General features: G+C 38.0%; 5 protein-coding genes and 1 long non-coding RNA gene across 8 annotated transcripts; 1 reads left to right on the forward strand and 5 right to left on the reverse strand.

Annotated features, from left to right (window-relative positions):
• Positions 1–4,322: 4,322 nt before the first annotated feature.
• On the forward strand, positions 4,323–60,076 carry LOC129758348 (E3 ubiquitin-protein ligase Nedd-4). 3 transcript variants are annotated; one of them, XM_055755852.1, is made up of 10 exons: positions 4,323–5,168; positions 21,267–21,428; positions 28,287–28,613; positions 28,671–28,925; positions 57,050–57,153; positions 57,250–57,541; positions 57,814–58,323; positions 58,391–58,689; positions 58,751–59,443; positions 59,509–60,076. In XM_055755852.1, exons 1-10 carry the CDS (start codon positions 4,980–4,982, stop codon positions 59,609–59,611), a joined length of 2,934 nt encoding a protein of 977 aa, XP_055611827.1. In that variant the 5' UTR covers positions 4,323–4,979; the 3' UTR covers positions 59,612–60,076. The 3 variants fall into 3 exon arrangements, with proteins under 3 accessions (XP_055611827.1, XP_055611829.1, XP_055611828.1); XM_055755853.1 differs by lacking the exon at positions 4,323–5,168 and adding an exon at positions 21,020–21,165; XM_055755854.1 differs by lacking the exons at positions 57,050–57,153; positions 57,250–57,541 and having other exon boundaries at positions 4,324–5,168.
• On the reverse strand, positions 29,611–31,014 carry LOC129758352 (leucine-rich repeat neuronal protein 1-like). The gene is made up of 2 exons (XM_055755857.1): positions 30,864–31,014; positions 29,611–30,795 (listed from the first exon to the last, which is right to left on the reverse strand). The coding sequence occupies exons 1-2, from the start codon at positions 30,878–30,880 to the stop codon at positions 29,805–29,807; spliced, it is 1,008 nt and encodes a 335-aa protein (XP_055611832.1). The 5' UTR covers positions 30,881–31,014; the 3' UTR covers positions 29,611–29,804.
• Positions 33,150–34,522, reverse strand: LOC129758355 (uncharacterized). The gene is made up of 3 exons (XR_008739955.1): positions 33,990–34,522; positions 33,675–33,920; positions 33,150–33,612 (listed from the first exon to the last, which is right to left on the reverse strand). It is a non-coding gene; the product is annotated as an uncharacterized LOC129758355 (long non-coding RNA).
• Positions 35,982–37,386, reverse strand: LOC129758350 (uncharacterized). The gene is made up of 2 exons (XM_055755855.1): positions 37,241–37,386; positions 35,982–37,181 (listed from the first exon to the last, which is right to left on the reverse strand). The coding sequence occupies exons 1-2, from the start codon at positions 37,255–37,257 to the stop codon at positions 36,179–36,181; spliced, it is 1,020 nt and encodes a 339-aa protein (XP_055611830.1). The 5' UTR covers positions 37,258–37,386; the 3' UTR covers positions 35,982–36,178.
• LOC129758351 (uncharacterized) lies at positions 45,092–47,166 on the reverse strand. Its single transcript, XM_055755856.1, has 2 exons — positions 46,680–47,166; positions 45,092–46,620 (listed from the first exon to the last, which is right to left on the reverse strand). The coding sequence occupies exons 1-2, from the start codon at positions 46,694–46,696 to the stop codon at positions 45,618–45,620; spliced, it is 1,020 nt and encodes a 339-aa protein (XP_055611831.1). The 5' UTR covers positions 46,697–47,166; the 3' UTR covers positions 45,092–45,617.
• Positions 60,077–68,846: 8,770 nt separating the features above from the next.
• LOC129754288 (enhancer of mRNA-decapping protein 3) lies at positions 68,847–71,972 on the reverse strand. Its single transcript, XM_055750251.1, has 3 exons — positions 71,362–71,972; positions 70,239–71,298; positions 68,847–69,589 (listed from the first exon to the last, which is right to left on the reverse strand). Exons 1-3 carry the CDS (start codon positions 71,593–71,595, stop codon positions 69,276–69,278), a joined length of 1,608 nt encoding a protein of 535 aa, XP_055606226.1. The 5' UTR covers positions 71,596–71,972; the 3' UTR covers positions 68,847–69,275.
• Between the last annotated feature and the right edge of the window lie 72,207 nt (positions 71,973–144,179).

Consider the following 144,179-nt stretch of genomic DNA (forward strand, 5'->3'; position numbering starts at 1 on the left):
CATGAAGATATTCGTAAAGAATTGGAAAATATTACTAAACATTTTTCCAATTTCCCTAAAGTTATTATTGGAGGAGATGTCAACAGCCATCACACGGTCTGGGGCAGTAGGAATACCGATAGGAAAGGTTCAACAATTTATCATGTTCTCAATCCTTCGAATCTGATAATTTTAAACGATGGTAGCCCCACTTTCAGACCACTCGACATAAACAAAAATTCTACTGCAATTGACATCACTGCAGTATCCAATAGCTTGTTTTTCGACTTATCCTGGAAAGTACTCGAAGAAACAATCGGCAGTCACCACCTACTAATACACATAGAACTCAAAACTTCCCAACCACATCATCAAAAATTCGTTTTTAAAAAAGCTCAAATACTTAAAGAAATCAGCCAATTATCAGTGGACGAAGTTTCCAACCTGACTGAATTATCGAAGCACTCCAACAAAATCATTAGGAACAACAAAATAAAAAACAAATTTAATCCTAAATACTGGTGGGACGATACGGTAGAAGAAGCTTGGACTCAAAAACAAGAAGCTCTTTCGAAATTTAACAAATTGTCAAACCTAGAAAATCTGTTGAACCTGAAGAAAAAAACTGCGTATTTTAAACGTATTAAAAAAGAACACATGACTCAGAGCATAAAAAGATTTACAGAAGAAATTAACCCACAAACGAACTCGTCACAACTGTGGCAAAAAGTTCGTGGATTGACAGGGAAACAAAAGACCCAAAGGAATAACGCTGTTCAAGACAGTAGGATACTTGCTAATGAATTTTTGGATCTCCATTTTGGGCCAAACGATGTCTATTTCGATGAATGTATCAGTATTCCACCACCAACACAATATAACATCTTAGATCGACTAGGATGGCATTACATACTTCAAAGTAAAAAATCGAGTGCCCCAGGTAATGACAAGTTAACATACGAGATGTTACGTAACTTAAAACCCGAAGTAGTTGACGTTATCATTTACGACCTAAACAAAATGTGGAGACATGGAAATCTTTCAAATAACCTAAAAGAAATCAGAACCATTGCCATCCCAAAACCAGGTAGAGATCAAGCTACTGCAGCTGGCAATCGACCAATCTCACTGATTCCTACATTAACCAAAATCTTGAATTCGGCAGTACTTAAAAAATTAAATTTTCATCTGGAATCCAAAAATATTTTACCTGAGCTATCATTCGGATTTCGGAGAGGACAATCGACGACCTCTTGCTGCACATACGTAACTAATTTGATACAATCGAACAAGAGGAACGGACTACTAACAGCAGCAATATTCATTGATCTCTCAAATGCTTTTAACGCAGTAAGAACCGAAACTCTAGAACAGATAATGATTAACTCAAGAATCCCTGACGAATTTATTAGATGGATTGTGTCGTTTCTTAGAAACCGAAAAATATTTCTGAGATCCGAAGACTGTGATTTAAACAGAATAATAAGCAACGGATTACCTCAGGGTGACGTTTTATCGCCCACCCTTTTTAATTTCTATACAGCTTCCCTCCATGAAATCAAAGTCAAAGATGTAACACTCGTACAATACGCCGATGACTTTATGGTAGTCGTTGCAGCTAAGAACACAAAAAATGCATCTGAAAAAGCGCAGGATTTCTTAAATAACTTTGAATCTCGAGCCCAAAGTCTAAACTTAGAAATAAACCCAAATAAAACCAAAGCAATAATCTTCAAACGCACCTCTGAGAAAATGGATCTATTATTACAAAGAACAAAGATTGAAACAGTAAGATCATACAAATACCTTGGGATAGAGATTGATCGTTCTTTGAGCTTCAAACCCCACATAGAATCTTTGGGGAAAAGAATCAAAGATCGCACCGATATGGTGAAAGTAATTTCAGGCATAAGAAACGGAGGGAGCCCTGAAACACTTGCACTTCTGTTCAGAGCGCTTGTTCGTAGCACCATAGAATATGGAATATCCATCTTTGGAAACACCGCCAAAACGCATATTTCGAAATTAGAGGTACTAACAAATGCTTACTGGAGGAAAATAACAGGATGTACAAAATCTACTCCGATAAATACTCTAGCAGCTCTAGTCGCTGAAAGCCCACCAAGAATTAGAATTGAATACATTACATGCAGGGAAATCGTAAAACATGTGGCTAATCAAACTGTCGTCTACAAACAGCTGGCTGGTCTGCAAGAGGAAACTTTTTCAAACGAAAAACTAACATTGGTCGAAAAAACTTTCATGGCACATCTCAACATTTTCAAGTCGATAATCCCTAGTATCAAAACGAACTTTCCAAACTCACTGGATGTCAAAACGGAACTAACAAATTTTAAAGGCATCAAAAGTCAAACGGATCCTAGAGTCTGGAAACAATTAGTATTATTTTCGCAAAACACTATTTATAAAAACCGTCCGGAAATATACACTGACGCCTCCAAAATACAAGAGGCATGTGGGATCGGAATTTACTTACCGAAGTACAATAAAAGAATTTGTTTAAAGTTGGAAACCGAAACATGCATCACTACCGCAGAGATCTTTGCAATACATGTCGCGCTGGAACATCTAGATGCTGACTCCATCTTCAATGGGGTGATATACACCGACTCACTTTCGGCATGCCAAATTATTAGGTCCACCCTAAAAAGCAATTCGAGAAACCAAATAGTACAACAGATAATTAATACTGCTTACAAACTAGGAACCACAATACAGTGGATACCTACACTGCAAAAAATCCACATATTAGGAATATGTGTTAGCCTTATAGATTTTTGCAATGTGATTTCCATTTGGAAAATACGTGCCCAAAAATATAGAATTCAAGCTTATAACTTTTATTTGCATCACATAAAAGTTATAAAATCCCACACTTAAATATTATAGCCTGCATTGTACTCAAACGCTTGCCTACTTTGAGGCGTTTTTATACATGCCTACTCAAAGGCGATTTTTTTTTGTTCCAAAGGGTTTTTCGGACGAAAAAAAGAAGTTTTGTAGTTTCGGTCTGCCATTTTGAAAACATTTATTTTTTATTCCCTATCATATCGACGACAAAGTCTGTAAGATCGGCCGGCCCATTTGCTTCACTATATTCCAACACATTCGCTTGAACACGGGATCGACGGCTTTGGCGGACACCATAGACTCTTGTTCTGTAAAATGAAATACATTTTTTTTAATCACACTAGAGATCATTAATTGATTAACTTACCTTCTGCATTTTCTCTCGACATCTGCTCCATATCAGATTTACTTGTCATGCAGTCTTCCTACGGGAGAGAATAGAAAAGATCGATAAGAATCAATTTTTATTTTCTTGATTGAGTGTTACTCACCTGATTATTGTTTTTCAGTTGGATCTTAGTGTCACATCAACTTTTTCTTCAGAGTGGCCATTTTGAATGTTCAAAGGTGAAAACCATAGAATTTATGTGTAGATTACATATACATTTCATATTTCGATAGTAAATTTTATGTGTGACTTATAAGTATCATATGAAGCATATGAAATATAAGTGTAGAGTAATTTGGAAGACGTATGTGTGGGGAAAACATACATCCTAAGTGTGACTTTTTTGCAGTGTAGTCATATATCACTAGGCGGAAATGACATCGCGGATGATTTAGCTAAGATCGGTACCAACTCGACAATGTTATACAACAACGGTGTCTTTATGAAGGATGCCATGAATCTGTTTAGTAGACGAAAGCTTAATTCTACCAAGATATGGTACGTTGACTATGCAAAGAAAGAAGGAGAACCTGGAAAGTATTTTCAAGCGATTCAAAACAGTTTCGAGGAGCTTCCATGGTACAAAAATAAACAACTCACCAACTGGGAGATACGCACTCTAAACCGTATAATGTCAGGACACAGCTATTCTAAATACTGGCTGGCAAAATGGAAAATTGCTGATGATGCAGACTGCGACTTGTGCAACACTCCTGAAACCGCAGAACATACGATTATGTCCTGCAACAAGTTCAACACAGCAAGAGCAAAATATACGTTCAACTCCAAATTCCCAACACTGATCGACCTATTCAAAACACAAGATCTTTCAATCTACAAAGAGGTGACAAATTTCCTAAAAGAGATTAAGTCAGAATTATAAACGCTATAAACCAGATGATTTCGCCCGACTGCGAGGCGATAAGCTGGTATTACGTCATGCTGGGCATATGGTCATCGACACCGGTCCCATCCCACCGTTGATTGAAAACGACATGTCGCAATCAACAACAGAACAAGAAGAAGAAGAAGAAGAAGAAAATTACACGTACGGTATCATCGTGTCCGAGACGGTTTTTCAGCAGTAGTAGTTTCAGTGCCGTTCCGTTCCAATCGTTTTTCCTGTTCCGTGGCTGGTGACATCCGCGAGTGCTATCTGGTTGAGTTCGGGTCGGTGGGTCGAAAGTTGGGGTTGGGTGGTGTTGTTTGCTGATTAATGAGACTTCCCGCGAGCCTCCGCCGGTCAAACGTGGACGCGGACCAGTAATAAAGAAGTTTCCACCTACCGGGGCGGGTGCGAGGAGATAAGTTCTCCACCTTGCTTTGCCAGATACTCAAACACAACGTTATAGTCTGAATGAGCTGTCAGATTCTTCACAGAAGTTTTTCAGATGGCGACGACATTGTTTTTTCCTTTATGTGCAACCTTGTGAGTTTAGGGCGATAACTTGTTTCGCGAAAAATAGTTTCGGGTGTTATCCGACTATCGGCTACACCTTGGGAGGTTGTTCCGTAAGAGAACTAGCATCAAATGGGCATAGAATTGTGTTCGGAGTGAATAGTTTCGGGGACAAATCTGGTGGATGTGTAATTAGATAAAGATCTTAAGGCTAGTCACATACATGTGATAATCCAATCCAAGGTCGCGTAAAGTTCGAGTTTCCGGTAACTAAAAGCATACACAAATATTGGGCTACACGGAAGTCGAAGATAGTGGTTCATCTTCGGGTAGCGTTAGGGCATGAGGTCGCAGCTGAGTAACTTTAACGCATCACTAATCATGCCGAGTGGGAGTTCCACCAATGTATCGGGGGGCAGTACGATTCCCCAGCGACCTCCCCGCCGAAGGGCTCACTCGGTGGGAACATCCAACTATGGCAGCACGCTAGCGATGGCTTCTTCTACGCCGCGAGGTTCCCTCTTTAACGCCGTAAGTCATCTCACTACAATATATAAGTATGGAAAAGACTGAAATTAAAATTAGTCACATCCGGAAGTACGCCAGTTAAAAAACATGGGCATTATTCTGCCTATCGAAGCATTCGAGAGTGAATGCAATGATACTCGTTTCATTGTACAAAGACTTAAAGTCTAGGGAAAGTCATTCACATTTTCTTCGCTTTTCAACGACTCACGCAATGCAGCAGATTTCGTCACAATTTCGCAATAACGTCGTCATTATTAATTATAGTGATGGATTTGCTTCTTCGTTTAATTGGGGACTTTTCTGACATTATCAGAAGGTATTTCGCCTTCGTCGTACTTGATCTGTAATACTTTAGGCCAACAGTCGCAATAGATAACTTAGTTCATAAGTATTTGGCAGCAGCAGAAGCGACAAAAAATCCCAACCACCCCCTTATCGAGGTTTACCAGAGCTATACAATTGGACCCTGTGCTGTTGCAACTTTCTCACCGGTTGATAAGATAAGAGGCGCTGATTTTGGTCCACTTTAAGTTCTCGGTGCAGCGCAGAATACCTGACAGGGAGCAGCTTTATTATTTTTAGTTTTCTCAGAGCGCAGTGACTAGATGCGTTGGATTTCCCTATAATATGTACTGAAGGTCATTCTTCCCCTGAAAATTTTAATCTATTTTGCATTCTATATTTGATCATACACTTGGATTTGTTTCAAATACTTAATAAACTTATCCTCGTTTTGAGTATTGTTATTCAGTACAAAGCTAATGTTGTTCGAAAGTCCTAACTGTTCGGTAATTTCTTCATATTTTATTTTGTACAATTTGTGATAACGTGTTCGGTGGTATTCTCGACGTCACAGGTATGGCATGTGTTGTCTGATTTGTCAAAGAGATGTCCTTTGGAGATTCTAGTATGACATATACGGAATCTGGTAAGCACCACTTGTACTCGACGATTATTCCGATCTTTTCACACTTGGATGTCTCGTTTAATGTTCCTTAGACTTTTGTTCCTCAATACAAACCACATTGTTCGGAAAATTCGTAATATTTCATGCTTTGCCCATTTTATTCCATCCGATGCAGGGATTTGTATTGAAGGCAATTCACCTGCTCTACCCTCGTTAGCTCTGATGTTTGCCATTTCATTTCCTTTAATCTCACAATGACCAAGTATCCAACAATATGTATGTAGATAATTTGGTTTCTGTACGGAGAACAACTCTATTTTTTGAATGTACGGATTTTGAGATTGACCACCTTCTAGAGCCTGTAAACAACTGGCTGAATCTATAAAGATCACCGTTTCTGAAGCTGAATGTGCACTTTTTGTTGCTTCTATTTAAAAGAGCTGCAGCTTCTGCTGAGAATATCGAGAACTGTCGAGGAACCCGTTTCGATGAATGCCAATCGATTCCAACCACTGCATATCTTGCACTATCCTCACCGGGCAATTTTATATAAAAACCTGACAAAATACGGGCATTTGATTTCAAAAGTAACGACCATAAATCCTAGCAATATCGGGGCAAATTTTCTTAAAACCCAAGAACTACTCAAGAAAAAATTGAAAAAAAAAATTCCATTGAAACTCATCGATTTCCATTAAAACTCATCGACAGATTTTGAATCGTATTAAAAGCTTCAAAAAAACCCCTTTTATAATTATGTTTATAAAACTTGCTCCAAAAATTACTTTTGGAGGCGTTTTTTGTTTTTTTATTGTTTGATTTGCCAAATAAAGTGAATAAATCCGGTTTAATTTTGGGCATTTTTCAATAAAATCCGGGCAACCGGGCCGTGCCGGACTGTTCCCAATCTGGCAAACTAGTGTAGAGATTTTCATGTTGGTGATATTTCGTTTTTACAATGGTATTGAACAATTGTCTTGCTTGGAAAGCTGGCTGTCCAACTTTGAACGATTTTTTTATACTTCACTCAACTTGTGGAGTTGTAGAGTTCCAAGGCCTCGGACCAACACGGAGCTGTGGGATTTGGGAAGATTTTTTGCAGTCAAGTAGTTGAAAATGTTTTTGGAACATTCTAGAATTTTTGGGTTTCGTTGGTTTCTTTTTGACATTGATGACATTGATATAGTCGGCAGATCATCTGCGGCGGTGGAGAAGATCTACCGCAAACTGGAACGCGAAGCAGGAAGGATTGGGTTGATGATTAATACGTAATTTCTCTGAACAGGATATCGAAGTCACACGCAAGGAATTGAAATCATCTCTAGATCCTTTAGGAGTTAAAGAAGTCCGTTACATTGACTCAACAGGAGAGGTGTTTGTCAGGTGTTGGACTAAAGAAAAAGCTCAAGGTTTTATGACACATGCTCGGAAAATTTTCGGCAAGAAATACATAATCGACATTGAACAACCCACTAAACCTAAACTAAAAATTGTAGGATTTGATAAAATTGATAATTTTAATGATTTGGATTTTGTTAGTTCATTAAAAAAACAGAATAATTTATCCGATGCAGAAATCACAGTGTTGAAAATCGAGAAAAATACCAAATGGAAATGTTCAAGCCGATGGGCTTGAATAATCTCTGTCAATTTCCAGCGTAATAAAACTTATAAGAAGGATCTAGAAGGTTCTCAAAAATACGTTATAATTTTATTACATCTTACTTGGAAGGTTCTAGAAATTTCTGCCGTTCATTCCATGCGCACGCACGGAAGATTCCAGAACTATCCCGGCGCGCGAACCATCGTCTATATGGAGGTGTTCCAGAATATTCTAATGGATTTAAATAGGAGCGCGCGTCGTGATGTGAGTTAGTTGTTAATCTAATCCGCGTGTTTTAACGTCGTCCTTCGTGAAGTAACCTACCAACAAGTGAACCTTCCAAAGTGAATGTCAGAGAAAGGGTTGAGAATAATAAAGAGTGAAATTGTAGTGCTAATTAAACGAGTAATTTCATTAGTTCGCCAAAAATACAGTCCACTTGCCTAAACAGGAAACATAATCCAATGATTGCTACCATTGAAGTTGATGCAGAGACGTTTACTACATTGATAAAACGTGGCAAAGTTAATGTGGGATGGGAAAGATGCAAAATTTATGAAGCAGTAAGAGTGCTTAGATGTTACAAATGTTGGCATTTTGGCCATAAAGCTGAACATTGTAATGAACAAACCTGTTGTGCCAAATGTGCTGAAAGCCATGAAACGAAAGAATGTACGGCTCAATATGAAAAATGTATTAATTGCTTTAAATTTAATCGTTCCATTTGATCTGGATTTGTACGGGTTGCAAAAACATTCTATCGAATGCCCGTTTTAAGAACGCCATGGTTTCCATTTCTTCGGTCAATGACGATTTTATCGACTCATTTTAAACGTCGTTGAAAAATGAAATTCACGAGAGTATCCTAAAGCTTATTCGTAGCGAAACGCGCTCTGGTTTCAAAGATCTTCCGACATCGACAGATACTCTACGCTCCAACCAACTCACTGTACCTGTTCCTAGCACTAAGCGACGTCGATTTGAAGAAAACCGCAACTCCACACCACGTCGCCCACCTCCACCACGCATTTCCGCTCAGGGTACCAACTCCGAGTATGCCGATATATCCTCCCAACGTGCTGATTCAGTTCCTATATTTTCGTTGTATCTTGCTGGAATTCATCCGAGCGTATCTGAAGAAAGGGTACTTGAAATGGTTCACAGTCATCTCGGCGACAACAATGTTAAAATAAGGAAACTCGTTCCCAGGAGAAGAGATATCAATACACTCTCTTTCGTGTCTTTTAAAGTCGATATGCACGCTGATCTGAGAGGTAAAGCTTTAACCACTGAGACGTGGCCTGTTGGAATCCGCTTTAGGGAATTCACCGGAAATGGATCTAGTGAGGTTTTTTGGGCACCGCTTCCTTTGAATACCACTGTGCAAACAACTCCATACATAACTCCGAATCAATAACTGCGGCTCTCACGGAGGTTCCGAGCAATGATCCCGAATGAAACTGCTCGCCGGAAACTTACTTTGTACTAGCAAAACGCAGGTGGTATCCGCACTAAAACAACCGCTTTCAACAGCGCGCTTTCTGCTAGCGATTATGAATGTGTCCTCATCACAGAAACATGGTTGAATGATAAATTTCATGACAGCGAACTATCATCTAATTACAACATCTATCGCTGCGATCGTAGTTCTGAGACTAGTTCGGCTCAACGAGGAGGTGGTGTCTTGATTGGCGTGAAGAAGGAACTGAATGCGATTCCGATAACTTTAAATAACTGCGAAAATCTTGAACAAACAGTTGTGAAAATAAAAACCGGCCCGTGCTCTCCCAACCTGTTCCTTTGCTGTATTTATCTTCGGCCTAACAGCTGCATAAGGAACTATGAATCGCACTTTGCTGCAGTTCAACAAATTATGAAGTTGATCACCATACGGGACTCTGTCATCGTTGTTGGCGATTACATCCTTCCATACCTACAATGGTTCTTTGACCAAGACGTTAACAGTTACTTGCCGACAAACGCCTCGTCAGAAGCTGAGATTTTAATGACTAAAATGCTTCTTTCTGCCGGTTTGTATCAACAATGCTATATACCTAACGATAATATGCGCATTTTGGATCTCGTTTTCTCGAATATTCCTGATAATATGGTGATGTTCGAATCTCCCATCGCGATCACTCCTACTGACCGTCATCATTAACCGTTCATCTTATGCATCGAAACTTACCTGGATCTAACGCCGGACGAATACATAGGTGATCTCGATTTCGACTTTAGTAAATGTAATTTTGATCAAGTTGCAGCCGCTTTAGACCTAACAAGCTGGGAACCGATCGGTGATGCGGACGACGTTAACACTGCCGTTAATGCGTTTTATGAAAATGTTTATTCCATTTTAAAACGAATCGTGCCCCTGAAGCGTCCACAGAGATGCCAGCGATTCAAACATGAGTGGTGGAACTCTGAGCTTAGATGACTGCGTAATCAGCTACGAAAAGTCCGCAAGCATTACATCAAAAACCGAACCGAAAACCAGAGACATCGTTTGAGAGGCTTAGAACGAGATTTTAAAGCTATGAATGAGCAGCTCTACCGACAGCATATCTTGCGTCTGCAAGAGAATCTGAAAAATGACCCCGCATCATTTTGGAAACACTTTCAAAACAAAAAACGAAGCGCAAAGATTCCTGTCGATGTTAGTTTTAATGACGTTTCTTCCCGTAACTTGACGGAATCCACGAACATGTTCGCCGATTTTTTCAAAGTGTCTTCAGTTCCTCCGACATTGTAGCAGACAGCAACTACCTCGCATCCATTTTGAATTCGATCTCCAAAGTATTTGAAGTTCTGATACATGGACGAAGGCCTTTGATTTCAGATTCTCAACATGGTTTCGTGAAAAAAGGTCAACAGTCACCAACTTAATGTGTTATGTGAGCTCGTTAACTAATAGTCTGGAGAAAGGTTGTCAAGTTGATTCTATTTACATCGACTTTGCGAAAGCGTTCGACCGTGTACCGCACAACATATTAATTGCAAAAATGGATCAACTTGGCTTTCCAACCTGGTTGCTCGAGTGGATTACCTCATATCTATCGCACCGCCACGCTTACACGAAAATAAAAAATACATGCTCGAAGATATTTTCCACACCGTCAGGAGTACCTCAAGGTAGTCACCTGGGACCATTGCTGTTCATCATTTTCGTGAATGACTTGTGTGCCACGTTGCAATCTGATACGCTCCTGTACGCCGACGATCTGAAGCTTTTCAGAAAGGTCGTCAGTGAAATTGATTGCCTCGCTTTGCAAGATGATATCGCAAGACTTGATAACTGGTGTCATTTTAACGGAATGCTAGGAAATGCTAAAAATGTAAGATTGTTAATTTTTCCCGTTCTCGTCGTGTCATCAGTTTCGAATACCAACTTTCCGGAGAGAGCCTTGCAAATGTGACGTCTATTCTCGACTTAGGTGTAAAAATTGATAACAAGCTTACATTTTCCGAGCACATTGCACTTACTGCAGCTAAAGGATTCGCTACTCTCGGATTTCTGCGTCGAAACACTTACGAATTCGATGATATTTATGCTCTGAAAGCTGTCTACTGCTCTTCAGTACGTAGCATCTTAGAGTATGCTGCCCAGGTGTGGGCTTCCTCTCAGAGCACACAATGCTACCGCCTCGAACGTGTTCAGCGAAGTTTCGTTCGGTACGCTTTACGACGCCTCCCTTGGAATGAACCACTTTAGCTTCCTCCTTATGAGTAAAGATGTGCAATGATAAACTTAACCACACTCAAAAAACGCCGCACCGAACTTCAGCAAACCTTCATCTGCGATGTATTGACCTACCGCGTTGACTCAGCGTACATTCTACAACGGGTCAACATGTATGCATCCACTAGGACAATTCGGCCACGTGAATTTCTCTGGATACCCTACCACCGTACTACACCCACAATTCAGCCTCTGTGCCAATGGCGGCATCATTGGTACAAGAAGATAACGCGACCGGTGCTGATTCGATTTGCTCCCACCGGCATTAACCTCCCAAGTTAACCGAATTGCGTATGTCTGAAAGAAACAAAATAAAAACGAATTCACGTCCCTCACTATCGCATCACAAGACGAAGAAGGATGGAAGTAAATACCGGCCAACACCAGGCAGCCAGCGAACCGACCACTGTGCGTGTGTAGCAAAAGCAACAACAAAAATATTTCTTCCACCGGCCAAGCTGCCCGGCTTTGGCAGCTGTGTATATGTAGCGTATGTATGTAATAGCAGGCAGTAAGCAAAGCACAGTTCTCATTCAATGGGTTTCCCGTTCCCTTTCCCGTTTCCATCACAAGACAAAGGAATGCCTTGAAAGGAGGCCAAACGCCGGGAAGCCACCGTTGAGCGTTCTTTTTTTGATTGATCGGTGGCAGAAAGCCTATGACAAATATCCCTCGTCCTGCATGAAGCTCAATTAGCTCACTGGTTAAAGTGTCGGACTGGCAATGTGATAGAGTTGGTGATTTGAGTTCGATTCTCCTTACGGAGTTGTGGTTTTAATTTTATTTTCTTGTTTCTGGGATGAATTATCCAATAGGAAGGAAATCCCATAAAATGTTTTTCTTGTTTCGATTGAATGTAGTGGTCATCATTTTGGTTGGGAGCCGAGTCCTTATGCCAGTTACGGTTTTTCAAACATACCGTCTTCGGCACAGTGCACATTCCAGCGCATTATCGGCACAGAGATATGCTAAATAGGCATTGGATGTTGCAACCTCTTCTATGGGTGTACTTATGGAAGAAATCATCCGGTAGATAAATGTTGTGACCGTTTCAATTTAGTGTACCATCTGTTTGATTTTAACATGAGTAAGCGTAGTTTTAAATTAGCTGTAAGCAGATTCCCTTAGTTTTAAAGATATTAGTCTGTACGGTTATTTTCAACCAAAGACAAATCAATAAAAAAAATGATATGGTAACCTGAGCTAGTGAGGATTCTGTCAAGTTGTTGATGGTATCTTTAGCGGTCATTTCCGACATGATTTCAATTTCGTTTTAACGGCTAAAATAGTCGATGATAATCAAAAGATAAGAACCACATGGCGAAAATCAATAGCGGTGTCGATCCATACTCTGGAAGGTAGATAGCGACGCCTCATCGGTTCCGGTTTGCTTGGTAGTCCAACCAGACGACAGCTTTCACACGTCTCGGTACATGGCATCTTTGTCCATGTCCGGCCACCACACGCGTTCACAGAGACGGCGTTTCATTAAGAACTCTCCCGGGTGTCCTTCATGGGCAATGTCAAGCATTCTTGATTTAAGCTTAATACGACGAGCTTGTGTCCCCGGATCAACCAATCTCCTACCAATCCAAGTTCGTCCTTGAATGAAGAAAATTCAGCCTGCTCTTTATCCCGATTTCTTGACCGCAAATACTTTATGACGCTATTGAGAACTGTATCCGATCGGGTGGCATCTTCGGGTTCTTGTACGTCGATTACCGCTAAAACCATGAACTTACTTTCTGCGTCAAACGTCTCCGATGGCGGATTATCTATCAGACGAGATGAGGGTTCGCTATGTTGGATGACCCTTGACGGTATTTCACTACGAAAGAAAAAGACTGGAGACGCAGAACCCATCGTGTCACACGAACACATGGCCGAGATGTTGGTCAAAAAATCGCTTCTAACAGTTTATGGTCCGTCGCAAGCTCGAAAGTTCTTCCATAAAGATATACTGCAAACCTTTCTACCCCTCAAACTTAGGCTAATGCCTCTTTCTCGGTTTGAAAGTATCTCTGTTCGGTGTTTGTTAGACCAGGGATGAGCAACCCGCGGGCCGCATGTGGCCCGCGAGACCCTTTTGTGCGGCCCGCGAAGCTTTTTTCAAATTTAACTTAACTTTTTTCTACAATGAATTCTTAAGAAAATTTATATGACTTGATCAAATATGCACTTATCTGTATTTGCCTCACAATCATTACAATTGATAACATTTTTCTGGCATTTTAAGCATTTATTATGTTCCATTCAAGGCATAAATGCAATATTGTTTATTGGCCTAACGTAATATTGTAGTTTTCTTTTTATTCAGGAACATTTATCCAAATGACTCCTACCACTTTGAAAAGCCAAATCCATTAAAGTAAGTCGGGAGAGCAACCAAAAATATGATGCTATTCATGATCAAAGGAATTTCGAGTCCGTTTGTGAAGTCATTATTTTCGTTTCAAGCAAAAATAAAGTTGTATTATAAAAGATTCGCTCAGAAGGATTGTATCGCAAAAGCCCGACAATATTTACCCAGAATGAACCATTCCCCATATTTTTTTTCCCAGAATGCACCATTTACCAGAAATTTTTGCCCAGGATGGACCATATTCCAGATTTTTTTTCCCCAGAATGAAACATTTTCTAGAATGCCACAAAACCTAATTTTTTTCCTAAAGTTTTGTTTTCCTCTCTAGTTTAATCTTATTCAATTTTGTCTTACAATTTTTTAAAAATTTCCAAGTTATTTTATTTTTGAGCCAGTATTGTATTTTGTAAAGATTTGGGTACTTTGATTTTATGCTTACTAGTATGCCTTTCAAAAATCATTCAGAACTTGAAAACCATATTGTGAATTTTAATTATTTTTTTTAGAAACGTCGCTGGTAAACTGACAATAAAACACAGACTTCCGACTATCTAGTGCTTCACTTTTCTTTCTAAGAAAAGGTTCATTGTGAGGAAAACAAAATTCTGGAGAAGTGGTTTTCTGCAATTCTGGAGATTTTTAATTCCGGGCAAACGTTTTCGGCGAAATGGAGTAAAACCCTCAGCAGATATTTGTTTTAAAAGTTATTCTATTCAGTTCGGCAATACTGGCAAAAAAATTTAACCTTGTGAAACCTTTTTTATTTCTGAATATTGACGAAAATTACGAAAGTTTTATAAAAAAGCCTGGGGGATCGATTTTATGTTTTTTTACCAACATCAGCTAATTCATGTTGGTAAAAAAACCGAAGTTGCCGAAAAAAAAAGTTCTTTAAAAAAACAATAGACTTCTGAAATTCGGTGATTCTTTGGCGATTTTTCTGTGATACTGTTTTCAGACATTTGGATAGAAAATTTAAAACATTTATAACAAGTTATTTCACTTATAATTCGCATTCCACATTATCAAAGTCATATTATAGCTTTAAAAATCCTATGCTAAAGATATCTACATAAGACTAAAAATTATGAAAATTTCGAAAAAAAATTCTAGAATCAAGAATTTAATTTTTTGAAGAAAGTTGTTAAAAAATTGAACATTTTTCTGTAATTTCGACAACCTTGCTCATCATCTCAATGCAATGTTCCAATACAGACCTTCAATTAAAAAAAAACGGGGGTTTTTCCCGTTTATAGGATAAAAAATCTAGGCTTAGAGGACCAGTTTTTATTGTGGAAAAAAAAAATCACAAAAAGTCAATTAACGATTCAACGTCCAACGTCCAACGCCAAGAAGACGGTGATTTTTTAAAATATATGTTTTTCACAGTTTTATTTATCACTGTGGTAAGCTTCAGAAGATTTTTAAATGAAAGTTATGACGAAAAGTACCATCGGATTTAACAAGACAGTTGTAAGAACGAATGTTCGCCAAGAAGTTCAATTACTTACAAAATTGATAGAATTCAAAAATGACAAAGATTAAGTGATGCACCTTTTCAATATCGGTTATTTGAAAAGTCGTGTCGAATTTCTGTTTATAAGCACGTGAATTCGTTTTATCTTTCCTATTTGAGATTTGTTTTCATCAAAATTGGTAGTTATAAAAAATTACGTGAAGCTCTCCTAATTATTAAAAAAAAACTTAACACCTAAAGTGCGGCCCGCCGACAACATTTCAAATTTAAAGTGGCCCGTTGGTTCAAAAGGTTGCTCACCCCTGTGTTAGACTCTTGCTGGCGTATGCAATCGACCGAGGCTAGCAATCAGTTGAACCTTCGAATTGTATTTAAACCGCCCCCAATGCTACTGGTGAGGATCTTTCAGAATCGATAGTACTACCTTCAGTTTCGCATCACGTTCTTCTTCTGTGCTACGAAAGAAAAGGATATCGTCGATAAAATTGACGGTTTGCAGCGACTCAAAATTTGTTCCATGATGCGCTGGAATATCTCTGGAGCAACTACAATTCCGTACATCAGCCGTTTATATCGAAAGAGGCCGATGTGGGTTATGAAGGTTGTTATGTAACGGCTGTCTTTCTTCAACTCCACTTGATGAAAAGCCTCTTATATGTCTAGACGACTAAAATATTTTGCGGACGTGAATCTGGGCCAAAATTCTCAACCTTGGGCATATGACGTTCTCGCAAAATCGCCCGGTTTGTGCGGCGCATGTCGACGCACAATCGAAGGTCCCCATTATTCTTAACCACTGGTACTGTTACACTAACAAGCAAAGAGGTTAGCTTTTCCTCTATTTTTGGACAAAAAGAAATTGGGGGACGACGAGGATGTTGGCACACCGGCGCAACACTTTTGTCAATAGGGATCTCGATTTAAACGCCTGTAATTTTGAGGAATGGCCGTTTTTGCGCAGACTCAATCATGTTGATTCCGTGAGTGCTTGGTAATCCGGTGAATAAAACCCCAACAAGCACTGTTGGCCTCCGAGTACCACGTAGAACGTCGCAACCTATTCAATGAGTTTTCCTCCGTCATCAATTGATAGGCATGCGTCAAACTTCCCAAGGACAGTCAACGGTTTAGCTTTCTCTACTGAATCCTGACAACGCAACATGAACTTTCCGATTGCCTCCTCCTGATTCGGCTTGAGTGTCCAGAAAACATTCGTCTCAAACGTCGTGTGTTGCTTAAGGGAGAAGTACCGTAAACTGGGGGAACTTTGATCAGCGGGGTAACTTTGATCAACATGAAATTTTAACAGATAATCATCATTAACTAAGTTTAAAGTAAAAATTTCTGAAAACTGTTTACTACATTTGAAAGCCTATAAATTAAGTTACAAATAAGCTAAATTTGGTTTTTATTAGAAGATTTTTTATATTAATTCAATTGTAATTTTAAAATGTTAAAATATCGTGGTTTTGGAAGGCTCACAAACAAACATCTCTCCTGATCAAATTTGAGCATTTAGAAGCAAATGGGTTGTCAAATGTGAAAGTTCCACTTTTTTTTTGGTTTGGGTTTAGTGTAAGTGTTATTTTTATGGTCATTTGATGATAATTTTTGAATATTGAAAAAAATCGGTCATTTTCCATGAAAAAGTTCGTATAGAAAAAATGGCTAAAAACCCTATCAAATTATTAAATTTGAAGAAAAAAAGAACATAGGAACAGTGCGAGGACTCAGGGAATTGCATGAAGATAAAATTTCATTTGTTTTTGAGGCCAAAAAATACAAAGAAATGTTTATAATTTTTGCCCCTAAATGTATGCAGCAACATTGTCCATCTTTTGAGTATATTGGTTTTTGAAAGGAAACGTTGAAAAATTCAATCGAGTCCAAACAAAAAATACTGTTATCGATATTTTAAGTCTTCTGTGCTAAATGGCATCAAAACAATAAATTTGAAGATGTTGAGATACGTTTAAACCAAAGTGATCAAAGTTACCCCGAAACTCGAAATCTGGTTTTGTAACAAACATTCAATTATGACCACAAATGTCGTTTGAATTTACTGCAATCAATGATCATGTTTGATACTCCTCACCTCAGTAAGGGATTTAAAGCTTTTAGGTATTACGAAAAAGCAACCCCTTCCAAAATATTCAAAAATGAATGAAAAAAGTGATCAAAGTTCCCCCAGTTTACGGTACGCGTCAAGATGCTGTATCGCGACCGCGTATGGGTCAATCGGCACCCGGGATCGTCGCGAATACCTCCTGGATGTCTGGTCCGACTCGTCTTGTGGAAGAAAAATATTCTTGATGCAAGTTTTGTCAGTCCCTCCTGAAGCCGCAACGATAAAATCGAAATTTCGCTTATACTTGATCCATTCGTACCGAACAATGTTACGGGTAATAGCCTTAAATTTGAAAGTTTGAATTTCCCGCTTCTTTATGTCTGATGAATCCAGATAGATTCCGCTTTCTGTTCTTTAGACAGACAGAACTAAGCTTATTGTGAGTTTTTTTGTGGTGGGGGGGGGGGGGGGGGCTCTTTGTTGTATTGCATGTTTTTGATTGTTGTTTCTACTTCAGCCAGCGAGGACGCTTCCGAATTGACGCCATTAATGCGACTAACTGTTGGCGCTTCGAGCTGCAGGTTGTGTTGGTCATCGCTATTTGTGACTCGGATCAGTTGTTCAAAATGTTCATTCCAACGTTTGAGCTGATCTGTTCGATCTTTCAACAGCTGACCTGCTCGGTCTCTCAGCGTTAGTCTAGCAATAGTCCTTGCGCCACAAAGACGGCGAAAAATGTCATGAATTAATCGGATATCTTCTTTGGCAGCGGCTCTTTCTCCCTGCTCGGCTAGGGAGTTTGTCCAGGCTCTTTTGTCTAGTCCACAAGCTTGTTTAACTGCCTTTTCCAGTTCCGCACATCGTAAGCCGGCAGCTGCTTTGGCTGACACGGTACTTTAGACTGAGTCGATTTGGGGTCATTTTTTGAATTTCTCAAGCCCTGGGGTCTAAAAAGCTTCGTTTTGATTAAAAATTCATCCGAGATGCAAGAAATGGAAAATTCAAAAATGATCCGAAATTGACTCAGTCTACCGGTAAATGCTTGCTCAATTCCGGCATTTCGTTATGCCAGGTTCCTCAGGGCGTATCACAGAAACCTTTTTTGATACTCGCTCTATTTTATTTTTATGTACTGTATGTACTGTATTGTATTATGGCTGCCACAATTTACTGGCGTATTCGATGGCAGTTCGGGAAAGAACAATGTAAATCGAATCAATGGTGTAAGGATTGTCCAGCCTATGACAAATCCTAAATCCTTACTATTCCGTACATGGGCTTGCTTTGGCAATGACTTGTTCAATATGTTTTGAAAAAATTGAGTTCCGCATCCAACTCAACACCTAGGTTTTTTACCAACGATTTTCTAGCAATGATATTAAAACATAAACGTCGCGCAGCACTCCGAGGGGTCCCAAGTGACGCACTTGTGGTACACCACTGTTAACCGAGAATACGCTGGATCTCGCGTTCCCAAGCTTCACGAACTGGACTCTTTATGTTTGGTATGTACTAACGAGCCTAGAGTAAATAAAGAGACGAAATGTCACGATTTCAATTTTTCTGTCAGTGTCATTCCAATCGAGCAAAACCAAGCAGTCTTAAAGGCAGTCCTACAGCAAGGTTGCAAGCTCATTATTTTGAAAGGGATTAGATTGCGCCTCTTTGTTTACTATAGTTTCTTTAATATGAACCAATCCACTGCAGGCAAGAACCGGTAATTCCATTTTTACATGGAACTGACAGGACAGCATTAATGTTAATCACGTCAATAGCCTTTGACAAAATGTATCGACTATTGATCCCTGCATCATCCATAGTGTAGTTCGAGAAACGAATTTGTTGAACGCTTTTTAAAAAAACCGTGTTGGAAGTCTGACATCTTTCAGGTGATGGTCAGATGCAATGTCTGCGCTTCGTGTGTTGCGAACATCAAGAAGGCTCGTTCTCCATTTTCGGCTGATGCAGATGTGGTCAATTTGATTTTCTGTTCGGCCATCTTTTTTTTTTTATTAGTTGATCACCCAGGTGGTAAATCCTTTTTACGGATTGCATTCCAAGGCACGACGAGCCACCGCGTCACCCCAGTTTGCTACTCTAGGTCCATGGGTGCGATTGGACGACTCATGATACTATGTACCCCTACGCCATAAAGTCCACCTGGGGCCTCTGGCCATAATTCTCATCCGGACCTGCAACGAAGGCTATACCCGACATGGGAGACCATACTCGCGCAATGCGCTCCACGGCAAATACTCGTTTATACGTCCTACACCAGCAATCGTCATCCACTCTTACGATTCACGACTCACGGGTTGGCAGTCCGTTCGCCGCTACTCGTGACTCGAGTCCCACATACGGCCTCTTGTCACAATAGTCACGGCCTCTTGACACAATTTGAGACGTCTTGACCCGCCTCTCCTCGTGTCTCGAGAGCCCTCGTTCAGTACGTCTCTTGGCCCAATTCGAGACGAGAACAACTCGCCTCTCCTCGGGTCTGGAGATAACCACACATCCAACTATTTCTCCGTCTCGAATCTTCGAGACTCAACCTGAGGCCCATCCACTGGGCGCCACATGTTACGGCACAAGGCCCCTCTGTCTGTCGTGAGTCAATCGTATCCGCGAATCGGGGCCAGGAACCTCCCCAAAAGGCAGATCGACCGAAACCCGCTCAAACATTTGGTCGTCCCGCATATCGGGGTCGCGACTACCCGATACACGTTCCGACCCTCCCTCTTGCAACTGAGCACTGGTACCAAGGTATCCAGTCACACCACGTTTTTGTCACACTAGGCACACAGCCCGTCGGTAGCTGACTGTACCAAGTGTGACGTGTAGTTCTCTTGGCCGTACATCTACAGGTGACAAGTCTGTAGACACACGTTTCCACTCTAGACCATTGTAAGGTTTCTAACCCGTGTTCTGAGCAGAAAAAAGCTTCAAAATTCCAATAAATGTATTCCAAGCAGGCAAATTGAGAGAACTTTTTTACCAGAAGTAGATACATATTTTTCCTTTTTTTTTGTCGAAACGACAAAAATGAAAATCTTTAAAGCTATAATCTGAATCAGATATTAATTTCTCGTTGAGGTTTAAGTAATAATTTTGATATGCTTCCGTGATCGGGTATATCATTCCCAAATTTCAATGAGATAAGTCATGTTAAACTGATTTGTTTTCTTCAGCTTTGTTGTGAATGCACACAAAGCTACTCGATGTCATGGGTTTTTATTCAGTCAAAATAAAAGTATCGTTCATTATCACCCTCTTTCGGGATTCGCACCGGTTATAACTGAGCTGTGTTATCATCCCATACACAGTGAATGCCTTCTTCTAAATAGCAGATTTGCTCTTTAGAGTGGTTTGAATGCGGGTCAGTTGTTCATTGTATACGGTTTGAATAACATAAAAAAATGTTATTAGATCAAATTTCGTGTAACAATTTATGCATAAGCTGAAATAATATGTGAATCCTCACCACATTGAATAGTAGGATTCTTGAAAAACTAAACATTCAAGCCACCCTAGCTTCTAATACATCACAGGGCACCTGTTTCGAATCTGCGCTCCAGTCGGCCCAAGCCGTGCGTTGCGTTGTCTTCTTTCTTATCACCAGTGATAAAACCGCCAACCACCATCACATCAGTTTATCGAACGGGATCGCTCGGGAGAATACCATTTTTCGCAGTTGTCACAGCCGTCGATTTGGGACTAGCATTGGCCAGGGTGAACGTGTGTCTTGTGACTCGGTAGTTTTCTGCGTTCGTTTTGAGGTTTTGCACTATTTCCCACTGTTAAAAGAAGCACCGGATAGTGAAAGCTGTTTTCCGGAATGTTTTTGGTATATAACTTAAGTTGTCGTAATAAGTTAACATGCTGCTAAAATAGGCTTATGACTAATGACTAACGTATGTGTGTATTTGATTTTTTTTTTTCTTGCAGAACGACGAAGACACATGTTTGATTCGAGTGAAGATTCTGGCGGCTCATTCCCTCACCAAGAAGGATATTTTCGGCTACAGCGATCCCTATGTGAAGGTGGATCTCAACACCATCGTCGGGGATGTCAACATCGATTCGATGGTTACCAAAACTAAGAGAAAGGTATGTACCTAGTCTCTATCTCTAGGGCAAAATGTTTTGCAAACAACTGCGTGCGCAGAAGCAAAAATGTTGTATGTGGAGAATTAGTTAGTTTTATCCGGATGCTTAAACGTCAAACCTTTTCTATAATCCTTTGACTCTATGATAGACAGAGAGGACTTTTTTGGCCATAGGATATATCTTCATGTGTGTTAGACTACTTTTTCTTATAGCCCACAAACTGTAGAATAATACTTGTTTTCAAAAGTTTTCGTATAGGGTTAATTGTAAAATGTTGATAATCTCTAGCCTATTACAGAGCGTAATTGTATTGCCCTTGACCAGGAGGATACTCCTTACAACATACAGTTCACCTTGGGTCTCTTATCGCTGTTTTTATCCCAAACTACGGTAAAGCTTTCCTTAAAAAAGGTGGGAGGTCACGTGGGCGCCATAGCGTTCCACGACACTACTCTTTGGCGGATCTTCTTTTAGAATAAAGATACTCTACGACCTCTCGACCTTACCTCACTGACATCGAGAGTCGTTTAGTACTCAGATGGTACCAAACCGCTAAATACCAATTCGCCTATAACATCCAATGTGGGAAAGGTTACATTGTGACGTATTCACATGATCACTGCTCAGAAGGTCAAGTTTCATGTAGCAAAAGCTTCCGAAAGGACGGAGGGATCATTCTATGTCATTCTCTAAACCAAATGGTGGCCTCATCGGCAAGGATGAAGGATTTAGAGACTAACTCATTGCGCTATACGCCTTGACCTTGTCGAAGTGATTGGCGTTTGAAGCTACCAATTTTTCAACTGAGCGAATCTGTGATCGAAAACTTACTTTGTTCGTGTTTTGTGATTGTTGAGAGTTCCCCCTCTACGTACGTAGTACGAGGATCATATCAACTGCTCAGGTCCTCCTAATTTCTGCAATTGTTTACCCAAATCAACACCGTTTTATTCTTTATTTACATGGTTTTTCGCCTCACGACATAAGCTGATGAACAATCTTCCTCCAATTCACTCGGTCTATGGCATCCGTTCTCCAAATTCGCCAGATCACGCTCCACTTGGTCTAACTACCCCGCTCGTTGTGACCCTGCTCGTCTCTTTCCTACCGGATTGGCAACGAACCTGTTTTGTAGGACAGTCGTCCGGCATTTTCGCAGCATGTCCTACCCAGCGTATCCGCCCAGCGTATCCGTCCAGCCTTAGCCACCTTCTAAGATGGATGATAAAAGGTGGTTCGTAACCTCGTCCCTCGAATACTCCGAGCGTGCGCACGTCCTCATCGAGCAATATCCACGTCTCGTGCCTGTAAAGGATAACCGGTCTAATAATGGTCATGTACAGGTTACACTTTGTGTGAGGGCTAAGTATTCTCGAGGAGAGGTGAGATTTCAAGTCGTTAGAGGAGAGATCGGGCCATGAATCGTGCAGAGGAGAAGTAGCCTCGAGTCGATGCGAGGAGGGGTCGGATCTCGAGTCGTTAGAAGAGAGATCAGGCCTCAAGTCGCGAAGAGGAGAGGTTTGTGTGGGAATCTCGAGTCACTGCGAGGAGATGTCGGTTCTCAAGTCGTAAGAGGAAAGTTCAGGCGTCGAGTCGCAAGGAGGAGAGGTTTTGCTTAAATTGGTCTCGTTAATGAGTATTGCCTTGGAGTGAGTTAGCGCGAATAGACCTCCCACTATTGAAGCATATTGTACTAAACAGTTCGAGGTGGGAACCAGGTCTGCGGCCCCAGGTGGACTTCATGGCGTAGGGGTACTTAGTATCATGAGTCGTCCAATTGCACACATAGACCCAGAGTAGCATACTGGGGGGACTCGGTCGCTCGCCGTGCCTTGGAATGCAATCCGTAAAAAGGATTTACCACCTGGGTGATCAACTAAAAAAAAAAGTATTCTCGACCGCAGTTTCTTGTGGAGTCCATAGTAGGGCACAACTTCCGGTGATCAATCGCCGCCGGATCTCGAGGCTGGTGTCATTGTCTGCGGTTACCAGTGAGCTGAGATAGAAAAAGTCTTCGACTATCTCCAGCTCGTCGCCGTCGATCGTGATTTTGTTATTACCGGAGAAGGGGGTTCAGTCGGTCTTGGATCCGCGTGCCAGCATATACTTCGTCTCTAACGTATTAATTAATAACACAATCCTTCCTACTTCGCGTTTCAGTTTGCGGTAGATCTCCGCCGCCGCCGTAGATGATCTGCCGACAACATGGTTTTGGATCTTCTATCATCTGTCACAAGACATTCTTAGACGACCTTTTTCGATCTTCACGATGATCGCATCGTTCCTACCTCGGGTATGCATGATCCTTCCTCTTGGGATAGCAGCAACCTCCTCTACCTCAGTGGTATCACACGATTCGAATCGACCTTGAACTTAATTATAAATAACAGCTTGCGAAATCAATAGCCTCTCTTGGCTCGTTAGTATCGAACTCATTCCCAAAACTCCATCGTATACCCGTTCCGAAAGCTCTGCTTTTCTGGGGTTTGTTGGGGACAACATCTCAACATGTTTTTCTTCAGTTATCTTTTCCTTGACCTCACATGACTTTAGTAGCGAAGTGCGTTAGTCCTTTTAAATCCCACTATACGTATGCTTTTGAACCAAGTTGTCAAACGAGGCCCTAGACGCCCTCTGCATCACGAGTGTTCATTGCAGCACATCACAGTTAAAACATCGGATAGAAGCATGGCCCCAGCTAACATAAAATCGTAATAGAAATGATAATCCAAATCGGTAGAAGTTGACCTCTTCATGCTCCCCACTCTGAAAGCCGCGAGATTAGCCTCTACTGCTCGTTGTGGTTTACGCACTCCTCTCTTCCTTTATAATACTGCTTGTACTCCGCGAGAACTATGTCGATGGGAATCATGAAGGCGATGACGACAGCTGCATCTGCTGAAATGGTTCTTGTGGATCATTGGCTTATCACACGACGGCTGGACGGGAGACACACTGATCTCACTGATGTTCCTTCCTTTAGCTGAGCTGCCTCTCCTGAGCAAAGTTGCCAACATTTTTTTTTCAAAAATCAGGGAACTGGTGAAATAAAAATCAGGCAACATCAGGCTACGTTTAAGTAACGTAAATTTCGCTCAAAGCGATGACCTTTTTTTCTTTCGATGCTCTGATTCAGTCACATTTTCACTTTTTAACTTCAGCAATGGTACCTTATCCAGTTCCTTACTACCCATTTTTCATCACACTTGTAAAAATCAGGCAAAATCAGGCATATTCTCAATAATCATGAAAATTCAATGGCTTATCAAGTTGTCACGGTGAGCCTCGAAAATTAGGCAAATCCTGAAAAATCAGGCATATTGGCATCTCTGCTCCTGAGGCAGCGTAGTATAGCAGAAAGCAAGAGGGCGAGAGAGATTGAATAAGCTCTGCAAAGTCTATCGGCCGAGAGACCCGCGGCTGCCGATGTTCGTTGGCATTCGTAATAATCCGCTACACATCTCCCCCTTACACAAAAATATGAAAACAGAAACAAAACTCGTATTTTTGGATATTTATATGTTGATATATCTTTCATCCTTATTCAAATTAACATTCCTTCTCAAGGTCTCACATAATACGGTAATCAACGCTGTTTTGTTGTTGATTGCGCATCTGGTCCTGATCAGTATTATCGTTCTATGTCTTTTTCCCACAAGAACGTCGAAGCATGGTTATCGTTCCTCTCTACCTTTAGATAATCTAACGACATAAGTTCTTGCCAGTTCACGACATTATTTTTCTCACTGAAACTACAGACTGACGATTTTCATGTTTTTTTTTATTCAATGTTGTTATATTTTTATGAAAAGTTCAAAACGTCATATGAATGTAAATACCATCTCATCTCAATCAATATTCACTTGGACCACTCGCTCCAACCTTCCTTTTTAACCTTTTCTGTTTTCTGATTTCGGTCCCCCGTTCCAACGATTTCGAAGTCAAGGACCTTCTGTCTCAACTCTATCTGTTGAACCTTCCATTTATCAATCAATGCTCTCGAAGAGACTTTCGGTTTTTTTTCGGTTTTCGACCAGACCGAACTGAACGCCATCCGAAAAATTTAAAACAGCAAATTTTGAAACTTATGTTATCCGAATGCTAAACCAAAAAAACAAAAATAATTCAGTGTAATGTATTGGTTGGATTACAAACTACTGATTTTGATTGATAAGTTTCATAAACTTCGTATACAGTTGAAAATATTTGCATATTATATTTAAGTGACTCGGAAAAATGCTGATGGCGTTCAGTTCGGTCTGGTCGAACCCCGACCATTTGATCCTGAACCTCGCTGTGCAAAATTTCGATTACTAACATAATATTTGATAACATTCAAATATCCTGATACTTCCAATTCTCTCTCGTCAATTTCTGGTTCAGACATTTTCATAGAACCACTTTTCACGGGTATCTTATGCGAACTATTCGTTATTAGTATCAGACCTGCCTATCGAGTGAAAAATTACTAGGCATATATAGTCCGGATTCATAACTAATTTTTCTTCATCGATCTAAAACCTGAACTTAGCAACAAGATCTGCTCTTTCCATCATCCACCAACTGTCTCGATTCGTTACTTACGAGTAACTGACTCGAAGTTGTTTCTCAAACCTCCCTCTGATATTCGATGTTTTGGTCCAAATACAAGAAACGTTGTTTATCTCAACTCAGTAAATTCTTCAAGTGAACCCTTCGGAACATTTTTCAAGTGAGTCATTCCGATCCAAGCTTTCTATTTTGTCCTGCACACTGCGCTCAGCAGAACTTTCCGAACTAAATGACAGAAGGGTTAAGCAAATCGACTTTTATGTACTGGACATCAAGCTCTAGACATATTTTAATGGTCCTCCCAATTCAACGAAAATGAACCTTTAGGACACTCTTCATGTTGGTTCTCCCGATCCAACGGAGATTCGTCAAGTAAACTTTCAAAACACTCTTCATGTTGGTCCTCCCAATCCAACGAAAATTCTTAAAGTGAACCTTCAGGACACTCTTCATGTTGGTTCTCCCGATCTAACTGAAATTCATAAAGTGAACCTTCAGAACACTCTTCATGTTGGTCCTCCCGATCCAACAAAAATTCCGAAACTGAACCTTTAGAACACTCTTCATGTTGGTTCTCCCGATCCAACGAAAATGCCTAAAGTGAACCTTCATAAAACTCTTCATGTTGATCCTTCCGATCCAACAAAAATTCCTTAACCGAACCTTTAGAACACTCTTCATGTTTGTTCTCTCGATCCAACTGAAATTTATAAAGTGAACCTTCAGAATACTCTTCATGTTGGTCCTCCCGATTGAATGAAAATTCCTAAAGTGAACCTTTAGAACACTCTTCATGTTGGTCCTCCCGATCCAACTGAAATTCATGAAGTGAATCTTCAGAACACTCTTCATGTTGGTCCTCCCGATCCAACGAAAATTCGTTAAGCGAACCTTCAGAACACTGTTCAGGTTGGTCCTCCCGATCCTATAGAAATTCGTCAAACGAACCTTCAGAACACTTTTCATGTTGGTCCCCCGATCCAAAGAAAATTCCTAAAGTGAACCTTCATAACACTCTTCATGTTTGTTCTCCCGATCTAACTGAAATTCGTCAATTGAAATTTCATAACACTCTTCATGTTGGTCCTCCCGATTCAACGAAAATTCCGAAAGTGAACCTTCAGAACACTTTCCATGTTGGTTCTCCCGATCCAAAGAAATTTCGTCAAGTGAATTTTAGAACACTCTTCATGTTGGTTCTCCCGATCCAACTGAAATTCGTCAATTGAACTTTCAGAACACTTTTCATGTTGGTCCTCCCGATTCAATGAAAATTCCTAAAGTGGTTTACAACTATTTCATGATATTGTGGCGTTTTGCTTCATGTTCATTTAAATTGGGCTTGAGAACAGTGGTTTGACAAGATTAAGCTGGATTAAAGGATTTTATGGAAATGTCAGGATATGTGGATCGGAGCTTCTTTAACAGTTCCTCGAACATAGTAAGTGTGTTGAACTACACCGACTTCACACCGAGTGGATTCAGATCTTCTCCTTGCTGTTATACTTCGAATGATGAACGATGACGTTGAAGCCCTTGCAGTTCAGATTTTTCGAGGGCTTCTCAACGTTGATGATCCGATAGATTGGGTTGCTTCTTCAGTTTGTTCAACGTCGGAGTGGTTACAGCTTGCCCATTTTTTTTTTCCTGTTGGGGAGAGAGTCCACTGCGACCATTAAGTTGATCTATTGTGGTTTACCCCGCGTTATTATTTTTACTTTGCTATGCTACTTGACACCCCGCACTATTGGTTGAAGTTGCAGTTGTTTACCGGTAGCACTACGAGCACACACATAACTAGGTAGGATCTCCAAGTGCAATCTAAGTTCCCTTGAAAAGATCCATCCACAATGCATGTGCTGCATCATTGAGGCGTACAATTCCTAGGTATACACGGCTAGCATTTCACTAATGCTCAAACCGCCAACCTTCTTCATACTATGTGTGCCAGGTTATGTCACGACCAGGATTCGATCTCATGATCGTTGGCTTAGAAGACAAGGATGCTATCCTCTAGGCCACAATCTGCTGGCATGGGCAGCTTGCCCATGGATCTCTATCTGTGTCCCGATTGGAATCCTTCGCAGTATCGTTGATTAAAGCCGCCTAAGAAGAAAAACCGTCAGTGTCATTCTTTGTTTATTCGAGACATAAGGTCATCGAGAGGAGTCCAGTTTGAAGGACGTAACTCAAATTTACTAAAAAAAAAACGATTCTCGTGCATTAAAAAAAAGATTAAAAAAAAACATTAACAAACCTTTTCATTCATTTTAATAAACACCAAAACACTTGTTCCTTCGCTTTCAGACCCTCAACCCGGTGTGGAACGAGGAGTTCATTTTCCGGGTGAAACCCAACGAGCACAAGGTGGTGTTTCAGGTGTACGACGAGAATCGCCTGACCCGAGATGGGTTTCTCGGGATGGTGGAGGTGACCCTCATCAATCTCCCGCGGGAGCAGGAGGGACGAACGATCGCGACCAAAAACTACCCACTGCGCCCGAAAACAATCTCCGGCCGGTTGCGATCCAAGATTCGTGGCTCGCTCGATATCTACCACGCTGTGATACGGGACCAGGATGCGCCGGAACAGAGCAATGCCTGGCAATCGGTCGAGCAACCGTCCAATGCTACGGTGAGTTCGGTTGGAAAATATTAAATCAAATTTTCTAAACAATTTCTTTCATTTTAGCTGCGAGCGGCCCAGGAAGCGGTAGCCAATGCGGATGCCCTTCCGCAGGGCTGGGAAGAGCGGCAGGATGCCATCGGGAGAACTTACTACGTGAATCACATTGCCCGCACCACCCAGTGGGAGCGGCCAACTACGGCACCGTCCCAGCCGCTGATCAACGAAATGACCGCGGCGTTCCAGCGGAGGTTCCACATTAGCAACGATCCGGGAGACACTGGCGGCGGCGGCGGCGGTGGAGGTGCCGGAAGTAATGCGGTAAGTTTGGGGATTTTTGTTTTCTTTATCGGCATATTGGTAACTACCTACAGGTGTATAGAATTGGTTTCCCCAATTTTTGGGATATGGATGATTAAACGCTGAAGGCTTAAAATTGGACAAATTATTTATCCAACACATCGCCGATCAAATACGAGATATCTCGTTTTTTCACTTGTCGCGAATGTGCTACATTCAAAAGAATAACTCAATTGTTACAAATTTAATCTTGAAACTATATTTTGCAAAATTGAACACCAAACTTTTGCAAATAAAAAATGCTTAATTTGTAGAATTTGGACCAGATATTTCTGAGGTATAGAATGTCGAAAATCGGTGTTTTCCGGCTAAGATTTCTTCGCGGTCCTTAATCTGTTAAGTTGTAAAAGTGAAAACTTTCAATGGGAAAGTAAAAATCTGTACTGAGCCATCGATATATAGGCCAGTATTTAACTTTAATCCGCTCTAGAGTGTCAATTTGATAATATTCGATGAAACCGTCTAGTTTATTTTCTACAGCGTTTTTCCCGTGAAGCAATTTAAACCGGGACAGGCCTTACACTTTTTCCAGGAATTTACCACCTTGTTGCATTCTTCCCTAACACAATGTTGCGGATTGTCTTTATTTTGTTGCGTATAAGCTTAAAGCGGTATTCTTCAAGTTCTGTAACAAAAAAAAAACAACTTCGTAAGGCCGAGTCAGCGTTTCGCAAGTAGTGATATTTATTTATTTTTTTGCTTGAACATTTTCCTTAGAACTGACATAAAATGTAATCAAGGCATGAATCGATTCAACTGTACACAAAAAGTAGCATTACAAACTTGTTTTTTTTCTACAGCAATCATTAGCAGCAAACATTTATGAAACCGATAGTCGCTTTACTCGTTCATGGCCCGGTAGATCCATACGAGGGCCAGGACAAAGACGATTCCCAGAACGATGGTCAACACCGTCAAAAGGGTAGCCTTGAACCAGCTTCTGCCGGAATCGTTCCCCTCCTGAACGCAAATCCCTTCGATTTCGACGTTATTATAGTAACAGGAGGCGTCATCGGCGTCGGAAGAAACGGTGATGTTCAATCGTTTGAAAGCCTTGGCATATTCTGGAACTTTATCATGCGGGAATCTGTTTGAATGTATGAGTATTTCGTACACTTTAGGCATGGATTCGACCATTTTGGATGGGTTTATCTCGCTTAGCATGTTGTGCTCTAAATTGAGAGATTCCAGCGACGGAAGTTCCAGGTCTCCTCTGATGGTTTTGATGTGATTGGAATATAAACCCAACGTTATCAAGCTGTTGGGGAAGTGCTCTCCAGAGATACTCGTTAATTCGTTGTGGTTAAGATAGAGGTGTTTCAGTTTCTTTAGATTAACTAGCGGATTATCGTCCAAGTTTAAGATTTGATTAGAAACTAGGACAAGCGTTTCCAAGTTCACCATGTTGGAAACATTTTTAATATCGACTATTGCATTACGGCTCAAATCTAGATAAATAATATTCGGCGAGTCTGCGGTGGCTTCTAGAGCAAATGATGTCAGGTGGTTGTCGTCAAAGTTGCCATGCCTAATTTTTGCCGGTATGATAAGCTCCTTCATTCCGGCGTTGATGATTTCGACCGAGACAGGTTGTCCAAGTTGTTTGTACAATTGAAGATCGAATGTGCGCACTACCGATTCAATACTTCTGGACCAGCCTGCCGTACCAATTCGGACGTGGGTTTGGTTTCCGGGAAATTCGTGATTGTGCGACTTTTCCGGATCGTAGAAAACGCTATGCATTTGACAGACTTCGTTTCCCGACGGTACACAGCTATACTTTTTCGCTTCGATGAGTGAAGCCATTGCTACGACAAGCATCACAAAACGCCTATAAACGTTCAATTAAATGGAAGTTATACATAACTGGATTCAACATTTGATCGATTCTTCACTCACCATTGTCTCACTTTCATTTTGCTGATGTGGTTGCGAGAAATTTGAATTAAATTTGAACTGCGTTGATCTCTTCTGCTCAACTATGGAAAGGGACCTGTTTTTCACTGCTACTCAAATGCGACTGTATTGCAAATTGTATTCCTGCATTTGAGAAGATTATTCACAGAACCGACTGTTTATTGAGTTTAATTCAAAGTAAAAACGCATTTCCGTTATCAGTAAATCGATTCAATCGATGCCGAGAATTGTTTCTTGTATGATGCCGATTCATTTCAAAACAAAACTGTAAGAAAGACCAATTTTCGATCGGATTCATAAACAGTGAAAGTGCATGCATATTAGACTGAGTCGATTTGGAGTCATTTTTGAATTTCTCAAACCCTGGGCTCCAAAAAACTTCGTCTTGGCCCAAAACTCATCCATGATTTTTTGCAGAATTTTTGAGTAACGTTGTAACATGAGTAAATTTGGACTTTAAAGTTTGTATGGGAAAATTGAATATTTTGTACTGAAAAATCAACATCATTTTTGTTTCTTCTGTGGAACCGAGCCAGTTGATGGGTTTTGTGCCAATTTATAAATTCTCTAAAGGAAATTTTTCGTTGAACAACTTTGTTCAAGACGGTAGCTTCGTATCTTATTAGTCAAAAAAGTTATTAGCTGTTTTACAGGGGTATGTCTTTTTGCATCGATAAACAATAAATTCCATTGACATCACTGCTGGATGCCTAGCGAGGTATTGCATGACTACTTTTCATGCGATACTTCGTAGCGATACTATGTAGAAAATGTAGGAGGTTCAAATGTGCTACATTGAAATAAACATATAAATTGATCAAAACAACAATCTTTTATTTCAAATTTTTAAATTTCCCCTGTAAACAAATCGGTATCGAATTTTGAATACGGCGAATGCGCCAACATAACTATTTCGAGAAAAACGCGTTCAAAGTTTGACAGCTCCATAAGCTCCCAGCAAAATTTTTTTTTGTTTTTATTATTTATCGAAAGCCAATTATCCTTCAGTCAACGTAGTACAATCAAAATGTAGGTCTCCGAACGTGCTTTATCACCATGCTGATAACTCCATTTGTTTACATTTGGCGCATTCGCCCTATTCAAAATTCACTAACGGAATTACTTTTTCAAAATTCACTGGTAAAATTCGACTTGTTCGCCCTTGAGTTTAACCACTCGCCGCAGACGGTCGAGGAACGCATCGTATGAGGCCCGCAGGTGTTCTTGTGGTATTTTATCCCAGGCTGCCACGAAATGTCGCTTCAAAACCTCCACACCTTCATGTTTCTTAGACAGACTTCGGTCTTCAACATACTCCAAACAGCGAAGTCCATAAGGTTCAGGTCTGGCGAACTCGTCGGCCACTCGGAGCTTGAAATGAACCCTGGAAAATGTTGCGCAATCCAAAGTTGGGTTTTCTTCGCTTTGTAAGTCGGCGTCTAGTTGGAAAACCCAATCCCTGGAATCAAAATGTCGACGGGTCCATGGTTAGACTACATTCTGTAGAACTATTTCCTGATATGTTTTTTGGTTGATCTTCACTCCTTCAGGGACAAAAACCAGCGAAGTCCGGCCATCACGGGTGATTCCGGCCCAAACCATCAAAGATGCTGGTTTCTGTTGCCGGGAGGCCGTCAGCAAGTCGGCATGGCTTCGTGATCTGTCTGGCAACCAAACTCTGTCGTTCTGCTTATTCACGAACTGCTGTACGGTAAAGAGTTTCTCGTCTGTAAACACGATATTCTGAAACCTTCCTTCCGCGGCCCTCTTCAGCAGCGCCTTCGCTCTTTTTACCCGTTCTTGTTTCTGCTTCACCGTAAGATATTCAACCTTTTGGATTTTGTAGGGCTTGGTCTAAAGTTTATCTTTCAGGATCCGACGGAGTCTTCGATCCGATATGTTGAGATCCTCTGCCAATTTAGTGGCACTACGACGAGGATTTCTCTTAAGACGCTTCTTGACGATTTTCGCCATGGCAGGTGTCACTACAGTAGGTCTGCGTCCCAGACCATACCGTTTTTTGGCCCTTCCGGTCTCCAGGTATCTTTTAACTGTACGGTATATAAAACTTCTGCACACACTTATATCGGACAGCTCACGAACTATGTTCTTTTGCCGTTTGCCAGCTAGGAACAAGGCAACCACAGCGCTACGTTTCTGTACGAGATCCATTTTCATTCCATGATAGCTAAAACTTAATGTAAACAAAGCGACGAGGGGTCGTTCAATACTGTTTCGTGTGCAACGAAATAATTACTTATTGGACTTATTATTTTTCAAATAAAAAAAGGAAATTGGTTTCCATTGCGCATGTATTCTACATTCATGATTAAATTGGATTAACTCACGTGATTCTTCTAGTCATCTTATGACGTCCCATGATGGTCGCATGCACTTCCGCTCCGAATTTCGCCAACTAAAGACTTGGCTCTGCTACCCCGGACAAAACGAGCCTGAGAAGGAATCAGCGGGCTCCGCCCAAGCTTTCCAATTCCTACCAATAGCTGACGAAATGTCGATACTGTGCTGTAGACCTGGAGGGAGCCAAGTGGCTGGCGAACGCCCGGATGCCAATGTGCTTGTTGAGAACATGCAGGTTTGCCGGGCACCGGACCTCCGGGTCCTGCTTGTGTAAAACGACTAAGAACTCACTGGTTGCGTCCAATGATGAGATACCACCGGAAGTGATGTTGGCAGCTGCTGGGAGAAAAATCCCTGTAGAACAAAAACCCTGCGGACAAAGCCCAATTAGTTTTCCAATTTGGCTCATGGTTCCTTTTTTGTGTTGCTTACCCGATATGAGGTCTTCTGCAGCAATCGTTCTGGTGCTTTGTTCTATGCTTTGATTGTGCGGTGGTGATAACAACCAGGTTAGCAACACGTTGTTTCCAGCTTTGAGTTTAACTCACCAGATGTTCTGCAGCTCTTTTTTTTTATTGCACCGTTCGATGGTTCGCGACTTTGCGAATAATTCGTGGGCGAACTCAAACCACGGATGGGTCTTAAACCAGCACTGGCCTGTTTGACCGGCGGAACAACCTGGCAAGAATAAAATTACGTAAGCGGGCTTTGCTCTTTTTTGGAAGGCAGTTTTTTTTTGCGACTCACCAGCAGCTGTGGACGACGACCGTTCCCAAGCGTCGTTGCGGAGAGTTTCCGCGGGTAACTTTTGGAGATGACCTCCTCGTGCGCTGGCTCAACCCGTCCGGATCACGTGGACACCACTTCCTTTTCTTCCACTGAGGAACAGCACGACCGGCCAATTCCTCTTCCCACGCAACTTTCGTTTTTTTTCTTTTTCTTTTGCACTGAAGCAAATTGAATTGTAGGAGTTCGTGCTTCTTTGATATTTTCACTGTTGCACGAGGGGTCTCCTAATTCGTACAAATACTCGTCCACACTGAGTGGAGCTACGAGGTAACTTTACGGCTCAAAATTTCATGAATGTGTGTTGACTACATAACTGACTAATTATTGTTACAACTGTTGAAGTAATGTAGCAGTTCAATTGCCTGACCCTGTAAATAAATTTTTCGCTCCTCGAGACGGCATCCAACATCGATCGAAATTTACTGCAGTCTACAACTCCTTCCGAAGGTAGTCATAATCAATGCGAACGGTGAACACGTTCCTCTTCAAACCCTGGATAAAGGAGTGTTCGGGTGTCTGATTAACGTCACGCTAGAGTGGTGAGGCCACAAGTCTTAACCTATTTTGGTACTTCATGAAACATCCATAATCATGTTGTCTCCGACGAAATGGTGCGGTACTCATTGACGATCCGAGGTGTCCACCATTATCCTCGCCTCCAAGAGGCTTAAAATCCCAAATAAAACAACAAAACAAACAAACAGAAATGTTTTCGATAACATCAGGTTGGTTATCAGGACTCAGGACCATCTCCATTTTGTGGTGAACCAACTGCAAACTGTTTGAGTACATCCGGTTTTTAACCGCTTTCAAACAGTAAAGCTGAACTGATTGTTACTGTCTGTCTTCGCCCTGGTGTACCGTGGGATGCGTTTTTCAGGATCATCTTTTCCAGAACTCCTCCAACTGTGTTCCACTCTGTACAACCAACAAGCCTAGAGAGGCCGAAGACGCAAAAGACCACCCTAAAGGTTAATTACCTTGATGGGGTAAAGTAAGTAGATGAACTGCGCAATGCCTGAATTTCGCCACTCGAGATTCGTGCCAATGACTTATACCGTATTTGTTTATGCCGAGTGTTGCACTAGTGTTGCACTGGTGCACCACTAGGTGCTGTCAAACTGTTTGTTTATTCGGACGGTTTTGCACTGGTTTTGACCTGGTGTTGCACTGCCATCGGGCGGTGCTGCCCCGAAAATTTTGTCAGTGTTGCGAGAGAGCGTGTGAGTGAGCGAGGTAGCAATACACTGGCGAGGATTTGTGTTTGTTTTTATCGGGTACGGTGGAACACTCCACGAGTGGAGAAAACAAATACAGTATTAGAGTCAGGCCGAACAACAACAGCCCCCTTTTCTGATGCACTGCCGGCAGTGCCCAAGCAGTGTCGAAGCTATAGGAGAAAGTGTAGAAATGTTAAAATATGGATAAAAGCATGATCACTGCGAACCGGAGTAGGTCGTGGGTTTGTGGCGAACAGTATCCAAAGAATGCCGTCTAAGCTGAGCTATGCACCCAGCTTGAACTTTTTCCGCAGTTGAAATCGTAGAGACAAGGGTATTTTATTTTGCAATCTAAGAATACCCACACGGAGTACTTTCTTCGCCAGCAGAAGTTGTTCGAATCGGCGTAGGACGGATTTTTTCACCAAAATTCATTTAAGTAGTTACGTAGAAACTCAACAAGTTCAGGAGATCAATCCGCCTCGCAAAGTAAAAAGAAATTCATTAAGAGTGACGGATGCGCGTTCAGGATAATCGAGTAGGATTCGTTCATTCTTTGCGTTCGAAAAATGGTGCACAGCGGCGATTTACTTTAGTTCCTCGCTCAAGACTTTCGGCACCAGCTTCTCGTACCTATACTTTGCTCAATGCAAGATGCTTTGCAACAATGAGTTGATTCTGACTAAAAGGACGGTGACTTTCTTTCGTCCAGAAAATTTCCAGTTTTCGATTTGTAGGTGCTTTTTCATAGTTTTACTTCACTTGTTTCAAACCGAATAAACGACACCCGCGCTAAGTTAGTATACTAGTCGACTACATGTTATAAATCCTTCTGGTTTCAAGTATAAATTCAAAAAAAAAGTTTCAACTTTAACAAACGACATAAGCTAAGCTATATTCCTCTCGGTGTTATAAAGTCCCAAACACCTATCTGCTCATCTGCCGCAGCACCCACCAGGTGCACAGGATGATCAATGCCAACATCCCGAGAGTCACCAGACTGAGCAACACCGACTTGAGCCATCCGGCACCCATCAGCTCCGGGGTGGCACAGACACCATCGATTTCCACCTCGCTGTGGTAGCAGCTGGCCTCGTCCATGCTGGAGACGTAGGTGATGTTGTGATGTTTGAGCTGTTCGATCACCCGCCTTAGGTCGCTGTGGCCGAGATCGTTTACCCCGATCAGGAAGGTATTCAATTTCGGCATCGCTTCTAGAATTTTTGGAATGTCTAGGCTCGAGAGGTCGTTCCGCTCCAGGTTTAGTCTTTCCAGGACGGGGAACGATAGTCCGGTGTAGTTGATCTTGGTGATGTCGTTAGCGAAGAGTGAGATGTAGACCAGAGAGGGTGGGAAATCTTCACTTTGAAATGTTGCTATGCTGTTGTAGTTCAGGAAGAGAACTTCAAGCTTAACCAGTGGCTTGAAGGGGTGTTCTTCCAGGGAATCTATTCCGTTCGAAATGAGATTCAGATGAACTAGGTTGACCAAAATAGACACATTTGTTATGTTGGAGATATAATTGCTGGACAAATCTAGATATTGGAGGACCGGCGTTTCGGAGCCTTCTTCTAGAGAAAACCATTTGATGTCGTTATTGGCAAAACCTCCATGACGTAGTTGTCGTGGGACTTCCATTGACTGCATATCTGAATTCATGATTTCCAACATCGGAGGGCTGCCCAACTCCTTGTACAATTGGCCGTCCAAATGTTCGATGACCGATTGTATTCCCTTGTTCCAACCATCGTTTCCGATCCGAACGTAGGAATAGTTCTGAGGAAAGACGTATCTTACCGAAGCATTACGTTTGTAGAAAACGTCATGGATGAGGCAGAACTGATCGTAGCCAGTTTGAAAACATTTATGGGTAATGGTTGTTGCGTCGCCATAATTTATCAACATCAAGGCGAAAAAGATTGTTGTTATCCTGTAATCGACAAGTGTGAGAACTTTTGAGGAATAGGTTTTTCCAAAAAATAATCTTACCAATAACCGGCCTTCATCTTCCGTGATGCTGTTTTCTAGCAGAACGCTCTTAAATGTAGACTAAATTCAACCGAGCCGCGCACTATGTGTGATCTACGATGTACGGCCGCCTGGCTGGCTGGATGCTGTTCTCTCTCAATAGTGATAAGAGCCTTCCCCAGTCAAGTTTTAGAAGATAGGGTGGGCGTACCCAACTTCGGATCGGCTCAACTGTAACAATTAAAAACATCACGCCGCTCACGGCTGTGATTGTTAGTAAAGATCTGCGTTTAATGAAATTTCCTTTAGGTGTAGTGACACGGCTTAAATCTCTCTGGGAAAAAAGGAACTAAATACAAACAATTAATCAGAAACGCATCTCGAACTTCGTTCAAAGGCTGATTTGTTTGTGTTTTTTTTTCCTTCAAACAAACGTTTTACGCCCAACATTTCTCCCTTCAGCCGTCAGTCAGGGCTAGAAGGATGCAGATAAGTGACGCGTGGTTCTGTTCCATGGAATTATCACAGAGTTTTTTTCTTCTAATTTTAACCGCGCCACTGCCGATCGATCGAGTGAACCGATTAGCATTGGCATTAGCATGACGGATCTGATACAGTTTAAGTTTAAGTAGACAGTAAATAATCTAACACACACAGAACGAACAATTAATTTCAACTACCAAGTAAGTTAGTTAGTTGATCCGACTCGGTTGTCGGTTCTTGGTTTGGCTCTGAGTAGTTAGTTGAATCGAATGCATTCGAGTACTGGTTTTGTGAAGTTGGTCATAGCTACACATTATCTTGTTAATGCGGTGTAATTTGTTAATAACTACCAGCATCGAGGAGGATGTGTGTAGGCGTATAAAATAAAAACAAACAGTAATTTATACTAACATTAAACTTGAGCATGGTGACCACTGCTGAGTGCTGACCACCCTGACTGTGAAATTTGAACAGAAACTTACACTCAGATCCGTACGAAGAAAGCATCAATGCAATGGAGGGGCGATTTATGATACACAAATATCATAGTTTGTAGCCAAGTCAGTAGATGAAAATGAATGCACAAAAATACAAATAGTGGGACTTATTCTACGATTCGAGTGACGTTACGTGCGAAATTTCACTTCTTCATTCTGACCCAAGAAATTCGTTTGGAAGGGATCGTAATCTTGGCTGAGCAGCGAAGTCCAGCCTAAAAATTTTACTCTGGAATGGTAATTGGAATCAAGATGTGATCAGGATGTGAAACGTCACAAGTCACGCCACGCGACTCGCAGAATAAGCCTCAATAACAGACTTTAACCCGCATCCATCCCTGAGATTTTTACCCGTTACAGTCCCTGGAGTGATACTCTTGACTAAAACCAATATATCTCTCTTGTTTCTCAACCGATTTTTAAAAAAAATATAGTTTTGGAAACCTCGTAATGTAACTCAAATATGTTTGTCAAACAATATTCAGCTACAACACTTCAGTTTTTCGTTATTCAAAGTCTAAGAAAAAAAAATCCGAAAAAACATGTTTTGGAAAAAAAGAAAAAAGTTGAAGTTAGAAGCTATACGTTGCACATTAGGATATATTTTTTTGAAATTTTTTGAGATCATGGCCCTAAAAAATTAGAAAAAAAGTGTGAAAACCGTACTTTTCAGTCAATGAACCGTCAAGATTGAAGTCAACGTATGGCTTTTAACTTCAGCTTTCTTGGACACTAAATGAATTTTTTTTTACCATTCCGTAGCTGATCTACAATTTTTTCCGAAGTATTTTTTTCGGATTTTTTTTTTAGACCTTGAAATACTTTTCGTATTGTAGATGAATATTGTCTGAGAAACATATTTGAGTTACGATACGAGGTTTCTTAAACTATAAGATTCGCAAAAATCGATTGAGAAACAAGAGAGATATAGCGGTTTTAAGCGAGGAGTGTCAAATTGACACTAATCAGACCACTGAGTATTTTTCCTGGGCTTTCAGGGTGCGCCCATAAATAAATATTGACGCAAAATTAAAGATTTCAAGTATTCATTGAGGGGGGGAAGCAAACTCACCGGCTACTAAAAATTTTGCAATAAAAATTGAGTTTATTTCCAATCGTGAGCTAATGCGAAGTTCGGCTAAAAAGTAGTAGTTTACAGCCCCAAGGTAAGAACGAAGAGTAGGTATCTCGTTCATCTTTGTCTTTTTTTACAGGATGGTCATTTCTGGTCTTTCTCCTTAATCTTCTTTCTCCTTTATCCTCTTGCTCCTTATCCTTTTTCTCCTTCGCCAACTTCAGACTGGTACGGAAGACCCCGACCCGTGTCCTGGTTAAATAACGCTTTCAAAGTAACTCACGCCCGTCACAACATCCACTCCTGCAGAATTTCTAACCACCAAGGCATGGCCGATTGGGAAACTACCAAGCTAGAATCCCGTCACGACCAACCCGAACGGTATCTCCGCTTCTTTTTACTGCAGGAATGATCGTAGCTGAGTACGTGAGACCTTTTACAGGGTCCGGCAATTGAACTACTACATTACTTCAACAGTAGATATTTCGTTGCACACGAAACAGTATTGAACGACCCCTCGTCACTTTGTTTACATTAAGTCTTAGCTATCATGGGATGTAAGTGTTACTTTTGTAATGAGGTGTTATCCCGAAAAATGGATCTCGAACAGAAACGTAGCGCTGTGGTTGCCTTGTTCCTAGCTGGCAAACGGCAGAAGGACATAGTTCGTGAGCTGTCTGATATAAGTGAGTGCAGAAGTTTTGTATACCGTACAGTTTAAAGATACCTGGAGACCGCAAGTGCCAAAAAACGGTATGGTAGGGGACGCCGACCTACTGTGGTGACACTACCTGCCATGGCGAAGATCGTCAAGAAGCACCTTAAGAGAAATCCTCGTCACAGTGCCACTAAATTGGCAGAGGATCTCAAAATATCGGATCGAAGTCTCCGTCGGATTCTGAAAGATTAACTTCAGACCAAGCCCTACCAGATCCAAAAGGTTCAAGACCTTACGGTGAAGCAGAAACAAGAACGGGTAAAAAGAGCGAAGGCGCTGCTGAAGAGGGCCGCGGAAAGAAGGTTGAAGAATATCGTCGTTCGCAGCAGTTCGTGAATAAGCAGAACGACAGAGTTTGGTTGCCAGACAGAACACGAAGCCATACCGACTTGCTGACGGCCACTCGGCGACAGAAACCAGCATCGGTGATGGTTTGTGCCGGTATTACCCGCGATGGCCGGACTCCGCTGGTCGTTGTCCCTGAACGAGTGAAGATCAACCAAAATACATATCGGGAACTAGTTCTACAGCATGTCGTCGAACCGTGGGCACGTCGACATTTTGGTTCCAGGGATTAGGTTTTCCAACAAGACTCGGTGCCGGCTCACAAAGCGGAGCATTTCGAGCTCCGAGTGGCCGGCGAGTTCGCCAGACCTGTACCCTATGGACTTCGCTGTTTGGAGTATGTTGGGGGCCGAAGTCTGCTCTGAGAAACATGAAAGTGTGGAGGTCCTGAAGCGACATTTCATGGCAGCCTGGGAAATACCACGAGAACACCTGCGGGCCTCATACGATGCGTTCATCGACCGTCTGCGGCGAGGGCGAACAAGTCGAACTTTACCTGTGAATTTTGAAAAAGTAATTCGTTTTGAATTTGAAATAAAAAGTTGTTGTAGTAGTTGACCTCTCCATACTTCCGATTTACCCAGTCTGAAAGTTGCGGGATTAGCCTATGCGTCTATCTTGCGTTGTTCGATGCGTCCCATTGCTCCTGCCACTTGAGTATTGACGCTGCTCATTGAATTTTACGCACTCCTCTAACAGCTCTTGCTTTGTAACACTCCGTATCATCCGCCAGAGTTATGTCGATGCCCGCGATGACAAAAGCTGTATCTGCTGATATGGTCCACTATGCACAGGAAACTCGCATCGGCCGATGTGTGCTCCGTAATTTGGATCTGTTACGCTCTACCTCTATGGCGGAGCTCCAGGTCGCTCCTCCGTATCGTAGTTTTGTTGCTACTCCTTGGACCATGGCAGTTCGGCATAATCCAGACCAATGAATCTATGACTTTCGATGCACTTTCACAACAGTATTTGACATGCGCACCAAAACTTAAGCATTGTCGACCATAACTTCAAGGTATTTCAGCTGCTGCTTCGAAGTTATCGTGTGTCCTCCAACAGTAATCTCCATGTGCGGCACCACTCTTTTAATGGTCACGAGCTGAACTTCGGTTTTATGGTGAACTATCTGAAGCTTAACTCCCTCCATCCAAATACCAACCCTTTCTACGGACACCGTTGAAAGGTCTTCTACCTCCTGGATTGTTTCGCCGGGAATCACGAGCTCGATATCGTCAGCAAATTCGACTATCTGCACGCCTCCTCCTGGTAGTTTCAACGTTAACATCTCATTATACATGGCATTCCAAAGCACAGGTCCTAGTATGGAACCCTGTTGAACACCCGCTATTAGGGCAGTAGATTATAACCCGGGCGTAACCGTAGGGCAGCAGATCATAACAACGTACATCTCCGTCTAAGATCTGTCCGAGGTACTTCACTTGGCGCATATCGAAATTAAACTTTAAGATGCGCACAGTGAATCCAAATTCCTTCCAGCTTGCCCAAAATATGGTCCACGTTGCGGTTGTGCTCCTCCATGGTTCGTCCACTTGCAATCAGATCGTCGAGATAACCGCAGCAGAGTTCCAAGTTGGCAATTGCGGTGTCGATTATTTTTGGAACGCACCGGGAGCTGTGGCTGAAGAACTTGCATCCGGACATTTTAGCGAAGATTGGGTTTGAGAACGCCGTTTAAACCCGTCGAAAAGTCAGCACGGATTTTGTATGTCGGTTTCCACACTCCCACTATTGGTGCACCCAGTCCGAAGGGTCGACCGCTTGGATGATGCCCAGACTTTCGAGCCGATGAAGTTGACTGCAGCCTGCATGCTGTACGAAACCGGACGCTTAGGACGCAAGACTGGTTTCCGGTTGCCCTTAAGCGTCAGTTGAGCCTTAACTCACAGGTCCGTACTCTCGAACCTTTGGGAATTTCGTTTGCCAAAAGTACTTGGATTGTTGCGATGTCGTGTTTACTTAGTTGCAGTAAGCACTTATTGGTACGTCCCACAAGCCTAGAAGGTCTAACCAATCTGAGCCTAAAATATTCAGATTAAGATCAGCAGAAGCAACAGGACACAAACCTGATTTTGTCACGCCGCCGAATTGTGCCTCGGCCCAGAACTCCAGAGCGAGATCGAGTGGATATTCGAAAGCCGTTCTCGCGTCGCACGGTACTTGAACCAGCGGTTGTCCGAGTTACCGCCAGTTTGTGTCCGAAATAATAGTAGGTAGTATCGGACGCCGAATCTATCTGCAACCGGACTGGACAGTTGTTGATCAGAACTTCCGCGTACTTTCTCCGCTGGTTCACACTTTTCACACTGAAACAACTTTGCATGTTTTGTTCTTCGATTGAAACTTCTTCTTCCCGGAGGTCTTCTTGAGGAAACACTCCTTGTGCCCCTTCTTCCGGCAATCACGGCACTGATGCTCTTGGTAAGGGCAATCACGATTGAAATGCATTCCCCCGCAGGACCAGCAGGGAGTTTTCGGTTGGTTGTTTGCAGACTTAGATTAGTGTTTTTTGTAGTTTAGTTAGGAAAAACTATGATGTTGAACTGCGTTCACTGATGTTGATAAACGTTGTTTTTCAATTCAACTGTTGTCCTGTTTGAGGTTTTTTTTTAATTTTGCACTCTTCAACCACTTTTTGCAGGGTAATATCTACGGTGTAGGTGATCTTGTTGATCAAGCGCATACGGAATCGGAATCTCTATGCGACTTTATTCCGCTGACAAAGATCAAGTATTTGAATTGTTCGTTGGTCATTTCGCAGATCTTCGCATCCACGTATGCTTTGTTTACCTTGCAGGAGCTGGAAACAAAGTCTTCGCCGTCTTCCTTGATGGTCTGCAGACATTGCAGACCAAAAATGGATGTGAGTATTTCGATAGCTTCGCCTAACTTCAGATCTCTCGAAAGCTGCGGTAAGTTGAAGCTCGTGAATCGATCATGTGCGGCCGGGTTCAATTTTCGAATGAGTAGTCTGACCTTCGCTGAATCGTCCAACCTCCCGACGTCCTCGTCGAAAAGGACCTCGTACTTTGAAAACCAGGCGTCGAAGGTGTTACCGTGTTAGAGAGCGAGTCAAGAGCTATTTCGTCTCTGTTCAACTCCGAAATTGCTCGATGCGTCGCTGATACCTGGTCGGAGAGTTTTGCCATGAGCTACTGCCGTTGAGACAGGATCTAAAGCAACAGACTGGAACTCGTCTGTTCCCCGGTGATTGGCTGATGCTGGAAGGAGTCGGACAGAGTGTCTAAGCTCCAAACCACTATCTGTCCAAAATGGGTTCCCGACGAGATTTGTGGCAATTCGCGAAAGCGTTAAAACGAACTCCGTCGCCATTTTGTTGTGATACGTAACGCTCGCGTCGTACACTACAATACTTAAAAACTTTATTACCTCACGTGGATATAAAAAATAGCATGTTGAGACTTAGGCGTACAGTTAAAAAAGAGTACTACGCATTTCCTTCTTATCATCACTTCAGTGTGGGCTTCTGACAGTCCGTCAGACGATGAGCCCTACTGATGATGATGATAGAGTAGTAGGGTGGGCCTCCTCCCAACACTAGGTAAGTTAAGTAAGGTCTTATTTTCATCTTTAAGAATTGCCAAGACCCTGTAGAATGATCCCATCATCAGGAGATATTTCAGTTAAATATATACGAATCTACGAGTGGAATTACAAATTAGGACATGATCTTCTGCGTAGTGGATATCGTGGATTTGTTGCAAGCGTGTGTCGTAATTTTACAATTATTCTGAAATGAATATCAAGGAAACTCTTTAATTGTTGGCATCAGTGAAAACTGCTGAACCAAACAAGACCAATTTCTTCTCCATTTGATGCCTTCTTCTTGGAGAATGGAGGGACCGTCAACTTGGAGGGACCGTCAACTTGGAGGAACCGTCATCTTGAAGGAACCGTCATCTTGGAGGAACCGATGCTTCCACTTCGAGATTAGTCAAACGAATGAATCCAACTACGCTGGGTACGCTCTTTTTATAGCGTCAAATACCCGAGCGTCAGAGAAATGGGCGGAGCCAAATCGATGGGTTTTTACTCTCTGGATTAAAATTGATAAAGAGAACATTTTTCGTTCAGAACTTTTTCTGTTTTGTATGCCTATGGATGCTCAATTCTATTTCATTTCTTTATCTTCTAATTTTCCATCTATATCCTCTACAGCGTGGTAGTAGTAATCCATCGACATCTATATTACTTGAGTAGTGTTGTTCTCTACGAGTGAAGTGTATGTACCAGGAGATGCCATGAGCTCCTTCCCAGTTGATATAGTAGGGAAATGCATAGGTATTCTCACGAAGAGAGGCAAGTGTCGTTTCCGACAAAGTTCTTCAACATGGGGTAGGAAAATTTGCCGTTGTCGTTTTAAAGGGGCTTGTGATGGGTGAGAATCTAGGATAAGCATCTCCCAATCAAATCACTTCACTTGAAATAATCATGATTCTAGGTCAAGAATGAGTGTAAACTGATCAGGATTCGTTGATAAGTGGGTAAGAGCAACGTCAGAGGCTCCAGGTGTACTTCATGGCGCACATGATACATCGGTATACCATGAGTCGACTAGAGAACCAGAATCAAAACTGGGGTAACGTGATCGTTCAACATGGTTAAACGTCATTCCAAAAATAGCCTCTTTTATATTGGTCACCACCCATGTAAGGGTAATGATTGATCCTGACCAATTCTGATCTTTCATAAAACATTTTGGGCCATTCCAAAAGTCTCGTGCTGCTCAACCAATGGAAATCCGGATCACTACCTATTCAGCTGCCCTAATTATGGAGATGGCCTGTTTGGAAAATCCTGATGGAAAGACGAATTGCACCTGATCTTCAAATAATATTAAAAACAAAAAAAAATGGAATGTGTATAAAAGTATCGCCGATTTCTTTATAGAATGTGACATAGATATGTGAAAACAATTATTTTTAAATAGTCAACACTTGGCCGGCTATGTATTAGAGGTTAAGCCAATTGTAGAATTAATAATAGAAAAAAAGTATCGTGCTGCTTTTGGCATTCTTTGGGCATCATCTCCCCAATACAGTTCTTAAGGTTATTGATTATTTTTTAAATTTCACTTATTCTATACTAAGCAAACGAAATCCTTGCTTATTTAATAAAACTGGTCGACTACATGTTACAAATTCTTCTGGTTTTTAATATAAATTCCAAAAAAAGTTTCAACTTTAACAAACGAGAGTGCCTAAGCTATTCCTCTCGGTGTGATAAAGTTCCGAACTCCTATCTGCCCATCTGCCGCAGCACCCACCAGGTGCACAGGACGATCAACGTCAACATCCCGAGAGTCACCAGACTGAGCAACATCGACTTGAGCCATCCGGCTTTCATCAGCTCCCGGTCGGCACAGACACCATCGATTTCCACCTCCTCGTACCAGCAGCTGGCCTTGTCCATGCTGGAGACATGGGTGATGTTGTGATGTTTGAGCTGATCGATCACCCGCCTTAGGTCGTCGTGCACGAAATCGTTTGCCCCGATCAGGAGGGTATTCAATTTCGGCATTGCTGATAGAAGTTTTGGAATGTCTAGACTCGAGAGCCTGTTTCTCTCTAGGTTTAGCCTTTCCAGGATGGGGAACGATAGTTCGTTGTAGTTGATCTTGGTTATGACGTTAGCGTAGATTGAGATGTAGACCAGAGAGGGTGGAAAATCTACACTTTGAAAAGTAGCAATGGCGTTGAAGTTCAGGTAAAGCACTTGAAGTTTGATCAACGGCTTGAAAGGGTGTCCTTCAAGCGAAATAATTCTGTTCGAAATGAGGTTCAGATGAACTAGGTTGACCAGACTAGACACGTTTGTTATGTTGGAAATGTAATTGCTGGCCAAATCTAGATATTGGAGGACCGGCGTTTCGGAGCCTTCTTCCAAGGAAAACCATTTGATGTCGTTATTGGCAAAACCTCCATGGTGTAGTTGTCGTGGGATTTCGATTGACTGCATATCGGAATTCATGATTTCCAACATCGGAGGGCTGCCCAACTCCTTGTACAGTTGCCCGTCCAAATGTTCGATGACCGATTGTATTCCTTTGTTCCAACCATCGTTTCCGATCCGAATGTAGGAATAGTTTTGAGGAAAGACGTACCGCACCGAAGCATTACGTTTGTAGAAAACGTCATGGATGAGGCAGAACTGATCGTAACCAGTTTGAAAACATTTGTGGGTAATGTTTGTTGCGTCGCCATAATTTATCATCATCAAGGCAAAAAAGATTGTTGTTATCCTGTAATCGACAAGTGTGAGAACTTTTGAGAAATAGGTTTTTCCAAAAAATAATCTTACCAATAACCGGCCTTCATCTTCCTGTTTCTAGCAAAACGCTCGTAAATTTAGACTAAACTCAACCGAGCCGCGCACTATGTGTGATCTACGATGTACGGCCGCCTGGCTGGCTGGATGCTGTTCTCTCTCAATAGTGATAAGAGCCTTCCCCAGGCAAGTTTTAGAAAATAGGGTGGGCGTACCCAACTTCGGATCGGCTCAACTGTAACAATTAAAAACATCACGCCGCTCACGGCTGTGATTGTTGATAAACATCTGATGAAACTGCGTTTCCTGAAATTTCCTTTAGGTGTAGTGACACGGCTTAAATCTCTCTGAGAAAAAAGGAACTAAATACAAACAATTGATCAGAAACGCATCTCGAACTGCGTTCAAAGACTGATTTGTTTGTGTTTTTTTTTCCTTCAAACAAACGTTTTACGCCCAACATTTCTCCCTTCAGCCGTCAGTCAGGGCTAGAAGGATGCAGATAAGTGACGCGTGGTTCTGTTCCATGAAATTATCACAGAGTTTTTTCTTCTAATTTTAACCGCGCCGGAGCCGATCGATCGAGTGAACCGATTAACATTGGCATTAGCATGACGGATCTGATACAGTTTAAGTTTAGGTAGACAGTAAATAATCTAACACACACAGAACGGACAATTAATTTCAACTACCAAGTTAGTTAGTTAGTTGAACCGACTCGGATGTCGGTTCTTGGTTTGGCTCTGAGTAGTTGTTGATTCGGAGGCATTCGCATACTGGTTTTGTGAAGTTGGTCCTAGCTACACATTATCTTGTTAATGCGGTGTAATTTGTTAATAACTACCAGCATCGGGGGAGGGTGTGTGTAGGCGTACAAAATGAAAACAAACAGTAATTTATACTAACACTAAACTTGAGCATGGTGACCGCTGCTGAGTGCTGACCACCCTGACTGTGGAATTATTGAAGCAGAAACTTACTCTCAGATGCGTATGAAGAAAGCATCAACGTAATGAAGGGGCGATTTATGATACACAAATATCACAGTTTGTAGCCAAGTCAGTAGATGAAAAGAATGCACAAAAATACACATAATGGGGCTTATTCTGCGAGTCAAGTGACGTGACGCGCGAAGTTTCACTTCTTCGTTCTGACCCAAGAAAATGTGTTTGGAAAGAATTGTAATCTTGGCTAAGCAACGAAGACGGATCGCAGCTCAACCAGCCTAAAAAATTCACCCTGGAATGGTTATTGGAGTCAGGATAAAGATGTGGAACGTCACAAGTCACGCAACGTGACTCGCAGAATAAGCCTCAACAACAGACTTTAAACCTCATCCATCCCATAGATTTTTTCCCTTTACAGTCCCCGGAGTGTCAATTTCCTGAATAAAACCAATATATTGATCTCTCTTGTTTCTCAACCAATTTTGAAAAAGTTTATAGTTTTGTGAACCTCGTATTGCATAAATGTGTTTGTTACAAATATGTTTGTCACGCAATATTCAGCTACAACACCTCAGTGTTCCGTCATTCAAAGTCTAAAAAAAATCCAAAAAAACATGCTTCGGAAAAAAGAAAAAAGCTGAAATTAGAAGCTATTTATGGAAATAAAATTTAAGATCATGACCACAAAAAATGTGGAAAAGTAATGTAAAAACCGTACTTTTCAATCAATGAACCTCGACAGGAATAAACTGTGAAGTGTTCATTTTAAATTTAGAATTTCGACATTGCATATAAATATCAAGTTTCACTACTCACGAATACATAGTTCCCTTTAACTGTTGCCTGTATCTAGCGAGTGCTACGTCGATTTTTTTTAAATTTTTATTCTATTTTCATAGTACTCCGTCACGATATAACTTGACGAGCATAATTCTTCAAGCGGGCTCGGTCGGTCTTGAATCCTCAGGCCAGCATATACTTCGTCTTGGACGTATTGATCATTAATCCAATCCTTTCTGCTTCGCGTTTCAGTTTGCGGTAGATTTCCTCCACCGCCGCAAACGATCTGCCGACTATATCGATGTCGTCGGCAAAGCAGATAAGTTGACTGGATCTGTTGAAAATCGTGCCCTGCATTTCGCCTACCGCTCGTCGAAAAACACCTTCTAGCGCCACCTTGAACATCATACAGGATAGACCATCACCTTTTCGAAGCGATTCAAATGAACTCAACAGTTCACCCGAAATCCGCACACAGCACTGCGTTCCATCCATCGTCGCATTGATCAGTCTGGTCAGCTTCCCGGAAAAGCCATTCTCGTCCATGATTTTCCATAGCTCGTCTCGGTCGATCGTGTCGTATGTGGCTTACATGGTGCGTACCGACTAGGTTTTCATGGCATTTTCGGAGAATTTGTCGTATTTAGTCTGTCTGTCTGTCGGAGTCTGTCGGAGTAGGATTCGGGACAGCACTTTGTAGGCGTCATTTAGGACAGTGATCGCTCGCTAGTTCTTACAGTCCAATTTGTCGCCCTTCTCGTTGATTACCCCCTTCTTCCACTCCTTCGGTAGCTGTTCTGTGTCCCAGATTCGGACCATCAATCGGTGTAGGCCATCGGCCATTTTTTCCGGGCCCATTTTGATTAGTTCAGCAGCGATGCCATCCTTTTCAGCTGGCTTGTTGCTATTCAGCTGGCGACTTCATTCATCGTTGGGAGTGGCTATGCAGGCGATGTACGTTCCCCCACCGTCTTGGTCTCCTGCATGTGCGCCGTTCAGGTGTTCATCGAAGTGCTGCTTCCACCTTTTGATCACCTCATGATTGTGCGTCAGGATGTATCCGTGCTTATCCCGGCACATTGCTGCTTGCATGGTCACTCTGGACTTGAAGAACGCCTTCAACAGCGTCTGTTGGACTGCAATTGCGTCGTCGCTCATCCAAATCAGGGTCACGGTGTATCTGTATAGGCTTGTGGAAAGTTACTTCAACAATCGCCAACTGCAGTATGTGACCGGTGAGGATTTACGAACACAAGAGTTTTCGGTGGGTGTTCCAGGGGTCAATACTCGGTCCGGTCCTGAGGAACATCATATACGACGAGCTCCTACCAACGAACTTCCCAACGAACTCGTAGGATTTGCGGATGATGTAGTCCACTTGGCGAGAAGCACCTCAACAGCGGAGATTTAGCTACCTACCACAGTAGCTATTCAGGCATTGGAAACCTCGATGTACACCAAGTGACGATGTCCAACTGGCAGCAGCTATGGGGCAGCTCAGCGAGAGGAAGGTAGACCCATCGTTTGATCCCGCACATCGGGAGCTGAATAGGAAGAAGACACGGTGAAGTGAATTTCCATATAATGCAATTCCTGACTCGTCATGGATGCTTCATGAAGTACCATTACCGGTTTGAACATGCGGCTTCGTCATATTGCCCAGATTGTACTGACGTAGAGGAAACACTCGAACATGTGGTGTTTGCCTGTCCGAGGTTTGCGGCGGTACGTACCATCATACTTGCCACCTGCGGGCTCGGCACGACAGCAGACAACGTGGGGCAGAGAATGTGTACGGACTCCAACACTTGCCATGCGGTCAGCGATGGGTTCACCCGGATCATGACTGCCCTGCAGAGGAGCTGCAGTCAACGGCAGTCCGCGAACGCTGTAGGATGACTCCATCGACGGGAAGCATCTGAATAGTGTGCGTCCGATCCCTTGATCGAAGGTCATCATTTTCTGCGTAGCGGAGGTCTTGGGTGCTCCGAGTAGTGCCGCTTCCTAAGGGGGAAACTCCGGGGAAAAGACTATGCCTTCCTCGTAGCAGACTTCACAGGAAGAAAGTTAACCACTGTCGGGGGATACTCACGGGTAAAGAGGCTCTAGATGCCGGGCGTGCCTCTCGAGTAGGTGTAGGATGTCATCACTGTCGGGAAGCATCCCAGTCGTTGCGTTCAAAGTCCCGAACGTGTGCCGTGACAGTGGCGAGTCTAGGATCTGGCAGAAAAAGCCGCGGGCCGAAAATCCTATGGTTGCCAGACAAAGGGATAAAGAAGACCAGACAACGGTCGGAGTAGACTGACCCCATCGACCCCGCTGTCGAGTAGTGTGCGTCCGACCCCACGGTTTGAAGCTACAAAGATAGGGCGACATCTTATGCGTAGCGGATGCCGTGGATGCACCGTGTTCTTGCGTAGGATGGTCCACCAATCGTTGGGAAAGGGTTATTCCACTATTGGGGAATACCCACGGGTAGAGTGGCTCTCGATGCCGGGTGAGCCATTCGAGTATGAGTAGGGTGACGTCTTCGTCGGGAATCATCCGAGTCGCTATGTTAAGTCCCGCGCGTGTGCTGTGACAGGCGCGAGTCTAAGATAAGCTGCTCTCGACGAGCAAGGTGGCAAACCTCGAATCCTGGAGATAACAGGTCGGACTTCAAGTCGTTAGAGGAGAGGTCAGGCCTCGAATCTTCAGGAGGAGAGGTTTGTGTGGTCAACCCCGAGTCTTTATGAAAAGGGGTCGGGTCTCGAGTCGTAAGAAAAGAGATCAGGACCTTAATCAACAAGAGGAGGGGTATAAGTGAGTCCTCCTCGAGTCATTACGAGGAGAGGTCAGATCTCGAGTTGCTACACGGAAAATAAAAAAAAGGTAAAATTTACCTTTTTGCGAGGTGAATTTTTTCCACCCCTCTTTCGAGGTAAATTTTACCTTTTTTTCATTCACCTAGCAAAAAGGTAAATTTTACCTTTTTTCAATTCACCTAGCAAAAAGGTAGATTTTACCATTTTCTCATTCACCTAGCAAAATAGTAAATAATACCGTTTTCCCATTCACTGATTTAAAAGGTAAATGCTTGTTTGTTTGATTGGTTTCTTCAATAATAATTGATTTAAAAAAAACACAATTCATGAAAAAATTGGCATTTATTTGAAATAAATAGGGACTGTTACCTTATATTTATTTTTGAGATATATCACCGTGTTCTTTAAAAATTGTTGAGGCAAGTCCTTTGTTCGCCAAGCTTGTCAGGTCCGGCTTGTCCGGAATAATATCTGAAGGCTGACGGGAATACAACACGAAGCTCTGTGGGCCGATCTGAAACAAAAGCAAAGTATTATGAAGAGAACCAGCACAAATAAATGAAATCTAAGAAAACACTTACCATTTTGTTCCGATTTTCACATATTGTGCACGAAGCTGAACTTGTTCCTAAACGGCAAAACAGCTTAACCTCAATAAACGGATTCGTCAAATATTTACTTTTTTTCGAGATGATTTGTACCGTTTTGTTTAGATCAATCCAGGTCAACTTCACCTCGCTACGAGGTAAGTTTTACCTTATTTGGATTTACCTTTCTTTCTAGGTGGATTATACTTTTTGATTCAGCTCAATTCAGGTTCACTACGAGGTGAAATTTACCTTTTTTGGATTCACATTTTTTCTCGGTGAATTGTACCTTTTTTTCATTCTTCGTTTCAGGTATATTTTACCTCGCTGTGAGGTGAGTTTCACCTCGAATAGGTAGAAGTTACCTTTTTGGCTTTTGCGAGCATTCACCTTTGCTGTCTCGGTAAATTTTACCTTTTTATTATTTTCCGTGTAGAGGAGAGATCGGGCCTTAAATCGTGTAGAGGAGAGGTCAACCTCGAGTCTTTCGAGGAGAGATCAGGCCTCGAGTCGCGAAAAGGAGAGGTTTGTGTGGGAATCTCGAGTCATTGCGAGGAGTAGCAAACTGGGGGGACGCGTTGGCTCGCCGTGCCTCGGAACACAATTCGTAAACCGCGATTTTCCACCTGGGTGATCAACTATTAAAAAACATTGCGGCTTGTAGCACGAAGCTTTTGCGGGATGCGTTTAGTTTCTGATAGTACCTTCGTGTTTCTTGGGAACGATGCAGCTGCTCCGGCTCCTCTTCCTCAAGGCGACGCTTTTTCTTCTGAAAAATTCGGACTCGCTGCCTCTTCCGCTGTCAGTGATTTTCCACGTTTCGACGGGTGCTTCTTTGCGTTACTGCCGCTCGCGCCTCTTTCTCTTCGTCCATCACTCTCCTACACTACTCGTCGAACCAGTCGTTCCTTCGAGATTGTTTCACATGCCCGACGACGTTCTCCGCAACGTTGTTGATGGCTGTCTTGAGGGTATTCCAAAAAGTTCACGTGAGACGGGCGTTGGTTTCCTATGTTGTTCACTACGGAGAGTTTTGGACGCATTTTCACTCACCAGATAGTGGTCTGACTCGATGTTGGCGCCTCGATAGGATCTGACGTTGATTAGGTCCGAGAAGTGCCGGCTGTCTATCAAAACGTGGTCGATATGTGAATGCGTTTGGTAAGGTGATCTCCAGAGGTATTTGTGTGGGAGGCGGTGCTGGAAAATGCTACTACGTACGGCCATTCGTTTCGAGGCGGTGAAATCTATTAGTCTGAGGCCGTTTTCGTTGGTCATCTGGTGTGCGCTGAACCTTCCAATTATCGGTTTGAATTTCCCCTCCTGGACAACCCGAGCGTTAAAATCCCCGATGACGATCCTGATATCATGTTTTGGGCAGCGGTCGTATTCCAGCTGCGCGTAGAATTCGTCTTTGTCATCAACGGTTTTTCTGAGGAGAGAGCTGTGCACGTTGATGATGCAGATGTTGAAGAACCGGCCCTTGATCCTCAACCGACACATATGTCTTCCCTCGAGCATGTGGGTACTACCCATGAAATTTAGAGATCGGCAGTTCCATGTTCCAAGTTTCCAATCGCAAATCGTTCATTGTTCATTGTTTGTAGTTTTTGCAGTCACGGGCCCGCAAGGCCCGCAGCTAACCCCACTATCTCGCAAGATGACCGTCGTTATGTTGCTGTTTTGGGTCCCGAACACCACGATCTTCCATCCACAGTAAGCGGTGGGGTGTCGAAGGTGTAGCTAGATGTTGTACAGTAGCGGCCTTAAGATACTACCTCGAAGCACACCAGCACCTATGTTGAATTGCACTGAACTCACACCTTTGTATGAAGAAAAAGCTCTGTTTGAAAGAATGTGTATGAATTTACGCTATACTGAAAAACCGTTTGTACTGGCATTGGTATATATTACGGATTCTTTCGGATTTCGGATCTAAATTCGAAAAAAAAACTTATCAGATTTTTCTGCACAGGGCAATCGATTCTCGGACGATGGTAATCGCTCACTGAAGCAATTTTGGCACCTGATCGTTGTATCCACTCGAGTCCGAGGGTTGTTCGGTGTTGATATTTGTTGGTACGGTGATAGTTGTGCCGCGGATAACTGTTCATCGTCTCAGCAGTGGCGACCAGTTTTACTATTCTCGGAGACATGGCCGTAGGAATGGGGGGGGGGGGGGGTTTGGGGGTTAAACCCCCCCATGAGGGTCCAAAATAGCAAGTGAAGTATTATACTCTACACTCAAAATTTTAAATTCACAATCAAATAATAGCGCTATGTTATTCAAGAGTTACAATCTAGACTAAAACCTAATGCCAAAACTTCAAAAACCCATCCCAAGTTAAAAATTCAGCTACAGTTTCTCAAAATTTTCTCATTTCTTCATAAAATAAAGTTGCCAAAATTTTATCATCACGTATCCGGGCCAGAAAATCCGGACTGTTTTGTTTAAAAACATTGCAAAATCCGGCTATTGGATTTCAAAATTGTCGACCAAAATCCGAGCAATATCCGGAAATTTTTTTTGTCAAAACCTAGGAATTACTCATCAAAAATCAAGAAAAAAAACTTTTAAAAAACCTTTCATGAATCTTTTTTAAACTTGCTCCAAAAGTTTTGGACGCATAAATAGAAAATATTTAAAACACATTTTTTTTTTAAATTTGATTTAAGAATGCGAATGAGAATAAATTCGGGCTTTTCCAATGAAATCCGGGCACCGTATTATTTATCCAGGCAAACCTGATTAAACAGGGCAATCTGCAACTTTATTATAGAAATTTAGATCTAAATATTAAATTTTGAATTAAACCCAATTTGAAGGTTCTGATTCCATATTCCCATCACCAAAATTGTATTTTTTTTGTATTTCTGATTCTGTATCAAGTTTAGGATTCTTGATTTTCAGTTCGAATAATCATAAGAAATAAGGAATGAAAAGCTGTTTTGAAATCCTGTTTCAAATTCGGTTTTGCATTTTATATCAAACTAGAACCATGTTTTTCGAAAATCGTTTGCATTTTCAATAGTTTTCCAAATATGAAAAAAGAAGAATTTTGTTTTATACTCAAATTAAAAGTTTTAAAACTATTTTCTAACAAAAAATTTAAACATTTATAGCTCTAAAGTGGCGATCCACAATAGAAAACTTAGATCCAAATTGATCATTTGAAATTCAAATTCTTATTTAAATTCACAAAAAAGATTAAAAATAAATAATTGAAATAATGAATTAAGATTAAACCAGCACTACTGAATTGAAATAAAATATTCATGAATAAGTGCTCTAAAACTCGGCTCATAAAATTCTGATCTGGAATTAAGATTCGGAAAACTTTTTTTTTGTACATTTCAGAAATCGTATACAAATTCGGAAACATATTCAAAGCTCAATTTTTGAAATCAGGCTCAGAATTCAGTTTTAAAATTCAGAAAAAGATTGAGCTTATGAAAGAGTTTTTTAATCATCAAAAAATCACAAATATAAAGTTTTTTTTTTATTTTGAACACCGCAATTGCTAATAATCCTTATCCTTCCTTTTTTAACGAATGATCACCGAGAAATATCAATCGAAAAAGATCATCAATATAAAGTAGAGTTTGAGTTTATTTTCTGAGTTTTGTTTTATGCAAAATATCCTAAATAATATTTTAACAAAATTAACCACACGATTTCCATTATGGATTTGATTCTTCATGAAAAATATTTGCTGATCTTCACTTAAAATATCTATACAAAATCCTATATTGTCTCGGTGTGTTGTTTAACATTATTAATATTGCAGTTTTCTTAAAAGCCAAATTAAAATTATAATTTTAGTTCAAGTTTACATCAAGCAAATTGGATCCGAATTTTTTTATATCTTATAGTCTCTTGAGAATATTTTATTTATTTTCATCAAAGGTTAGAACGTGCAAAAAAGTTTGGAAGATTGGGCTTGTTGATTTGAGTAAAGAATAAGTTTTTTTTTGAAGAAATTGAAAGCTTCCCTAAAAGAACCAGACCCTTAAACTAGTTCCAAAAATTTAACCATCGTTGAAAGCAACTTGCATATTTTGTTTCAATGGGTTTCATTATAAAAATTTAGCTCACCTTTTAGGCTAAGGTCCATTTTTCTAAAGTTACGATTTAATACGAAAACTATTAATGAGTACTTAAAAATTAATAATCATATAGATACAAACAAAATTTGTTTCAATTTTTTTTGTATTCGTGAATTGTTGGGAAAAAATCAAAGGTAAAAATCAGTCACCAAACCCCCCCCCCCCCCATTAGTCAGTTCTTCCTACGGCCCTGCTCGGAGAGAGATCGGAAGACATTTCTTGAATTTCTCGAATCCTTCTGCGATGGTCATGTTAAAGGTATGTAGATTTGCCGAAAACGGAGTGAACCTTGGATCTGAAGAGTCTAGTCAAATACTCCATCGCCAAGATGTTGTAATGCTTGTCATTATTTGAGCCTTCTTTCGCTGCAACGGACTGCCTGAAATCAGCGTTTGTGCCGATCCGCTTTCCATCGCGCTCATTATAGGTTTCGGAGAACCTTCTCCGGGAAAAACCTTCTTCGGGGAAACCTTCTTCGGGGAACCTTCTTCGGGGAAAACTGTTTCTGAGAAAAACTTCTTCGAGGAATCCTTCTTCGGGGAAACCTTCTTCGGGGAAACATTCTTCGGAAAAACTATGCTCAGTTTCGAGGTCTTCGACCAGGATGTTGCCGGTCTTTCTCATAGAACTATTACCAGCGGGAACATCGAAATTAACGTTAACGTCATGATAATTGGCTTAACAGCCGAATGTTCAACGTAAGGCCAAATATAAGAAAATATTACTAAAAGTTTTTGAGGGCAGATACTTGTTTAAAAACTAAACTGCGTTTATCAAACCAACCCAATTGTTACATCTTTTACCTTCGGCCTCGTAACCACATGCTCAAACTCCCATTTATACACTTAAAAAAGAGATGTATACGCGATACTCTAAGACAAATTTCTCGCGGAAAAATTGGAAACTATAGTTTTTCGATTCATTTATGTTTAAAACACTTTGAGAAGACTCTTTCAGCTGTTAATTTGTTTAAAAAACCACATTAATTAATTTTCCACTGTTAAAAGGAGTTAAAAATGTCTCCGTGGATCTGGTTGACTCAGTAGACTACATATCTTGAAACTATATAGCGTTCTTGAACATTTTTAGGACATCGCGTTTCGTTTGTTATTTTAGCAAATTTCAATATGATCTGAAACAAATTCTGTAAAGCACTCTTCTCTTCTCGACCAATGTAGGATACGGTGAGCATTACTTCAGAAGGAAACTCGAGCCTGCGACTGGACGAATCGTTAGACGGCTCGGTAGCGTCTTTGAACACAACACCTGGTGCAAACAACAGGTTGATTACTCTGAATCTTATTTTGACTTAGGAAACAATTTTTCTGACAAAAGTTATTATTTTTCCCACTGAATCATAAAAATTCAATTCGTCCAGTGCCTTATCCCCGTCACCGTCGGCAACTTCCCTGTCCAATGGAACCATCCGACCGACCCGACGAGCTCCGTTACCACCATCAGCAACAGGTCAATCGACGCCCACCTCGACCACCAGTACGCCAACCAGCGGTAGACGAATGGCCCCTCAACCTCCCGGAAGCGCTTCGTCCAACACTGGAGAAGGCTCACCGACGGCCGCCGACGACAGCCGGAATAATAACAGCGCTAGCCATGTGATACTGAACGATACTGGCGGCGGGGATACCCCTGAGACTGGAAGTAGCCGGGAGGTACTGCAGCTGCACACGTAGTCCACATCACTTAGTTTTTTTCTGTCTCAGTCGCGCATTAATCCCTACTAGATTGACATTTGTTTCCTCCTAACTTCCCGGCGTAATTCTTTGTAAAATTAGGGGCGTTCCTCTATAGAACAGAATCTGGTTGAGGGATTGCTTAATGGCTTAGTTCACAACTTTCTGTACTAACCCCTGATTAGTCGGGTGAATTTGGAATGCTTGTGTTTAAACTAGTTATTGGATGGGACGTTTATGTATCGTTTCAGATTTCGGACGCCAATCAATCTCCGTCCGCCCCGTTGAGCGGTACAAACTCTCCCGGTCCAACGGCGCCGAGTTCCGAGGGACTTCCACCGGGCTGGGCCGTCCAGAGCACCTCCAATGGACGGCTGTTCTTCATAGATCACATCAACAAAATTACCTCATGGGTTGATCCTCGGACGGGCGTTGCTAGCCCGATCCCTAATTCTGGCTCGAACAACAATGGCGGCTCGACGCAGGGATCTGGCGGTAGCGGAGGACCAGGTGGACGAGGTGCTGCCGGAACTGGCGGCGGTGGTGCTCGGGGACACGACGACGAGCTCGGTCCTCTGCCGGAAGGTTGGGAGGAGAGGGTTCACAGCGATGGAAGAACGTTCTTCATTGATCACAACACCCGAACAACGCAATGGGACGATCCGCGGTTGACGAATCCAAAGATTGCCGGGCAGGCTGTACCTTATTCCAGAGATTATAAGCAAAAGTACGAGTATCTTAAGAGTCAGCTGAAGAAACCGGTGAGTGATTTATGTTTGAAAATGGTGTGCAACAATTATACTTATTCGTTGAAAATTTTGGTTTTAGGCTAACGTCCCGAACAAGATCGACATCAAGGTGCGGCGAGCTTCGATCCTGGAGGACTCGTACCGCATCATCAACTCGGTATCGAAGGTAGATCTGCTCAAAACGAAACTCTGGGTCGAATTTGAGGGAGAGGCTGGTCTCGATTACGGTGGCCTAGCTCGGGAATGGTTCTACCTGCTGTCCAAGGAAATGTTCAACCCGTACTACGGTCTGTTCGAGTACTCGGCCATGGATAATTACACGCTGCAGATCAATCCCAATAGTGGACTGTGCAACGAGGAGCATTTGAATTATTTCAAGTAAGTTGATATTGAAGATGTTGTTAAACAATGATTTACAACTTTCGAAAACCATCCACAGATTCATAGGTCGGATAGCTGGAATGGCCGTCTATCACGGTAAACTGTTGGATGCCTTCTTTATTCGTCCTTTCTACAAGATGATGCTGCAGAAACAGATCGACTTGAAAGATATGGAGGCCGTCGATACCGAGTATCACAACTCGCTGCTGTATATAAAGGAAAACGACCCCTCGGACCTGATGCTTACGTTCAGCGTCGACGAGGAGAGCTTTGGGACCACTAGTCACCGGGATTTGAAACCGGACGGAGCCTCTATTGAGGTCACAAATGAAAACAAGGACGAGTACATTCGGTTGGTTATCGAGTGGCGATTCGCGGCCCGCGTCAAAAGTCAGATGCAGGCCTTCCTAGACGGATTCGGCTCGCTTGTTCCGCTGCATTTGTTGAAGATATTCGACGAGAATGAGCTGGAGCTGCTGATGTGCGGCATCCAGAGCATCGATGTGAACGACTGGAAGCGGAACACACTCTACAAGGGAGATTACTACGCCAACCACGTGGTGGTTCAATGGTTCTGGCGAGCGGTGCTTTCCTTTAGCAACGAGATGCGGTCAAGGTTGCTTCAATTCGTGACCGGTACCTCCCGGGTACCGATGAACGGCTTCAAGGAACTTTACGGCTCCAACGGACCGCAGATGTTCACGATCGAAAAGTGGGGAACACCTCAAAATTATCCTAGGGCACATACTTGGTGTGTATTTAACTTCTTTCTCCAAAACAGTTGCGTTTATTTAATTTCGTTCATCCTTTTTCCAGCTTCAATCGATTGGATCTTCCGCCGTACGAAAGTTACTCGCAGCTCAAGGACAAACTGCTGAAGGCAATCGAGGGTAGTCAAGGATTCGCCGGGGTGGATTGAAATTTGCGGCACAAATCGATAGATGATACTGGTCAACATTCCCCAAGCATGCACCTCTACATTTAAAGGAACTTGAAAGTAGTCTTGGAAAGCAGGTGGTTTTCTCAAAGAAAACCCTTTAGTCATTCTAAAAAAGAAGAAACAAAAGAAAAAACATACACAAAACCAACCAAAAAAACGAGGAACAAATTTGAGCCATAATTATTCGAGTCCCCCGATGAGACAAGATTTTAGAATCGGAATGCACGTGATGATGACGGAAAAATGGTTGTAGTTTGTTGACGGCAGTCGGAAGCTCTAGCAGAACAAATGCAACGAAACGCAGCAGTAGCAGCAGTGCCTTGTTGAGAGAATGTGATTGCGAGAGTACTCGTACCGATAATTATGAACTACCACTTAGCATGTACCTATCTACTTAGTTCTTAGAGCCTATCTTACAGAAATTGAAAATCACTACAAAAATCAGATTATTCTTGATTATTGATCAATCGTTCCACAGAATCCTGCTTTTTAATTAGTCAACCAGCTAGGAATCGGTAAAACGTTACAACATTGGAAAACAGACAAACCCACAAATAAAATTATATTTTATTTTTATCTGAACCATTTTTGGTTGCTCCTTACACCTTAAGTTAGAATTTGAGATGAAATTAGGAAAAAAAACAGTGGCTGGTAATGCACAAGATGATGGATTAGGGGAAATAAGCAGTTCTGTAGAAACTAGCAAGTAGATACCCAGCACCAAGTGATGCGTAATTTACCTTTATGTATTATACAGTTATGATATATCAATCAATAAACAAGAAAATATTTAAACATTTTAAAACGGATGTCCGGACGATGTTTTTTCCGATGACAGGGCATTTGCTGCAAGCTTGTGACAAGATTAATGTAACTTAATGTAACTCCTCACAACATCATAATTTGACGTTTGAGTTGAAGATTTGGATTTTTTTTCGTAGAGATCTTTCGTGGGGCTTCCAGATGTTTCGGAGACCCTCAAAAGCAAATCTTTTATCTCCTCTACTAACTTGTTTAAACCAATTTTTCAGTTACGTGTATCCTATTCGGGTCGCTGCTTTGGCTTTCCTAGTACTTGCCTGCTCGACTCTGACTTTCTGATTCTGTGAACCAACCGTTTTTTGCATGTAAACCCATACTTTCTTCAGTTCCTCGACTACCTTAGGTCGGCACAAAACACACGACGTATTACAGGACACGACACTTAACGTTCTTACTTAACAGAAAAAGGGTTTAAAATTACCTTTTTGTTGACCGGTTTCGGGCTCGATGTTGCCCATCTACAGGACGATGTCCGACTGATTACTTGAAGACAATTAACGTAACCAATTTCCTACTCTGCTGATGTAATCGTCGAAAGGGTGTAGCATCATGCGAACTTTTGGTTGATCAGGTTGAAAAGTGGAGATATAATCGGCGGGTCATCTTCGTTTATCAACGGTTTCTCGGCCGTGCTGATGAACATAGACTCCCAAGCGTTAAGGTGTCCAGGTTTGCGTACGCGTTTTTTAAATTTGACCTTTTCCCAGTCAATTGAATGGTCAAATTCTGTTGTGTGGGCGGCCACGCTCGATTCGTTGATCCTTTTGTTTTCAACGGCATTCTTATGCTCTTTGAGCCGCACTTTGAATTTACGGCGGGTTTGGCCGATGTAAATCGATGGACAACTCTTACATGGAATTTCGTAAATTCCAGATCTTTCCTCTTCTGGAATCCTATCTTTGAGTGAAACTAGCCGATCCTTCAAAGTATTCCCACTTTTGTACGCAGTTTTTAATCCATGTTGTAGAAGAATCTTACTTATACCATTAGTTAGTTTCGGATGAAATGGTAGACTAACTCTGTAAGATTCTTCTTTTTCCGGTTTGAAGGTAGTTGTATCACTTCTATGCTTTTTTCGAGCGTGTTTGCGAAGGATTTTTCGAACAAAATCATAGTCATATCCGTTCACGATCCCGGCTTCGTATATTTTCTGCTTTTCCTCTTCAAACTCGGGCTTCTCCATCGGAATATGATAGAACCGGTGTGCCAGAGTGGAAGGCGGCTTGTTTTTGAGCCCCAAAATGATTCGAGTCGACCGTGATGTATCTATCAGTTGAGGTTGGTTTATGGTAAATTCCAAATTTCAAAGTATTATCCTCTTTTCTTTGAATCAGCAAATCAAGAAAAGGGAGTTTTCCCTCAACTTCTTTTTCAACCGTAAATTTGATCAAGCTATGCTGATTATTGAGGAGCTCGAGTGTCTGTGGAAGATAGCGTTCTTTTACGGAAGCAAAAATATCATCTACGTAGCGCCACCAAACACGAGGGAAGAGTTTTTCTTTCTTCTCCAGATCCGTTTCAAAATCTTCCATGAATACTTTGGCCAGAAGGGGGGAGAGTTTGCTACCCATACTGAGGTCAAAGGTCTGTTTATAAAACTTACCCCGAAACATGAAATAGTTTTGTTTCATGCAAACTTCAGCGACGGCGATGTATGCTTCGATCTGATGGGGGGTACTCGGCGGCGTTCCGTAAAAGAACGCTATCTTCCACAGACACTCGAGGTCCTCAATAATCAGCATAGCTTCGATCAAGTGTTTTGTGTCTAGTAAAAGTTCTTACGTGAGCACATATAATTTAAAATGAGTGTACCTTAGGTCGTTTGAGAAGGTGCCGCTTTATAATCGTCTAGTACTTCTCGATGGGCGGAGCTCCGGAGTGTTCAACATTTTCGGCACGAAATTGACCTTATTGTTCGCATAGAACTTCAGCACGTCCTTGGAGTAGTGGCATGAGACCAAATCCGGCCAGAAGATTGTTGGGACGTTGTGGGCCTTCAGGAGAGGAAGCAACCGCTTCTGGAGGCACTCTTCATGCACATCTTCATCGTGTCCTGGGTCACGAAAGGTGTACTCCGCTTCCCACACGTGCAGATGGCTTGCCAAACAAGGAATTTATTCGAAAATTTGGACATCTTCTGAGTGCGGACATGCTCCGGAACGCTGAACTTATCTTTGGCCGTGAGAAACAGGTTGCCGGGGATCTGTTTGAAGTCGGCCTTCACATATGTTTCGTCATCCATGATGCAGCATTCAACTTTCGTCAGCATGTTGAGGTACAACTTCCTGGCACGGGTTTCGGCGGACTTTTTTTGCTTCTCGTCGCGATTAGGGGCCTATTGTACCTTGAACGTTCGAAGCCTAGCCATAGGTTTGGCCTTCTGGACTAATCTTCGGCTTAGGTGCATCCCGAACGGAAGCGTTCGGATTTCGGTTGAAGGCCCCAACTACGCGGTTGTGATTTTTGGTGTTGTACGGAATACTTTTTCCTTCACTTCTGGGCTTCCGATCGCTCCTCGAATCGCTTAATCACTCGCGACACCGTGGAATTCGCGATTCCCAACGTTTCAGCGATGGAACGATGCGAGAGATCCTTGTTCTCGTGATGAATGAGCAAGATTTTATCACGCACTAGATGTTCTTTCGACTTTATTTCCGCGAGTTTTCTTCTTCTTCTTCTTCTTCTTCGTTTTAGTTTTTTTGGCCAGAGAATGAAACTCTATAACACCACTTTTCACTTCATTCGATTTAGCGTACGCGGTTCATAGATATGTGTACAGTGTTGCCAATTTGAAATTTTAGATTTTGAATTTCGCTTTTTCTAGAAAGCTCAGAATTTCTTTCATTCGATTTTCGTCGAAATCTCGAATCAACTCGAGAAGGCTGCTGAATTTGTCCCAATCATAATAATTCCGTAGATGATTGTACTTTATGCAGTTTAGAATAGCATGTTCACTAGTGAAAGGTACTTCACAAAGATCACAGATTGATGTGTCTCGTACTCGCATTATTCCTAACCAATATGGTGAGAAATCGTGGCCACTTAAAAGACGATTCATTATTCGAACCTGAATATTATTCAGATTGGTATTCCAATACCAAGGCTTTTCATTATACGAAGATTGAAAACGATAGAACTTCGTTCCCTTATTTGTTATGGTTGCATATTCCTGGTACCATTCATTAATTGAATGAAACCATTCTTTTTTCGCTATGAGTGTCTTGTCACTCAGACGCAATTTGTTTATCATAACGCATGGACTCGATAATCCTTGCTTGGCTAATTGATCCGCTTTCTCGTTCCCGACTATTTGGATGTGTGCTGGTATCCATTGAATAGTCGTTCTTTTCAACTCAGCTAGCGTTAGTATCTGGTATGTCAACTCATCGAATTCATTTAATTCAAGGTGGCTTTTCAATATCATACATGATGCTTGTGAGTCTGTGAGAATCAGGTTTCTGGTTGTGGCTTCTAAATCTATATTTTCTAGTGCTGTTTTTATCGCAATCAGTTCAGCTGTAGTGATTGAGACTTCATTAGCCAATTGTATACTAATTTCTTTGTTGTTGTATAATTCAAAAACTCCTATTCCACACTTATCTTTGCTTTTTGAAGCATCCGTGAAAATTAAATTGTAGCAAGGGTATTGTGTGTTGAGCATGTTCGTAACTTCTTTTCTCATTACATCTGCTGACTGTTGCTTTTTTCTAATCTGTGTTTCTTTGATTTGTTCTTGGACTGTGACGGTGATTGGTTTATCATTAATTCTTCGCTGTATGTATATTTGTTGAAATTCATTTGCATTCTTAAGAAATACTTGTTCAAGGAAACTGTATTGTCTTTCCAAATTTCCTGTTCTACTTTCTAACGATTGTAGTTGTTGCGCTATTAAATCGTTTCGATAAATATGCTGTGTAATACGTTTTTTTGCAAGATAGATTCTCTTAAGGTGTAGTGGGCCTTCACCTGAGATGGCTGCCAAAGTATTTATAGGTGTCGACTTTGAACAACCAGTCGCGATTCTGAGGCATTGTCTGTTTGTCACTTCTAGTTTGTTGATGTAAGTCTTATTTATTCCTCCGTAAATTGTCGAGCCATAATTTAGAAAGTTTCCATATAGAGCTTTATGGTATAGCATCATTACTCACGGAGTAGCTCCACTTTTGATGCTTCCTATGATTTTAAGCATTTTTTGCCTTTCGTGTACTTTTTCAATAATTGTTTTTACGTGTGTGCCATATTTTAGGTTTTGGTCTAATATTATTCCCAGGTACTTATAATTCCTGACTGTTTCCAGTAATTCACCACTTATCTCAAGGTTTAGTGCTTTATCACTGTTTTTAAAAATCATTGCTTTAGTTTTTGAGCAATTGATAATTAGTCCTAGATTTGATGCTTTACTGACAAAAACATTTATTAGTTGTTGCATTTTTTCAATTGCTCGATTCTCATTTTTAAGTCTCACCAACTTGAAGAAGTCATCGGCGAATTGAAGGGTTAGTTCATTGGGGTCTAAGTTTGTTTCATGGAGGCTTGAGGTGTATATATTGAAAAGAGTTGGAGAGAGAACATCTCCTTGCGGTAATCCACTAGAAACTACGTGTTCCACTCGTCCTTCTTCCGTGTTGATAATAGTTTTTCTATTTATAAGAAAATTGTATATCCACGTAACAGTGTCTGGACTGAAGTTATTTTCTTTCATTATATCTCGTAGTTTATACACATTGATAGAATTGAAAGCATTTTTAAAATCGAAAAATACTCCAATTACTGTCATCCCTTTTCTTTTGCTTTCCATAATGAAGTTTGTGGCATATGTAACGCAGTGTTCTGTTGACATATTTTTTCGAAAACCGAAGGATGTTTCTGGGAGAATTTTAGATGTTTGTAATTTTTTGTTGATATCTTCTAGTACTACTGTGTTCAGAGTTTTAGTAATGGTAGAAATCAGAGCGATAGGCCTATAAGATGCTACTTCTTCTGCTGGTTTTTCTGGTTTCACTATAGGAATAATTTTTATTTCTTTCAAGTGTTCTTGAAGACATCCCTTTCTCCACATTTCATTCATACAATCTACGATTTTTGCTGTAGTTTTCCAATCCAAATGTCTCAGCATATCATAGGTTAGGTAATCAGTTCCTGGAGACGATCTTGCTGGTTTTTTTCCTATTATAGATGTCCATTTAGTTGTGTTAATAATGGCGGATCTGGTTCCTTCAGCGGGAGGAATATTGTTTTCTGTTCTACTATCTCCAAAGTTTAAAACCAAGAAATTATTAGCTAGCTGTTTGTTTTGTAGGATACAGTTATTATTTGGGTTTTTAGTTGGTAAGGTTTTCAGATTTTTGACTAGTTTCCAATTGTGTCTCATGTTTTGAGGATCAATTGAAGCTGATAGTTCTTGGAGTTTTTCCCTGATGTGTGTTATTTTTGCCTTTTGAAATTTTGCTGAGGTTTTCTTCCACTCTATTAAGTTTGTATTGTTACAACATTCATGGTATCTTTTTAGTGCATTTTGTTTTTCTGAATAGAGTTTTGTTAGATCATCGCTCCAATAGTATTTGGCTGAATGATCGCTTGTTTTTTTATTATTTGTCAGTATCACTTTAGCTTTTCCTGCTAGTTCTTGAAGATCTTCAAACTCCCAGTGTTCTATTTTTGCAATTTCCTCTCCTATTGATTTTCTGTCATAATACGTTTTAAGTTTTTTTTTCCACTGAAGTTGGGCAGTTATTTTAACAAATAGATGACCACTTCCACCAAAGGATTTTTGTTGCGTTGACCATTTGATTGTGTTATATAAATTCGCAGAACAAAATGTTAGATCGATAGCACTAAAACGTTGATTATTAACACCAGGGATAAAAGTTTTTTCTCCATTATTAAGTAATAGTAGATTAGAATCAACTATAGCTTCATGTATAATTCTTCCTTTACCTTGAGTTGTTTCACAGCCCCATATTTCGTGGTGGCTGTTGAAATCCCCTCCTATAATCACTTTATTATAATTGTTTAATTCTTGTAATAAAGTTTCCATAGCGGTTTTCAATTCATCTATGTGAATACGAGGATTAACATACACAACAACTAGCACAATATCCAACTTGGTCATCTTAATACCTAATGTTTCAAATTTTTCAGTAGTCGTCAGATTTAGTTTAAAAAATGGGAATTGATCACAGATATAAATAGCCACTCCTCCATGAGAATCTTCTCGTGGAGAGAGTATGCTATGGTAGCCTCTTATGGTGTAACGATTTGAAGTGCTTTGATTCGGGTTCACCCAGATCTCCGATAATAAAGCTGCTTCATATTTGTTTGTGTTAAGCTCGTGTATTAATTCGTTCTTGTTTTTATAAAGACTTTGTATGTTTGTTTGAAGAATTTCAAATTTGGTCTCCATACTTGATTTTGTGTTATGGACCACCTTCTTGGTGGTCAGCAATGTTTTTCAGCTCCCCAACAATGCTGGCTGTGATCTCATCACCTGTTACTCCATGGTTTTTAAGAATTTCAGCTATTTTTTCAATTAAACAAGTGATCATAGCATCATACTCTTGTCGTTTTTCAGTTTTATTATTCATTTCTTGCCTAACTCTGTCTACCTCTGATGTTCGATGAATGTTTACTACTCTCTTGTTATTGTTTTCTTCTCTTTCCTCCTCAAGCCTCCTCTTTTTGAAAAAATCTCTTCTTGATAATCCTAACAAACTTGCTACTCCTGTCTCTTCTTCTTCAATTTCAATTGCTTTTGTTTTTCTGTTATTTAGTGTTGGTTTGTTTTTTTGGACAGTTTGTTTTGTTGTTGGAATTTTTCTAAGTGTTCCAAAATTAGTCGTGGAGTTCTTGGTTCCGTTGCTTACAACTTTTGCGAATGTATCTGCTAGAGCAGGATAATCTTCCGCATTTCTTAGTACATCAAAATGATTTTCTGTAGGAATGTAGAAAGATTCTCTAGCTTCTTGATATGTTAGATTACGTTTCGCCATTACTGTTTGAATTTCATTTTCCTTTTTTCGTCGGGGACAGTTCCTATCCGTAGTGTTGTGACCTTCTTGTTTACAGTGAAAGCAGTAAGTTGTCCTTGAGCATGGTTCATGGTCTTCCTTCATCTCTTCTGTACAGTTCTTGCATCTTGTGAATGAACTCTTGCAATTTTTTGACAAATGGTTGTACCTGAGACACTTAAAACAAATTACTGGACGTGGAATAAACGGATCAACACGGTTTATAACAGAATATAGACGTACCCACCTTGGCAACACATTACTTCTAAATACTATACCTACTCTATTGGTTGGAATTCTTTCGTCGTTCATTCTCCTGGTCATTCTAAACACTGATTCAACTTTCACATCACAGATTACATTTTCAAGAACTTCTTCCGGCGTGATTTCTGTTGGAATGTCAGATATTACTCCCGTTACCGTGACAAATTTTTTGGGAATGTACGCTTTATATCCTTTTAAAAGTAAGTTTTGGCAGTCTGCAAGACGATTAGCATCATGCATATTACCTACGTAGACATTAGCTTTGTTTCTTCCGGTTTTTTTTTATGTCGTCAATGCATTTATCAAAGCCTATCTGGTTTAAAAGAATTTCTATTTGTAATCTGTTAATATGTTTTCTTTTGTCCAAGTCAGTGTTCTCGACAATCACCCTATATGGTCTACTATCTCCATCACAATAGTGGAATTTTTGGTAAACTTTTTTGATAGGTTCGGAACGAGTTAGTGGTTCGTTTTGACTTACGGTTTTTTGCTGGTTATCTGAATCCGATTTGTTGTTATTTACCATCTCTTCATCGTGTGGGATTTGCATATGATTGAGGTTATGTATTCTATCATCAGCAGCTGCCCCCACGGGGGCAGCGTTGTTTATATTCATTCCACTCAATAAATAAAATATTTTTGGGAACACCACAGTTTAAAATCAAAGATATATCTAATATCACAGATTAAAATGGGTTAATAAATAGAAACAGCACAAAACAGCTTAAAAACGTTGGCTAAAATTGGCAACACACATCTAGTCCACGTTGTTGTTCGCTATCTCTTCTCGTATCACAAAAACTCTGATCTCCGCGAGTTTTGATCACAGGACTTTAAAACTTGCAGAATGTAAACAATGCACAATGAACTAAATCTACCCAAATTTTCATTAAATTCTACCCAACGGTTAAAAAGTTAGAGAAACTTCATAGTGTGGCAATTTCATCGTGGACACCTTTTATATCACACATTTCAGCGAAAGTTCCATGGGAGTTGAGCATGAAAAAGAAACTCCGAAACGAAAAGTGTTGACTTAAAATCTCAAACAAAATAAAAACTAATTATTAAGGCAGTGATATTAGATCAAAAAGCATAGAACATAAAATAGTTTTGTTTCCCCAAGGTCTTTACCATTTGTAGATGAATTTATTGCCATAGTTTGGTGTGCTCTTTGGGTGCGGTACTTATCCTTAAGGCGGTTGGATTTTCCGCTACAGCAATTTAATCTCTTTTAAAAACTCTGGAGGAAACGTTAAATTTTTTCTTCATTTTCTAGATAACCATTGTTCGTTGCGTTTGTTGAGTATCGGCTGCGTTTATTTCTCTCTCTGTTTCCTCGATCCCGTCCAGAAATGTTAAAAACGATCCCTCGTGTGAAAAAAGACACCAGAATCTCGATCTCGGCGACAGAGAGACACGCGGCGTTAAAATGCAATTTCAGTTTTCCCCTCTCCACTTCCCATTGTTGCTAGTCTTTGTCTTGGTTTGTTTGGCTGTTGGGGGCGCCGGCTCGTTGAGTTTTACTCGCCGGCCACACCACAACGAGTGGCTTACTGTTTTCGCCGATGGATCGGAATGACGGCCTTATCGAAGGGAGATTTGTACTTGATGCCGGAATCGTTGAAGAACCTATCCGGAATGCCCAGGTTGCACAGGTACAGCCGACCGGTGGCCGACTCCGGGCCGAGGTCCGCCAGCGGCATGATCGGTAGGATGGAACATTTCACCGGTACGGAGTCTAGGCCACCGGCCGGCGGGTCCACGGCCAGCACCGGGGCCCGGCTCTCCGAGAGCCATTTGCGGAGTGGTTCCGCCAGTTGCCGCGATTTGATCGCGGCAATCACTAAATCACACGATGGAAGCGCTGTGGATGGAAGGCAGAGCGTTAGAAGTCGAATCGAGGTTTTTTGAAAGGAATCTTCGATTGCAGTTTGATAAGAAAAGGCGTGGCTTAAAAAAACCTCGAGAATAATACAGTACAGAAACATTCATGGACAGAAAGCAATAAGTCTTAAGGTTTCAATAACTCAGGCCATCGAACTATCTAGTCTAAACTAAGGTTTTAGCCCTCAACGAAGGCAGCCGGATTCAGTCGAACATGGATGAGTGAGAGTCCAATGGGCAGGAACTTTTGAATCCTGGGGAATTAAAAATTACCAGATTCAACTGCATTTGATTGATAAGTTTTCAAAAAAGTTTTAACAAAACTACACTCTCGGAAAGGCGTCTATTGCAACCTTTTGACCCAGGGTAGTTCAACACAAGGAGAGTTTTGATGATATCAAATTGGACGCTGAGTATGTGTATTGAATTCATCTGAAGCTTGATTATTCACCTGTACTTGAATCATATACATTTTTTTAAGTGTCAATATGATTACTTTAAAAAAAAATATCGGCGAATAAAAGCCATTATGAATCGTATATTGAATTGTTTTTATGTTATCGAACTGCAAAACTTTTTGGACAACGCAGTCAGACAAATGACCAGTTGCATTAACTTGCACTACCTACCATTTGCATTAAAAGTAAAGAGATTCCCGGTGGCCGCGTACAGCTCCAGCTCGTGGCTAGTGCGGGTCGATTTGGTAGCGCAGGACACATACACGACCACCTTAAGTCCGTGGCAGGCAAGCAGCCGTGCCGTGGCGATGCCAACCTCGCTCAGTCTCGCATTGTACGGTTCGTCGCAGACGACGACAATCTTGGGCCACTGGTGCTGGTTGGCCGGGTTCAACCGGCGGGAGCCACCCAGCAGTTGCAGGGCAATTTCCGAGGCGCCCCGGGCCAGGAGATCATTTTGGCGCTCCATCGCCAGGCCGTGGTTTTCGGCTTGCTGCTGGATCAGGTTGCGAGTGGCGCGAGGAATCGACGGTATGACCAGACCATCATCGGTAAGAAACTCCTGACTGGACTGGCCGTTTGCAGCGAGTTGAACGGACGATTCCAGCTCGATCTGCCTGTATTGGGGCGGCTCCGAGGCGAGGACATTTTCATCGTGGCGATATTTTTTCTTCGCCGAGGAAACTGTCTGCCGGACCAAGTCCGGTTTCTGCTGGATCGATTCGATCTCATCCCAAATGGCTTGTTTGTCGAAAAGGGCAAGATTTTTCTCAAAGTCGAAATCCTCACCCATCATCGGATCATCGACTGGGGTGCCGAAGGCGGAATTTTTATTGTAACGAGTATATCCTCCGTTCCCATTACTTCCGTTGCCGTTACCGTTGTTGTTACGGGTTTTCTTTTTATTCTGGTTGGAATCATTTCTGCTCGATGCCACCGAATTGTTGGTTTTGTTGGAGTTGTTAATCTCAATTGGTCGACTGGTACTTTTGGCCGATCCCATCTCAAATCCGTTCTTCTGCTGCTGTTGCTGATTGCCATTATTATATTTGTTCGGCCCAGGAGATTTGGAGGATTGTTTTCCGTTGATAGGAGTTTTGTTACGGCTTCCATTCGGGTTCTGAAGCTTGCCATTTCCTCCACTATCACCATTTACTATCTTCAGCCCTTCCAGGTCATTGGTGATGGAATCATCAAATATTTGATTCTGTTGCTGCTGCTGCTGAACCACCTGAAAATAACAAAACGATTATTACCAATCCATATTAGTTTCCTAACAAATTGGGCCACCCACCTTCACAGGTAACGCCAGGCTCGGAACATTGCTGCACTCGATGATGTCCAGCTTGGTGATATTTTTGCTGGTCAGCGTCACCTGCATGCTGGAATTCTTCAGCGGGATCCCATTCCGGACCACCTTAGTTATGGTAATCTCTTGTGGGTTGACCTGTTTGATGACCCCTTGAAACACCCCGATATCCCCCTGGCAGTGGATCGATACCGACTTTCCGACCCAGTTATCGGTCATGCTGATGCTGCTTCTCCGTTTGCCCACTTAACGCCTAAACTATCCGAGTTAGTAATCGTGCCTGATTTCTACTCTCACTTTAAACAACCGCACTCAATCCGCGACAGTGAGGTTGCGTATTTTCCACACCAGCCACGGAATAAAAGTTATATGGACAAACCACAAACAAAAAAAAAGTTCTGTCCAAAAACACCTCGGCAAACGGCAATGTTTTGGCTTTTTTTCAGCACCCACGAATGTAACAGTATAATGTCTTTGAATCTTTGTTAAGTCACACAAATTTAATACTAGCTTAGAACGTTTTTTTCACAAATATCTGGAGCTTAAACTAATTTCACAAATCGACAAGCGACATATTTGCATTTTCTGCAGCTGATGTTTTTACTCGAAAAATTTTGACAGCGTTCGGTGAAACAGAATCGGTGTTGGCTCATTTTACCGAGTATACACCGAACAAAGTATTATTGAATTATTGAGAAGAAAATCACGTGAAACTGAATGTGACAAAAATTACAAAAATCAAAACATGGCAAAAATGACAAAATTGACAAAAATGTAAAAAAAAGACAAAAAGTGACAAAAACGACAAAAAAAGACAAAAAGTGACAAAAACGACAAAAAAAGACAAAAATAACAAAAATGACAAAAATGACAAATTTGACAAAAATATCAAAAATGACAAAAATGACAAAAATGAAAAAAATGACATCAATGAAATAAATGACTTAATTGACATAAATGACATAAATGACATAAATGACATAAATGACATAAATGACAAAAATGACATAAATGACATAAATGACATAAATGACATAAATGACATAAATGACATAAATGACATAAATGACATAAATGACATAAATGACATAAATGACATAAATGACATAAATGACATAAATGACATAAATGACATAAATGACATAAATGACATAAATGACATAAATGACATAAATGACATAAATGACATAAATGACATAAATGACATAAATGACATAAATGACATAAATGACATAAATGACATAAATGACATAAATGACATAAATGACATAAATGACATAAATGACATAAATGACATAAATGACATAAATGACATAAATGACAAAAATGACAAAAATGACAAAAATGACAAAAATGACAAAAATGACAAAAATGACAAAAATGACAAAAATGACAAAAATGACAAAAATGACAAAAATGACAAAAAATGACAAAAATGACAAAAATGACAAAAATGACAAAAATGACAAAAATAACAAAAATGACAAAAATGACAAAAATGACAAAAATGACAAAAATGACAAAAATGACAAAAATGACAAAAATGACAAAAATGACAAAAATGACAAAAATGACAAAAATGACAAAAATGACAAAAATGACAAAAATGACAAAAATGACAAAAATGACAAAAATGACAAAAATGACAAAAATGACAAAAATGACAAAAATGACAAAAATGACAAAAATGACAAAAATGACAAAAATGACAAAAATGACAAAAATGACAAAAATGACAAAAATGACAAAAATGACAAAAATGACAAAAATGACAAAAATGACAAAAATGACAAAAATGACAAAAATGACAAAAATGACAAAAATGACAAAAATGACAAAAATGACAAAAATGACAAAAATGACAAAAATGACAAAAATGACAAAAATGACAAAAATGACAAAAATGACAAAAATGACAAAAATGACAAAAATGACAAAAATGACAAAAATGACAAAAATGACAAAAATGACAAAAATGACAAAAATGACAAAAATGACAAAAATGACAAAAATGACAAAAATGACAAAAATGACAAAAATGACAAAAATGACAAAAATGACAAAAATGACAAAAATGACAAAAATGACAAAAATGACAAAAATGACAAAAATGACAAAAATGACAAAAATGACAAAAATGACAAAAATGACAAAAATGACAAAAATGACAAAAATGACAAAAATGACAAAAATGACAAAAATGACAAAAATGACAAAAATGACAAAAATGACAAAAATGACAAAAATGACAAAAATGACAAAAATGACAAAAATGACAAAAATGACAAAAATGACAAAAATGACAAAAATGACAAAAATGACAAAAATGACAAAAATGACAAAAATGACAAAAATGACAAAAATGACAAAAATGACAAAAATGACAAAAATGACAAAAATGACAAAAATGACAAAAATGACAAAAATGACAAAAATGACAAAAATGACAAAAATGACAAAAATGACAAAAATGACAAAAATAACAAAAATAACAAAAATGACAAAAATGAAAAAAAATTACAAAAATGACAAAAATGACAAAAATTACAAAAATGACAAAAATTACGAAAATTACAAAAATTACAATAATTACAAAAATTACAAAAATTACAAAAATTACAAAAATTACAAAAATTACAAAAATTACAAAAATTACAAAAATTACAAAAATTACAAAAATTACAAAAATGACAAAAATTACAAAAATTACAAAAATTACAAAAATTACAAAAATGACAAAAATTACAAAAATTACAAAAATGACAAAAATGACAAAAATGACAAAAATGACAAAAATGACAAAAATGACAAAAATGACAAAAATGACAAAAATGACAAAAATAACAAAAATAACAAAAATGACAAAAATGAAAAAAAATTACAAAAATGACAAAAATGACAAAAATGACAAAAATGACAAAAATTACAAAAATGATAAAAATTACGAAAATTACAAAAATTACAATGATTACAAAAATTACAAAAATTACAAAAATTACAAAAATTACAAAAATTACAAAAATTACAAAAATTACAAAAATTACAAAAATTACAAAAATTACAAAAATTACAAAAATTACAAAAATTACAAAAATTACAAAAATTACAAAAATTACAAAAATGACAAAAATGACAAAAATGACAAAAATGACAAAAATGACAAAAATGACAACATGACAAAAATGACACAAAAATGAAATAAAATTTTCACAAAAATGACACAAACTGTCACAAAAATATCACATTGTGGCAATTATGTCAAAAATGTCGAAAAAGTGTTACAAAAATATAACAGAAGTGTCACAAAAGTGTCACAAAAATGTCACGAGAATGTCAAAAATGTAGAAAAACATGTGACAAAAATGTCACAAAACTGTCTCAAAAATAACCCAAAAATGTCACGAAACTGTCTCGAAAATGACACAAAAATGTCACAATAATATCACCGAAATGTCACAAAAAAGTTAAAAAAAATGTCACAAAAATGTCATAAACATATCTCAAAAATGTTACAAAAATGTTACAAAAATGTTACAAAAATGACACAAAACTTTCGCGAAAAAGGTTACAAAAATGTCAAAAAATTACACCAAAATGTCACAAAAAAGTCATAAAAATGTTACAAAAATGTCAAAAAAACGTAACCAAAATTTCACAAAAATTTCACTAAAATGTAACAGGAATGTTCAAAAATGTCTCATGAATCTCACGAAAATGACACAAAAATATCACAAAAATGTGAAAAATGTAAAAAAAATGTCAAAACATGTTAAAAATGTTAAAAAATGTCACAAAAATGTCACGAAAAAGTCAAAAATGTAAAAAATGTTACAAAAATGTTACAAAACTGTCACAAAAATGACACAAAAATGTCACAATAATATCACCAAAATGTCACACACATGTCACAAAAAAGTTAAAAAAAAGTGTCACAAATATGTCACAAAAGTGTCTCAAAACTGTCACAAAAATAATACAAAAATATTTCAAAAATGTCACAGAAATTTCTTAAAACTATCACAAAACTGTTAAAAAATGTTACAAAAATGACACAAATCTGTTAAAAAATGTTACAAAAATGACACAAAACTGTCACGAAAAAGGTTACAAAAATGTCAAAAAATTACACCAAAATGTCACAAAAATGTCATAAAAATGTTACACAAATGTTACAAAAATGTAACCAAAATGTCACAAAGATGTCACAAACACTACACCAATATGTCACTAAAATGTTTAAAAAATGTCTCATAAATATCAAAAGTGTCAAAAAATGTCACAAAACTGTCTCAGAAATGACACAAAATGTCACAATAATATCACCAAAATGTATATGTGTGTGAAAGTTACAAAAGAGTCACAAAAATGTCACAAAAGTGACTCAAAAATGTCACAGAAATATCTCAAAAATGTCACAGACATATCTCAAAAATGTCACAAGAATGTTACAAAAATGTCACAATAATGTCAAAAATGACAGAAAAATGTAAAAAAAAATGTCACAAAAATGTCACAATAATGTCAAAACATGTCACAAAACAAACTCAAAAAATGACAACAAAATTTCACAATCATATCACCAAAATGTCACACAAAAGTTACAAAAGTGTCACAAAAATGTCACAAAAGTTTCTCAAAAGTGTCACAAAAATGAAACAAAAATGTCACTTAAATATCCCAAAAATGACACAAAACTGTCACAAAAAAACTTACAAAAATGTCAAAAAATGTCACAAAAATATCACCAAAATGTTACACAAATGTCACCAAAATGTCAAAATATGACAAAAATGTTTAAAAAATGTCTCAAAAATGACACAAAAATGTCACAAAAATGACACAAAACTATCACAACAAAGTCACAATAATGTCATAAAACTGTCTCTCAAATGGCACAAAAATGTTACAATAATATATCCAAAATGTCACACACATTTTTTTTTAAACGAACACAAACACATACAGGATCTCAATGAAACATGATTTTTCCTCGAAGAGATTCCTTTTTTCTATTAACACGCTTACATCTTTCGAGGATATGATGGCTAGCATCTAACAAATGCTAAAACCACCATCCCACCGAAAGTGTACTATGTATGCCGTGACCGGGATTCGATCTCATACCCACTGGCTTAGAAGATTTGAAGGCTATCGTCTACGCTACGGGCGGCGGCAATGTCACAAAAAAGTTTCAAAAGTGTCACACAAAAGTTACAAAAGTGTCTCAAAAGTGTCACAAAAATGACACAAAACTGTCATAAAACTGTCACAAAAGTGTTATGAAAATGTCTCAAAAATGTTACACAAATGTCACTTAAACGTCTAACAAATGTCCCAAAAATGTCATCAAACCGTCATAAAAATGTTACACATCTGTCATAAAAATGTCACAAAATGTTACAAAAGTGTCACACAAATGTCACAAAAATGACACAAAGATGTCAAAAATGGCAAAAAATATCATCAAAATGTCAAAAAAAAAAGTCTCGAAAATGTCACACAAATGCCACAAAAATGTCACAAAATTATCACAAAAATTACCTTTAAAACACACAACAATGGTACGAAATGGATGCAGAAATGTCATGAAAATGGTACAAATATGATACAAAAGTATACACAAATAAGCTAAAATTACGTAAAAAGTTCTCAAAAGTAATACTTCAACATAACATTTGAATTATACGAAAATGACACTATCAAAATCAAATCAAATACTTTTTGAAGATGTCGGTATTACATGCCAATATAATGCCTTCAAGAAACTATTTTAAACATCGATAAAATTATATCCTTCTACTTAGATTGGATTCTTGAAACGCCAATTAGTGTCTTCCGCCGACCCGAGTCAGGATCAATGGAAGGCTAATCGAACGCGGAAAAGTTGCTGTAACAACACCATCACATCACAGCACTGAAACCGTCTCTATTAGAGTATCGCCATCGTTATCATCGACACATACGGCCAGACAAATTGAATTATTTCCATTTTCTCTAATCATCTCCGGTTGAAAGTGCTCCGCTACCTTGGCTATGAATATCGGGAGATGATAGGATGTTATCGAAGCTGCAGTAGCACCACTCTTATTTTGCATGCGATATGGTGTTTCATTTTTTTTTGTCAGCTTCTTCTTCAACATCCCGTCCTTATCTATGATGTAGAAAAATAAAATAAACTGCAATAGACTTGCGACTTGCGAACTTGCAACCAGTAAATAGATAGCTACAAAATGGTCTAGCTGTAAAGGTCGAAGCCAGATGCATTCTGCGAAGTACAGGAAATTCAATCTCATCATACAATTTCCGCGGCAACACCGGCGACTGATGAGGACCCTGAAGGGGGTTTATTTTTTCGCAAATTGATGTTTTCAAAAGTGCGGTCGTTGGATTGCTGGCAGGAGCATATTGGTTTGATCTTCGTTGAGGGCCTTTGTACAATTATGGAAGTGTTATGTTGAAGAAGGAATATGGAATTTTCTGATTTTTTTTAATATAAAAAAGTTTTGAAGCATTTCGTTTCGCATCACTCGGTGAAGAAGGTCGCGTTTTATTTTTCGCAGTGATAGTGTGTGGAAAAGGTTCTCCGTTAGCGAGTTAGTAGTTTCAGCTGTTACCTACCATATTCGGACTTACGTGCCGCTACCGGTAATAAAGACAACGGAGTTCGGCAGTTTATTTTCCCCAAAGTGAAGTTTGGGGTTTTTTTTTTCCTTTCCCCGGCTGAGTGAAATCGTGGCGCCCATTGTTTCGCCACAGCAAGCCACGGCTGGCTGCCAGCAGCCGGCGTTTCAGTTGTGTGGAAACAAAAGACCACACTTTTGGATCGATTGCAGTCTGGTATAGGGTTACCAGTAGAATAAGTATCGATTGATTTTTTTTTCTTTTCCTTTTCCTTTTGTGTGTGTGTTTTCTATTTCTTTTTATCATTTTGCTTACGGATATACATTATTATTATTATTATTTTATTTTGTTTCTATTTCGGTTGATAGTGATTTGTGTTTCATAATTAGGTAATAATTACCTTGAAGGTTTTGCTCTCCACTCGTGCCCGGTATGTCGGAAAGCAACCGACTATCGGATGACGACGGCGAGGATGATGAGAATTCTCCACTTTCCAAGGAGAATTCCGAGGACAATTTCCCCAATACCCCTCTCCAACCAATGTACATTTCTGATACGGAAGATTCTCCTCTCCCTGCTACCAGCCCAATTCAGCAACCAGTAAGCTCAGCACTCTTTAAATTCGGTACTTCTCGCTCCTCTCCAATAATTGGAGCTACATCCCTAACACCGAACCAAGCTAACTCCCCTACTGAAGATGTTACCGAATATACCCCTCGTCGTCGGGTTTACCAACCTGAATCGACGGGACCTTGGGTGGTTTACATCCGGTCCAAACCGAATGGGAAATCACTCAATGTGATTTCAATTGCCCGAGACCTTGATCGATCTTACCCTTCCGTAATTAGCTACCAGCCGATGAGACCGCACAAGATGCGCATTGTTGTTGGTAGCTTGAAGGAAGCAAATGCCATTGCTTGTGACCCGAAGTTTACGATCGAGTACCGCGTTTACGTTCCCGCTCGTGACGTGGAAATCGACGGAGTGGTAACGGAAGAGGGTTTGACCGTCGATGATCTGGTGGAGTCCGGGGTTGGCCGATTCAAAGACCCTGCTCTTCCCACGATCAAGGTGTTGGACGCGCGTCAACTAAAGTCAGCATCTGACGAGGGGGAAAAACGAACGTTTTCCCTGTCGAACTCTTTTCGGGTTACCTTTTCCGGCACTGCACTTCCTGATTACGTTGCGATCGGGAAGGTTCGTCTACCTGTGAGACTTTATGTACCTTCGGTCATGTTCTGCCAGAAGTGCAAGCAGTTGGATCATACGGCCGCCTACTGTTGCAATCAGGCACGCTGCTCTAAGTGCGGGGAGAAGCATGAGGAAGCTTCGTGTACAACACCAGCAGCAAACAGGTGTTTGTATTGCACTGGGGAAGCATCTCATGCTCTCTCGGCGTGTCCGAAGTACATATCGCGCCGGGAAAAAATCAAGACTTCTCTAAAAACTCGTGTCAAAAAGTCCTATAGAGACATGCTGATAAAGTCTTTGCCAATCGTCTCAGAAAACCAGTTTGGCCTTCTTAGTGAGAATGAGTCCGAAGGGGAGGATCCATGTGAAGGAACATCAACTGGGCCATCCTTCAATAAAAAAGTTTCACAGGCTCCAAAAAGGAAACGCACAACTAACACACAACCCCTATTAGCTGCCAGCAAAATTAAAACTAAAAGAAATCCTCAAAGTGGAAATAGTAATTCTTCCCCTCCTATTCAGAATCCTCCGGGTTTTAATCCATCCCCGAAGGACTTCCCCCCACTTTCTGGGAAGTCAAAACCCCAGGCTTCCCTTCAGAATTCAGGCCCATCAGTAGCTAACAGGAATGCAACAATTTCCAGAGAAACTGCATCTGATCCATCGTCGAATAGTTTTCCCAGTTTTTCGGCTGATGGTAAGATGAAATTCTCGGAAATTGTTGCGTTCATCCTGGACTTTTTCAGTGTACCAGCAGGATGGAGGACTATGATTAATATGTTTGTACCCCTTTTGAGAGAAATTTTAAAAAAGAAAGCTCTCACCATGACCCTCATTTCAGAAACAATTTCTTTTGATGGCTAATTCATTCAATGAGGGAAGAGAAATTGTTTCTGTATTACAATGGAACTGCAGAAGTATTCTACCAAAATTAGACTCTTTTCAAGCTTTGGTACACAATTTGAATTGTGATGTGTTCGCCTTATGCGAAACTTGGCTCTCTCCAAACGTAGATTTCTCCTTCCACAGCCACAACATTATTCGCCTGGATCGTGATGGTCAAAGAGGGGGCGGCGTTCTTTTGGGGATCAAGAAATGCCATTCTTTCTATCGTATTTCACATCAACCATCACCGGGTATTGAAGTCGTTTCTTGCCAAGCTAGAATTAAAGGCCAAGACCTTTGCCTAGCCTCGGTATATATTCCGCCAAATTCAAGCGTGAGCGGGAACCAATTGGCGAATATTATTTCACTTCTTCCAGAACCCCGACTAGTTCTGGGAGACTTCAACTCCCATGGCGTGGGCTGGGGTAGCTCACGTGATGATGATCGTGCTAACATGATATATGAGCTGTGCGACGACTTCAACATGACTGTCTTAAACAATGGGGAAGTGACTCGAATTAATGGATCCCAATCACAGCATAGTATTTTAGACCTTTCTTTAGCTTCTTCCTCTCTGAGTTTGGATTGTACGTGGAAGGTAATCCAAGACCCTCAGGGAAGCGATCATCTGCCTATCAATATTTCTATCACCAGTGGTCGTAGTCCACCCGAAGAGATCAATATTCCTTATGACCTCACTAAGAATATAGATTGGAAAAAGTATGCATCGGGTGTCATTGAAGCCATCGACTCAACAGACGAACTGCCTCCGGAGGCAGAGTACAGTTTTATTTCCGGGACAATTGTGGACTGTGCAATCGGGGCACAGGTCAGACGGAATGAAAACTCGACGATACAGAAACGGCCTCCCACTCCGTGGTGGGATGGAGATTGCACGCGCGCGCGAGCTGAAAAGTGCAAAGCGTTTGTTGAGTTTCGCAGAACCGGATTGCCAGAGAAGTTCCAACGTTACTTGTCCTTGGAACGCAAGTTCAAGAACTTGATCAGGGGCAAGAAACGTGGGTACTGGCGGCGATTCGTGGATGGGTTATCTAGAGAAACGTCTCTGCACACGCTTTGGAAAACAGCACGAAACATGCGAAATCACACACCTTCGAACGAAAGTGAGGAAAGCTCTAGTCGATGGCTGACACAGTTCGCGAAAAAGGTCTGTCCGGACGCAGTACCAGTTCAGAAAATCTTTCGGGACACAGAGAATAGTTCCGAAACGGAGGATCAATTCTCGATGGTCGAACTTTCACTTGCGCTCTGGTCTTGTAACAATTCTGCTCCCGGACTGGACAGAATCAAATTCAACTTGTTGAAGAATCTGCCAGATACCGCTAAGAAACGCTTGTTGAATTTATTTAATAAATGTTTAGAGATGAACATTGTCCCGCATGACTGGAGACAAGTGAAAGTCATCGCCATCCAAAAACCGGGAAAACCAGTTTCTGATTACAACTCGTATAGGCCGATTGCAATGCTCTCGTGTCTCCGGAAATTGCTCGAAAAAATGATTCTCTTTCGGCTGGATAAATGGGTTGAATCAAACAATCTGTTATCAAGTACACAATTTGGATTCCGTAGAGGCAAGGGTACGAACGACTGTCTAGCATTACTTTCATCAGACATTCAATTGGCGTTTGCCCAAAAAAAGCAGATGGGGGCAGTATTTCTGGACATCAAAGGGGCATTCGATTCGGTGTCCATAGAAGTGCTTTCTAGTAATCTTAACTCTTGCGGACTTTCACCAATATTGAATAATTTTCTATATAACCTGTTGTCTGAAAAAATCATGCATTTTAGTCATGGAGAAACCAAAGTTGAACGAATTAGTTACATGGGTCTACCCCAAGGCTCATGTTTAAGCCCCCTGCTATACAACTTTTATGTCCGAGAAATCGATGCTTGTATGGCACAAAATTGCACGCTAAGACAGCTTGCGGATGACTGTGTTGTTCATATCACAGGTAAAAAAGGCACTCAAATTAAACCTCCGCTGCAAGAAACTCTAAATAATTTATCACATTGGGCCAGGAACCTAGGCATCGAGTTTTCGCCTAGTAAAACCGAGTTAGTAGTTTTTTCAAGGAAGCATTCCCCTCCTCAAATAGAGCTCCTTATGATGGGTAGAACTCTAACTCAATCTCTTAGTTTTAAATATTTGGGTGTCTGGTTCGACTCTAAATGCCTCTGGGGAAAACATATTAGGTACTTGACACAAAAATGCCAAAAAAGAATCAATTTTCTTCGAACGATTACTGGAACCTGGTGGGGTGCTCATCCACAGGACCTCATCAGGTTATACCAAACAACGATACTGTCGGTCATAGAATACGGAAGCTTTTGCTTTGGGTCCGCCGCGGAAACCCACTTGATTAAACTAGAACGAATACAGTATCGTTGTTTACGTATTGCCATGGGTTTTATGCAGTCGACACATACGATGTGTCTCGAAGTACTGGCGGGAATAATGCCGTTGAAAAATCGATTCTTCGATTTATCGCTACGTTTCCTAATTCGAAGTGTTACTATGAATCCTTTGGTGATAGAAAATTTGGAAAGGCTTATGAATATTAATTCGCAAGTAAAATATGTAAACAATTATCAAACTTTTAGTCAATTAGAAATAAACCCTTCTTTGTTAAATTCGGACACGAGTCACTTTTACCCGATCAGCAGTTCCTTAATAAAATTCGATCTGTCCATGACCGCTGACATCCGTGGAATTCCAGATCACGTCCGACCCAACGTCATTCCTTCAATCTTTGCATCAAAAGTACGTGAAATTGACCCTACAAAAATGTTCTTTACTGATGGTTCTAGAATCGACGGCGCGACTGGTTTCGCAGTGTATAATGAGCGCTTTGAAGCTTCGTTCAAGCTTCGAGAGCCATGCTCCGTTTACGTTGCCGAACTAGCCGCAATTTATTGTACCTTGGAACACATTCGCACACTGCCCATAGACCACTATTTCATCTATTCGGATAGCCTCAGCTCCGTTGAGGCGATTCGATCGATGAAACTGATGAAGCGCTCTTCCCATTTTTTGCTGGAAATTTCTGGGATATTGGGCGCTTTGATCGAAAATTCGTACAGGATTACCTTAGCTTGGATCCCGTCTCATTGTCTTATTCAAGGCAATGAGAATGCGGACTCATTGGCTAAGGTGGGCGCGTTACAAGGTGAAATTTTTGAGAGGATAATAACTTACAATGAATATTTTTCAATACCTCGCACTTTAGCGATTAACGCTTGGCAGTCTAGCTGGGATAATGGCACAAAGGGACGTTGGCTCCATACGATTATCCCTAAGGTTCCGACGAAGGCATGGTTTAAGCATTTTAACATGAGTCGCGATTTCATTCGCGTGTTTTCTCGGCTCATGTCAAATCACTGCCGGCTTGACGCGCATTTGTTTCGTATACAACTAGTTACAAGCAATGTTTGTGTTTGTGGGGATGGCTACCACGACATTGATCATGTTGTGTGGACGTGTGAACGGTTCGATCGATCGAGGGCTTGGCTGCTGGATACCCTTAGGGCCCGACGTAAACCACCCGGTGTTCCGATTCGAGACATCTTGGCAAAACTTGATCTTGAATATTTGTACCCTATCTACAAATATCTTAAAATGTCTGACGTGGTCGTTTAGTCTTCCTTTCTTCGTGGCTTTTCCCCTGTTTATGTACCCTATTAATGTTCATTTCATCTATTCAATAGAGTTATCTACCGTCCAATGGGTTCCACCGACTCCACCAGAAGTCTGGCCAGGAAGACGACAATCTGGAGTAGCTCATGCATCCACAGCTACAAGAAGCCACCACCGAGCCCAGATGGAGAAATGATTTCCATAATGAACCCTAAACGCTCCCCTTCCCAACCCCCAAATTAGAATACAACTAACAGTTGAGTCGCCGCGACTATTACGGCTCCCCCTTCTACTAACATAGATTAATAAAGTGATACACTCGGCAAAACGAAACTTTATAAGTAAAATGCCTTAATAAACAAACCTATGATTAAAAAAAAAAAAAAAAGTTTTGAAGGCATTCAGCAAAATAGCCGAAATTAGTCGAATACTTTTTCGTTATAACAATTTTCTCTGAATATTGTACGATTAGCAAAGTAAAATTAGGCACACCCTATGGGCCTCAAACCTTTTCCACAGAAAACGGTTTTTTCATCGTTCATCGCAGAAACACTTACTTGACCGACCACTCTCTGGAGCCACCAGGCTTTAATTTACACACTCTGAATGGTTTGAATTCAAAGGGTTTTTTTTAAACCACGCGTTCTATTTTTAGAATCTTAAGCTCAATAATTGTTTTATATCTTTTAACTTCAAGTCATTTGACATCTTTGAGTCATTTTTGTATAATTTTGTATCTTTTTGATGATTTTTTTCATGCTTCATTTGTGTGTACTTAGTAATGTAACATCGTACAATCATAGTTTAACCATAAGTTGTGTGTCTTTTTTGTGTAATTTAATGAATAATGTGATACATTTAAAACGCAAAAAGTGTTTTTATTGTGTCATTTGAACCCATTATGTTTAGGTCAATCTAACATGATGTTTGTGGTGTTTTCATGTAATTTTTGTCATTTTTGGCATTTATTTATTTGCCATCCTTTATCATTTTTATAAATTTTGTAATTTTTGTGTTAAAAATGTTTTCTTAGGTAGATTTTGTCATGTTTTAAGATATCATCAAAAATACACGTTTAGTAAGTGCTTTCAAAATTATCCGAAAAATAATTGATATGACTTTTTATTTTGGGCTGATGGAATCCAAACCGACAACATAAATGTAATGGGAAAATGTAGCAACAAAACCAACGTAAAATATTTTCCAAGCATGGCTAGTTGTTTCAGTATCTAGCTAGAGAGAGCAACAGAAAAAAACCCATAAATTTTGACACACTGAAAACCATTGAGTGAAATTTAACGATGCGTTCCATCTGAATCGGAGATTTTTCCCGTTTTCAAAATAGAACGCTGCTGGTCCAGGAGTTTTCATTTCCATTTTCATTCAGTGGAACCATAAATATGTACATGGAAGTATTTCACGGTTCCCTGTCCATGAATAGGACTCTCGAACAGCAAACCGGATGTAGTGAATGGTCTGGAGCTGCGATACGATGCAGTAGTGAACTGAACTGAAGCACTCGATCTGTACAGCACATGTGGGTGGGGATGGACCCTAACATCGAAGCAATGAGGTTTACATTTCCCAGCACTTGCACTTGCCAACAGTCAGTGACGACACCCGAACGAGCGATGGTCGATGGCAGTTGTTGGTGTTTTATACGAATGTTGAACGCATTGAATTGAAATTGTACTTGTTCCGGCATCTGATCTGATACAGAATATCCGGTTGCTCTTATTATTCGACAGCATCGGGACGGAAGTATCTAACTTTTCTTCTCGCTCTTCACGCTATTCAATTGAACTCCAGAGATTTTTTTTATTATGAATAAAATCTGACGCTGACTTGGGAATGTTGTGAATGAAAATAAATCTAGTAGTAATCTTGAATATGCTGCCATGTTCTATCATTTGTAGATCAGACGACAGTTTACTTTGAACTGCTTTTCGCTGCTAACAGTTTTGGGGATTCTTGAGGCTCTGCTTAACTACTGCCCAATTTCGTTTGGGTGCATTTCTGGTGGGTTCTTAACCTTAAGAACAACCTGGAAGTTGATAGCGACATACCACTCCATGATCTATTTTTCCATAATGGCAGGATACAAAATCCGACCAAAGAAGCACAGACAAGTCATATTTCTTCAGGACAGGCAACATATGTTTTTAAAGACACTCTTTCTCGTAAATTTCCTGGTTGACGGTCCCGGTTGCTACGAAAGGCGGCAGCGTTAAGTGATATCCCAGGTGTGAACCCGGGACATATTCTAGGTCTTATTTATTTATTTATTTATTTATTTATTTATTTATTTATTTATTTATTTATTTATTTATTTATTTATTTATTTATTTATTTATTTATTTATTTATTTATTTATTTATTTATTTATTTATTTATTTATTTATTTATTTATTTATTTATTTATTTATTTATTTATTTATTTATTTATTTATTCATTTATTTATTTATTTATTTATTTTTTTATTTATTTATTTATTTATTTATTAGTCTTCGAAAAAAATATTGTTTCGTACAAACTTATTGTTCCAAGAGATGCCTTAACCTATTTTTAAATGATTGCTTAGACATACCAAAATCAAAAATTCTAACACACTCATTAAAATAACGGTTACATGGGTCTATTGGGTTGTAGTAGCCATGCGTGGTTCAATGAGATGGAAGCCAAAGAAGCATTTAGTTCCTCAGCGGGCGTGTAGGAGCATACATATTTATACAATCCAGGAGATCGTTGTTTTCAATATTGCCGCTCAGTAAGTCGAATGTGAATAAACACTGCAGGAACTTTCTTCTACGGGATAGCGTTTCAAGATGAATCAGGTTACATCGATGTTCATAGGGAGTCCTGACTTCGGGATTCCAGTTAAGTTTCCGAAGAGCAAACCGAACAAACGCTCGCTGGACACCTTCGAGAGATTGACTCAAAGTCAGTTGGAATGAGGCCCATACTGGAGCTGCGTATTCGAGTATACTTCTGACGATCGAACAATAAAGTGTTTTAAGTGCATACACGTCGTTGAAATGGATTGTGTTGCGACGGAGGAAACCAAGCATAGCGTAAGTCTTGGCGGTTATTGTAGTGATATGCGTGTGAAATCTCAACCGGCTATCGAAGGTAACGCCGAGGTCCTTTATTGTGTCAACAGTTTCGAGAACGGTATTACCTATTGTGTAGTTATACTGATGCACGTTACGGATTCTTGATAAACTCATTGTTTTGCACTTTTTGACGTTCACCAACATTCCATTCAAACCGCACCATCTCATAATAACGTCGAGATCATTCTGCAACATGATGCAGTCTAGCGGTGATGTAATTTGTCGGAAAAGCTTTAGGTCGTCTGGATTAAAGAATTTATGCGACGTCAACATGTCACACAAATCGTTAACGAACAGTATGAATATTAACGGTCCTAGATGACTGCCTTGGGCAACACCGGATGGTATCAAAAACTTCGAAGAGCAAAAGGAGTTGACTTTAACATAGGCCAAGCGGGAGTTCAAATACGAGGCAAGCCACTTTGTTATCCACTCAGGAAGTCCAAGGTGTCTAAGTTTGTCTATTACCAATATGTGAGGAACGCGGTCAAAAGCTATGGAGAAATCGATGTATACAGTTTGCACTTGCTGACGTTTTTCGAGTTTTGGTACCACAAAATTTGTAAATGCCATAAGGTTTGAGGCTGTTGAACGTTTTTTCATGAATCCATGTTGAGCACCATCAATTAACTGAGCTATGGACGGATATATAGCATCGTACACTAAAGATTCAAGTACTTTCGCAAAACAGTTAAGGATTGAAATCGGACGGTAGTTTTCGACGGAATGTGCGCTGCCACTTTTATGCACAGGTGTGATCGATGCTATTTTCCACGCCTGCGGGAAAACTCCAGATGACAGGGACATATTTTAGCTTTAGCAGCTCATTTACCGCGGTAGGAGATAAACTTGTCTCCACCGATAGGTGTTCTTGTTGTTTGTTACTTTTTCTTTTTTTAATTTGCCCTAGACACTTAGCATCCTGATTTGACAGGAGCTGGTCGGTATTTAAATTTAGCTAAAATAGCGAGCCAGGAGCCAAATTTGAATATCGACCAGTTCCTGATTTGACAGGTGCTAGAGCGTCTAGGGAAAAATTATAAAAGTAAATAGCAACAAACAACAACAACGCCGTCACCAGTGGCAAAATGGAAACAAATTTAGCACTCATTGCGGTGTTTACATCGATAGGGTGTACATGTGTTTTTTTAACGTGGATTATTTATAAAACCAAATTTTAAATTGTCGTATTGTTATTAGCCTTAGAGATTCTGTGATATATTCGAAATAAAGATCTGTGATATTTCCTGTGATAGAGCGCAAGTGGAGTGACGAATTATTATTATTCGTCCCGAAATGAGTGAGAAAGATGCTGCTCCAGATGGAGTAGCATCAACCAATAACCTCAATCAACCGCTGGAGAGTTCCGGATCTTTAGAACGGATGGAAGATGACAACACAGCAACACCGGTCAACAACGGAGGAGTAAACAAGGACAAAGCAGAATCGGAAAAAGTATACATAAATTATAACTACAAGACAGGTGATTGTCGACCGTATCGAGTAGTAGTAGAGAGCACGGAAAAACAGAAAGTCGTAAATAGGCTACAAGTCGGAATTCTTTTACACCAAAATGGGTTTGACAAATCGATAGAGGATATAAATAAAACAGGCAGAAATAAGGTAACGGTGTATGTTGGGAATATAAAAGACGCAAACAGATTGGCAAACTGTAAAAATTTAAACTTAAAGGGCTATAAAGCATATATTCCTAAGCAATTCGTTACAGTAACAGGTGTGATCTCAGGGATACCCTTGGAATTGAAAGATGAAGAAATTAAAGATTACATTAAGGCAAAAGTAGAAGTGGAATCAGTTTTTAGAATGCATCGTTTTAAAGATAAGAAAAAAGAACCAACTTACAAAATGGGTGTAGTTTTTCGTAGCAATATTTTACCTTCTGACATCAGTATTTGTTCCGTAATTCACCGAGTTCAACCGTTTGTCCGAAAACCTGTGATTTGTTTTAAATGTTTACGTTACAACCACTTGTCCAAAAACTGTAAAGCGTCCAATGAAAAATGTTTAAACTGTGCGACGGAGCATCCTACTGATAATTCTTGTAATATTTTAAAATGTTTGTATTGTGGAAGTAGTAATCATAAGACAACTGATAAAACATGTCCCCGATGGAAAAAAGAAATAAATATACAGGCAATTATGGCAAAAAAGAGCATGACTTATCAAGAAGCAAAACAATACTACGAGATACCTACAGAAAATATATTCGATGTACTAAGAGTTTCCGAAGAATTTCCTACGCCAGCAGAATCCTTTTCTAGAGTAGCAGCAAAGAGCCCAAGATTTAACCAACAAACACAACAAAAAAATAATAATTGGAATCATAATGATAAGAGAAATAGGTCTAGAAGAGAAAATAAAAATGAAGAAATAGTACCAGGAGTGGCAAGCGTGTTGGGAATGAATCAACAAGAATTCGCCAAAAAAAGAAAAATGGAAGAGGAACCTAGAGGAATGGGTTTAAATAATAATCACAAAACTGAAGAGTTAGAAAGGTTGAGAAAAGAAATAGAAGAATCGGTTAAAAAACAATCACAAGAAGAGTGGAAAAAACTAATAGCTACAGTAAACACGAAATTAGAAATTATAACAAAAACACACGGCAAAGCTGGAGGAGATATATCAGCATGCATTATTGGTGAATTGAGTAAATTGGTGGGACTGTCGGGAGACAGTTAGTCTTGTATTATCAAATTCAAGGTTCTACAAGCGAATATTCAAAGTTTATATAGAAACAAAAACGAGCTTAGCCATGAGTTGTATACACAAAAATTCGATGCGGCTTTACTATCTGAAATTTGGGTTAAACCAGAACAAATATCTACCGGTAGATGGAACATTCAAGGTTACCATCGTATTCTTGCTCCCCGTAAAGACGGATTTGGAGGAGTAGGAATATTTTTAAATGAAGATTTGAAATTTGAAGAAATTAATCTTTCAAAATCAGAAGATTTTGAAACATTAGGATTATACATACCTACGATAAAATTAGCTTTGGTGGTTACTTACGTAAATCCAAGAATATCAACGAACAATTTAGAAGCAGCAATAACAATCTTTTTCAACGAACTTTCTAAATTTGAAAAAATCTTAGTAGGAGGAGATTTCAACAGTCACAATGTGATATGGGGTTGTAATGACACCAATACCAAAGGAAAAATAGTCCATGATGCTATAGTAGGTTCTAATCTCATGCTACTCAACACTGGAGTCTCCACTTATATACCTCCAGTAGCTAATCAGAGATCAAGTGCGATAGATCTGACACTATGTTCAACAAACCTCTTCGACATAGTTCAATGGAATGTGATAGAGAAAGCTTTTGGTGGAAGTGGACATTTGATGATCGAAACAAACTTAGATCTGCGAATCAAAACCAAACAAAAATACTTCTACGATAAAAAAAAAATAATCGAAGAAATAGCACAAATAAAACATTGGGAATTTGACAATCTGAAAGATATATCCAAGCTTACTCAAAACATTACCAAAAAACACAAAAAAATAAGCACACATACTCCAAAATATTACTGGAGCTCAGATCTATCAAAACTATATGAACAAAAACAAAACGCCCTTAGAGAATACAACATATACAGTAGCAGTGAAAATTTGATACGGTGGAAAAAATCTTCTGCAATATTTCAAAAATCCAAACTTCAACACATTAAAAACAAAATGGAAGAACTCTCTGGTTCTATTGATCCGAGAAACACGCAAGAAAACTGGAAGCTTGTAAAAAGATTGAAACTACGACCGGTAGTTAACCCTAAAAATAACCTGATAGTTAATAGTAAAGAAATGGCAACGGAATTCCTATTGCTGAACTTTGGACCATCCAATTCCTTAGAACCACTACCACCTGAAAATAACACAAGACCAACTATATTAAAATTTCAAAACTGGAAAAATTTTCTTAAAAACAAATCACCATCATCATCACCAGGCACTGATAATCTCAATTACGGTGCTCTAAAAATCTAGATTTCCACTCGGTAACAAAAATAATTGATCTTTTAAATGAAATGTGGAGAAAGTCCACGTTAGATAATCATTTAAAAGAAATAAAAATTATACCCATTCTTAAACCTGATAAACCTCCCAATGACGTACGCTCTAGCCGACCTATTGCACTACTACCAACATTAGTAAAAATTTTAAATGCAGCAGTCCTAGAAGATATCCAAGAAACGTGCAACAGAAACAATATTCTTCCAGACCTCTCTTTTGGATTTAGAAAGGGAATGTCCACAGAACATTGTGTGACGTTCGCTACAAATACGATAAAAGCAGCAAGAAGAGAAAACTACACAACAATTGGTGTCTTTTTTGATTTTTCAAACGCTTTTAACACAGTTAATGTTGAACAACTTTACAGAATAATGCTGTACAATGGTTTCAAACAGGATACTTGCACATGGATTTATAATTTTTTGATAAACCGTAAAACTCTAGTCTACACAGAGCAAGGAATTGTAAGTCAACAAATTTGCTCTGGAGTACCACAAGGAGATGTCATGTCACCTGTGTTATTCAATATTTATACAGCTTCACTACACAATACTAACCTTGACCCAGATGTAACTACACTACAATTTGCCGACGATTTTTTCAAAATTGTTAAAGCAAAATCACTGTCACAAGCAACTAAAAAAATGCAATACGAAATAGACAAATTTATGACTAAAGCTACAGAGTTGGGGTTACATCTTAATAGCTCAAAAACAAAAGCAATGCTATTTAAAGATAGTGATAAACAACTCCATTTGACGATGGGAGGTGAAACATTGGAAACAGTCAGAAATTACAAATATCTAGGAATAACACTTGACCAGACATTAAAATACGGCATACACATCAAAACACTAAAGCAAAGTATACTGGACAAACAAAACATGCTGAAAATAATAAGTGGTATCAAGTACGGCGGCACTCCAAGAGTATTAATGCTATACCATAAAGCTTTATATGGAAACTTTTTAAACTACGGAGCTGTTATCTATGGATCAACACCAAAAAAATATTGTGATATGCTGGAAATTACGAATAGACAATGTCTACGTATTGCTACAGGATGCACGAAAACTACACCCATAAATACCTTAGCTGCTATAGCTGGAGAAGAACCACTGACAATCAAACGAAACTACTTAGCCAAAAAAAGAATTGCCCTTCACATACACCGAAACGATTTAATCGCGCAACAACTTCATTCAATAGACTTGTTAAATATAAAAAACGAAGCCCAATACACATTCATAGAAAAAATTTACATAAAAAATGCTGAAAAATACCAGAAGATTTACACAGAAACAAAACCTACAATAGAGATTAAAGTAAAAATTGAAGAACAAATGATAGGATCGGGAATGAAAAAGAAACAAACGTCCCCTATTGTTCTGAAAAAGCTTGCCCAAGAAATGATTAATAATCACTACAGCCACCTCGATCAATGGTACACAGATGCTTCAATTAGAACAAATAAATGTGGAATAGGAATTTATGACGCAACTTCCGGCACCAAGATAAGCATGAGTCTAGCTAATGAAGTAAGTATAGCGACTGCAGAACTTATAGCAATTAGAGAAGCCCTAGAACAAGCAGACAACACAATCACTGGTGTGGTGATATTTACCGACTCCCAAACAGCCTGTAAAATCCTCACTAGAGACCTGAAAAATAAGAAATTTGATAAAATCACCCATGATATATGCACAATAGCGACAACGAAAAACGCCACAATTCAATGGATCCCATCACACGTTGGAATTGATGGTAATGAACACGCAGATACTCTAGCTAGGCAAGGATTAGATGGACCGATCATAATAGAGAATAAACTACGACTTGATGACGCATACAGACAATTTAAATCTGAATCGCTGCAAAACACAAACACTTGGTACAAAAACATCGCAAATAAAGACAAAAAAGGAATCAAATTTTATGAATTCCAATCGAATTTTAACAAGAAACCATGGTATTGGAATATTGAACTTAACAATATCCAAATTCGAACATTAAACCGATTACTCAGCGGGCACGACTACTCACCGTACTACCTGGGAATTATGAAAATCCGTGACTCGAAACTTTGTGAACTATGCGATACGAACTTCACCACAGAGCATGCCCTGTTGAACTGTGTTCAGTTCAACTACATCAGAAACCATTATGATTGGGATCGTTACTCCAATCTACTCGAGATGGTTCAAAACTTCGAAGAAGCAAAACTAAAAGAAATTCTTAGTTTTCTGGAAAAAGCGAGATTTAAAATCTAGAGTCTGAAACGACAAATCAAAAAATAAATAATTAAGGAACACCCTACGATGAATAACAGAAATACAAACACAAACAAAAAGTGGTGATATAGAGTATCATACTCTCGGCCAACCCAGTCAGATTAATACATACATACATACAAATTTAGCACTTACCGATACGCTTATGAGCTGCTAAAGCTAAAAAAAGACCTATAATGTGACCCAGGTTAACACCTGGGATAGCACTTACCGCTGTCGATGCTCTTATAAGTGTGTTGTGGAACTTTTCTCAATTTGAAAGTATTCTAGTACCCATATGTATGTATGTATGTTGGTTGGTTATCCACCATGGGTGCACGGATTCACCGCAGTTTCTGCCTAAGTATGCATTCACGTGCACTTTTTAGATTAAGGTTGCCAGATTGCCCGGTTTTATTCGGGTTTGCCCGGATATTTGATACAAAATATGGGAACAATCCGGCCCGGCTTGGTTGCCCGGATTTTGACCAGATTTTTTTTCTTTGTTTGGCAAACAAACAAAATAAAAATAAATTGTGATGTACATTTTTAAGCAGATTTTGCAAAAATAAGCATTAACATTAACAGAAGGACCGGCAAATTGAATATACCTATTTTGACCGTGACCAGTCAAAATGACTGGGAAAGGGGAAATTTTTTCTTACATATTATTTTCAACTTTTTTCTTTTGATACTATTTTGTTACTTGTTCTATAATATTTTTGTAATAAAATAAAAATATTTTTTCACCATGGGTGCACGGAATCACCTCATTTTGGTATAGATGACGAATGCGTGTATGTCATAAAATGATTATTTGAAATAGTTTTCGAAAAATTCAAAACACATTATCAATCTTATCAGAAAATCATGTTAAATGGTTATGAGTATGGAAAATGGGTTTTTCGTAGTAGATATTTCCTAGCCCTCATTCATCTGAAGTTTTTCAACATGTTGCCTTTTTTTTCATTCCTGGAGAAGAAATATTTCACTTATATCTTGAAATATTAATTTTATTTATTTAATATTAAAATACAGGTTATTGCAATCGTATATTTATCTGATAATATGGTAATTGAATCAACATCCAAGAAATTCGAGAACGGTTACCATGGACGGAGTGAATTTTAGGAATTAAGCGCATCAAGTTATGTTCCGCGACGGAAAACAGTGAAAATAAAAATAATGAATCAACATTGTTAAATTTTACGTTGATTTGTTTTTCCTAAATAGTTTTTCAATTCGCCAATATTGCATTTCAAATACCTATCATATTTGACTCAAAAATATTTTGTGTTCTGAACAAGTTGAAAACTATTTCACTCTATATGATTTGGGGATTTTTTTTTATTATCTGACGGGTTTGCGCCGGGGGTCTTCAGATTTTCCCCAAAACTGAAAATTTGGTTCATTTTTGTGACTTAAAAACAAATGTATTTTTTCAGATTTCTAACATTTTTATTTTTTGAGTTAGCTTCGGTTAGATTTTTTTGCCAATAAAAAATAACCATTTTTCAAAGCTACATAACTCTGTTATTTTTCAACGGAAATTATAAAATAGCACATCAAAATGCATTAAAATTTTATCAGCTTTCCAAATAAAATAGTTGAAAATAAATAAATAAAGACCTTCAACATGAAAAGTTGTAAATAAACTTTAAATGGCGTCTAAAAGTACCGTCTGCACCACCGAATATTTTGCAAAAAATACCATTGAATAGTTCAATTTATGATGCAACTTTCATCTGAAGACACCAAAGTGGGCCACCAACTCCTTGAAGAGTTATGAAAGAAATAATGACAACAAATCTCTTTTTTTGCATCGAAAACAAACAATGGTCGAACAACTGCACTCACATATGGAGGTAGCAAGCACTTCTAACAACATGGAAACAAAAGAACTTATCAAAGCAGGTAAAAACACTATTTTTTGTGCTTTGTAAACTGCCCCTATTCGCATAACAACCCCATATGAATTTTCGTCATTTTAAGTCAACATAGGGATTCAAAATAAAACACTAAAAAAGAGGTTTTGTTCTACAAATTTCGAAAAAATATATCAATTTGTGGCTGTCCTATATGAAAGATACCCGAATAACAGTTCTATATGTGAAATACCACGGATTTGGTTATGCTTCTTTCGGGGAAATTGTCTTTGATTTATTGCTTTGAATCATTTAAAAAAATTTAACTCACTTGATGTCGAATGATGCACACGAGTTTTCGAAGGCAGGTCTGACTTCCTTAGGAATGACTTCCTGAGCAAATAACAATCGGATGCAATCAAAAATCGTAAAAAGATTCAACTTACAATGTGAAATTTACGATATTTTTCCAAAAGTATGTTTCTTTTTCTGAAAATTGCATTTAGAAGTTCAAAAATGATCAAATTTAAGTCTTAGAAAGTAGCTTGGTGAGAAAAAAATATTCTGTATGGGACTGTTATGCGAGTAGATTTGAAAAAGGTTTCAAATATGGTCGATTAACAGTCCCATAATGAATAAAAATAGTGCTCTCGACCTTACCAATAACCCAATTTCGAAAATTTTAAGTCTAACGATTTATTATGACAACCTAGAAACGATTTTCGTTTATGCTGAAAGTGGTGATCACAATTTAAGAATGTATTCCAAAACAGGAAAAGCTGATTTTCTCGCTTGCTTGTTTCTGCAAATGGGACTGTTATGAAAGTAGGGGCCGTAGAGTGTTGCAGCTAAACTGACTTCATATTATATCCAAAAATCTAATAACGTATTCGTTTATACCCAGTTTTGCACCAGGTCACCACAAGTTTTGCAAATTTTGCTGTCATTTTTAGAAGTTTATGCGCTCAGTTTTGCATCCGTAATTCCCCAGATTTGATTTAAAATGGACGGTGGAACACTGAAGATTCGTTTGTGAGCGATCGAGGTAGCAAAACACTGACGACGAATTATGTTCGTTCTAGTATGGTAAACCTTAAAACTGGGTGAATGGAGAAAACGAATACGGTAAAAGTATCATATTTTCAATGTCATATTAGCTACAATGGGAATGATGCTTTCTACAGCCTGGGCTGGCCATACTGAGCTCTTCGATTATTTCTACATTTGTGCCACACTCTTTGTTTTTGATCAATGGGAAAGGATTTTGCTTAGCTCCCGATATAAAAACTATGTAAAGCACGTCTATATTTCATTTTTTAATCACATTTTTGTGATCCCAAAAACAGAGACTGAACCTTCTACTATTGGCATTGATTATGCTTCACAATGATCTTTGATCAAAAAGTTAATAAGTTATATAGCATATGACCAGGTTGTAAAAGCAACATTCCCATAATTTGTTATATCACATTAACAATACGATACTAAGAATTTTAGTTAAAATTTAAAGTCAGTTATGCTGCAAACACTCTACAAAGCACGAAAAAGTAATGTTTTTACCTGCTTTGGTAAGTTCTTTTGTTTCCATGTTTTAAGAAGTGCGCGCTACCTCCATATGTGAGTGCAGTTGTTCGACCATTGCACACTGGTACAGAACATCAATCTAGCGGAACTAAATTAATAACGCCCAAGGATGAAACGGTAGACTTTTGATGTCTTCAACAACATTGCATAATTTAACAAGGCGCATATTTTGAAATAAAATATTGAGTCGAGGGGTCCACCAATAGCAAGATAAAAATGCTAACTTTTTTGTTAAGCATTTTAGAGCTTTGGTTTCTTCTACAAAGTTGTTTATCTTAACAAAATACATTACTTTGCTGAACAAGTCAATGTTCTTCAATTTCATTCTAAGAAGTTACAATGAAATTAAAAAAAAACCTTGAAAAAACAGTTTTTTAAATCTAAAAAGTTGTAGGTAAGACAAATCAATTTTCAGTCTTCGAAACAAAGTTGAAAAAAGTTAAGATCTACAATCGTTTAGTACATTATGATGTGTTTTGAAATTGCTGAAGCGCTGTAGAAAGCATTTAGTGTAAAATATTAACGATTTTCAAAGAAAAGTTTATCGAATTGCGCAAATTTTCGCACCATCAGCCAATGTGGATTTTATTCTTGGTGTTAAGAGGAATCATTTCCATACAAAACTAGAGTGGAACTCGGAGAAATTTTAAGATTGAAAATCTAGTATTTTATTCACAAATATCTATCCCTTTTTTTAGACACTTTATAAATTTCTTGGTTTCTTCGATGCAATTAACTTGCAGAATTTGAGAATAAGAAATAATTAGATGATTTAACCGGTTTTCTGTTTCAATGTTTCAAATTTATCAATAGAATCTGTTCTAGTACATCATTATATAAATATCTTCGTCAGGTTGAAGTCGTAGTGGGAGTAGTAGTTGTTTTTACAACATTTTCTTCGATCAGGAGTAAATGGTGTATATCAACGTGTTGACAGCTCTGGTTTCAAAATGGTCATAGATCCTTGACTCAAATTGAGTTTGTAATCCAACGAAAACTTATTATTTCAAAAGTGTTTTTTTCGTTAAATAGAGCAAAAATTGGCCTGCCACCAGCTACTGACTGCTGAAAGCTACTTTAATTTTGGAGTTAAATCACTTTCACGTGTTGCTACAGATATCATTTATATAATGATGTTCTAGAACAGATTCTATTGATAAATTTGAAACACTGAAACAGGAAACCGGTTTAATCATCTAATTAATTCTTATTCTCAAATTCTGCAAGTTAATTGCATCGAAGAAACCAAGAAATTTATAAAGTGTCTAAAAAAAGGGATATTTGTAAATAAAATACTAGATTTTCAATCTTAAAATTTCTTCGAGTTCCACCGAGTTTCACTCTAGTTTTATATGGAAATGATTCCTCTTAACACCAGGAATAAAATCCACATTGGCTGATGGTGCGAAAATTTGCGCAATTCGATAAACTTTTCTTTGAAAATCGTTAATATTTTACACTAAATGCTTTCTACAGCGCTTCAGCAATTTCAAAACACATCATAATGTACTAAACGATTGTAGATCTTAACTTTTTTCAACTTTGTTTCGAAGACTGAAAATTGATTTGTCTTACCTACAACTTTTTAGATTTAAAAAACTGTTTTTTCAAGGTTTTTTTTTTAATTTCATTGTAACTTCTTAGAATGAAATTGTAGAACATTGACTTGTTCAGCAAAGTAATGTATTTTGTTAAGATAAACAACTTTGTAGAAGAAACCAAAGCTCTAAAATGCTTAACAACAAAGTTAGCATTTTTATCTTGCTATTGGTGCACCCCTCGACTCAATATTTTATTTCAAAGTATGCGCCTTGTAAAACTAGGCAATGTTGTCGAAGACATCAAAAGTCTACCGTTTCATCCCTGAGCGCTATTAATTTAGTTCCGCTAGATTGATGTTCTGTACCAGTGTGCATTGTTTGTTTTCGTCGTAAAAAAAGAGATTTTCGTCATTATTTCTTTCATAACTCTTCAAGGAGTTGATGGCCCACTTTGGTGTCTTCAGATGAAAGTTGCATCATAAATTGAACTATTCAATGGTATTTTTTGCAAAATATTCGGTGGTGCAGACGGTACTTTTAGACGCCATTTAAAGTTTATTTACAACTTTTCATGTTGAAGGTCTTTATTTATTTATTTTCAACTATTTTATTTGGAAAGCTGATAAAATTTTAATGCATTTTGATGTGCTATTTTATAATTTCCGTTGAAAAATAACAGAGTTATGTAGCTTTGAAAAATGATTATTTTTTATTGACAAAAAAATCTAACCGAAGCTAACTCAAAAAATAAAAATGTTAGAAATCTGAAAAAATACATGTGTTTTTAAGTCGCAAAAATAAACCAAATTTTCAATTTTGGGGAAAATCTGAAGACCCCCGGCGCAAATTGTCAGATAATAAAAAAAAATCCCCATTTACAACGGTGAATTTGCAGCCATTCCGTGCACCCATACTGAAATATCTTAGCGCCGATGTGGTCTATCAGATAGGCTGGCGCGTGTCTGGTACGCCAGGCGTACTGGGTTCGATTCCCGGTATCGGCAAGAAAACTTTTGGGTTCGAATCCCAAAGTGGCCGACAGGTAAGATGTGTTTCCTCTTATAACTGACTGTATAATAAGAATGTTCAATCAGTTGCCAGCTGGCCAGATATATACACAGGTGCCGGAATACCTGTTAGTTAACTTGTATTGGAAATTTGTCGAAGCTAATAATCCAAGTATGCACGTGAACTTATACTTAGGCAGAAACTGCGGTGAATTCGTGCACCCATGGTGGATAACCAACATATAAAAAATATTCCGTGCACCCATGATGAAATATCATTTAAATTATTCAGTTTCATTGCTTATGTCTTCAAATTTGAATAAATGAGTAAACAATTCATAATTATTTTACTCATACTAGTTTAGTATAAAACATTTTTATCCCCTAAAATGACTCAATCACTCGAAGATAGACTGCCCCAAATTTGTATAGGAAATTTCAAGCTTGTGAAATGTTATGCGCTGCAGGCTTAAATTGATCCTAGCCCAAGTACAAGGTCTCATTTCAAATTTGGGCCAGATCGGATCACTGGAAGGGGTCGCTCAAAGAGCCTAAAGTTTGTATGGGATTTTGAGACATTTTGTTCGGGAGGAACTTGAATATTCAGTTTTGCATGAATAGCTATTCCCCTTCGGCCGATTTCTTTTGAAAACGGGATTTTTTCAAGCTTAAACTATGACAAATATGTCATCCGAAGACTGCATTTCAATTCGAGTTAGGATGCAAAAGTTATTAGACTTCAAAAATGGGATAACTTTTTCAAGGGTGATATTCATCACTGTTAATGCTGCGTTAAAATGTTCGAACCAGTGTCTTTCAAATATTCATGAATATCACCCTTAAAAAAGATAGCTTTTTTTAAAGCTTGATAACTTTTTTAACTTTACTCGAATCGAAATGCAGTATTCGGATGAAATATTTGTCATAGTTTAGGCTTTTCAGAAAAGCCGTTCTCAAAAGATATCGGCCGAAGGGGACCAAAGCTATTCATGAAAAACTGAATATTCATGTTCCTCCCGAACAAAATGGCTCAAAGTCCCATACAAACTTTAGGCTCTTTGAGCGACCCCTTCTAGGATCAATTTTAGCCTACAGCGCATAACTTTTTCAAATGTCGGGTCATTTGGGGCACTCTAATGGGCATTTAGAAAGTCAAGTCAAGTCAAGGGCTTGAAGCGCCACACAGCGGTCAATGCGAGGACTTTTTCTACAAATCTTCATGATTTCGCATCGTAGATGAATTCTGCCCATCATAAATCAACTAGGGCTCATTGTCTTGAATGTAGATAGCAAATGCAACCAAAAGCAAGCGAAAATTTTTAATCTTGTTTGAGTTATAGGGTTGTGAATTTTACCAGTCGTTTTGACTGGTGACGGTCCAAGTGTCCATGGCGAAATTTTTCTCGCTTATTGAAAGAGCTAGTGAAATAAAAAATACACGGTTTTGTAGAGATTCAAAATTCATGAAAAGTCATATTTTTGCAAATTTTTAAAGCGAAGTATTTAAAAAATATTCATCAAACAAAGTGTCCAATAGAGTGCCCCAAATGACTCGACTTTTGAAAAAGTTATGCGCTGCAGGTTAAAATTGATCCTAGTCCTAGTACAAGATCTCATGCCAAATTTGGGCCAGATCGGATCACGGGAAGAGGTCGCTCAACGAGCCTAAAGTTTGTATGGGATTTTGAGACATTTTGTTCGGGAGAAACATGAAAAACCAGTTTTTCATCAATAACTTTGGCTCCTGTCGGCTGATTTCTTTCAAAAACGGGTTTAAAAATGGACTAACTTTTTTTTTACGGTGGTATTCATTACTGTTAATGAGGCGTCAATATGTTCGACCGGCCCGATTCATTAACAGTGATGAATACCATCCTTAAAAAAGTTAGCCCATTTTTGAAGCCTAATAACTTTTTTATCTTAACTTTAATCGGAATGTAGTCTTCGGATGAAATATTTTTCATAGTTTAGGCTTTAAAAAACCCGTTTTTGAAAGAAATCGGCCGACGGAAACCAAAGATATTGATGAAAAACTGGTTTTTCATGTTTCTCCCGAACAAAATGTCTCAAAATCCCATACAAACTTCAGGCTCGTTGAGCGACCCCTTCCCGTGATCCGATCTGGCCCAAATTTGGCATGAGATCTTGTACTAGGACTAGGATCAATTTTAGCCTGCAGCGCATAACATTTCACAGTTTTTTAATTTCCCACACAAATTTGGGGCAGTCTAGTGTCCAACTAATCATTTTGACTGGTACGGTCTTTCTAGTGTCAAAAAAAGCTTCATTTCAAGCTTATTTACATTATCTGGATGATTTAATACCCGTAAATATCTTCTTCCAAATTTCCGCAAAAATTGAAACGCGTTGCACTATTTCAGGAATCAATCAAATCATCTCAACTTTACACTGCTGCTGAGACATTTGAAAGACATATGGGAGCAAAAAGTCATTTTTCCTACAAAAGTTATAAAATGAAATAACAATCAAACTCAGTAAAAAACTTAAAATTCTTAACCACAAATCCCCCCCCCCCTCCCCTCTCCGTTCCTACGGCCATGACTTACACTATGAATCTAAATGGAAAGACATTTCCTTTGAAGAGATACATTTAAGGACAACATTTTACTTTTCTTTACAACAACAACAACAACACAAATTTACTGAAATTATTTAATAAGATTTTAATGTTTTTTCTAATTTACATAATTTATTGCTGTAAATTTTTTTTAACGCTTTGCTCAAGCTATGTTCAATTTTTTTAACGTCTTAATTTAGTTATGAATAGGTATTTGGTGTATTTTGTTTTGAACGTGGATCGAAAATTAGTTTCTTATAATTGGTTAGGTAAGGAGTTTTATTTTGAGGTACCTCCTATTTTCAAAGTTTTTGACTTGGAGTATCACAAACCCGTTCAGGTGTGGGTTCCCCACCGAGGTGGAATTTTCCTGATAGCATGAAATTGCTTGAACCTACTTAGCTTTTTTTTTGTAGTTTAATTAAAGAAGATTACTGTTGAAATATTTACATGGATAACAATATAAGGTCATGCTCTAGCTAGATTATCGATAATTGTGATTGGAGATTTTCCTGTATAGAAATGAGCAAACAGCCTTGCTGTTCCTGTTAGTAGAAGATGACATCTGAGGCCCTCAAAGCCAAAGGGATGTAAGTGACCAAATGGTCGATTTTGAGTTAATGATGCCTTTTTCGTATTTTTAGAATTATTTTTACATATGGATAAATTTTAAAGAAAAATATGAATTCTCTAAAAAATTTATGCAAAATGGCTTATCACAATAATTTAAAAGCGTGTTTTCTGGAAATACACATTTATATACTTATACCCCTTTGGCTCCAATGGCCTCATATATCATTGTTGTCTAGAAGGAAAGGAATCGGTCCTACATTACTGCCTCGAGGCATGATAAAGCAGATGTTTTAGATTCACTTTCTGCTCCTTCGATAATGACAAATTGTTTTCGGTTATCAAGATATCTTCGAATCAAATCATTAGCTAATCCCCTTATCCCATATTTGTAAATTTTTGGTAACAAAATTTCACGATTTAGCGTATCGAAGGCTTTTTTTTGTAAATTTCCTTGATTATAGAGTCTTCTTACTCAGAGATTGCAATGCGTGTGCCAGACTCGGGTTCAAAACCGTATTGTAGTTTATAAAGAATATTGATCAAGAAAATGTATAAGTTTTTTAACAGTAATTTCTCCAACACCTTACTGAAAAGAAACTAACTAAGAGTTGAAATTAGTTAGTAGTATATCATCAAAATTACCAGCCTTAAAAATATGAGTAACTTTGGTTATCTTTTTTTGGATCTACCAGGATTTTTACTCCGAAATATTTTTTAAAATACCATGTAACTTCAAAACGCGAATCGTAAATTAAACAAAAAAAAATATCTTGAAAAAAAATTTAATATTATAAGGAATCAGTATCACGAATGCGAAACTAAAATATTCTATATTTTAACGGCCAGCACCACGCTCTCTGCCCTCCGATTTACGGGAAGCGAATAAATACCCTCGAAATCCGATTGAAACCTATATCGAAAAATAAATTAAAGCAAATCTGAAAGGGATATTGCAGCATTAAAAATGGGAACGGCAACCGATATAGCTCCGCCAAAAAGGAATCCAAACCAAACCAAACCAAACCAGCAGACGAGAGAAGGGATCAGAAACCAACCTCAGCTCGACTCAACTGTTCTCTACTGTTCTAATACCCCTGGGTGACTTCCAATCGTCGACGGGGTCTCCCGTGTGCTTGATCCTTTTCCGGAATCGTTTTTCTCTCCACAGACCAGACTGCTCAAGTAATAGATCCGTGGCAAGGTTTCCGGATTTTTTTTTCGGCTCTAAATTCTGAAATATCACTTCACTACTTTCCATATAGGAGGATATCAACTCCCCGGGAATCATTTGTGGGTTTTTTTGGCTTCGTTTCCCAGCTGCTGGGAACTAAAACACGTTTCCTGGGACCTTCCTGATAGACTTGTGCTGTGGCAGAGTTGGCGTTCATTCGAATTCCTATCCGATTAGGGACGTTGCTCGTTTCGTGTTCTTCTGCAGACTCACACCCACACGCGAGAGAAAAATCTAAATCACGTTGGAATCGAACGAAAAATAATCCCAATTTTTTTCAATGTTTCAATTTCCTCAGACAGCTACGTTATCTTTTCTAACTTTATTTGTAAAAAAGTAAAATGTACCTAAACTTAGCTTAAAATTGACAAAATAATAAGTCGAAGGAATTTATTAAGATCTATTTTTATCATGTTTTATTTTTTTTTTCTAACCTATCTGAAAACTTTCAGTTCAATGTGCCTCGGTCCCTGCTGCGCGAGAATAAATTTGCAATCACGTTCACAATTCGCACTTCACGACCGCAAATTTTCCCATTTTTTCCCTTTTTTATCTCTTCCCACCATTTTTAGAATTCGATGTATTCCTACCGGCTGATCCAGAATTTGAATATATTCGTTTCATATCCCATTTAATTCAGACTCAGCTGCTGCATGGGCTTCATTCAGATGCTAATAGGCTTTATCTCGCCGGGTTAACCAATTGTGAAATTTGGGCAAATAGGTTTTTGGTAACGATTTTTTTTTCTCTGAACAAATTTGGAAAGCCAATAGAGACAGATGCATTAATGAAAACTTGATTTGATAAATGCAAAAGCTTGTTTTTTTCATCACCTTATGCTCCTTTGTTTGAATTTAGTGTTTTTTATAATTTTTTTTTTGTATTCTGATGTAATTTTTGTGTATTTATTTTTTTTCGATTATTTAACCGTTTTGTAAATTTTTGTGCACTTTTTTAAAATTTTGTTTCAATTTTCGGTGAATTTTGAGAAAAAAAAATCAGTGATTATTGTGTATGTTCATGCAAATTTGTATGTTTTTGGTGAATTTTTTAAACTATTTTTTAAAGTTTGGGACATTTTTTTGTATTATTTTTGTATTTTAGAGAAGATTTTCAGTAGTGCTTATTTTGCAAAAATTTTGTGAAATTTTTTTTTTTTTTTTTTAATTGCGACCCAGAGATGGGTCTTGACTCAAACATTCAGTCAGCGAAACTTTTTTTGTAGAGAAATGAATCCAACTTAGATGAAATTTCAGGGACTAGATAAGAGAAAATCGATGTTGAAAAACATGCGAAAAAAAATTCGCCTTGTCTCCCGGTGAGACTTGAACCCACATCTTGCGCCTCTCCGGGGCCCATGTATTAACATTCTACTACAGGAGACCAACCTGGCGTATGAATATTATACTGGTTGAGTGTCGATGTCTATCGGAATGAAGGGAATAGTTCTCCCATGTGATCATAATCATTTTTCTTGGTCTATTTCTATTCCCATGTTTGTTTGTTTATTTTATTTAACGACCATTTTTAAATTGGAAATAAGGCGGTGCCAAACACCGAAATTGGCTGGATATCCAAATACGGCAAACGCATCATTTCTCATCATAACTGACAACCCGTGCAGGATATGAGAAGGCAATGCAAATCTTGCCGTGCTTAAAAATGTCCAAACTTGATTCCAACTACCGTAAGCTGAAATGATGGGAATAGAAATAGACCAAGAAAAATGATTATGATCACATGGGAGAACTATTCCCTTCATTCCGATAGACATCGACACTCAACCAGTATAATATTCATACGCCAGGTTGGTCTCCTGTAGTAGAATGTTAATACATGGGCCCCGGAGAGGCGCAAGATGTGGGTTCAAGTCTCACCGGGAGACAAGGCGAATTTTTTTTCGCATGTTTTTCAACATCGATTTTCTCTTATCTAGTCCCTGAAATTTCATCTAAGTTGGATTCATTTCTCTAGAAAAAAATTTTGTGAAATCTTTATGAAAAGTTTGGGGAATTTTTTTGTTTAATTTTTTTTAAAGAAATTTTCAGTAGGGCTAATTATGCAAACATTTTGTGTTAATCTTATAAATGTATTTAACATTTAAAGGCAAAAGGTCGAGAAAAAAAACGGTCCTTCAAAATCAAATAGCTGCAACTTGCCATTTCCTGAGCCAAATTTCACCATCTAACTTTTGAAAAGTTTCTAAAAATGTTGAGTTGGAATTTGTTAATGTAGAAGCATTTTTTGTTTTCGAAAATTGTAACTTCTTTCCCTTTATGCCTGTCGAATGCCTTTATTTTTTTCACCAAAAAGAATGTAGGCCTCATAAGTGAAATCTTTGCATTTTTTGGTGACATATTTGAGTTGATATCTATTATTTGGAAGATTCTTCGAATACTTACGTCACTTAAATTTCAAAAGAATTTATCGATATCATTTATACAATTCAAGTTTACTTCAGTCAAAAGGTTTTAAAAACCCTTTTGGACTAAAATAAGGGATTAAGGAATTTTTTGTAATTTCTGCCATTATTGTCATTTTTGTAAATTTTGTAATTTTTGTCATTTTTGGTAGTTTTGGTAATTTTTGTATCGATTTTTTTGTAAATTTTGTCATTTTTGAAATTTTTGTATTTTTTGTCATTTTTGTCATTTTTGTCATTTTTGTCATTTTTGTCATTTTTGTCATTTTTGTCATTTTTGTCATTTTTGTCATTTTTGTCATTTTTGTCATTTTTGTCATTTTTGTAATTTTTGTAATTTTTGTAATTTTTGTAATTTTTGTAATTTTTGTAATTTTTGTAATTTTTGTCATTTTTGTCATTTTTGTAATTTTTGTCATTTTTGTCATTTTTGTCATTTTTGTCATTTTTGTAATTTTTGTCATTTTTGTCATTTTTGTCATTTTTGTCATTTTTGTCATTTTTGTCATTTTTGTCATTTTTGTCATTTTTGTCATTTTTGTCGTTTTTGTCATTTTTGTCATTTTTGTCATTTTTGTCATTTTTGTCATTTTTGTCATTTTTGTCATTTTTGTCATTTTTGTCATTTTTGTCATTTTTGTCATTTTTGTCATTTTTGTCATTTTTGTCATTTTTGTCATTTTTGTCATTTTTGTCATTTTTGTCATTTTTGTCATTTTTGTCATTTTTGTCATTTTTGTCATTTTTGTCATTTTTGTCATTTTTGTCATTTTTGTCATTTTTGTCATTTTTGTCATTTTTGTCATTTTTGTCATTTTTGTCATTTTTGTCATTTTTGTCATTTTTGTCATTTTTGTCATTTTTGTCATTTTTGTCATTTTTGTCATTTTTGTCATTTTTGTCATTTTTGTCATTTTTGTCATTTTTGTCATTTTTGTCATTTTTGTCATTTTTGTCATTTTTGTCATTTTTGTCATTTTTGTCATTTTTGTCATTTTTGTCATTTTTGTCATTTTTGTCATTTTTGTCATTTTTGTCATTTTTGTCATTTTTGTCATTTTTGTCATTTTTGTCATTTTTGTCATTTTTGTCATTTTTGTCATTTTTGTCATTTTTGTCATTTTTGTCATTTTTGTCATTTTTGTCATTTTTGTCATTTTTGTCATTTTTGTCATTTTTGCCATTTTTGTCATTTTTGTCATTTTTGTCATTTTTGTCATTTTTGTCATTTTTGTCATTTTTGTCATTTCTGTTATTTTTGTAATTTTTGGTTTTTTTGTATTTTTTTTAAGTTTTGTCATTTTTGTCATTTTTGTTAGTCTTGTTATTCTGGTAAGTTTTTTTTGTAAGTTCTTTATTTGAAACGGCTCATACCTTTAGGCTTTAAGGAGCCAAACTCGTTTTGTTTGATAACAAATGTGTGCTTATATCTAGTTCACTTTTAAAGGAAAAAGAAGATAGATAGGGAAATATGAAAATAAGAAGAAATTATAGACGAAGATCAATAGCTTTTAGGAAAAGATATATTTCGAACATGTAGTCCAAGTCTCTCACACTCAGCACATCTCTCACTGGAACATAGGGTGGTTTTCCTCGGGCCCGAAGGGAGTCTATCAAATTCGTTCTAGCGACAAGATGGACCTCGCACGACCAAACAATATGCTCGATGTCGTGGTAACCTTGGCCGCAACTACACAAATTGCTGCTAGCAATATTCAAACGATAGAGTACCGCGTTTAAGGAATAATGATTGGACATGAGACGGGAAAATATACGAATAAAATCTCGACTCAGGTCCAATCTATTAAACCATGGTTTAAGGCTTACCCTTGAGATAATCGAGTGCAGCCACCGACCCTTGTCATCCTCGTCCCATTTGCGCTGCCAGTTGACAAGAGAGTTTCTTCGAACTAAAAAGTAAAATTCGTCGAAGGCAATTTCACGCTGATACGTGTCGCCTTCCATCGCCCCCACCTTTGCCAGAGAGTCTGCCTTCTCATTACCCTCTATCGAGCAATGAGAGGGAACCCAAACAAAGGTGATGATAAAGCGACGTTTTGATAAAGCACTCAAACTATCCCGTATCTTCTCGAAGAAGTATGGCGAGTGCTTTCCCGGTTTTATTGAGTGGATTGCTTGAACAGAACTCAGACTATCCGTTACAATAAAGTAGTGCCCAACTGGCCTTGAAGCTATACTGTCCAAAGCACAATGAATAGCTGCTAACTCTGCTATATACACAGAGCATGGTGACTCGAGGCTGTAAGAGGCGCTAGATATTTCGTTGAACACTCCAAATCCTGTTGATTCCTCTATAAGTGATCCATCAGTAAAGTACATTTTATCAGCATCGACGTGTCTATATTTAGCTTCGAAAATTCTTGGAATCAGAAGGGAGCGATGAGGGACCGGGATTCCACAAATTTCCTGCTGCATAGACAAATCAAACTGGACAGAAGAATGATCGTAGTCTGGGCTACAAACACGAGTTGGAGAGAATGAAGAAGGGTTTACCTGCATTGACATGAGGACATGGTATATAGACATAAACCTGGTTTGAAAATTTTGCTCAAGTAGCCTGTCAAAATTTACAATCACCAGTGGGTTCATGACCTCACACCTGATGAGGAACCGAAGTGATAGTAGATTGAATCGATCTTTCAAAGGGAGTATTCCTGCCAAAACTTCAAGACTCATGTTGTGCGTTGAGGGCATACAGCCCAAAGCGATGCGAAGACAACGGTATTGGATACGCTCGAGTTTGAGGAGGTGAGTTTTGGCAGCTGACTGGAAACAGAAGCTACCATATTCCATCACTGAGAGAATAGTTGTTCGATACAATTTTAAAAGATCTTCTGGATGGGCTCCCCACCAGGTGCCAGTGATTGAACGGAGAAAATTGATTCTTTGTTGGCATTTTCCTTTCAGATACTCAATGTGGGTTCTCCAGGTACACTTGGAATCAAACCAAACCCCAAGATACTTAAAACACCTCGATTGAGTGATCGTTCGGCCTAGAAGTTGAAGCTTAGGTTGAGCAGGTCTACGTTTCTTAGAGAAAACAACCATCTCCGTTTTCTGAGGAGAAAACTCAATCCCAAGCCCCAAAGCCCAGGATGACAATCTGTCTAAAGTATCTTGTAAAGGTCTGAGCAGATGAGACTCAGTAGAACCTGTGACAGACACCACGCCGTCATCTGCAAGTTGTCTTAGAGTGCAGCCTTCAGAGAGACAACTGTCGATGTCATTTACGTAAAAGTTGTACAAAAGTGGACTCAAACATGAACCCTGTGGGAGGCCCATGTAAGAGGTCCTTTTAATTGCAATATCTCCCTGAGCAAAGTTCAAATGTTTCTCACAAAGCAAGCTGTATAAGATGTTGTTCAATAGAGGAGGCAGACCCCGGGAGTGCAATTTGTCTGACAACACCTCTATTGAAACTGCATCAAAAGCTCCCTTTATGTCTAGAAACACTGAAGCCATTTGCTCACGTTTTGCGTACGCCATTTGTATCTCTGAAGACAGCAAAGCAAGACAATCGTTTGTCCCTTTGCCCCTTCGAAACCCAAATTGAGTATCTGAAAGGAGGCCATTTGCTTCTACCCATTTATCCAAACGAAACAAAATCATTTTCTCCATCAATTTTCGTATACAAGACAACATCGCTATAGGACGGTACGAATTCGCATCGGACGCTGGTTTTTCGGGCTTTTGGATAGCGATAACTCTCACTTGTCTCCACTCTTGGGGAACAATGTTATTCTCCAAGAATTGATTAAATAAATTTAACAAGCGAAATTTTGCGGCGTCCGGAAGGTTTTTCAACAAGTTAAATTTGATTTTATCAATTCCCGGAGCTGAATTGTTGCAAGAGAGGAGAGCAAGTGAAAATTCGACCATCGAGAAGTTGGAATCCAGACCACACCTATCAGGAGGCACGTTCCGGATTATTTTTTGCACAGGTGTAGAATCTGGACAGACTTTCCGTGCGAAGTTGAATATCCATCTATGTGAATGTTCTTCACTTTCATTTGTAGATGATCGATTACGCATGCTTCGTGCAACTTTCCATAAGGTACTCAAGGAAGTTTCCCGTGATAAACCACCCACAAAATTCCGCCAATACGCCTTCTTTTTCCCTTTGATTAATTTTTTGAACTGATTTTCCAGGGAAACATAAGCATCAAAAAGGACGAGAGTTCCATATTTCCGAAAATCTTTGAATGCTTTTGATTTGTCCTTATAAAGCTTGGAACACTGCTGATCCCACCATGGGTTTGGAGGCCTTCGAGGAACTGATGAATCTGGGATGGGTTTTGTTTGTGCGCAAAGTGCACTTTCATGTATCAAACGTGAAAGAAAGTGGTACTCCTCTAAAGGAGGCAAAACATTCATAGAATCGATGGCTGTTGTTATTTCGTCCGAGTACTTTTTCCAGTCGATGTGTCTTGTAAGGTCATATGTAATATTAGTAGAATTCGAAGAGCTGACCCCATTGCAATTGGTGATTGTAATTTTGATAGGCAAATGATCACTACCATTGGGATCAGGGATTACCTTCCACTGGCAATCTAATGATAGTGAATTTGAGCAGAGTGAGAGGTCAATTGCGCTTTGTCTTGCAGGAGGTTTAGGTACTCGTGTTTTTTCACCCGTGTTCAAAATTGTTAAATTGAAACTATCACAAATATCATAGTGAGCATTGAGCACAGGTCCTCTAGGTTACTTCGATCCACTGCAACTCTATGAGGCCAGTACAAACTGACAACACATAAATCCTTACCTCTTATAGTTGTATGACATGCAACAGCTTCAATTCCTCCTGATAAAGGGAGGTGGATTCTATAAAAGGAGTGGCGCTTATTGATCCCTAAAAGCACCCCTCCATAAGAATCGTTGCGATCCAAACGGATAATGTTAAAATCGTGGAATGCGATGTTTGATTGAGAAGAAAGCCATGTTTCTGAAAGGGCAAAAATATCGCAACTAGTTTCATGAAGAAGAAATTTGAACGGATCCAGTTTAGGAACTAAACTACGACAATTCCACTGTATAACAGTGATATCTCCGACCTCTCGGCGTAAATTAGCCATCGAGAGAGATAAACATTGAAATGAGGGGCCAAGTTTGCATCAATTGCTTCAAAAATGTCTTTAATACAGGAAGCATTGTTGTTATAATGCTTTTGATGGATTCAGAAACGTTGAAAAACGAAAAAATTCCATTCAGAATGTCAGTCAACTTAAACAATCCTGGCAGGGAAGTTGATTCTGGAAAAACTGCATTCGTCATAGGGGCCTTTGAGGTCCCTGCTGGTGTTGAATCATTCTGTGGTGAAAAAATCGTGCGGAATCCAGGAGGATTTTGTTTTTGTTGTTCTGCAGCATTCGGCTTTTTAGGGACACTGATTGGAGGGCTCATTGTAAGGATTTTCTTTGGTATTTTGGGTGTCTTGGGAGTTGTTTTAGCACGTTTCCGGGAGTTCGCAACGAAAACAAAAGGGTTTTCCTCATCCGTTGTTTCTTCGTTGTCAACTGGCAACACAGAAAAGATGTTACTTGAATGAGGTTGGGCCAGTGGAGAAGCGCTCTTTAAGATAGAGGCATAAGAACGTCTCGATCGTTCTTTTAAAGAGCGCTTCTGTTTATCCCAGCAACTCTTGAATGCCTCGCACGAAGAGATTTCATGGGGTGAGCCCCCGCAATAGACACATTTCTGCTCTATTGCTGAGCATGCTCCATCCCCATGATTCTCCCCGCATTGGGGACAGCGTGGCTTATTGCAACAGTGCGACGCTGTGTGCCCCAACTTGATGCAATTTTGACAATGCATGGGTCGAGGCACGAAGAGTCGCACAGGAAGCCTTAAAACTCCGTCAATCAAGACGTAGTGAGGGAGGGCGGTACCCGCGAAGGTCACACGAAATGAAGCTGAAGGCGAGTACTTTGTAACTCCATTTACGACGTTGGCAGTATTGAGTTGACGGCAATCCACGATTTCGACCGAAGTCGAATCGAGGCTCTTGAACTTACCAACGCCGTTGGATTTAACGTATTTCGCGTCCAGACTCATTTCTGTGATCACGCCCTCAATCTCTACGTCTCGAGACGGGATGTAAACGTGATACTCTAGAATTAGAAAATTGCTAGCCACAATCTCGTTTGCAGCTTTCGAGTTAGCCACAACAACGCGCAGCTTGTTCGCACGTAATTTTGTAACACTGGTTACAGAGGTCCACCTCGCCAGATCTTTGGTGATCTGTACCACATTAAGAGGTTTACCGTTCTTTTTGGGCCGGATGAAAACCACCCATGGCCCAGAGGAAGATGAGCCTTCAGCATATTTTCGGAGCCGGGTGACTCTACTCTCCACTGGGGATGATCCGACATTGTCATCCATCCGAGAACGATTTGCATCTGAAGGACCAGCATCAGCTGATTCCTCCAGATGCTCCTCATCTTCATAGGTGATATTCGCATCATCCCCAGTTGGAGGGTATAACCCCCCGCCTTCGCTCATATTTTTCAACGGGAAAACGAATGCCCTCCGTGTTGAAAATATAAGCGAAGCACAAAATTATCAAAATATATATAAAGGGAAATATGATAGAAAAAGAAAAAGTGAAAAAAGAAATAAAAAAGAACTTACAAATTATTTTAGCACTTTTTGGAAATATATTTTTTCCAGTGTATATACACTGCTCCAACCACGTGGTTCTCCGTTGGTCTTCAAGGATGACGATAACCGAAGAACCCAACCAAACGAGCGCTGGCTCTTCCTCGTTGGTTGAAGATGGCCTCCTCGTCTCGACTCGGCCTCGATGATGATGATGGATGATGATGATGATTGGTTATGGAACAATTGGTTCGCCAAACAATGGCGGCGGACCTCGTGGCGATCGATCGGCCCTTCTGCGAGCTGGGGCCAATCAAATTAACCAGCCTTTGGCAGGAAACTTTTGTCGCGGCACAAAACACCGTTTTTACCGTCCGAACGGCACAAATACCCGGATTCACTGGACGGGATCACACTCACTTTCAGCAGTTCGCGAAGATCGGGACACTTAAAAACGCGACTGAATTCTCCGAGTGATGCGATACTTTTCATTCTGGTAAGTTTTGTTATTTTTATAATTTTTGTAATTTTTGGGTCGTTTTATAATTTTTGTTTTTTTTTTAGTTTTTGTATTTTTGTTATTGGTTGATTTGGAAATTTCTCTTAGTTTTGTAATTTTTGTCATTTGTGTAATTTTGTTATTTTTGTAATTTTAGTTTTGTTGTAGTTTTAGAAATTTTTGTCTTTTTGTAATTTTTGTATTTTATATAATTTTTGTAATTTTTGTAATTTTTGTAATTTTTGTAATTTTTGTAATTTTTGTAATTTTTGTAAGTTTTGTAATTTTTGTAATTTGTGTTATTTTGTTATTTTTGTAATTTTAGTTTTGGTGTAGTTTTTGTTATTTTTGTCTTTTTGTAATTTTTGTATTTTATATAATTTTTGTAATTTTTGTAATTTTTGTAAGTTTTGTAATTTTTGTAATTTTTGTAAGTTTTGTAATTTTTGTAATTTGTGTTACTTTGTTATTTCTTGTAATTTTTATAGCTGTTGTTATTTTTGTCATTCTTGAACTTTTTTTTTTATTTTTAAAATTTTTTGTAATTTTTGTGATTTTTATTATTTTTGTTTTTTTTTTTGTTATTTCTGTAATTTTTGTTATTTGTTGTCGTTTCATCAATTTGGATTCCATTCAAGTTTTAGGTTAAAATTTCAATTATGAATATAGCGTTGTTTTACTCTATACATATTCTAAAAAACATTATTCCAAGTTTACAAACCCAATAAGTGCTTACAGTCTGTTTTCACTGGTACAAATGAGAGTTAATTGATATGTGAAACAGATGTAAAAATGTGCAATCAACTTATCCAACGCTGATGTATGGTTTAAGTTCGTCTAAATTAATTGCCAACAATGGTTTCTTTCGTAGCTGCAATGGGTTGGAGAGCAAATTTTATGAACTGCCAAACCAATTAGAGCCTCCCGGAAGCCCTACAAAATACTTCTAACTCACAACAACTAAATAAATTCTGATGAAGGGAACTGCAGTTTGGATGCGAAAACAATTTTGATTCCGATGTACTGCAACGGTATCTACACACATATATTTCTCTTGATGGGAAAGTATTTTCTTAATTGCAACCGACTCACATTTCGATACAGAAGTCCTCCTCTTGCCTGAATCAGATGCACTTCGAAGGGAAGTAAAGTGAAAGAGAAGGGAGAAGATGTATCGCTTCTGATGTTGCACAAAAGCTATTCGATTCAATGAAGCAAAAGCGGAAATGTATTTCCAACCAACCGTACGAAATGTGTTGAGCTGACACGGACGTTTTGGGAAAGCTACATACAGTGGAGTCTTCCGGAATGGTAACGGGAAGAAAAGGCGGGTTTTCAGCACAGCTTTCTTGCGATTTATTGACGCTCAACTATTTTCAGGAAGTTCGAATGATGTTCAAGGATTCAAGCACCCGAGAGAAGTTAATGGAGCGAGTAGGAAAGAATGAACAGCCACTGCTGAGAGTTGAGTGGAGCTCAACAAGACTAAATTTAACACTGTTTTTTATTTAATATAGTTTTTTCCCCAATTTTCACTTTTTTCATTTTTTTACTTATTTGACTTTTTTAATTTTTTGTCCTTCTTCTGTGATTAATGCCTTGTATGTACACGTTCTTTTTCAATACAAGAAAAAATCTCTTAAAAACAGACACCATTTAGCAAGGTCGGGCAAACGAGAAACAGAAGAGACATCTCGCATGCTGGTGGTGGCAACATCTTACAAAACAGTTTGCATCTTCTCGGCAGTTCAGCTCCTAACTTTTGTTGAAACCTTTTAAACTACTGCACAACACAAATAGTACGTCGGTACCTACCTACGTTTTTATTTGCCCTGCAGTTCTGGTGCATTTGTTTGGCCATTCTTCAGGAAATAGTTCATACTATATTCATGCCAAAATCCTGGCACCAGACCTGGTGCATTTTCTTTTTTGCTAAGGAAAATCCCAGCTCTAGTTGATTGAAACTCAACTACATCTGTTTGGAAAGTCCTACATGGAAGTTACATTGTTATGTGTTGAGATCAAGCCAAAAGAACATTTAAATCCATTGATTCTGCTGGTTGAAGGAATAATTTGAATTGGGTATACCTATTGAGTGTGTTTGGGTTTAAAGTAAAATCTGATTAACAGAATCTCTTCAATAAATCTCATATATAATACTCATCTCATTTATTTAACGACCTAGATTATAAAAAAAACAATTGAAACAGTCTTACTGAGTTCATTGCGTGAAAAACTTTGCACAAATAGTGAGTGTCTCTGGTCTCTGGAGCCACAAGTCATCTTTTTTAATTCCACAACATAGAGTAGAAGACAGGTTTCCTTCTTTTTTATTGAAATTTATCAACGATCTAGTTCTTTCTTTTTATAATGCAATATCTTCGGATTTTAAAGATTAGTAAACTTCTTCAAGAAAACTTATTTAAAAGCTTTGAAAAATACATAAAAACCCGACATACAAAGAAGATTATCAAAAGGTATAGATAAACAAATCGAACTATTATTGTTAAAAATACACATCGAGAACACATCCTAATATGTCGATACATAATTTGGAGGAGAATAAATAGAGAAAATTAGTAAAGGTAATTAAAAATTTAAATATTTACATAGGCAAATTATGAGGCAAAAATGTTGGATCAAATGTGATCGATGCAGGTAATAAACACTGGTTTTTCGTGCTTTCAATTGAATGTTCAGTTTAGAATTACTGACTTTTTACAACCAAAATTGGAAATAGAGTAATTCATCTAATACTGTGAGCGAAATAAGAATAGCACCACTATGTGTTTTGCTTGTTAAAATATGAATGATTGAAAATTACGAAAATTTTCTTCCACAGTTTGTTCTGAATTGCTTAACAGATAAATCAAGCATAAGTTTACTTTTTTTGGAGGTAGCAATTGGCGTTGAGTACCAAAAATATGAAAAAAGGGTGCTAAATAAGAATAGAACCACTCGAGTTTTTCCAACAAAAACAAGATTATTTTTAAAAATTTACTGTGTAAAAGCGAATAATAATGCTTCTACGAGTTATTTGAATAGATAACTGCATTTTAGGAGTTTTCCAGAATTCCAAAGGTTTTCAAAGGTTTTTAAATGGGGGTTTTTAAAGATGCTCCTCTAGCGTTAAGGAATTAGATATTTGAGCTGTAATTCTTTATCAAACTTCTAACTTTTTTCATTAAAATGACGTGAAATGTTGAAACAAACATTCGGGATTAATTTTTAATCAGAAAAATAAGTTTGAAATCAAAATTTTTAATTTTGTTCATTAAACCCCACTTTTTTACAGTTTCAAGTCGTAGATGGCAGCACTATCTTGCAGTTAAAACCAAATTTTGTTTCAATATTGATTTTTCAGGTTTATTTAGGCCCATATTCATCATTTTGAGGTATTTTTCCATCACAGTTTTGTGGAAGTTCACGCTGCAGAAAGCTTTTCCGGATTAGCAAAAAATCACCAGCATAAAAATGTACAACCGCCAAAATTTCTGCTCATCTAGACTTTCTAATTAAATGCAAATCATACCAATAATCCTGCTAGTCGTCTGGTCCATCAAGCTGCATCGCAAAGTATAACTTTATTCTGTTAATCGGTCCAAAAAATTCACTTTCAGTGACCTTGATGCAACTCTATTTTTTTTTTGGATTTAGTGATCTTAGAATTTCCAAAGCGTGTACACGGTACATGTATTTATTTCTTGACCAAAATTATCCAGCTCTCCCTAATTAATCCCGGATATTCGAAAATGGGCATGAATTTGGTTAAATGGCAAGATAGTGCTGCCATCTATGACTTAAAACTAGAGAAATAGTGTTTGACTATCAAAAAACATTAGTATTTTTGAATTCCAACCTGCTTTTTGGATTCAAACTCAGCCTCAAATCTATGTTTCATCATTTTGCAGCATGCTTATGAATGTTAATGAAGAAATCAAGCAGTTTGATAAAGTTTTATAGCCCAAATATCTAATTCCATAACGCTAGAGGAGCATCTCTTAAAACCCCCATTTTGAAACCTTTGGAATTCTGAAAAACTCCTTAAAATGCAGTTATCTATTCAAATAATTCGTAAAAGCATTATTATTCACTTTTACACAGTAAATTTTTTTAAATAATCTTGTTTTTGTTGAAAAACTCAAGTGGTGCTATTCTTATTTCGCACCCTTTTTTCACATTTTGGGTCCTCAACGCCAATTGCTACGTCCAGAAAAAGTAAACTTATGCTTGATTTATCCGTTAAGCAATTTAGAACAATCGGTGGAAGAATATTTTCGTAATTTTCAATCATTCATATTTTAACAAGCAAAACACATAGTGGTGCTATTCTTATTTCGCTCACTGTATAGAAAGATGAATTAGTAGACTATACCGTCAACTGGGGCATCATGCAACACTTTTCAACTTCTATGGCTTCTAAATACTTAATGTCCACATATAGTCATAGTTGATGGGACATCAACTTGACTTAGTCAGAAATATTATTGATTCACTAGTTATTTTCTAATTTACAAAAACCAGCGATTTGCACCCTACTAAGAAAAAGGGGATGGTTGCATCAAATTTTGTTTTAAATGAAAAATCAAATGAAAACGTTTGAAAATTTCACTTTTTTAAAAATTTGTTATGATTTAATACACTTAACAGTGGATTGGAGCCTTTCTCACGGAGTGTTAATTAAACCTAGTACGTTTTTAGGGGGAAAGCGAACTGATATTCAAAGAGTTCATTTAAACAGTTAAATTATGTGATTGAAATACATGTTGAAATGATGTCGTAGTAGCGTTTGGACCTCTCACGCGTAGCCTAGAATGATACCTTTTAAGAGCTCCAACTTCCTAAAAAAAATGGTTTAGAATAAGAAGATAGTGATTTGATTCTGAAATCTGAATCTGAAGTCCTTATCTGATTTCAGAATTCAAATTTTGAATGAGAAATCTTAATCTAAATTATAAACATTAGTTCTGTATTTGAATTATGAATCTGTCTTCTTAATCTGAAGCTGAATCTAAATCTGGGATTGGGTTTAAGAGGGTTAATATGACTTCTGAAGCTTAATTCTGAATCTGAATTAATAATTTCCATTCTTAACATGACTTCTCGATCTGAATTTTAAATCTGAATGTTCTGAATGTTAATCTGATTTTGGAATCCTGCTCTGAATTCCGAACAGAAATTCAAAGTCTAAGTCAAGTTCGAATTTGATTTCCGAATTATTATTGTAATCTGAATTCTGAAGGTAAAAGCCGAACTAAAATCTGGATTCCGATTTGAATTCTGAATGTGAACAAAAAATCTGAATTCTGACTTTTTTTTTTTAATTTAAATAAATCTAAACTGTACTCTGAATTCGAAGCTTTCATCAACTTTGAAATTTTATAACATCGATTTTTTTTTTAGTTTCGAATCCTCAGTTCAAATAGAAGCTCAGCTGAAGAAGTCAGTCCATAAAAAAGGTCTGGAAAAAAGTCTGAATCTGAACTTAAAATCTGAATTTCGAAACTTAAAACCAAAAGGTAATTCAAAATCTGAATTGTATTCTTTATCGACGACTAGTTCGGCTTTGCTACCACCGCCCTCAAGGCGGACTTAATTTATTAATCATGATTTCATAAATAATGGTGAGTTCTGAATTTGACCTATGAATTTAAATTCCGAATCTGTTATCTGTTATTTTTTGTTTTAATTGTTGTGTAAATAACGATGCCTTTTAGATCACCAAGCATCAGTGTAAAATTTGAGATGATTTGGTTGATTCCTGAGTTAGCGCAACGCGTTTCAATTTTGTATGGAAACTTTATTTAAGCTTCATTTTTCACTAACATGACAATTTTAGGGCTTGTGATATAGCTCAGTTGGCAAGTCTGTTGTCTTCTGAGCCGATGTCCGCGAGTTCGAGCCCAAGAGTAAATATCGAACACAGTTGTACCGGATGAGTTTTTCAATAACGATCCGCCAACTGCAACGTTGATAAAGTCGCGAATGCCATAAAAATGGTAAAACGACTATAATCGAAACAAAAAAAAAAAACTAGCATGACAATCAGCTAAGCGTTTCATGAAAAAAGTTATAACCATTTTAAAATAAAAAATCTGAATCCATGGAAAAGTATTTAAAAAATGGCAGAATTTGCTTGCTTGATTCATGAAATGTTTTTGAAAAGGTTATATAAATCAATAAATTTTCTAGCTATGCGAAGCAGTTTCTGAGATTTTTTAACTCTCATCCTACGGTTACACAGCTTTCAAATAAGCAGTCAAAAAGTTTAAATTTAAAAAAAAATGTAAAAAAAATTGGAACAACATCGAATATCTTGTCTGGGGTACAAGATATGGTTTTGCTTTGTTCACATGAATTCTACTGCAAGAATCAAGGAACATTTTTCATCCAAAGTTATATTTTTTGGTACTTTCAGAACGTCTCTGACCATTTTCGAATGAAAAATTTTGTTTTCCCATTCAAATTTCCATACAAAATTAAAATTCGTTGCGCTATTTCAGGAATGGTTGGATCGCTTCCAAAATTTTTATTGCCATTTCTGGCAGCGAAACCAACCAAAAAAAGTTATGGGAGGTGTAAAAATTTAAGAATTTGAAATTTTCATACAAAGCTTGCAGCGGTCTAATGGACGACCCCTTTGGCTGACTCCTTACACAAAATTTGACACCTGAAATCGATTGCTCGTCTTTTAAAACACTCATGTGCAAATTTTTAACACAATCCAACGAAAAATAACGTCAATATCGCGAAAAAAATATTTGTCTTGTATGGACGATTCCCTTCAAAACGAGTCATCCGAAAATCTAAAAACATTTTTCATCATTCCTGGTTTTAATGAGCATCCTTGCCAAATTTCAGACCTCTAGCTCTTAAGACGGCTTTGTCTATAGAGGACAAACAAACAAATAAACAAACAAACATACAGAAACTGCTTTTCATATATATAGAATATAGATAAGAAATATCAATCGTGATGTCACAACGCGCCACTTTTTCCACTCTTCTGATTTTTTTTAACCAAACCGTACTTTTTTGCTCTTCTTTACGACCAAACTTTATGAAAATTTCAGAAAAGTATCAGTTTGTTACAACCAACAAATCGCTGATTTTTATTTTTTGAAGTTTGGATTTCAATTTATTTTACAGTAATTTAGTTTCATGATGTCACAACTCACCTTTTTTTTGAATCACGGTTTTGAAAACCGTTATGACTTCACGAAATTTTTTGTTTACAGCCACAAGAAATATATCAAACTATAATCTTGAAATTCATACGTAATTAATTAAAAAATCTTAGAAACTCAACAATTGATGTGATTTGGTGAAGAAATAGATGAAATACTGCGAACATAAATTTTATTCAAATATATATTATAACTAGCTGTTTTTTTTTTATAACTAGCTGACTTGGTGTGCTTTGCTACACCTTCCAAAAATAAATTAAATTTGTTTCAATGATTTGAATAAAGTTTTATTTTTTAGACAGCATTTCCAATCAAATTTCAACATATGTAGTTTAGAAGTAAACGCTTTAAAAAGAGAGCTAAAACTGGAATTTCTAATTTCAGTACAAAGATGATTTAATTAGATAATTATTTTTTTTTACATTATCTCTAATTTGTTTTTCAATATCCGAAATTTCATCTCTGTTTTTATAAGACTCATAGAGTTTATAATGATTTCTAAATCTATATTTTGATGATATAGACTTCTAGCCCTTTCTCTCTTACAATGCAAGAAGTGCTCACGAACTTCTTCACACTGTAAAAGTTTGAAACAATCATAGGAACATATCTCGTACTCAGATACCTTACCATGTAAAAATCATGTTTATATTTTTTTGTTCGCCATATACAAAACTTGAAAACATGACACATTACAACTTGAAGTGATGCCAAACAGCACCTGTCATGGTATAAAATCGGGCAACTTTTTATACTGCAAATTACTATATTTTTATTTGTTAGGGGAAAAACTGCAAATTCAATTCATATGGATAAGCTGTAACCCAATGAATCAAGGAAAAGAAATTAATAAGTTAACATGTGCCCCGTTTTTTTAGGCAAGTGGAAACACAAAGCTTTTTCTAAACCTATCAAGATGCGTGAACATAATGTTCTCTGCAAAAGGCCTTCATTTACAAAGACATCTAATAATTCTGAATATCCACTTCAGATTTAACACACGGGATTTCCCTTTCTGACCTTTCTCTCACAATGATTTTGGGGAGAAAATTCTTAAAAGATAGATGTTTCATGGCTAAAAGGTGTTTTTAATTTGTTTCTCCGTGTGAAATGACAGGAGTAAATATTATTTTCATCTCTTCCAGATCATATTAGAAATTCATCAAAAAAATTCTGCTTCCACTGGAATATCAATCACAAAAAAAATTCAACAAAAAAGCGGATCAAAAGTCTCGTTTATGTAGCCTATGTAGTTTATGTGAATTGTGTGTTAACAAACAGTACAGTATTCCATGGCGAATGATTTTAAAAAAAGTACTGAATTGATTTAGTCAGATTGTTTAATTGGGCCCAACGATTTATAAATGAAGAATAATTTATACATTTTTTGTAAATGTTGAACGTTTCCACTTACTCTAGTATACCTTTTTAAATGAAAAATCTTTTAGAAAATGCATATCCTCAATTTTTGTTATTAAAAAGTGTTTAATTTTTTAAGATAACTTTCACTCATGCTTGCAAAAAATCCAAAAGTTCTTTGAATTCGATCTTCAGATACAGATAGCAATGATAATGATAATGATAAAGATAATGATTTAATGATTTCCATTTCAATCCATTTCAAAAGACTGGCTCTTGTTCAGCTCATGTGTCTGTTCATTTTCATCGGATGTTGTTCTTGTTCTTAAAATTTAAAGGCGCCTCTTCAGTTAAGTACATTTGTACATGTTCAAAAAATGTTTTCGATCTAAATATTTTTGTCGAAAACATCTTATTCATTCTGTTATCAATATGAATCAAAACTCCCCTTCTAGGCGTATTGGATAATAAAATTATATGTGAATCCTCCCACTTTCTTTTTTCAAACGTCCGCTAAGAGTCATACCATTATATCATATGCATCATTATTAAATTCATTTTTTTAAGACAACAATTGCTGCTGTAATTAACACGAAATAAAAAAATAGTTTTAAATTTTAAAATCGTTCATAAGGTTTTTATTCGATCGGCGAAATATCAATTTGGGTCACGTCTAGGCGTCATACATTACCATGTGGTGAAAAAATGAGCTAGGAAGCAGAAGCAAGAAAAAAAAATTACATCTAGGCGTCATAGCGCCACCACATGCATTGACAGTATGCCTGGTTGAGAAATACGCGCCCAAATGTTGCCACTAATCAGTATGCTATGCCATGGTTACTATTCTCACGCGACGTTTGCTTGCGACGCCTCGACCTTGGAGACGAAAAACAAACCGCCCGGCGCCCGAAGGAAAGAAAATTTCTGAAAAATGGAAGCCATGACTTTTATTTGTTTCAAATTATTACAAATTTAATTATTACGGACAATTGAGACTTTTTGTTATTTTTATTCGATATAAACCGATTCGCATGCCTACAGAATATTCTAAAAATAATTTCATCTGAATTGTTTGGGCCATTTCGGAGGAGTAGTACTACAAAAACCGTTACAAGAGAATTTTATATAATAGATTAAATAAAACACACTAGAAAAAACTTATTCGTAAAAGCATCTTTTAAATATTAGTAATTTAACTGAAAAGGAACGGAATTTTTTTTTTTTAAACGAACACACACATATAGGATCTCAGTGAAACTTCATGTTTCTTTGAAGAGATCTAATTTCTACTTGAGACTACATCTTTCGAAGATATAATGGCTAGCATCTTACTAATGTTAACACCACCAGCCCACAGAAAGAATACTATGTATGCAGTGACCGAGACTAGATCTCATGACCTCTTGCTAAGAAGACTTTAACTCATGTTTTATCATAACTCTAATCGAAATGCTTTTTTCAGATGAAATATTGGTGAAAAACTGGTTTTTTTCGTTCTACCGAACAAAATCGACAACATTTCATTCAAATTTCAGTTTTTTTTGCACGACCCTTTCCCGTAGTCTGATTAGGCCCAGATTTTTGGAATTTTGTGCTAATACATATTTTAATTTGTTTAGTTTTAGAATTCATTTTGAAGTTTCTTTGGTGGTATTTTATGTGAAAACAGGATTCGATTTGGATTTTCAAGTGAATTTTGTTTAAGTGAAAATGTCAATTAAGGACTGTTTTTTTAAATCTTATATATACAAATATAGGCGTTTTCTTTGTAACACCATCACGTATAAACGGACGGACTTACGAATTTGTTGGATAGAAAATGTTTATCTATAAAATATAGCATGTTCAAATATAATTTGAATCACATGCATTTGTTTCATAAATAAGTTGCTCAATACCAGCAAGAAATATAAGCCTTTAGCGGGGTTTTTCATATTACAATTTATTTATAAAAACCTTGATATTTTTTCAAAAGCTATAGCTTCTATATTTTCGAATCAAGTGATCAACAAGTGCGATTTTTTAATGTTTTTTTATTAGAAACGTTTAAAAAAAAAAGAAAAATGGAATGAAGAAAAATTCCTAGTTAAGGTACATGGGGACGGTGGCTATTTAAACAATATTGTGAACTTTTTTTTGAAACTTTCAATGCAGAATGTTAAATTTACTTGTAATCTATCCAATACTGTAAAAGGGATACGGCCGACAATTGCGTATGTTTACAGTGACTTTTTGTAAATTTTCTATTTTTAACTACGATGTGGAGTTGGTGTGCATGTTTTTCAATCGCAAATTTCCCGTTAACTAGCTAGCTGATTTTTGACGAAAAACTCTACATTGAAACAATCCTTAAATTCGAAACAACCAGTTAGGAAAAGAAACGACGGTTAAAAATCAAGAAAAAAATTTTGTCTCCAAACGCTACCTGGGGTAAGTGGGGACGGCTTTATACATACTTGATGTTTACACATTTTTTCAATTTTTTCTCTTTCATTCGATACAATTTAGCTTTATCTAGCATTCTGATCATGAAAATTTGGGACGTTTCGATAAAATCGGATCTCGAGTGTTGCAACATAAATTACACACAATAATCATTGAATGATGCCCTACTAATAGTACCATGAACTTTTTTCAAAATTTTGGACGGTTCGAGCAATAAAGTAACGTATTCAACCAATAAAACATAAATTTGTTGAAAACTTCCTGAGAAATCAAAGGGAAAACCTTCTTACCCCATAAAGCGGGGTAAGTGAAGACACCAGCAGTCCATAACAATTTACGTGATAACATTTTTTCGCTTTGTGTCTATCGAGCTCATCTCTTCAGCTTTTGTAAACAATATGTTCTGCATCACATTGAACGCGATTTTATCAAAATTGATCCACTGCTGATTTTTTAATGATTTTTTTAAGTTGAACTATACGAAAACCGACCCCACTTACCTCGGCGTACCTTATATAAAAATTCAATGCATTGTCATGGTACAATTGTATTGAAGAAATACTATCATAATGTTAAAGTTAAAGTCTTGAACGTTTTCGAAAAAACGAATCACTTTGCGTGACGTCACAACGCAATCACAACCAGTGCTCGAAACAGTCATCGTCATTGACAGAAAACGGGTTGAATGTCAAAGAAAAAACTCTCCCTTTCATCTTCTTCAGCAGTCGATGAAATAATCTCCGTTTGGAGAGAGCGAGCTTCTTGTTGACTGTGAATGTCTTCTCTTTTGTTTCACCATTCGTTTCACACTCATTCGTTTCACAAAGTCGTGACAGGATCAAACGTTCAAAAATCATTCAATTGAATCCTCTTTGAATGTGTGAGCCAATTATATTCGCCTGTGCTACTTTGCATGTACCGAAAAAAGTGATCAAAATAATAGCGGCTAAACGGTAAACGATAGACACTTAATGTCTTCGAGACAATTTATCTACGCAACAAAAACTTTCGTATTCTATTGAAAAACATCTTAAAAATTCATCTAGAAGGGAAAAATGCCTATTTTCAATCAACTTATACGAGTTCGGCTGAGTTCATACATTTTTATTAATGGATTCATTTTTCAAAGTTTTTAGCTTTCAGACGATGTAAGCGCACGAAACATTAATTTTCATTAGATGAATTGCAAACTGAGGCGTTTTCACAACAACAGAAATAACTCAATAATGATTGAATGTATACAAATAAACTAATGTAATCTAATGTTTCGTTTTTACATCATTGAAAAGCTGATAACTTGGATAATTGAATCAAATGATAAAAAAATACTCTTGAAGTAATAATTGGGGGCATTGAATTGGTAGAAATTCTTCTTGTCTCTATAATGTTCAACAAAGTTGGGTGTTTTAGCAATTTGAACATTGATGTGTATTGATAAATGCACTCATTTTCTGAAACTTATTAAAAAAAAAATTAACTCTCCAGTGCCAAACCCGCCTTAAGACATGGTCTACTAAAATCGCCATAAAATCAATTTTTTTTTACCACAATAATTTTTATTTACTTTTTTCGCAGAATCTTTCTAAAAATGGTAAGCTAACAAACCATACTAATGCAAATGGTTTGACAGGCAGTTGTCAAAATCAACAGCTAAGAAAAGTTTAATAATATGAGAAAACTTAAAAATTGAATTATTTTTCGAAAAATGATCAATTTGCTAGCCTCAGAAATCCTTGGTCAATGAGTTTTACGATCTAAAACAATATTGGCAGTAAGGTTAAAAAGTTACCGCCATTCTGGATTGATTTTTTTTAGAAGACAAAGTATGACAACAATTCGAAAAATATGTACAATATTTACTTTTAGTATAAGTGAAAATATCTCAGTTATTTGTGGAAAAATTTCAACAAAAATTACTTTAAAATGTAACTGTTGGTCAGGATTCATATATTTAAAAATTAAGGAGAAATTGGTTGAATTTTTAGAAACTACAATCGAAAAAGTACTGAAAGTGAATTTCTTTAGCTCCTATGCAATTGTCAAAATTTCTGTCTCATCTTAAACGTTTTTCGTAGAATAAACCTTGTTTGTAATCATAAAACTAGGCTTTTGTAAATTTTTCAGCGAAAAAAAAAAATTATGTTCTAGAGGATTAACAAAAACTGAAAAATTCTCATTTTATTTTTTAAATTGCTTATAATTTTTTCGGTTTTTTTTTATTCGATTCTCGACATTTTTTTTTTAATTGCACGATCTACAGATCTATTAAATGAATCAGGTGTATACACGAAGTATTTAAAAAAATATTTTTTATCTCCCTTCTATGTGAATCAATCATTTATTTTTAAATAGAATATGAAAGATCTTGATGTGTTAATAAATTCTCTCAAAGACATCAAGGTTCTATCGTTTACCGTTTAGCCGCTATTAATTTGATAGCTTTGCGCCGGGGACAACGCGTAAGTTCAACTTTTCTCAAATGGATTCCATTCATTCAAAATCGAAATGACTGAATTTGCATCGAAGCTCACAGTCATGTCCTCGAAGTGACTGTGACCGTAGGCCAAAACGAATGGGAAGATGAGCGAAAGAAAATTGTAAACGCCGTCAGTCAGAGAGAGCTTTTTGAGTGAGAGAAGGCAATGAAGGAAACGAAAACGGAAGACTCTGAATGGGGAGAAATTTCACATTCACGCAAGGCTGTCGATAGTTTTAAGCTCTGATCACAACCTACTGAACCGATTTCCATTGAGTTCCTCTCAAAATATTTGGAGAGAATTCTAATTTTCGAAAATATGTGACGTTTAAATGAAAAATGAATTGAAAAAAGTAAAATTTTCGTGTCGTCACAATGCTTAAAAATATATACCGATTTCGATACCGATAGATGATATACACCGATGCTAGAGCGTAAACTAGCAGTGATAATTCTACATATCTTGTCTTGTTTAAGAGATGGCTTTTTTAACACAATTACCCAATTTTTTTGGACATAACTGATTTTTTAACTAATTTATGTTTCAAATGAAAAATAATTATGATAATCAATTTACTCTCTTACTAAAATTTTTAGATATCAACGGTAACTCTCTCTGTCCTTAAAAATGGTAACTAAACATTCATTTTGATGGAAAATGAAGGTCAAGAAATAGCCTTTTTTTAAGCGAACACAAACACATACAGGATCTCAATCCCAAGTAACACAGATCAAGCCAATTGGCTTTTTTGAGTTTTAATATTGTTTTATGAAGACTTTTCGATGGCATCCCATTTTTAAAACGGTTTTATTGTAACATAGGAAATGCTTCAATTATCGTGTGTTTTAAAAGAGCCCTGAAAGTTTTTTTAAAACTTGAATAAAACACTATCTTAAGAGTGTTGTAAAAAAGTTGCAAAAGTATTGCTAAAGATTCAATAAAACACATACTTTCCTGTTTTTATTAGAGCTTTGGTAAAGGTTTTAATAATGCGCTCAATGCGCTTTTAAAACTAGCGTTCAAGCCAAGTTGAAAAACTGATTTATTGGAACATTGGATGTAGGCATGATAAAACTAAGTGACAGATGATTTGACAATCGAGAAGAACGTATACACGCTTAAACTTTTTTACCTCTTTTTGAGATAGCATAACCTGTTTTGAAAGGATTATCACTCAAAATTGAGAAAAACTTGCTATCAAAATGATATAAATTACCACAACTAAATTCATCTTAAAAATAAAAACAACTTTGTTGTATCCGCATTCAAATTTCAAAACAACCGCAAATCAGTCCACATCATTATTCGCTCAATTCTCAGGGTTCGAATAAAAGCCCACTGTGAATAAACGGTTTTTGTGATTCGATAAATAAATGTATTAGAAAATTCATTTACAAGTACGCCTATTAAACTACTTGTTTTATTTATCCGTCTCTGTCTCTCAGTGAGAAGTTGATCTTGATCCAATCCAGAACTAACAAAATTATTTTCAGATAAACCGTCCTTGAAATTTTCTGGAAAAAAACCGGCTTCAACTCAGCAAAGACGGAGAAATTGAGTTTCATCACAAGCGAAAATGCTCATTCCAAATCAGCCTTAACAAGTTTCAGATGATGTATTCAGAATGAAGACCACTAGCATTGGCCGATCATTGAAAATAACGATTTATTTAAAGCTCTGGTAATAGTAAGCAAAACATCCGAAGGACGTTTTAAAGAATCGTTTAATCGCTCCAATTGTTTTCCCATACAACTGTTTTAACAGTTTTTAACTGTTTTACATGACCTAACTACAAATTTAAAATTCAATCATTTCGGAATTCACGATTCAGGCAATGTTTTTACAATTTCAATAATCGTTTGCTAAACGTTTTATTACGCTTCAAAAATCATTTGGTTATAATCCTCATTTATGCGGGTTATTATTCAGCCTGAGGCCAGGGTTTTGATGACAGAAAATGTTCTATTCCAAAAGAGTAAGAGATTATTTGATAGCAATACCTATTTGTTATTTAAAGATGATTAACCATCCTCATAGTCAAAAGGAAACAAAACAAAAAGTTGCATGAATGCCTTTTGCCAAGCAACAAATTTAAATGTTTTCATTTATTGCGAAAAACTTCTCTTTCTCAAAAATGGATAAATCCATCATGAGCGTGTATTCCATTTAGAGAAACGTCAAACGAAGCTGTGATTCAAGTTCTCTTAAAACCATTTAAGAACTGTTTATTGAAATTGTTTTATTACCACATTTTTCTAACCGTCATAAAACCATCTTAACACTGTTTTACAACTGCCTTAAGATTTTCAATATTAATTTACTGAACGCCATGTTGATTGTGAAATTGAATCGAAATTACTGACGCCATGTTGCTGGAAATAATTCTTTAATACTAAAAACTAGACATTTTCATCAAATTTGACAATGTTGGTGGTACTATTTGTTGTATAGGTGATGAATTTCAACGCAAAACAAAAGTTGCATCTTTTGAGCCAATTTATATTTTCCTTTAATTATAATTTTTTTATTTAAAAAATGCTTAAAATATGGTCAACCTTGATTTTCTTTGAGGCGCGCTTAAAATTTGATGCTATTTCGTATATACTTCACCATAAATCTGAGATTGCAGGAAGTTTCTTGCTTAGATATATTGAAAATGAGAATGAGAATATTTGTAAAATATTTTAAATGGAATCTTTACCTATCATCAAATGCTTGGGAGAGTAAGTGATAAAACGAGAAAAAACGGAACAGAAGGCTCCCACAGTAAAATTTCTATTAGATTCCACAGCTGCCACAGTAAAATTCCTATCAGATTTCACAGATCCCACAGTAAAATTCCTATCAGATTCCACGACGTAGTTTTAAAAGAGCTGTGGATAGTCTGAAGAGGGCTCTGAAAGTTTTCTTAAAGCTATGTCTATAAGGTCGAATAAAACTATTCTGTTGGATGTTTTATTAAAGCGTATAGAATTAGCTTTAAAAACGTTAACAAAATGGTCCCTTTTGGCCATATGTTAACTTTAAAGTAGTTGTGCTAATAGCGTAGAATGCGCTTTGGCTTATAAAGTAGCTTTAGGAAATAGTCTTAAGCGAACTGTTAAGGTTGGAATAAAACTTAAATTGTTACTTGGGAATGAAACTTGATATTTCCTCGAAGAGATTCCTTTTTCTTAACTCTAAGCGTACATCTTTGAAGGATATGATGGCTAGCATCTTACAAATGCTAAAACCACCAACCCAAAGAAAGTGTACTCTGTATGCCCTGACCGGGATTCGATCTCATACCCGCTGGCTTAGAAGACTTGAAGGCTTCCCTCTACGCCACGGGCTGCGGCTATTTAATTTAATGCATTATTCGATAACTAATCATTCAAATGAAACCAAACTTCACATATGAAGATATTAAGCTACGAGTCATTTTTCTACGATTTTTTTAAACCCTTCTCTTTTTCCACTAGCGGGATGGGAAGGGGAGGAGGCCTCCCATACAGTTTCATAGGTTTCTTATGTGCTTATCTTACAGATGAAACTAAATTTGTTATGGGAGTTTGTTTGAGTACGGTAAAATGATTTTTTTTAATTCGAGTCCCTCCCTCTCTTCAAGGGGGACAGGGGAAGGAGAGGAAAGACTTTCATACAATATTTTTGGATCACTTGAGAATTTATCATTCAAATTTAATTGGAGAGGGTATTTGAGTAGATTTTTTTTCTATAATTTTTCAAAGCTTCTTTCTCCTTTTACTGGAGAGATAGGAAGGGGAAAGGGGAACTCCCATACATTTTTTTCATGACTCGAGTGCTAATTGAGCAGATGGTAACAAATAGGGGAGAGTATTTTGAAACTAGAAATATTTCTAAGATGGAAGGAGAAAAGAGGTGCCATATGTTTGTGTTACATAAGTCAAAAGCTCATCACATAAATTAAACCAAATTTTACGTGGGGGAGTATAAGGGTAAGAACAATGATTCTATCGTTATTAAAAAATCCTTTTCTCTTTCCAGAGGAATATAAGAGAGAGAAAAAGAAGTTCGAGTTCGAGAATTGTTTCTGATGAATACAAAGGTTCAAAAATTTCGAAAAGTCAAACGACACAGTTTGATTTATATTTGATGTGATCCCGAGCAAAGCCGGATAAAATCAGCTAGGCCAATATAAACTTAGGTATAAATAAGAACCTTATTCAAATGTGCAATAGAAGTATGATGTTTCTTAATATACAGAAAGAGTGAAAACTAATTAATATATCTCCAGAGTTACTCTAAAATGAATTTCTATCACAAAGCCTTGAGGATTTTCGAAATTTCAAACATTCAGGGACATGAAAAATGTTCTCTTTTTAGCCACATTTGACATTTTGTAAATTATCTCTTAGTTTTGAAATTCCATTTCCAGTTTATTGCTTTCAGCTAAATTTGAAATATTGAAAAAAAAAATCATGATACAGGAATTTTTTTCATTGAGACTTCCGTTCCACAGAAATTGCCATATTCACTGGGCGGGCGGAATCAACATTAAAAATGTCCTTAAGGTACCTAATAATTTACATTCTACAAAGCGCCAAAACGTTCCCCAAATGGCCAAATCCATCCAATTACCGTAGCTTTGAATAAAACGTTCTTCACCACATCGTAACTGGGATGGGAAACTTTTGATGAAAGTTCCTCGTTTTAATCAAATTCGGCCTAGCAATCAAATCGTGCCTCGCCTCGTCTCGAGCGAAGTAATCGAATCAAAATCGTCTGATCTGACTGAAGCGTGTGTAACGGAAACACCAAGTCCATAATCATCAACACCGTTACAAATTTGGACGGATTTTTTTTTCCGACTCGACTCGACCAAAGACGCTTTTCCACCCACCTCATCAAACGGTAAACTCATCAGCAGTTCAGGCTCTCTCGCTTTGTGGAACGCCGCGGCGTGTTTGTTATGTTGATGGAATCGTACTTTTACAAAGGAATGAATGACGATGATAAACGAAAGCACCCACCCGGGAGGATCTGGGATGTCTGTGTGTGTGTGTCTGGCTCTGTGGGTGGCAGTCACGATTTTCCATTGCAATCGTCGTTGGTGGAAAAGATCAAAGAAATTGTCTATCGCTTCTTTACGAGACTAGTTCAAAAGCAAACAAGCAAATATTTTTACTTCTATTTACTCTTTATTGCATAAAGATAAAACTCGAAAAGAGAAACGTGTTCTGACTTCCATTTTGTTTGTTTTGAATCAGTTCCCGATTTAAATCTGACAAAATTAAGTGTTAAAATGATAAAAGAATGTGTTAGGAAAATTTCCCACGGTTTAATATTTATCCGTAGTGAGCAGACGGGACAGCCATCGAGATGATAGTTACTCGGCGGATTTGAAATTGTAAGTCTGGGATTACAAAACCGTGGTTTTTATCACCTTATGGTTAATGGTAGTGTGACTCAGAAAATTATGATTAACTAAATTAAAACTCGTGAATCCATGGACAAACTAAATTTCATTGTTTATCAGCAACATTCAATTCCATTAAAACGTAAAAATTAAAAAAGTTTTGCAACCACTTTTCCTTCCGTTGTTCAAAGATTTTTAATAATAACGCGTGGCTCCAGAGAGTGCCATTCAATGATAACTGTACTGAAGATGTCTGAATAATCATTTTTCGATTCTTACACAGAAACAAATGTTCCAATATACAGTATTCATAAAATCTGATAAAACATGACATGACAAATCATTTTTCCGTGGCTCCATAGAGCCCAACCTTGTTCAATGTCCTCGATTGATGGGTTCTTATTAGTCCTACTGTACAACAAAAATGTTTTATAAATAATGAAGAATCAAAAAATTTATCATTTAGCCTAAATTACGATTGAATCCGTCATTTATTTTCCCTAATTGTCTCTTGATGTAACTTTAAAAAAGATATTTTTTGTAGAGAATTTTGACCTGTATGATTGCACGATGTTTTTCATTTTGCATTTAGTAAATTTTTGACCTGATTAAGTAAATAGATTTGTTAAAGAAAAATTTAAGAGTTTATCAATATAAATCTTGGGATAAATAGGAAACACAAAATATAGAAAAACAAGTACTTATCATAATTTAAGGCTTATAAATTTTTTTATCAGATTTCACATTTGGAGCTTAACATACGAAAACGAGTTAAGAATGGGAAACGTGGATGAATCTTTAATACAAAAACAAATGAAATCAAAACTTCATATTTGTATTTCACTATCAGAGCCAGAATCATGATCCTGGATCAAGATTCTAAGCCAATTGTATGATTCTTATTGAATAAAAGATTTAGAACTTTAAATTAAAAACTCAGCTTCTGATTCCTAATACTAAATGCAAAGTAATAATTATATCGAAAAAAAAAGTAGTTGTTAATAAAAAGGAAATTAAATTTGCAAACACTTGAAATTTTCCATTATCGAATTGTGAAAGCAAGAAGTTTAAGTTAAAAACGAGTGAAGGAAATCCAGATGAGATTTTTTTTAAAATTTTTTCGTAAGTTCTTATCCAAACAGCACTGAACTTGTTTCTTAGGCCATTTTTTGCCTTTCACGATTTAAGAACACATTTTCATCCATATTTTTGCAAAATTTCGAAAAGTTACCTTTTTTGTTTCCAAATTTGGAACTTAAAAAATGGTACTAAAAGACAAAAAAAAAATTTCTTTAAATTTAGTTTTCAAGAGCATAAGCGAATGTTAGTGAAAGAAGTTCTCAGTAAGGTTGTTAAAATGAAGGTTTATTTTGTCAAAAACTTTATAGCATAGATAACAGCTTTTTGAAATTTTCACGGATTTCACAGGTTGCCTCTATATTTTTACAGATTTTTTATATAGGATATCTGATTTTTCAGCTTAGATGTTAAACTCTAATTCATGGATACATTATAAAATTAATTTATTGGTGATGACGATTCAATACTGCATAGGAAAATGTTTAAATTTGTTTTCATAGCATTTTTTGGTGTTATTTTTTAAAATAGTAAAATTTATAAAGATAAGTCACAAATTTTATGGATTACAAATAATCATTGCTTTGAACACAGAAGGTTTCCTCCCCTTAAAGATATTTTTTTATTGAATTAGAAAATTCTTCACATTACCAAAAAAAAAAAATTAAACAACTTCAGTGAAAAATTAGTGCATTAGAAAGTCATATGCAATTATAAAACCTAACCACTATTCAAATAGTAATAATAATAATAAAAAAAGATGTATTTGTTTTGTTGGTCTGATTCTCGCATTGAGGCTCTAATTTAAACAAAAGAAAAGAAAATTTTGAAATGTAAAGTTTTGATTCACAAGGAAACAGCATTTATGGTGCCAATGTTTTTATATCTGATTTGGGAAGATTTTAACTTCCTGAACTCGAATCTTCAAAGTTCAAGGATTCAGTTTTTTTCTAGATTTTCTAGTATCTTAGTATCTAGTATTTAAGAAATTTTAATATGTTACGTTATAACCATTCTTTTACTATAGAATGTCTATGAGTATTTGATATTGATTTAAGATTTTAATTAATTTAACAACTTTGTTGAAAACAGTAAAACGATTTTACTTATGCTTTAAGAAATATCTTATATTCATTTTGTTTTTAAGTTTTCTTTAAATTTCGCCATGAATCGGTTTTTGGAAAATTGGAAAATTATATCCAAAATGAATACTTCTATAACTATTCTCATACAATTTTTTTTGTATGTTTTAGCCATTTGGAGGGAACTTGATCATTGGATTATAACTTTTATTTTTGAAATCTTGGCAGTGTTTTTCAGTTTTTCTCAAAAACCGCACAATTTTTGTTAAGTATAAAAACCTCCTATATTTAAAAGTTATCAAAAATCCAGCAAACATAAAATCGCATTAGAATTGATAGCTCAAATCGTAAACATGTTAATGCGAATCGCAATTCCTAACAAATAGTAAATGGTCGTAAAAATGGTAACTTAAAGTCGGTATAAATCGGATATGATGAAATGTCCACCATGTTTGAAAATTTGTTCTCCCACGCGGGATTCAAAAGAGTCAACAACCGTGTTGTTCTCTCTGCGATAAGCAGTGCAACCGAATTGCTCAAAATCATATGGTTCATTTGGAAAAATTGTCCAATGAGAGAAGCCGGAAATAGTGCCGCTGGCAACGGTTTGCATGCCTTGAGAGCAAAACTTGCACTCTCTCGCATACTCTCGTATATTATTCTTATCACTTAAGCTAGAAGTTCAAAATATGTATGTATTTTGCCTCCACTGTGGTTTTTTAAGGGGGGGGGGTAGGGTCTAACACTTTCAAAAAATCGATTTTTTTATTTTTTTATTTTCTTATTGTAAAACATTTCAAGAATGTTGTGTCAAATTTTGAAGTCAATTGAAGCAAAACTGTAGAAGTTATAGGCCTTTATCTCCTCCTATCTAATACTGCAAGAAAGCAAGAGCAGAAACTTCAAACGCGTTTTTCTCGAAAGCACATTTTCAAAGTCCGTGGACATCGTCATTTGAAAACTACTTATCCGATTCTTTTCAAATTTGGAACATATTTTCTATGTATGTGTATGTTGGTAATCCACCATGGGTGCACGGATTCACCGCAGTTTCTGCCAAAGTATGGGTTCACATACATTCCTTAGATTATTAGGTTCGACAAATCTCCAATGCAGCGCGCCACCATACCCGGACCCCATGGCTTCGTATGAACTGTTATGTGGTGAATGTATTGCGTGTGTTGATGTAGGTATATTTTGGAAGAACGAATCAATCAGGTGGGCTAGTTTACTTACAGGTATTCCGGCATCCGTGTATATACCTGGCCAGCTGGCAACTGATTGAACATTCCAATTATATAGTCAGTTATATAATGAAACACATCTTACCTGTCGGCCCGCTTATGGGATTCGAACCCAAAAGTTTTTCTTGCCGATACCGGGAATCGAACCCAGTACGCCTGGCGTACCAATACCAGACTCGCGCCAGCCTATCCACTAGACCACATCGGCGCTTCAAATTTGGAACATATTTTCTACATATAAAATACCAGACCCCAACGTTTTTCTTTTTTGTTTTTTTTTTACTTTGGGGAGATTTTACAGGTGAAAAATGGCGGATTTTTAAGTGAAAAATTGTAGTTTTTAATTCAAACAGCCACAAAAATTTCATAAAAATATTTTTAAGTTAAATAAAAACGTTGGGGTCCAGAAAAACATCTATTAAAAATATTTTGCTCTGATTTTTTGACTTCAGATGATTCTGTGCTGAGATACAGTGTCCACCGCAAATCCTGTTTTTAAAAAGGGATCCTCGAAAGTGCTCCGTCACCGGCTCATTTTTCAATATTTTTCTACGAAAAAATTACTAAATGTTCTTTTAACAATGCTTTGTATAATGCAAAAAATTTGAATACATTTGTTTGAACGATAGCTCTAGAAAAAAATCGTGAAAATGGTGTTTTTTTTTATACCCGTTAGACCCTACCCCCCCCTTAATGCTGTTTTTTTCTTGTTTTATACGAAGATCCTATGATGTATATGAAACGTAAATAACAAAATTTGGTAGAAATATACCTACAAAAATTTTCTTGGGAAAATAAGAGCAGATAGAAAAAAAAACTAACTGCATATTTGGAATCAACGCTCTCAAATTAGTCAAACTTAGCTCTTAAATTCTTTATACCTCGGAAAAAAGTGATTTTGTTGGAGTAGTGAACAGTAGCGGACCCAAATGACTCCCTTGAGGAACTCCAGAAGAAACTGTGATGTTTTGGGATTTGATGTGATCCTGTTTAACAAATGAAATTCTGCCTCGGAGATTTAGCCATTTTACAAGCCAAATTGGCAATCCCATTTGTTTCCATTAAGTCGATCAGGAGCCTGCATGATTACTTTTCATGCAATACTTCGCGAGGCTCCAGCAGTGATGTCAATTGAATTTATTGTTTATCAATGCGGAAAGACATACCCCTGTTAAACAGCTAATAAATTTTTTGACTTATAAGATACGAAGTTACGGTCTTGGACAAAGTTGTTCAGCGGAAAATTTACTTTAGGAATTTGATAAATTGGCACAAAACCCATCAGCTGGCTCGGTTCCACAGAAGAAACAAAAATGATGTTGGTTTTTCAATACAAAATATTCAATTTTCCCATACAAACCTAAAAGTCCAAATTTACTCGTGTAAACGTTACTTAAAAATTCTGCAACAAATCACAGATGAGTTTTGGACCAAGACGAAGTTTTTTAGACCCCAGGGTTTCAGAAATTCAAAAATGACCCCAAATCGACTCAGTCTACTGCAAATCTTTTTTCTCAAAAAGGTTGAGAATAATTTCACTTTGAAAATCTTCAAATCTTAGACTTTTAGAAATTCTTGAAAAAATTTAAATTTTAACTTCAATTCAATTGTAAAATTCTTGCTTATATTTTACTATCCAAATGATTGGAAATTTTTTTTTTAATATTGAAAGTTGATTTTCATATGTAGGTAAATATTGTTCAAAAAAAGTTCAACGAATCTTATACATTTCAACCTTCGTGACCTTTTTTCATTCGAAAGAAAAACAAAACACAAATCGATTTCCACAGTGACTTATACTTTTTCACGCAGAAAAATTGAAGCAGGCTGACAGTCTTCATCGTGCATTCGTCGGGTTCGGTACACTTTTCTCTGCACTCCCGTGCGTCGGCGTTAGTTATTTTATTTGTGATGAATGTTGCATCAAGTGTTAAACAGCAGCATCGCGGAAGTAAGGTGTAGTGAACGAGTGTCATTTAAAGAAAGTGATTAGAAAAAAGGTGGCACCGGAGACAAATTAGAATAGGTTGAGAAAATGGGTGTTATTTAGGAATCCAAAAACTGGTGGCGGAGCCTCTGTTTCATTCATGCGTTTGTCGTAAAACATGGCAGGCCTACTTTGATGGCAAATTGGTGATGCATCGCAAAGTGTTAATGTGTAACCGTTTAGAGCAAGTTCACTGGTGTTGGGAGGAAGTGGCAGAAATCATCAGAAGAAAATTCAGGCATTGGAAAAAAAATATTGAAGAGCTGACGGGGGCTTATGGGTTAGGTGTGCGTATGTTCGAGTGTCTGGTTGCGATATTTTCCCGTTCGGCTCGAGAAGTATGTGATGGAATAGAAATCGCACGAAAAATAACGAAATGGCTATAACGGTATAAGTGTCGGAATATAAGCAGCGCCTGCTTCGATAGGCTTGAAGTAAGATGTATCACGGCAAGTTTAGAAAAAAAAACCGTTAAGGTTCAATTTTTGAAAAGAGTGCTGAATTGATAGGTCGTGGAATCAGAAAAAAACGATGTTTGATTGCCGACGTGCTTAAGTTGCGTCTCGCGTGATGTGGAGATCCTAATTTGAGAAAAAGGCGAGAAAAATGAAAAAATGCCGTGAATAATAGTGTTGCGTTTGGCATGAGCGAGTGATACGATTGCTTGTTTAAATCTTGTTTCGGTGAATTCCGAGTTGTAATCCACTGCGGAAGCATAAAAGTGGAGTGCTTTGCGAATTAAACATTCTATGACATGTCAGCTCATTTGCCGATTAGTAAATGCATCCCGCGTACGGAAAAAAGATGAAAACTATGACAACAAATTGGTGAGATCGTTCATTTTTGGTTGTATTATTTGATATTTTGATGAATTAAATGAGACCGTTCACTCAGGTGCCAGCTGGCCAGGTATATGCCGGATGCCGGAATACCTGTAGTAAATGTATAACTGTAAACATGTTATATATTTTGTACTGGTTGTGTATCTGTTTGAATTGTTCTTCCCAACATATACTTACATTGACCCGTTAAACATCCACTTCATAACAGCTCACACGAAGCCATGGTGCCGGGTATGGAATATGAGAGTTATCTAAATAATACAGGTGAATCCATACTTTGGTCAAACTGCGGTGAATCCGTGCACCCATGGTGGATTATCAACATACATACATACATACAGAAAAATTGAAGCAGGCTGAAAATACTTGGTGGAAAATGAAATTTATATATATACTAGCTGACCCGATGTGCTTTGCTACACCTTTCAAAATCGAATGATATTTTCAGAATTTATTAGAATTTTGATTGTTTTGTTGGCATTATTTTAAATCAAATTATAACATAAGTCATAATCAACCGCTATAATATGAGAGCTGCAGCTGGAGTTTCGAATTGCAACACAAAAATAACTGACACTAATATTCTGAATGTTAATCTATATATTTGTGTTAAAGATCTGATAATTTTAATCTGTTCCTTTAAGCTTCGCCCTTAAATAAAGGGTCTCAAATTAATCGTACGCAAACAATCCAACTTAAAAAATATGGATGTTTTTGCTTGATATGTTCTGGATTTATGCTAAAAAACTGATAAGAGAGCCCCCCCGCCGGTCCTTCCCTTCCCTCCCTGCTGAATGGAAATCGTGATCTTTAATAATCATACCCATTGTTTTGGTTTCCAAAAATCCTCTTGTATCAAATATTGTTCCATTGGTTGATAAGTTTTAAAGCTTTACAACAAAATTTATATGAAACCCCCTTCTTTCTTCTGTAAGGCGTAAGGGTTTTAAACAATCGTAGAAGCATATCTCGTAACCAAGTACCTTTCCATGCCATATTTGTTTCCATTTGTTGGCTTCGTTACCATGAATTGAGAACTTATTCTTACAAAATTTTGTTGGGCTCACCTCCCTTCTCCTATGTACCTACTAACTGAAAAGAAGATGGTGTGTCAGATAACCATAGAATCATACCAAAATGATTTTTATTGAAATACCATCGAATGCCAAATTTGGTTTTATTTGCGTTGTAAATTCTTGAGTTATGCATAACCTTGAAAGGAAGTACCACCCTCCTTCCGTTCTCCCCATTGAATGGAGGGGTGAGAACTTAATATTCATAAAAGTATTTTTTGTACTAAAAAACTTTTTGATGCCATATTTTATTTCATTTGCTCTATTCATTCTCAAGTTATGCAAAAAAAATGTATAGAAACCCCCCTTTCCCCCTTTATATCTTTCCGCTGAAAAAAGGTGGTGAATAGAAACATTTCTCATATCTAAATACCCTCACATGCCAAATATGGTTCAATTTGCGCGATCAGCTCTCCAGTTATACTGAAAATTGTAAGGGAGACTTCTTCTTCCCCTTTTCATCAACCTTTTTGAAGGAGTGAGGGATACCACATGTTCATAGAAGCATTTCTCGTACCAAAATATTGTTCCATGCCAAATTAGGTTCCATTTGCTGTTGTAGTGTAGTGTATGAAACTTCCCTCCCTCTTTCCTTTCTCCCCGCTGGAAGAAGGAAGGGGTCTCAAACAATCATCAGAACATGTCACGTTCCCAAATATCCACCCATGCCAAATTTGGTTCCATTTACTTAATTAGTTTTTGAGTTGTTTAAAAAATTAAAAAGAAGCCCCCCCCCCTTTATTTCTCCCTATTGGAAAGAGGGAGGTGTCTTAAATAATCATAGAAATAGTTTTCATATCCAAATACCTTCCCATGCCAAATTTGGTTCCATTTGCTTTATTAGTTTTTGAGTTATGTAAAAAATTATGAAAAAGGCCCCTCCCCCTTTCAAGTGGAAAGAGGGAGGGGTCTCAAATAATCATTGAAATATTTATCTTATCAAATTACCTTCCCATGCCAAATTTGGTTCCAATATCTTGATTAGTGTTCGAGTTATATGAAGAAATTGTAAGGTAGCCCCCCTCCCCTCTTCCTATCACCACACTGAGAGGAGGGAGGGGTACCTTGTATTTATAGAAATATTCCCCGTTCCCAAATACCACCCCATGCCCAATTTGATACCATTTGCTTGATTGGTTCTCGAGTTATGCAAAAAATAGTCTTTTGTTTGAGAGGCCCCTCTCTCCCTTCCTGTTAGGGGGAGGGGTCTCAAACCATAATAGGAACCTTCCCCGGCCTCCAATACCCCCACTTGCCAAGTTTCACGTAAATCGGTTCAGTAGTTTCTGAGTCTATTTCGATTAATTCTGAACTTAAATATCATATCAAATGACATTTTTCATATTCCAAAGGTTCAATTTGAATTAAAAAAATCGGAATTTTCTGTACAGTATTCTTCTAAAATCTATAGTTAAGAACTGAAAATAGGCTCGTAAAACAAGGATTTTAACGAAACATTACGCATGGGGTAATAGAAATAAGCATCACAGATCACGGAATGAAATGAAAAAAATCAGGTCAATATTCCTTCTAACCAAATCATGAAAATCAACTTAAATTTTGATTATCTTTATCTTCATTCCTAATCATACAAGCAAATCATGGGTAGCGTTGCTAAATAAACACTAAGAACTCATACGATTCCAGTTTTTGACGGTCGCCATGGAATTCTAGTATTTTTTTCTCTATTCCGTAAGACAGTTTTTCTTCTACTGACAAAATTTTTGAGGGGAACAGTTTTTTGACGGTCGTCATAGCAGTAGATCGGATTAGAATTTCACGACATAATTGTGTTCCATTTTGCTTGAATTTTAAATTAGAGGTTGGACCAACAAATACTCAACTCAACCATTTATGAACTCTTCTAATGAAAAAAATATTCTAGTATGGAAGTGAATTTCCACTCCCTCCCAGCGGCGGCATGGCTGCCTGGAGTTAACGAAGTGGTGGCAATTTCGGGTGAGGTTTTTTTTCGCTCCTTCTCTGCTGCGATATTGCTTTTGCAAATGCGCCTGGCGTTAACGAATGCATGAATTCTTCCAGGAAAGCTCCTAACCAAAGGGTGGTGTGGTTGGTAGGTGATTGATTGATTGGTTGGTTGAAAGTTTTGACATGGTGTAACGAGACTGGGGAAAAAAACGAGATATAAAAGCTTTACAGTCGGTGTACTTCCCCCCTTAAAATGCTGGTAAAATTGAAGTTGAACGATATTGCTCGATATTACTACATCCCAGTTAAGCACACTACATCGGGTAGCATATTCTCGCTCGCTTTAATTACAGCAATTATCACTAATTATGTTTATTTATGCTTCATCGGTACGCTTGCAGTTGCAGTTCGCAAATTAATTCGGTCCGACGACGGAAGACAGACAGACAGACGGTGGAGACAGAGACCGAGAGAGACGGAAAAGTATAAACTCAAACTGAATTAAAATTTTAGTAGCAGCCAAGCAAAAAAAAAGGGTTCGGATGGACTTTCCACTTCAATGAGCGGCCAAGTAGCAGAGCGGTCGCTAATCCAATTTAATTGCAGCGCTCAACAGATTGCTCTGCGGTTTATGATGGCGTGAAAAGGAATAAAGCTGGAAATTTTAGAGAGTGCTCTTCTTAAGTTGGTTGAGCTGCTCTGCTTGGCCGTCAGGTATCTCGCCACTTGAGGGTGGAAATTTAAATTTACTTTGACCTTTTTGAGTGCGCGCTCCTTCGTAGCGTTGAGAATGAAGGATATTGGACGATTCAAACTGCTGGGGTATAAATTGATGAAACTCTGCGAGGCGTGAAATATTTGTTTTAAGATTGTTTGGCTCTCTTTTTGACGGATCTCGTTTTAATTATATAGGGTGTCTAGGCTTATCAGAATAAAATATAGAAAAGTAGGACTTTTGATAAGGAATTCAAGTTTTTCGTAGGAAAACTATTCCTATCGATTTTTAATCAGAAGGCTTTAAAATCTTAGTATTTTTCCCGTATTATTGGGTTTAAAAAGGGACTTTGTAAGAGGAAAACACCCGATTTGATACTCTTGGCAGTGGAATGTAGCTTTTTTTTATTTTATTTTATTTTATTTTATTTTTTGTTTTGTTTCGATTATAGTCGTTTTACCATATTTATGGCATTCGCGACTTTATCAACGTTACAGTTGGCGGATAGTTATTGAAAAACTTATCCGGTACAACTGTATTCCATATTTAGTCTTGGGCTCGAATTCACGGACATCGGCTCAGGAGATAACAGACTTGCCAACTGAGCTATATTATCACAAGCCCGGTGGAATGTAGCCTTGCTAACAGGCTGTTAAATTACTTATAGATGTCTAAATTCTAAATCATTTAAATATGGCTAATTTAGTTTCAAACCTGTAGTTTTATTTAAAAAAAATCATTTTGAAAAAATAAATTTCGTAACAAATGAAATTTACAAGAATTCATTAAAAAATAAATAAAAATACTGGAGGAAAAAATCTGGGATTTGTGCCATTCTGGGAAAAAAATTCTGGGAAATGGTCCATTCTGGGAAACAAATTTGAGGTAAATGATGCATTCTGGGGAATTTTTTTTCTGGTAAATGGTTGACAAAATTGACAAAATTGACAAAATTGACTCAATTGACAAAATTGACTCAATTGACTAAATTAACAAAATTGACAAAGTTCTCAAAATTGACAAAATTGACAAAATTGACAAAATTGACAAAATTGACAAAATTGACAAAATTGACAAAATTGACAAAATTGACAAAATTGACAAAATTGACAAAATTGACAAAATTGACAAAATTGACAAAATTGAAAAAAATTGACAAAATTGACAAAATTGACAAAATTGACAAAATTGACAAAATTGATAAAATTGACAAAATTGACAAAATTGACAAAATTGACAAAATTGACAAAATTGACAAAATTGACAAAATTGACAAAATTGACAAAATTGACAAAATTGACAAAATTGACAAAATTGACAAAATTGACAAAATTGACAAAATTGACAAAATTGACAAAATTGACAAAATTGACAAAATTGACAAAATTGACAAAATTGACAAAATTGACAAAAATGACATAATTGACAAAATTTAAAAAATTATTAAATGGCCAAATTGACAAAATTAACAATATTCACAAAATAGACAAAATGGAAAAAACAAACATAATTGACACAATTCAGAAAATTCTTCAGAACTTATTTAAAAAAAAAATTACGGCGTTGAATTGACATCACGTCTCTAATTTTCGTCCGATTTTTTCTCCTTATTAACGAGAAGTAAAAACGTTGAAAAATCATACGTAATTGAAAAAGTATCGGAAAAAACTAGTTCCCGAGCAGCTCAAACCATCCGGTTTTGTGCGCCGTCGGTGCCGCTTGGGGCAAGCCAAGGTGATTAGCCCGATTTATAACCGGGCAACCAAGGAATCAAAGTGGTTCGAAACATCCGACTCCCAACTGGTTCTGGTTCCCTGTAAGTAAGGCCGTTGGACCTGCGGCTCCCACGAGTGGGCAGCGGAAAAGACCTTCCCGAATCCAATCCGAGAGCGAAGTGTGTGTACGATCCATCCGAACCGAATTCAACTCGAGGACAAGGCAGGTGCGGGGTCAAAGTTGAAGGTAATCGTTGCAATCGTAAGTAAGCGTTTCATTTCCTGTTTCCCTGTTTTTCTTTTTTCTTTGTTCCCCGCTTCATTAATTGGTGTTAATTTTTTGATTGCGAGCTGGCGGATATTTTCGCCGGTTGGCTAATATGGATGTTGAAGGGAAGGAGCTTGAAGATGTTGATTTTTCAGCTCCTTCATCAGTTCCAGCCAGCGATGAAGAGGTTCCGGATCTTCCTGAATCTTCCGACTCTGTCAACGGTTGCTTCATCCCGGTGAAAAGCCGGAAAAGAAACCGTAATGATAGGAATGCTCGTTCACCATTGCTTTTTGCAGGACCACAGCTTGTAGAAAAAGGTTCCTCACAAGTATCTATTTCT

The sequence above is a fragment of the Uranotaenia lowii genome, chromosome 3 (genome assembly GCF_029784155.1).
Source record: "Uranotaenia lowii strain MFRU-FL chromosome 3, ASM2978415v1, whole genome shotgun sequence".
NCBI lineage: Eukaryota > Metazoa > Arthropoda > Insecta > Diptera > Culicidae > Uranotaenia > Uranotaenia lowii.

Coding starts and splice junctions, on each gene's coding strand:
- LOC129758348 (XM_055755852.1), top strand. CDS start 4,980: ATGAGGTCGCAGCTGAGTAACTTTAACGCATCACTAATCATGCCGAGT. Junction 21,429..28,286: donor TTACCAAAACTAAGAGAAAG/GTATGTACCTAG, acceptor CTTCGCTTTCAG/ACCCTCAACCCGGTGTGGAA. Junction 59,444..59,508: donor TATCCTAGGGCACATACTTG/GTGTGTATTTAA, acceptor TCCTTTTTCCAG/CTTCAATCGATTGGATCTTC.
- LOC129754288 (XM_055750251.1), bottom strand. CDS start 71,595: ATGACCGATAACTGGGTCGGAAAGTCGGTATCGATCCACTGCCAGGGG. Junction 71,299..71,361: donor GCCTGGCGTTACCTGTGAAG/GTGGGTGGCCCA, acceptor TGTTATTTTCAG/GTGGTTCAGCAGCAGCAGCA. Junction 69,590..70,238: donor CTTTACTTTTAATGCAAATG/GTAGGTAGTGCA, acceptor TTCCATCCACAG/CGCTTCCATCGTGTGATTTA.